This window comes from Anolis sagrei, chromosome 3, assembly GCF_037176765.1.
Source record: "Anolis sagrei isolate rAnoSag1 chromosome 3, rAnoSag1.mat, whole genome shotgun sequence".
Classification (NCBI taxonomy): Eukaryota; Metazoa; Chordata; class Lepidosauria; order Squamata; family Dactyloidae; genus Anolis; species Anolis sagrei.
The window spans coordinates 174,210,064-174,354,242 of record NC_090023.1 but is presented as its reverse complement, the minus strand read 5'-3'; positions in this window follow the sequence as shown (position 1 = coordinate 174,354,242).

The following is a 144,179-nucleotide window of genomic DNA, read 5'->3' as shown; positions in this document are numbered from 1 at the left end:
TAAAGACCTTGGCTTGTACTTAAACACATTCAGCGCTGACAAAATTACTATCTGCCAGCTGCAGGAGGCCACCTTACTGGGATCTGCATGCATTATTCGCCAATACATCACACAGTCCTACTTGGGAAGTGTCCAACATGTGATCAAATACAATAGCCAGCAGAGTGTCTGCTTAGGACTCATCTTGTTGTGTTTCAAATAATAATAATAATAATAATAATAATAATAATAATAATAATATCCTGCCTTATTTCCCCCAAAGGGTACTCAAGGTGGCTTAACATAAAAGCACCATCCTGGCCTTTTGGAAAGGCATGACCTTATAAGAGACCATAACCTTTTTTGGGAAGACAGAAATCTCCATAGCCTTTTGGAAGCGTGATTCTTTTGGAGATTAATTGCCATTCACACAATTTGAAATAATCATAACCCTTTTGTAAAGTATGATCTTCCTGAGAAGTGTTAAACACTTGCTTGAGTGAATCTTCTACTTAGTGGTAAATATTCACTAGTATTCATCCAAGGCAAATTAAGCTTCTCACTTGTTATACTAATATCTCTCTGAATGGTTAGGAGCAAAGATATGCCAAAGTACAAAATATATAGCAGATCTTCAGAAGTGTTGTTTCAGTTGCCCAAAAACATAGAATCATAGAATCAAAGAGTTGGAAGAGACCTCATGGGCCATCCAGTCCAACCCCCTGCCAAGAAGCAGGAATATTGCATTCAAATCACCTCTGACAGATGGCCATCCAGCCTCTGTTTAAAAGCTTCTACATCTACTTTCTCAGAAAATATATTGCTTTTAAATCATGCTCTCAAGAGATTAAAAATAGATAGTCTTCATTAAAAGTAACATAGCTGATTTACTTACAAACTTCATGTACTGAGCATACAGGTATATTATTGGTTTAGAGTTTAAACAGTAAGTTCTCTAAAACATCCCGTTTCAGTGTCTTCTTTGTTGCATACAGACTTAACACTCTCTTCAGTCTAATACTGTACCGAACATTCACTCAATACAGACTGACTACACACTGCAGGATACTGACACTAATGACTTCTGATACTGAAAATTACATACACTGTACTGACTGACTTATAAACTGTACTGACTTTTAAACTGTATTGTACTGTACTACTTCTGATGCGAAACTGACTTCTAAAAAATGGAGTCTCAGTCAGAATAGTTCCAGATCTGGTCACATGGTCTGCAGTCCCTCCCACAATCTAAAACAACATAGAGTTAAGGGGAAAACTGCATACTAAATCATATACATACAATATAGTAAGCAATCATGGTTATATATATACATAACAAATAGCTACTATAGGAGGCTTGTAGAAGGTTGCTATTTCCAACATGGTTGTCTTTTCTTGCGCAGGAGAACATCTAAGCACAACATTTTCCACCTTGAATGTGGATTGGCGAAATATTTTCTTCAGATACTGATTAAAGTTTTCATATTTTAGGGATAAGAGGATTAATAGTTGTTAGTCACTTCCAGAATTTAAAAAGGTGTTTCCTAAAACATTGAGGAAACCTCAGAGAAAAACAAAATAGTGGTGGTAATGTTAAGGTATAGCTGCCCTGTTTAATCCAGAATGGGACAGGTAGGTAAAGGTTTTCCCCTGACATTAAGTCCAGTCGTGTCCGACTCTGGGGTGTGGTGCTCATTTCCATTTCTAAGCCGAAGAGCCGGCATTGTCCATAGACACTTCCAAGGTCATGTGGCCAGCATGACTGCATGGAACACCGTTACCTTCCCACTGGAGCGGTACCTATTGATCTACTCACATTTGCATGTTTTCGAACTGCTAGGTTGGCAGAAGCTGGGGCTGACAGCGGAAGCTCACACCGCTCCCCAGATTCAAACCTGTGACCTTTTGGTCAACAAGCTCAGTTGCTCAGTGCTTTAACCCACTGCGCCACCGGGGACCCTTAGAATGGGACAACTATAACTTTAATCTGAATCAATCTTTGAATAGAATGAAGTACCATAAAGTTCCTCCAAGACGGATGAAGGTATCTGCACTCATTTACATTTCAAACTCCAGCATTCAGTCACAGCCACCTACTCCAAATTTGGCTACAGCTTTACCAGAGCAGGCAAGGTGCAGAAGGACATTGTTCACCAAGAACATACCTAAAGACCCTTCTGTGCCCCTCTTCTCATTCTCCACCAGTGAGGAAATAGCCATGCGGAATGGGGATTACTGTGGTTGAAAGTAGGGGTTTGGAAGGGTGTGCTGGCTCCTCATAACATTACAGAATACCTTGTACTACCTGAAGAACTTATTTAATGACTTCATCACACCTACCAAAATAAGCGTCCTAGAATGCTTCGAGCGTGCATTGAGGATGGAGCCCCACGCCAGCTATCACATGATGTTGTGTGACTTCCAGCTGAGGCCCTGCCCCCAACTGGGGTGGAAGCATCCTTGAACACTTCCCCCCCCAAACACAGGAATCTTCCCATATTGTGCTGGCTCTAATGAAGCCAGCACACTTCTGCTCTGTTTGGGCAACATTCCCTGTATGATGGGGGAAGCATCGCCATGCTGGATCGGTTTCCTCCATATTATAAGGTTGAAAGTCACAATGCCCCTTTTCCAGATCTAATCTGGCAACCCCAAGGTCAGTCTGCCCTATGTGTCCACAGATTCTGCACCCCTGCATTCAACCATCCACAACTTAGAAATATTTTAAAAATTCAAAGAGCAAACCTAAATTTTGCAAATTTATATAAGGGACACCATTTAACTATGCCATTTTATATCATGGGAATTGAGCATCCATGTAGTTTCATATCCACGGGGTGAAATTTTGTTTCATCATTGTTTGAGTCCACAGTGCTCTCTGGATGTAGGTGAACTACAACTCCCAAACTCAAGGTCAATGCCCACCAAACGCTTCTAGTGTTTTCTGTTGGTCATGGGAGTCCTGTGTGCCAAGTTTGGTCCAATTCCATCATCAATGGAGTTCAGAATGCTCTTGGATTGTAGGTGAACTATAAATCCCAGCAACTACAACTCCCAAATGACAAAATCAAATTTTTTTGAGTGAAGGACATTTATTTATTTATTTATTTATTTGGAGTGCTTCTACCCTGCCCTTCTCAACCCCCTAGGGGGGACTCGGGACATTGGGTTGTTAGTAGGCCTGGGTAACAATGCAAAAATTTGTTTCTAAAATCAATTTGTATTTGGGGTTTTTTTTGTTTCGATATTTAAAATAATTACAAAATTTTCCTTTTAAAAAGTTCGATATTTACGAAATTTCGTAAATTGTAAAAAATTAACGAACCGATTTCCGAAACAATAACGAATCGATTCGTTAATGGCGGACGTGACCGCAAAATACGCTAAAAAACCTCCAAAAACTTCTGAAGCTTCCCTCTCCCTCTGTTCTTGACTGTTGGTGTGATATTATAAATTTTTTTCACTAATTAAACCATAAAACTGGCCCAGACATGCGGAAATAATAACGAAACGACCTCAGAACAATAACGAAACGAATACAATAACGAAATACGAAGCATTTACAAAACGTGTTTAAAAATTCGTTTTTTAATGATTGCTCCAGAATGGTTCGTTATCGTTTTGTAATTGGGAAAATTAACGAATTATTAACGAATTACGAATTAACGAAACGAAACCGCCCAGGCCTAGTTGTTAGGTGTCTTGTGTCCAAATTTGGTGTCAATTCATCCAGTGGTCTTTGAGTTCTGTTAATCCCACAAATGAACATCACATTTTATTTATATAGATGATGATGATGATGATGATGATGATGATCATCATCATCATCATTATTATTATTGAGGAAGAAATGGCTTTGCTCTCAAAGCTAACAACTTTTAAAGGCATTCAGTGATCAGATAACTGCCTTCCTCACTTTCAATGCAAAGCTCACTTGGTCTAGAGCTGAACTGTTGGCTCCTAGTTTCCATTAGCAATCAGCCATACTCAACCTTCTCCTGCCAAAGTATGAAATCCTTTTATCCTGTGTGAAGTCCTCTTGTATACACTTTTGACTCTAACACCCTTAATGGAGTTCCAACTTCTACACTTCTAAACAACGAGCCATGGCATTCTGCAAAATGCTCCATTCCCGTAAGGCAAAACATTTTACACCAGTGGGATGGGGATGCAGGGGACAGTAACTGTCACATGCATAAACAACCAATTGGGCATGAAAAATCTGTTTCCATTTCTCTCTCTCTCTTTCTCATGTCACAGTGACTAAATTTATAAATTGCCCAAGAAGCTTTGGAAAGTGAAAATGGAATGTTTCACCCAGGATGGCTGTGAATTCTGAAGAAATTCCCAAGATGCTGCTTGCTGAAGCTGTCATCAGGAAAAGCTTTTTATTTCTTAGAATTAGTCAGTAATGGGAACATTGTATTAAGAATTTTCTGCTTTGTCTTTTAATCCAACAAGCTATGTATAAGCTTACAACATCAATATCTCCAAAGGACACAGTATGGCCACCATATCCATAGGTGATATGTTCCCAGACATCACGTTCGGATATGCAAAACTGTAGGTAACCAGCCCAAGAACTCTGGACCAAGATCCTTTGTAAATCTATACTATCTCAGTTGACCTTTAATCTATATAAATAAAAATGTAATATTCGTTTGTGGGATTAACATAACTCAAAAACCACTGGACGAATTGATACCAAATTTGGACACAATACACCAATACAGCAAGTGACCATCACTCATAAAAACACTGAAAAAAACAGTGTAAGGAACTTAAAAAGCCAAAAAAGCAAAAATATGCTACAGTGCATATGCAAAAACAACTCCCCTAGCAAACAAAACACACAATAGCATATCCACATGCTCTTCTGGACTACAGCTACCAGCATTCCCTAGACCAGACCCTTTAGAAGAGGAGGATGATCCAAATGCACTGCTTCCAAGCTGCAAGCTTTCTTCTCCTTGGATCTCTTTGAGAGCATCCCAATCCTTGCATATTTCCAATTTCCTATTCATGGACTGCAACTCCCATCAATCCTCCAGATAAATAAGATAGATAGATTACATAGAGATAGATAGGTAGGTAGTAGGGCTAGGCAACCACAGAAAAAATTGTTTCTAAACTCGATTTGTTTTTAGGGGTTTTTTGCGTTTCGTTTTTTAAAAGAATTCCAAACTTTTCTTTAAAAAAGTTCAAAATATACAAAATTTCAGAAATTACGAAACAATTACGAAACAATTACGAATCGATTCGTTAATGGCGGACGCGATTGCGCAATACGCTAAAAAAACCTCCAAATGGGACAGGGGGAACTTCTGAAGCTTCCCTCTCCCTCTGTTGTTGACTGTTGGTGTGATAATTTATTTTTTTATCACTGATAAAACAAACAACAACTATAAAACTTGCACCAGACATACGGAAATAATAACGAAACAATTTCAAAACAATTTCGAAATGATTTCGAAATGATTTTGAAACAATTACGAAATGAATTGAAAAATTTGTTTCGATTTTTAGTTGCTCCTGAATGGTTCAATATCGGATCGTAAACTAAATTAAATACGAATCAATAACGAATTACGAAATTAACAAACGAAACCGCCCAGCCCTAGTAGGTAGGTAGATCGATCAGGAGGACTGCTGGGAATTGCAGTCCAAGAATAGGTAGAGAAGGAAGAAAAGGGAAAAAGAGGAAGGGAAAGAAAAGGGGGAGGAAGAAGGGAAGAGAAGGAAGGAAGGAAGGAAGGAGAGAAGGAAAGGGAAAAAAGGAAGGAAAGAGAGAAAGAAAGAAGGAGAGAAAGAGGGAGGAAAGGTTCGCTACAGGAAAGGTTTGCTACGCATGGTGGGTAAAGCTAGTATCTATACAAATAAAAATGAAATGTTCGTTTGTGGGATTAACATAACTCAAAAACCACTGGACGAATTGACACCAATTTGGACACAATACACCTATCAGGCCAACAAGTGACCATCACTCATACAAACACTAAAAACACAGCAGAAGAGACATAAAAAGCAAAAAGAGAATAAATTACAACACATGTGCAAAACCACACACAAATATATGCAAACACACATATATAAACATATACACAAATATATATACACACATACACACACACAAAGCACATATATACAGACTGATACAGCAATGCGTGGCAGGGGACGGCTAGTTTTTAATAAATCTATACAAACATCTTATATTAAATGCACATTTGAAAGCATTTTCTCCAAAGAAAATCTAAATATATTCTAATACACATTTCTAAGATCATTTTATTCTAAAATATGCATTCTGTATTTTTTTTACCTTGAAATATGCATTATATTCATTTTATATATAATTTTATTCCAATAATTACACTACAAAAATTAGTTGACTCAGCAGAGGCGAGTAGAGATGACCGGGTGGAATCCTACAATTCCCAGTAGACACAAGCAAAAGTGCTACAAAATCTATTGGATAGTATGTTCCTCTTTATTAATAACCTTTGCCATCTTGCCCACATTCTAATGTTGCTTGTTTGCATGTGTCCCAGGTCTTATCTGGGAAATATTAAGAGATTATGGCTTTTATTTTATTTTATTTATTTATTATTCAAACTTATATGTCGCCACACCCTTGGGGCTTGGAGCGGCTTACAAGAATGGCTTTAATGCATGGGTTCTCCTTTTTCCATCACTGATATAATCTTCTAACCATAGATGGCATTATCCTATATGCTGTTATCTTCGCTATTTTATTAAAACCAGCCCAGGGAGTCCTGTGACCATAAACATTTTTTAAAACATCATAGCTGATACTATATGTACGAGGGGTATTTTTTAAGTAAGGTCCGTTTTGTTGTAGACAATAGGAGTTCGCGCGCATACCACAATGAGCGCGTGCGTCGTGTACTGGCATGCCTCGGGAACAACTGTGCTCAGTTTCCACTCTGTAGCTAACCTGTACGGTTCTGTTCTGTACTTTAAAAATGTTTAAGACTATCAACTCACTCGTCGCATATGAGGTTCGCTCAGTGATACGGTTTTTGTCAGCAAGGAACCTGCCTACTGCAGAAATTCATCGACAGATTTGTGAAGTGTACGGTGATACTGTTATGAGTGAAAGCAAAGTGCGTAAGTGGATACGACAATTCAAAGATGGCCGTGACAACGTCCATGATGAGGACCGCTCCGGTCGCCCTTCTTTGATTACAGTGAACTCTTGGTTATCGGAGCAGGTGGCAAGTTTTTATGAAGAGGGTATTTTAAAATTGGTTCAGAGGTATGATAAGTGTTTGAACAAACTTGGCAACTATGTCGAAAAATAGAGTGACATATGTACTTTCTGAAAATAAATTTACTTTTTGGAAATAAACTTTTGTTGTGTACTTATGTTCAAATGGACCTTACTTAAAAAACACCCCTTGTATAATATAACAGTTTCTTTTGTTATGACCAGTCAACAAATAGCTTTTTTATAAATATCAAAGTATGGTTTCCTAACGCTAGACGAATGGAACAAGATAACGTCTTCTTCTAGCAAACCATTAAGGGATAAATTAGTTATTTATCAGTGCAAGCCTATGCAAATCTACACAGAAATAAGAAATAAGGGGAGGGGGGAGGTAATTGCCATTTACATGAGTATAGGATTGCAGCATAAGAAGATAAATGAGGACACTTAAGAGTGCAATTGCTTCCACTGCTTCTCTCCACTAATTTTACAAGCAAGCCATTGACTCAGTCAATAAAGCTTGCGTTTTAAAAGTGATAAATTTTTGAATTAACATACTATATAAATAACGGCCATATTGATGAAAGTCATGGTTATATCTGCCGGGGATAGTGGATTTCAAAGTGAAAACTATTTTCAGTGTGTATCATACCTTCCGACACTTCACAGATGAAAACCGGGACCTTTGACCTCATCATAAAGGACGCTGGAATCGCCATGCATCTTGGCAATTCAGAGGTGCATGTTGGAGTCATGACAAACCTGTCATCCCATGCCTTGCAACGCCTGACTCATCCAGTTGATCATCCCATGGGAGGAAGCAGCAGCCATTAGGCTTCCCTCTATTGTTCCTGATGGAACACGGGAAGCCTTCTGTGTTGCTGCAGCAATAGCATGCTCCTCTTCACAGCCTCTTTAAGCAAGGAGTCTCACAGGAAGCAGTTGTGCATTGTGTAGTTGTGCATCGTGTAATGGGAGCCAGAAGGCTCTGTGCTTAAAGGGGCAGTGAAGTTGTGCATGCTGCTGATTCCTTCCCCTTCGGAGAGTGACCACTTCTGTTTGCCCCATCTATAGTGTTGCCCCTATGATGCACTTTCCCCCGTCCTAAACTGACCACCTTACCCCACTGTTTTATCCTTCTTGGGCTCCCCTCACTTACACATTTTCTATTCCTACCTTTCCCAGGATTTTATCATTTTATCTCATCCATTCGGCCTGCCCATCCTGTTTGATTTTATATTGTGTTAATTTGCTTTATTGTTTTGTTTTGCTTCGGTAATTATTTTCTGTTGTAAGTTTTGTTTTTTGCATTCTGTATTCTATTGGGTTGTATTGTATTTTGGGGGGCTTGGCCTCATGTTAGCTCTCTCGAGTCCCCATTGGGGAGATGGTGGCAGGGTATAAATAAAGATTATTATTATTATTGCCACAAAAGCACAGTATGACACAGCAAACGAGATCTATATGCTGGATTTCATATCACAAAATCACAAGTCGAACACTTCCTAAGTGTCTAGGACTGTGTGATGTATTTTTGAATGATGTGCGCAGATCCAAGTAAGGTGGCCTTTTGCATTTATTTATTTATTTATTTACTTACTTACAGCTTTTATATTCTGCCCTTCTCACCCCGCAGGGGACTCAGGGCGGATTGCAGTGTACACATATATGGCAAACATTCAATGCCAATTTTGACATACAACATATACAGACATACACAGAGGCTATTTAGCTTTTTTTGGCCGCCAGGGGAGCTGTCACTTTCATCTTCCATCTGCGACATTGATAAAGTACTTCCGCATTCCCCGCATGCTTTTTGCTGGAGTGCTTTGCTGGAGTCTTTTTTATGGCCTCATAAATTAGTTAATTGAGCCTCCCCACACTTTAAGGTGGTACCTAATTTTCCTACCTGACAGATGCAACTGTCTTTCCGGTTGCAAAGGTTGACAACAGGCTACACACAATTGGTTGGAAACCCACTCCAACCCGGGCTGGCTTCGAACTCAACACCTTTTGGTCAGAGTGATCTTAATGCAGCTGACACTCAGCCAGCTGTGCCACAATCCCGGTGCCACAATCAATGCGACTGTCACCTGGAATGGCGACATCAATAATCCAGACTTTTTTTCTTTTCCACAATCGTGATGTCTGGTGTATTGTGTTCCAAAACTTTTTCAGTCTGGATTCAAAAGTCCCACAGTATTTTTGCATGTTCATTTTCCATGACTTTTGCTGGTTTATGATCCCACCAATTCTTTACTGCTGGCAGGTGGTACTTGTGACATAAGTTCCATTATTATTATTATTATTATTATTATTATTATTATTATTATTATTATTATTATTATTATTATTGAAGTTGCCTGAGAGAGGTTGAAGCAGTTTGTTTTTGCCTAAATTTGCTTCTCCATCCTCTTCCCTTTGCTAAGCTAATTCATGCTGGATTTAATGTGCGACCAGACTCTACTAAGCGTTGGTGTGGAAAGCCTCTAGAAAAAGACTTTAGGAGAGAGCAGAAATCTTATAATCAGCCTAAGGTCTGTCCTTCTACCTTGAAATGTAAAATCTTGTCCAGAGAATTATTATTCCTGTCAGTTGCGGATGTAGAATAGGAACACTTCGAAGGAGCCAAGGTCCAGAATGGAAATGCTATTGTGGTTCATTTAAGGATGAATACCATCAGTATTTTTAAAGCAAATCAAATGTGGCATGATGGAGGCAGTGTTTCCCAAGGCATACACATTTTCTCCTTCCTTTGCTTTTTCTTTGTCTCACTGCCATCTTGGGTCAAATCAGTCATATGGGTTTTCAATGTATTATGGAAACCTGTATGACCTATTTGACCAAGTACAACAACAGAGTAACAATAGTAATTCATTAATATTTGGACTCAGGGTAGCTTGTAATATTTTTAAAAAGTTGTAGCGAAAACAATTTTTACAAAATTTAAGAAGAATTAAGTATCAGTCTTATGAAAAAATATAAAGACTGGGTTGTTGTAGGTTTTTTTGGGCTATATGGCCATGGTCTAGAGGCATTATCTCCTGATGTTTCGCCTGCATCTATGGCCAGCATCCTCAGAGGTAGTGAGGTCTGTTGGAACTAGGAAAAAGGGTGGAATGACCAGGGTGAGACAAAGGACTCTTGTCTGCTGGAGCTAGGTGTGAATGTTTCAACTGACCACCTTGATTAGCATATAATGGCCTGACAGTGCCTAGAGCAAACTTTTGTTGAGAGGTGATTAGATGTCCTTGTTTGTTTCCTCTCTGTTGTTGTGCTGTTGTAATTTTAGAGTTTTTAAATACTGGTAGCCAGATTTTATTCATTTTCATTTGCTCTAGGCACTGTCAGGCCATTATATGCTAATCAAGGTGGTCAGCTGAAACATTCACATCTAGCTCCAGCAGACAAGAGTCCTTTGTCTCACCCTGGTCATTCCACAGATATATAAACCCTTTTTCCTAGTTCTAACAGACCTCACTACCTCTGAGGATGCTTGCCATAGATGCAAGCGAAATGTCAGGAGAGAATGCCTCTAGACCATGGCCATTTAGCCTGAAAAATCCTACAACAACCCAGTGATTCCAGCCATGAAAGCTTTCGACAGTAATTAAAGACACTTAAACCATATTTAAAAGATAGTTTTGATAAAAGATTACAATACAGCACATCATTTTACACACATTCCACTTCATTCATATATATATATATATATATATATATATATCCTTCTGGCAGAAAGAGAGCAAGGAGGGGGCCAACTGGATCTCCAATGGAGACAGTTCCATAGTCTGAAGCAGTCATGGAAAAGGCTCACCAACTGGTTTGAAAGAAAACTTCCCCTGCAGAAAGCTTGCACTGGCTTGTATTAAGAGATACAGTCTTTCAGATAGCCTGGATTCAAACCATGCAGGGCTTGAAAAGTAAAAAAAAAAAGAAAAGAAAAAAAAACATTTTGAAGTCTATCTAGAAGTAGACCGATAGCCAATACAGCTGTTTCAACCATGTTTCAACATGATCCTTAATAGCTTGTCTGGCACATTTTGGACCCACTAAGGACCTCATCACATGGTGTGTTTTCTCTGTCATAGAACACTTCATCTCAATTTCAAGAATGGAGAGGCACAGAGCCCATCACATGATGTTGGCCTACTTCCGGCCATCATCTCTTGCCCTTAGTCCTTGAAATGGAGATGAAGAGTGCTGAAAGGAGGGAGCTCAGACCACATGTGAGTAATCTCAGAACTGTTACTAACACCAAAAAACATATGTAATGAGATCTGACAGATTAACCAAAGTTGAATCTTTTCAGTGACGTGGAGGAATGGGCATTCCTCACCACTTTGCTCCCACTCCTTAATAGTAATCTAGGGTCAAAATTGTGCTCTTCTAATGGAGGGAAGGAAGGCTACCAGGAAGGGATCATGGCAACGTGGTTTATAAATACACTGATCTAATGAAGGGAAGCACAGCCTTGCAATAGAGATGGTTGCAAATGGCTTTAAAATTACACTGGTCTAATGAGGGGAAGGAAGACTTATCAAACTAAAGGGGTTTAAATTTCCCCCATCTCTCCAAGTGGGATGAGGTCCATAGTAGTCTTGTCTTTTGATATTGAACTTTCCCCTGATTTTAAAAAAGTAAAACTGTGAGGGCAGAGAAAAGGATTCTCCATGTGGTGGTTCAAAGGCAGGCAACAACAGGGGAAAACTGGTGGAAAAGTGAAGAGGGAACCACGTGTGATGGGAAGACAGAACTTGAAACTAGATAATTGGGGACTAGACAATTACCTTCACTTACTCTTTATAAACCTGTGGATGAACCTTCAGAATTACTTGCAGTGTGAATTTACTACAAGCAGAGTCACTTTTTGTAAAAGCTATATGGCAATGATGTGAGTAAGTATATGTTTGATGTATGGATTATCTTTACTTCTGTAATTTTGCTGGAAAATACTTGTTACTCTATGTTATGTTATGTTTTGTTATAGAGAAGAGTCTAGAGTTGCTGATTACATCAACTCCTGAGGAAGGGGATTTCTTACCCTGAAACAGGCACCCCTGTTGAATGCTATTTGGACTTTTCCTTCGGAGACTTTTTTTGAGAAGCAGTGCTCCAATTTTACTGGACTTGATTTGGATTTTATCCATGAAGATTTTTTTGAGAGTGGTGCTCCATCTTCATTATTGTCTTCAGTCTATATATAGCCTCATGACTCAATGCTTACTTTGTTGATATATTTTTTCTCATTGAATGTATCCCTGAAGCCTACATACAGTGGAATCCTTATTCAGACCTACAACTGTTACATTTGAGAGCGGTTGCTCCTTTTGATTTTGCTTTGTGCCACTGAATTGAGCTATGTACTGGGGATTTTGGTAAATTGCATTCTATGTGCTCTTTTGATATTACACTTTGATGTTACACATAGATTGTTTTGTGTTTGTACTGATACTCAACAAGTACTCTGGGATATTGTATAGTAGAATTACCTTCACTAGACAGATGGTCCCCCATGCTTCTCAAGATTTATGTGATGAGGTCTTAAAACTCCCAGTTTTAAGGCAGCCTCACATAGAGTGCACTACAGAAATCTAAACAGGATGTAATTAAGGGATTGTCACCGTAGTCAGACCTGACTACTCGAGGAATGAACAGTTGGCATGTTAGTTTTTAACTGCTACTGGCCAGAGCCAAAATCTGGGCATTCAGACTCAAAACAGAGTCCAGGAGCATGCTCAAGCTGTGAATCTATAATGCTATCCAATAGGCTTGGGTAACAACGGAAAAATTTGGTTCTAAACTCGTTTCGTTTTTAGGGGGGCCCTTGCGTTTCGTTTTTTTTAAAGAATTCTGAAATTTTCCTTTAAAAAAGTTCGAAATATACGAAATTTCGTAAAATTACTAATCGATTCGTTAATGGCGGATGCAATTCCGCAATATGCTAAAAAACCCTCCAAATGGGACAGGGGGAACTTCTGAAGCTTCCCTCTCCCTCTGTTGTTGACTGTTGGTGTGATAATTTATTTTTTGTCATTGATAAAACAAACAACAACTATAAAACTTGCACCAGACATACGGAAATAATTACGAAACAATTTCGAAACAATTTCGAAACAATTTTGAACCAATTACGAAACAATTACGAAACAATACGAAATAAATTGGAAAAATTGTTTTGATTTTTAATTACTCCTCACAGTAGTCCTGCATGGCTCAATATTGGATCGTAAGCTAATTTAAATACGAATTAATAACAAATTACGAAATTAACGAACGAAACCGCCCAAGCCTACTATCCAACATAGGCTGAATCTCTGTTATCTGACTTGCCTTCTGACTGACCCGCGGTTAGGCTGCTCCTCTGGGCAACACTGTGCAGATACAATGGTGGTAATGAAGGAGGAGTTCTGCACAGTAACAATATTTTCTGCACAAAAATGTTTTTCTACTGCCCAAAATGATGTTTCCTGTGCAGAGCATGCTGTTTCTTTAGCCAAAGATTGTGGTTTCTGAGCAAAACGACCATGTTCAACTTCATGCCCGAAGACCTCCCAAACAATATATTGCAACTCAGGGTAGCTTTCACCTTGCTCCAGACACCACCACACCAAATCTGTAGGTTTTGTAGTTTATTGAGAAAAAGGCAAAATCAGAACACAGTAAAAGAAATGCAAAAGTTCCATAGGCAATACAAAGGCTTAAATGCAAAGACAAAGTTCTCAAGATTGAAAGGCAAAAACATGAAGCATAATCCTTTAGCAATGGTCAAACAAGAGTCCATGGAAAACAGTTGAAAACAAGGCCCAAATCCCAAACTCAGGAAGCCAGAAGCGTGCTGCTAAAAGCCAAAGTTAATCCACAGAAGTTTACATGGAAAGAGCTACATTGGACTGACAGCCCCTGCTTGTCAGCTACAAGGCTAAATACCCTTTACAGACATGAACGCATTGCGTTAACCTTTGGCCCCCTTGGCTTCTCGCTTGTTAGCCAAGCGAGTGCTTCTCCAGAGCCTTAATTGCAGACGATCTTGCCTGCTCATTAATTCATTATCTTCAAGGCTATGTAACCCCTTATCTTGGTCCAGCTGGACCGGATCACTGTGGGAGGAAAAAGATGTCATCATCATCATCATCATCATCATCATCATCATCAATTTGGCTCAGAAGGCCTACAGAGCTCAGCTTCAGACTCAGAGTCAAGCTGAGTCACAACACAATAGTATTTCCTCCAATATTTTTTTTGTCGTGTCAGGAGTGAATGAAACAGTTGTATTATATTTTTTAAACAACACGAAGTTTGCAAATTTGGCATTCTATTAAATGTCCTTTGACCAGTAGCTGGCCACTTGGAGTGTCTCATGTGTTGCTATAAGAAGGTCCTCCATAGTGTATGTGGCAGGGCTCAGGTTGCATTGTAGTAGGTGGTCTGTGGTTTGTTCTTCTCCACACTCGCATGTCGTGGTCTCCACTTTGTGGCCCCATTTCTTAAGGCTGGCTCTGCATCTCATGATGCCAGAGCACAGTCTGTTCAGCGCCTTCCAAGTCACCTAGTTTTCTGTGTGCCCAGGAGAGAGTCTCTCATTTGGTATCAGCCATTGATTGAGGTTCTGAGTTTGAGCCTGCCACTTTTGGACTCTAGCTTGCTGAGGTGTTCCAGCGAGTGTCTCTGTAGATCTTCGAAAACTATTTCTTGATTTAAGTCATTGGCGTGCTGGCTGATATCCAAACTGGGGATGGGGCAGCGATGTCACTGCTAAGAATGAAATGAGTTAAAAATTACATCCCTGATTCTTGCCATTTCCAAATCTCTGGCACTATCTATAAAATAAGATATCATCTGTCCTCAGCCCAAGGAAGTCAAGGAGATGCAGTTATTGAGAAGGAGGAACGATTCCCATTGGTCCTTACTAGATTGATTTTTATTTGGGAGGCTGTCAGGCTCCTCTGTATTGACAACTGCAAAGCAACAACAACAGTCTCTGTTGCCTCCTGCGGCATTCTTTTTATTGGAATCAGAAATGCAACATGTGACCAGCGTCTGCAAAAGAAAGAAATACGGGGCTGATTGCTGCTGTCACCAGAACCTTGCTTGCCATGAGAGCGGGAGAAAGAGGAGTGAATATTAGTTTCTCTATCAGGCTTTGCTCATCAACACGTCAAGCAAAGCTCCTTTTCTGTTGACTCAAAATCATCAGTAAGAAAGAAGGAGTGAACAGAAGAAAGAAGAAAGGGAGAAAAAGTAATTTCTGCTTCTTTTGGAACACTGAAGCTGAATTTAGGTTGTCAATGAAAAGAGAGAACAGCTAGTTTGCTGACAGAGCAGGTAGAAAGTGTGTTTTTTCCTCCTTCTTAAAAAAGCTCCATCTCCTGATGGGATCCTAACAAATCCTGACAAAGCAAATGGATAAAGAAAAGGAAACACTCCATTACTGGCGCTTATATGTGGTATATCTCTAGCTAAGCTCTTCCCCGCCCTGCCTTTGTGTTGTCTTGAACAAGTAAAACTTCCACATACTGTTTCTTTGCAAGACTTGGGACTTTGCACCTGCACTGAATGCAGAACAAGCATCCAGATATATGTTGTGTATCAGCTTCCGGGGCATCTAGATAGATGCATCTGAGGGGGGATTCATGCACACACCAAGTGGGGGAATGGAGGTCAGTGAGACTGAACATTTCCATCCACTTTGTCTCAAGCTACTAGGCTAGCATTTCTCAACCTGGGGGTTGGGACCCCTGGAGGGGGGGTGTTGTGAGGGGATGTCAGAGAGGTCAACAAAGACCATCAGAAAACACAGTATTTTCTGTTGATCAAGGGGGTTCTGTGTGGGAAGTGTTATAAATCCGAACAACTACAACTCCCAAATATAAAAGTCTACTTTCCTAAACTCCACCAGGGTTCTGCTCACATTTGGGTATATTCAGTCTTTGTACCAGGTTCAGTCCAGATCAATCATTATTTGAGCCCACAGTACTCTCTGGATGTAGGTGAACTCAGGGGCGGCTCATCCATTACGCAAAGTAAGCATTTGCAGTATAGTTGATTTTGCCCAGGGGCGCTCTTGAGGCGCTCTTGAGAGAAAATAGACCTTGACATATGCGAGTTGTAGTTACTGGGATGTATAGTTCACCTACAATCAAAGAGCATTCTGAACTCCACCAATGATGGAATTGAACCAAATATGGCACACAGAAGTCCCACGACAAACAGAAAATATATATCAGTGCTTAGTTGGGGGGGGGGGGGGTAAAATACTGTTTGCTTACCATTGAAAATTACCTAGGGCCGCCTCTGTGTGAACTACAACTCCAAAACTCAACATCAATGCCCACCAAACCCTTCCAGTGTTTTCTGTTGGTCATGGAAGTTCTGTGTGCAAAGTCTGGATCGATTCCATCGTTGCTGGAGTTTAGAATGCTCTTTGATCGTAGGTGAACTATAAATCCCACCAACTACAACTCCCAAATGATACAAGCAATCCCCACCCTCCAACCCCACCAGTATTCAAATTTGGGTGTATAAATTTGTGCCAAATTTGGTCTAGTGAATGAAAATACATTACGATTCATAATAGAAGCAAAATTACAGTTATGAAAGTAGCAATGCAAATAATGTATGGTTGGGGGTCACCACAACATGAGGAACTGTATTAAGGGGTCACACCAAGAGGAAGGTTGAGAACCACTGTACTAGGCGAAAGATTTTGCCATGATCCAAGACTGAAACTCCCAATGGGAAATTTATCAACATTTGGACATCTGTACATTTGAATGTATAGTGTTGTTGGAATTATGAAACCATGAGTAGATTGGATATATGAATACTCAGAGCTAGGAATTGTGCATTTCCTTAAAACCGCTTGAACAAAAATGACAACCATTTTCATTAAATTGTATAGTTGCTGATTTGGAAATAAGTGCTATCATTTCAATAGACAAACAATACTGATCACCCTAGTGGAAAAGACTGAGACCAGGTGACTAATGCAGATGCTAATTATTAATGGGTAATTTCAAAGCCTTCATTTGTTGTTCATCTGTGCTTTCAAGTCATTTCTGACTTATGCAACTCTAAGGTTATTTATTTATTTCATATCAAAAGCATTGCATAAATTCGTATAAAACCGATAAAAATAGGGGCACAGGTGGTTAAATATCTTTTGACTAAAAATAGGCAACAGCAATGGCATTGTCTGTAGCCTCCAACAATTCTTCCTCTGTACATGAGGCAGGGCATAGTGGACAAGCATACAGATGCGGAGTTGTCTGTTCTGCTCCACAGTCACATAAGGTGTGGGATTCTTTTAGGTAGTGGCATTTTGCCAGGTTGTCTTTTGTTCTGCCCACTCCACTTCTGGGTCTGTTCAGGGACTTTGAAGTTGCCCATTCTTGGTTTGCCCCTGGAGGAAGACCCTTGCGGGGGGGGGGGGGGGGCATCCAGTTGGGGTTTCCTGGTTTAGCTGCCAGAGGGATATCCTTGTTGTTGCTGGTGGGACGCAAAGAGGAGTGGTAGTTCTCATAAAACTTTTCCTTGATTTGAGTCTGCTGGGAGGAGGGTGGTAGCCATGTAGTGGATGGCTTTCATAATGTTCAACTTTATGTCTCCCACATTTAGCAGGAACTTCCCATCGCACATCGGGAGGCGGGGGGGGGGGGGGCAATTCCAGCCAACTTGTAGAGTTTATCAACAGGTGTAGGTTTAAGACAACTGTAAGGTGGTGCAGTGGGTTAAAGCACTGAGCTGCTGAGCTTGTTGATTGAAAGGTCGCAGGTTCGATTCCGGGGAGTGGCATGAGCTTCCGCTGTCAGCCCTAGCTTCTGCCAACCTAGCAGTTCGAAAACATGCAAATGTGAGTAGATCAATAGGTACCGCTCCGGCGGAAAGGTAACGGCGCTCCATGCAGTTATGCCGGCCACATGACCTTGGAGGTGTCTACGGACAACGCTGGCTCTTCGGCTTAGAAATGGAGATGAGCACCACACCCCAGAGTCAGACATGACTGGACTTAATGTCAGGGGACTACCTTTACCTTTACCTTAAGGTAAATTTATTGCAGGGCTGAGAGTGTGTGATTCTCCCAAGGTCACCCAATGGGTTTCGATTGCAAAGCAGAGAATCAAACCCTGGTCTCCAGAGTCATAGCCTATTGCTCAGACTACTTCACCATGAAGACTCTGTCCTCCATTATTAAGGCCTTTGACCGTAAACCAAAAATGAATATAACAGTCATTCAATGACAGACCTGACTGCCCTCTTTATGGGAACAGCCTATTTAGAAGAGAAAACTAGTATGTAATATCCTCTGAAGAGGCAATGACTATGTTTGGATTAAGAATGCAAGTAATTACTTTTTAGAAAGCTTTGGAGAACTCACTTGAAATCTCTCTCAGTGGCATATGAATTTTATGTCCCATTACTAAGCAGAATTCAAATTAATTCATGATATGGAGTTGCTAGATCACTCGCTCTGATCTAGCAACTGATTTTGATGCAAGCATAGCAAAAAGAAAAGGGAAGAACAATAGCAATAGGGCATTGACCCTCTGTGTTGAGAACACTCGTTTAGTGGAGTGGAAACCCACAGGACTGGAACACTGAGACTTTTTGATTAGCAAGAATAAAAACATTGTTTTTTGCCTCACCTTCTTGGCTTCTGTGTTCTTTCTGAAGTTAGCTGCAATTCTCAAGGTAGCAGGAGGCAAAGTGGATTTCCGGCAACAGTATAGTGTATTGTCATGAGCAATCTTTAAGAAAAAGTGCAAAGTATTTTGAATTGGTGTGGTCTTGAAAGGTCAATTAAGACCCGTTAGCTTTGTAGAAGACCTGTCTCTGATGGAGTTAAAAACTAGCAGATGTGGTTTACTTTATGGATCAACACAGTTTTGTGTTTTTAGATTTCTGGACACTCTTCAGGATGTACCTCTGGAGACTGTGCTTCCGTTTTTGAATTTTGTGCTTGAAAAATTGACCAAATACAAGTGAAGGATGTAAAGATCCCTTACCTTTCCAGCCTGGGTGGAAGGGCCTAGGAGAAGCAGGCCAGTTAGTTGCAGCTTTAGAAGGCCTGGCAGAGGGCAGCAGGAGCCATTTTAGTTTAGGGAAAGCACCATTTCAGAGAGGGGGAGTGGCCTAGGCCTGAGCCAGCCTTAGAACAGCCAGGATTGGTTTATTAAAGGGGGGCGGAGTTTAGACTGTTTGGAGGGAAAGAAGAGGGCTTTTTCAGTCAGTCTGTTGTTGTTAGAGATTAGGGTAGGAAGGTAGTTTAGGAGTTCGTGTTTTAAGATCAGTTAAGAGTAGGCAGCTTGCCTTAGGTTTGCCAGCAAGAGAAGCTGTAGCAAACTGGAATAGCTATTTAGGAGAAATAGCTGGTGTGTAGTTAGCTAGGCCACAGTTGAGGGTAGCTAAGCTACAGCTGTATCTTGGCAGAGATTCAGATCCTGTCAAGTGTACTTGGTTTTGTTTTAAATAAGAAACTCTCTGTATTAGTAACAAAGAAAGAACCATTTACATGTAACCATTACGCTTTAAGGACAAGCCAGAATTTCTCTGTAACAGCCAAGCGTTTAAACAGCATTTACTTTCTTCTGTATTTCTGTCAATAAACTTTTCCTGATTATTTTTAAATTCAAGAAGCCTGAGTCCAGTGTGCCTTTGTGGCTATAGGTCTTTCTAAACAACCTCACCTGTTTCCTTTTAAAGAAGAAATAAGAAGACACAGTATTTGGGGATCTTTAAAAACCCTTTTATTATTTTGAATAGCTAGAGTGTTCCTGTACATTTCAGTTTATGGTGGCAGCGAAAGTTAAATAGAGAGACATCCCCTCAAACGTTATATAGGTGCCAGTGAATTCTTTATATTGGAGGGACAGTCGGTGGGATCTGTTTTTCTCCCCTGTCCAGCTGTTGTTTGCCATACATCGTGCCTTTATAAAGGACTTGCTTCCAACATTTTTGAATCCCAAAATTTCACAGTAACATATTTCTAATTCATCCCGGTTTTGCAGTTTTGTTTTGGAAATGTCTTTTGTTGAAGCAAAGGAACACTAAAGCGGGAACACTAATGTCATGAGAGAGATTGAACTATGTTTGTGCTGGTACGTCTGTACCAGGAGCTCCAACTTTATTTTCTTTCTATTAAGTGTTTGCATGCATTCCAAAGTTTCAGGGATTCTGCAAAAAGGTGGCTTCCTTTGGTTTGCAGTCATAGGGCAAGCCACCTGTCTATCATTGTTAAGTTTGGATCCGCCCCTTCTCCCAGGAAGATGGGAAGGCAAGAGGGGGCCATTTTTAGTTAGTCTTAGTGAGGAAAGCTAAGTTAGAGGACGTGGACAAGCTTCACCTGCAGAAAAGCTTAATTTCTCAAGACATTCCAGGGGGAAATTCCCAAAGCTCTGGCTGGGAGCTTGCAGCCTCTCAGCCTTACAGCATCTGAGGGAAACAGCCTTAAAGTCTTAAAGAAATTCCAGAGGGAAAACAGCTTTACATACCCAAAGAACTCCAGCTGGAGAATCTACAAGCTTTGTCTGGTAGGTTTACTCGGTACCAAGACGCAGTTTGGAATCGGTAGTAGATCCCACACCAACAAAACTAAGATAACAGACAGCCTGGGAGAGGTTAAAAAGGGGTTTTCCTCTCAAAGTATAAGAACAATTAACGAAGACAGTTGCCTGTCCCTTGAGGACAAGAGTAAGGAAGCCACCAGTTGATTTAAAGCCTTGAAGCATTTGTTTGACTCATTGAAGATTTGAGAAATATCTGTTTAATTTGTTTAATAATAAAGGACTTTGTTTAATCTTTCAAGCCATCTAAAGACCATTTCTCCAGGAAAATCCTTGAGGGCCTCTTTCGCGGCGCCCTGGCTTCCCGCTGGGCACAAGGTGCACATCCTATTTCAAAAGACATTTATTACAGGCCCAGTGCGTGGCAGAACAATGTTCCTTCTGGTTATTTTATGCTGCTTTCTTAATATTTGATGTACATCCATTTGTGAAGCCATTTTTCTCATTTATATACTCACCAACATTTTACATATGAAAATTATAATGTGTACATCTAAGCAACATTCGATTGTGGTGAAAATTGAAAAAAATATGGAGAAGAATAGACAAGCCAGGAAAAGTGGCAACAATTTGCTTTTGCCTGTGTCTACCAAGAAGGACATGTTTTTCCTCCCCGCTTCCTACTGATGAGTTAATTGAGTGCAAAGTATTTTGCACTTTGAACTTAATTTGCAGTAACTGAACTGAGCCATGGACAAAGGCGGAGCAAGAGATAGACACTGGGACACTTTAAGAGGTTCTGGGATGGCAGATTTTAGACCGTCACCTTCAAATCAGGACAATGGAAATATGCATCTGTCTCCATCATCACTAGTGGACACACTAGATCAGGGGTCCTCAAACTTTTAAAACTGGGGGCCAGTTCATTGTTCCTCAGACTGTTGGAGGGCTGAACTATAGTTTGTTTGGTTTTAAAAAAAACAATGATCGAATTCCTTTGCACATTGCACATATTTTATTTTGAAGTAAAAACAAAAACAAAAAATGTGAGCAAATACGATATTTAAAACGAAGAATCACTTTAACTCAAGGTTATGGAATCCTGGAGCTGCAGTTTAATCTTTTGGCAGAAAAGGCGAAACAGGTTATAAAATTTAAAATCCCAGGATTCCATAGCATTATGCCATGCCAGACAAACTGATGTCAAACTGCATTAATTCTGCAGTGTGGATGCACTCTATTTTTCAGCACCAACAGAAAATACTGGAGAGGTTTAGGAGAAGTACACTTGGACATGTGGATGTTGCAGTAGCTCCTGCAATCAAGGAGCATTCTGAACTGTCCCAATAATGGAATTCAACCAAACTTGGCATGCAGAACTCCCATGACCAACAGAAAATACTGAAGTAAAACTAGACTTTAGGGGGGTAAACTCCAAGGGGAGGTGACCCTTAGTTCTGACCAAAGAGGGAACGCTACCTTGGCAAGCCTTCAGAGAAGCCTGATTCCAGCAAATTTATTAATATTAAAAATTGAAATGAGACTCTTGCCAAAGTGAAGAAGTGAAGGTTTTAATGAGCGATTCAGCTGAGACGGATGCAATGTGGTGATAAATAGCACACAAAGCATGCCAGTACATTGATCAGAGGCATATTTATAGCAAAATACAGGTTTGAAAGTTTCAAAACTCCCTCCCTCTTCCCTCCAATGGGAGAGCTTTCCCTGCTTCAGCGCCTTGAGAGAGGTGAGATGAAAACAGAAACAATGAGCCGGCAAATGAATCAATGGATATGATGCCCAGTCTATTGTCCTTGAGTGGAGTTGCGATGATCCTTGATTACTCTCATCCTGGCCTTCCTGCCACAATCAGATAAGGCACAAAAGGGGAGGCTGGGGAAATGTTCGGTTTTGAATGAAGTAAACAAAGTTTCCAGGTTCCATTGTCCTCGCCAGAGTTCTGGGATATGAGTTTCTTTTGTTGCCTCTGATGGCCGCTTCCTGGATTGATTTACCCAAGGGGAGGGGGAAGGAGTGATAGGTTTTTGGGTGTCAGGGCAAGAATAAGGAGAATACATGGGGGAATACAGAAATCCACAGAAATTCATATCAAATATCTCCTTCCCCATCCCACCCTGCCAAAGAAATTTAATAAAGAAATTATTTTCAAGCAATATGAGTCCATAGTTCATTTTGAGGGAAGTTCGTGAGCGGGAAAGATGTCCTTGCGAGTCCAAAACATTAGGCAGAGGAAAGTCTGTTGATTTCCCACTGAGCCATTGGGTGGAATTCTGCCATGCTGGGGTCGAAGCTGACCCTTGGGAAACTAACTCTCATGAAGGGCAGAAGTCCCAAGATCCAGCCGTTCCCCAAAAGCCTCATGGGGTCCTTGTTGTTGTCAGTGCCCTACTGTGCGGTCTGGTGCCCTTGCCCTTTGCAGAACTATAAGTCACTATCCCTTATTTGGGGGGGGGGGGGGGTGCTCGACATCATTACTGGAGAAATTTGGTTAAAATACAGTAAAGACATGTGGGAGTTGCAGTAACTCCTGCAATCCAAGGATATTCTGAATTCCCCAACAATGGAATTCAACCAAACTTGGCATGCAGCGTGAGGGGAGACAGAAAGAATGAAAGGTGCTCTGTGTTAGCAGAGCCAAAACTGATTCCACTGAGAGGGAGGCCTCCTCCTCGGCGGGCCGAATAAATGCCTTCAGTGGGCAGTAGTTTGAGGACCCATGCACTAGAGTATCAGGAGCACACAAAAATGGCATCATGTTTTTATGAGGGGTCCCATTTCAGAAGGTTGATTTGTGACTAATTGGGGTTCAGGTTGTTTGTCATGGGAAGCAAACTACTACATTCGTTAATGCTTTGGATGAAAAATGAACTGAAAGGGGGTAGTGGTTAGGGACCACAGTGATGAGATACAGGGAGCAGATGTGACCTATTGGCCATGCGTTTCTCATCCCTGAACTAGCTAAATACTAGCAAAATGTTGCACTGCATAGGAAAGGGTTACGGTTATTTAGTGCAGTCATGTAACTATTTTAGATGCAACTAGCCGTCCCCTGCCACGTGTTGCTGTGGCCCACTCTGGTGGTCATTGGGGTTCTGTGTGGGAGGTTTGGCCCAATTCTATCGTCGGTGGGGTTCAGAATGCTCTGTGATTGTAGGTGAACTATACATCCCAGCAACTACAACTCCCAAATGTCGAGATTCTATTTCCCCCAAACTCCACCAGTGTTCACATTTGGGCATATTGAGTATTTGTGTAGAGTTTAATCCAGATCCATCATTGTTTGAGTCCACAGTGATCTTTGTATGTAGGTGAACTACAACTCCAAAACCAAAGGACACTGCCCACCAAACTCTTCCAGTATTTTCTGTTGGTCATGGGAGAACTGTGCCCCAAGTTTAGTTCAATTCCATCGTTGGTGGGGTTCAGAATGCTCTTTGCTTATAGATGAACTATAAATCCCAGTAACTACAACTCCCAAATGACAAAATCAAAAATTTTAGAGTGATGGTCACTCCTTGTGTAGTGAGACGTTTTGTTGCCAAATTTGGTGTGATTTTGCTCATTGGTTCTTTTGTTTTTAAGGTATTCATTACGCACAGAACATTTTTATATATATAGATTTGCAAAAGAGGTTGAAACAATGTTTTTAGAGACCAGCTTTACCCTATTGTTCAGATTTCCCCCCATGGAAAGGTCTTGTGTCCCACTCATCTGATGTAGAAACCATGTGAGGAAAGGGACTTTGGCTTTTGGAAACCCACTTATCTTCTAACTTAGGATTTGCTGATGGTGTTTGTCCATGTCAAGCCAAGACCCAGCAGCCACAAAAAGAGCGAATTAATTCCTCCTTGATTGCTATGGTGGCATAGTACGAAAGTCATTCGTAGCCCCAGGTGCTAATCTGTGCCTGCTGCCCTTTTCATTCCCAAAGCTTTCTTTTGCTTGGTGCAAAGGAGACAAGACAAGACATTTGTGTAATGTGTGATGAGCCTCATTCAACATGAAAGGGCAACTTGGGTGAATGGCCTTCTGGTTTGATATTCTACATGGTTTCCGAGGGAATTTCCCCTTTATTCCATTTGCTACAAGAACAAAAGAGGGGGAGAAAGAGTGAAAGAGAATCAAATGACACCTGCAAAAAATGCAAACATTATTTCCCTTCTCCTTACTTTTCTTTTTTTTCCCCCTTGCCAAATCTCAGTAGTACAACCTTGGACTTCATCAGACGGGTGGAGAGAAGTGGGGAAAAGTAGTGGGAACTGTCTTAATCCATTCCCTACTGTCTTTCCCCATCTTCTGGGATGATCAGCCATCCCACATCCTTTCCCCATCCTTTCTCCTCTTTCCCCTGCTTTCTCAGGTTTGGAATCAGATAACACCCAACTCCTGAAAACAGACTTCTGGCTCCTTTTCCATGTGTGCTTGGAAGAGCGCATCATGTGATAGCCTCTGTGGGACTCCCATGGTGCTCCATTTCTGAAGTGCATGAAAGCTGAGCCAGAAGTCTGTTTGATGAAGTCCCTAGTAGTACTGAATAACTGAACAACATGATCATTTTTCCTGCTTTGAGTGAGAACTAACATAGTGCAGTAGGTAGTGGATGATGGAGTGGGTTTACGGATGGTTTTACACAGGCCATACAATGCAGTTTGGAACCAACTCAAAGACAGGGTATCCACAAAATGTATGCTACCAATGTGCACTGCAGCATGCCCAAAACAGAAGGTCCAGAATAAGCAAAAAAACAAAAACAAAAAACAAAAAATGTGCTACAGCAGATCAGAGTATATCATATGCAGGGCTCAAAACCGGGACAAGACCATGCAGAGCATTTGTCAGAACAGTGCCAGCAATGAAGTACTTTAAGGAATGACTAAACCAGGTGTCACCAAACTAAGACCCGTGGGCCAGATGTGGCTCTCCATCAGGGGCAGCTCAACCCATTACGCAAAGTAAGCATTTGAAGTATAGTTGATTTTGCCCAGGGGCGCTCTTGAGGCACTCTTGGGGGAAAATAGACCTTGACATATGCGAGTTGTAGTTACTGGTATGTATAGTTCACCTACAATCAAAGAGCATTCTGAACTCCACCAATGATGGAATTGAACCAAATATGGCACACAGAACTCCCCTGACGAACAGAAAATATATATCAGTGATTGGTTGGGGGGGGGGGCACCAAAATACTGTTTGCTTACCATTCAAAATTACCTAGGGTCGCCTTTGCTCTCCATGGTCACTTACCCACCCTTCCGCCCTAGGGTTGCCCTAAGTCTGAAACCACCTGAAGGCACACAATAACAACAACCCAATTAACTTGACTATCTCATCAGCCAAAAGCAGTCCCTCACTTCCCATAAACTGGTAAGTTTATGTTAGTTAAAATTGTTCTTTGTTTTAAATGTTTGTTTGTTCATTCATGGTTTTTTTTTTGTGCCAAGTGCATAGGAATTAGTTCATTTTCCCCAAACTATTGTCCATCCCAACAGTTTGAGGGACCATGAACTGATCCTCTGCTGAAAAGTTTGAGGACCTCTGGCCTAAACAAAAGTGGCCAGAAGGTAAATAATAGGGCTCTAGAACCATTTCGCGGTTATATAGGGTTTTGCTGTTTTAGTGTATAGACAATTTTCCTTTGAGGTTTTCTTTCTTTTTTTGTATGAAAAATTAATAACTTCTACCAACTATCACCTGTAGTCTGGTGTGGTATGTTCCAACATGCCTTCCATTACAGTGAGACCCAGGCCAGGGAAAAAGTCCATTTGACAATATGTAGAGTGTGGCCCCTTCTGTCTCGCTCTCTCCTGGCAGTGTCAGCTGTCTCCCGTGAACTCCATTATCAATACCATGGTTAATTTACAGGGCAATAAAAGTTAATTAATGCTGTAGTTACAAAGCCATTACAATGTAATTATTGTTTAATTGGATTATAACTTATGTAATTTCCGACAAAGTGCTTATTGCTTGTGTAATAAAACAGAAGATATTTACGAAGTGATTGATCATTGCAATCAGCTAGCAGGCGGCACTGCTTAGAACTGCCTGTCTCTTTCCATGGAAAGTGGTGCACAGAGTTTTGGTATCTCCCAAGGCAAAATCACCTTAGATCGCAAAGGAACCAAACAACTCAGATCTGACTATATCTTGGGATTGATTGTTAATGAACAATTTAGGGCAGTTTTTGGATAGTGAGATCCAGAATGTGGAAACTGAGTCCGTACCTGGCTAGGCTTAAAGCTAAAACCCAAAGTTTCCAATCAAAGAAGTCTCACCAGTTGAAGCAGAAGCCACCGAGGTAATTTATTCAATCCAGCCAGAAAGAATGACAGCCATCAGTAACCCAATCAAAGAAACTGACATGTTTTGCAAGAATAAAACATAATAATAATAATAATCTATATAAATAAAAATGTAATGTTCGTTTGTGGGATTAACTGGACTCAAAAACCACTGGGCGAATTGACACCAAATTTGGACATAAAACACATAACAACCCAATGTATGTCCTTCACTCAAAAAAAATTGACTTTGTCATTTGGGAGTTGTAGTTGCTGGGATTTATAGTTCACCTACAATCAAAGACCATGCTGAACCAAACTTGGCACATAGGACTCCCATGACAAACAGAATGCTGTAAGAGTCTGGTGGGCACTGACCTTGAGTTTTGGAGTTGTAGTTCACCTACATCCAAAGAGCACTGTGGACTCAAACAAAGATGGACCAAACTTGGCATGAATACTCAATATGACCAAATGTGAAAACTGGTGGAGTTTGGCGAAAATAGACCTTGACATTTGGGAGTTGTAGTTACTGGGATTTATAGTTCACCTACAATCAAAGAGCATGCTGAACCCCATCAATGATAGAATTGGACCAAACTTCCCACACACAACCCCCATGACCAATAGAAAATACTTAAGGCCATCCCGTCCAACTCCCTTCACCAGGGCAAGAAAATGTAATCAAAGCCCTCCTGACAAAGAGCCATCCAGCCATAGATATAGATAGATATGATTCACACACAGAGAGATATAGTATCATAGATTTGAAAGGGACCCCTAAAGAAGGACAATTATATGTTGCATGTTCCAGAGCAGGCAAACCAGACAATCTCCACATCAACACTGATAAAGAAACAGCAAGAAACACTGTATACCCACAAGCATAAAGAAATTACATATATTAAAAACCAACACTTTCTCATTATTTTATTTTCAGATCACCAGACTGGGCCACAGCAACGCGTGGCAGGGGATGGCTAGTAATAATAATAAAAACTTTATACTCTGCCACCATCTCCCCAAGGGGACTCGGACAGCTTACATGAGGCCAAGCCCAACAATACAATACATCAGTATAAACCAACAAAGCAATAAAATAAAACAAAAAAATACAATACAAGACCATTATAAATAACGTATCAGCAATAAAACACAATTTTCAAAAACACAAGGAACCAACACTGTGGGCAGGGCCAATTCTAATAGATTAAAAAAATTAAAACACTGGGTGTGACAACAGTGAAATGAGTCTGAACAGGGGTTTTAGAGAGTAGTATGGGGTTGATTGCCCCAACAGGTTTAATAAAATGCTTCAGATGACATTTTGCAGAGAATTGGTCAGATCTTTCATTCAAGGAAGGCACATTGGAACAACCAAGTTTTCAAGCTCCTCCTAAAGACTGCCAGTGAGGGGGCTTGCCTAATATCTTTGGGGAGCGAGTTCCAGAGTTGAGGGGCCACCACAGAAAAGGCCTCCTCCCTCATCCCCACAAGTCACACCTGCGAAGAAGGCAGGAGCAAGAGAAGGACCTCTCCGGATGATTGAAGAGATTGCGTGGGTTCGTAAACGGAAATGCGGTCACACAGGTAGGCAGGTCCCAAACCATACAGGGCTTTGTAGGTAGGAACCTGCACCTTGAATTGGGACCGGAAAACAGGGGGGTTGACCGCTCCCTGTAATTCGCTCCAGTTAGTAGTCTGGCTGCCATCCATTGGACCAATTGAAATTTCCAGGCTGTCTTCAAGGGCTGCCCCACATAGAGTGCATTGCAATAATCCAATCTGGAGGTAACTAAGGCGTGGACCACCATGGCCAGATCCGACTTCACAAGGTATGGTCGCAGCTGGTGCACAAGCTTCAATTGTGCAAAGGTCCTCCCAGCCACCACCAACACCTGTGCTTCAAGCGTTAGCGATGAGTCCAGGATGACACCCAAGCTGTGGACCTGTGACTTCAGGGGGAGTGAAACCTCATCATACATTTTTATACAGTACAGTCTTTTGTTTTTTGTTTTTTTTGTACACATGCCCACCAGGGGCTAGCTTTACATTGTTTGGTGGAGCCGGCCTTGACATCACAAGAAGCTGGGAGGATTCCCTCCATGCGGAGGGGCAGCGGCCCCCGGCAGCCAATCAGGGAGCGTTCCCCACTTCCAACGCAGATTTCTGCTCTCTAGTGGCTGACAGGGGGCAAGATGACCAATGGAACAAAAGAAGACATGATTTTATGATTGGATTACCATGTCTCAACCTCTAGACCCAAGGATTTTATTGTATGTATAATGGTCCTGCAAGTTCTCAATGAGTGAGTCTAGTGCCCATGGTGCTAGTGCCTATTGTGTTTCATATCAGTATATTGTCCAGGATGATAGGATTAGACAATTCATTCTTGGGAAAGGGGTATGGAAATTAGAGAAAACAATGGCAGAGCTTACCCAAATTCCAGGGAAGATGCCAGGGTGTCTATGTGGCTGGCACAAAAGAAGGTTGGCCCAATTCAGGGTCTGGTAAACCCTTGCTCAGCCAGTTCAATTGAGTCTGGAGATGCTGGTTATTTGAGTCCATTGCTGAAGTGATGACCCAGACAGCACAGGAGGAAATCTGGGTCATGGTATGTCAGTGAAAGGTTACCAAGTTCTTTGCGGTGACTCCATGTATAATAATAATGAAAAACCATAAAACATACACATACAAGGGGCCTGGTAATGTTTGGCCAATGAATCTGGGGGCCATCAGCGGATAGCAGGAGATTCAGGGATGTTGGGAATGAGAAAAGAGGAGTTGGATGGATTTCATTCAGGGCTAGGGTGGCTACACAGTAGTCTGGGCAGGCAGTTTGAAGAAAAGAGTCAGGAAAAAAGAGACAAAGAAAGCTACAATGACACAAACAATGTCCATTTATTAAAGGGGTTATTTTGTATTTGATAAAGGGGGATCTGGGGACAATGTGCTAGTAGCTGCTGTAGATTTTCCCTGGTTCCTCAGCTCCTCAGTCTTTGAGGCTTGGGGCTCCCTGTTAGCAATTTGAATTTCTGGCCAAGGTCTGAATGTATATAATGATATAATTCATAATTTTCTGGAGGGAAGAGGGTTTTTCTAAGACAGCATGATGATTTAAAGCAATGGATTTTGTTGTTATGTACCTTCAAATTATTTCTGACCTATGCCAATCCTACAGCGAATCTCACTGGGTTTTTGGGCTAAGAATGTATGGCTTGCCCATAGGATTTCTGAGTAGAGATTCAAATCCAAGGCCCCTTCTACACTGCCATATAAAATCCAGATTATCTGATTTGAACTGGATTATATGGCAGTATAGACTCATATAATCCAGTTCAAAGGAGAAAATGTGGATTATCTACTTTAATAATCTGGTGGCGTAGAAGGGCCCTGTGTTGAAGGGCATCAGTATGGGTCTAGATCCTTCAAACAGAAAATCCGCTCTGTAGTTTTATGAGGAATTGAAAATATTAAAATGTACTTCTTATCCCATTAATCTATCAATGTATTGCCAGCACTCTTCACAAGGCACACAATGTCTTTTAAAGAAATTGTGTATGTCATTTACCAATAAAAATTATTTTGGAAAAAGAAATTGTCTATGTGACAGTCCCTAAATGTCTGTCACACTTTTGCATAGCGAAGAACCATTATGCTATAAACGATCTGGGCGTTAAAGGGACAAACTTAATTCGTACAACAGTTAAACTCAATCCCCCATAACATTTAGTTGGAATTTAGAAACTTCTCCAAATGAAATATGAGAGGCAATTCCTGGCCCAAATAAAATATTACCAGAATGTGGGCAAAATTTACTAATGATTGACAAGTGGATCCATACTGGAGAAAAAGAGCCAAGGGTACATAGAATACTTAGCAGCTGTTTTTAAAAATATACAACATATCACAAGAAAAATTTCCAACAGAAACCTCACTGGGTCAGCTATTTGCCTAGCAGTCATAGCTGGCAGATACATTTTTTTTTAAAAAAAAGCCTGAGCATGAGACAAGATGTCAAAAGGGGGTAGATATTTTTTCAAGCCAAGCGTCAGATTTAGGGATGTGAAAATCTCTCTGTTTCATTCTGTTTCTTCAAATCCCAGGTGCCCCTTCTTCCCATTTTCATCGCATATCAGGTTGTAAGACACTGTGTTTCCTCTCCACACTGAAAAAACACAATATCTATACATTCTTGTAACTTGTACATTCCCTTCCATTGTTTGCCTAACTTAGGCAGCTAGCTAAAGCATCTTGTTTGAATACTGTGCATTGTTAGACATTTACATGGTAAAATATGCTTTGTGCCAAAGCTCAACATAAGATGCACATTTTCTTTTGACAAATCTTGGTTTCATCAAGTCTGCTGCTTCTATTAAGATGGCCAAGGTCAACAAAATCTCTTTCCATCACTTGTCAAATCAAACTATTCTTGCAATTTACACGCCAATTTCAATCAGTTTATGTTGGTGGAGCCACTAGTGCATGGGTGAGGCAGTGGCTTCTTCTTCCTGGGATGCCACAAGACTATCCAGATACTCCTGGGTGCAAGTCCATCCCCCAAGCACTGATTGGGCAAGGGGCCAAGGCACTCACCAAAGAAGAAACAACTGTTACCATCTCGTGAACAAGGTTGAAGGCAGCTAGTGCTAAAGAAGAACCATATGTTCACCTCAGTGGCCACCTGTGCCTGGAATTCTTCAGCTGCCATTGTGTATCAAGTGAAAATGCTATTATTATTATTATTATTATTATTATTATTATTATTATTATTATTATTTGAAACACAACAAGATGACTCCACAGCAAACAAGATCACTCTCCTGGCTGTTGTATTGGATCACATGTCGGACACTTCCCAATGTCTAGAACTGTGTGATGTATTGGCGAATAATGTGTTCAGATCCCAGTAAGGTGGCCTTTTGCAGCAGGCAGATGGTAATTTTGTCAGTGCCCATTGTGTTAAAGTGCAGGCCAAGGTCTTTAGGCACTGCACCCAGTGTGCCACTGGGACCACCTTGACTGGCTTGTGCCAAAGTCTTTGCAGTTCAATCTTTAAATCCTCATATTGTGTCAGCTTTTCCAGTTGTTTAATTCTTCAATCCTGCTGTCACCTGGGATTGCAGCATTGATGATCCATACTTTATTTTTTAACACAATCATAAGGTCAGGAGTATTGTGCTCCAGAACTCTGTCAGCCTGAATTTGGAAGTCCCAGATGAGTTTGACGTGTTCATTTTCTGTAACTTTTTCTAGCTTGTGACCGCACCAGTTCTTTGTCACAGGCAGATGGTATTTGTGGCACAAGTTCCAATGGATCATCTGAGCAATGGTGTTATGCTTCTGCTTGTAGTCTGTCTGTGCGATCTTCTAGCAGCAGCTGAGGATGTGATCTATTGTTTTATCTGCTTCCTTGCAGAGTCTACATTTGGGATCTGTTGTTGACTTTTCAATTCTGGCTTTGATGGCATTGGTTCGAATGGCTTGTTCTTGGGTTGTCAGAATCAGGCCCCCTGTCTCCTTTTTCATAGCCATTGTGTATCCAGTGAAAATGCTATTATTATTATTATTATTATTATTATTTTAATAAAAATTATCTTAAAAGAGGAACAATCTGTTCCCACAGACTTCTAGATTTCCTGTTTGTGGATTTCCTGTTTGCTTGTGTTACCACACAATCACTCTTTCCGTATACCACTCTCACCTGAAACTGTTTTTGTTTCCTTTTCTTTGCTCCATTAGATCATGTGTCTGACTCTGCATAAATACTTTCTTCAACAGACAAGGGCTCATTTTCCCATCCTGGACATTCCACAGATACGTATACACTCCACTTGCTTCATTACCAAAAGAACTTCTGAGGATGCTAACCACAGATGCAGGCGAAACATCAAGAGAGAAAGCTACTGGAACATGCCCAAAAAACCCAAAAAAACTCACAGCAACCCAGTGATTCCGGCCATTAAAGTCTTCAACAACACATTGAACATCTCTACGGGGAGAAACTGTTCCAAGATTCATAGAGATTGGAAAAATTATGGACCAGAAAAGCACATCTACTGTGTTCTCTAACCTTTATTCTATGCTGCAGAGACACAGAAACTAACTCATCATTTCTTGCAGCCAAAAGGACTTTTGAAACACCACAGGCTCCCCGTATTTACGACCACCTGGAACGTAACCTTTTACATGAGAAAATCCACACCACCCACAAAGAATTTGAACTCAATGATATTCAAGCCACTAATTGCAACGTTCACATTTGCTTCAACAGACAAGGGTTCTTTCTCCCACCCTGGATATTCCACAGAGATAGACACACACTCCACTTGCTTCACTGCCAACAAAAACTCTGAAGATGTCAGTCACAGATGCAGATGAATGCTACTGGAATGTGGCCATGCAGCCTGAAAAACTCACAGCAACCTAGTGATTCTGCTGTCCTGGAGACTAGGACTTTTCTGCTGCCCTGGAGACCAGACTCAGAGCAATGGCTTCAAACTACAAGAACGGAGATTCCATTTGAACATTAGGAAGATCTTCCTGACTGTGAGAGCTGTTCAGCAGTGGAATTCTCTGCCCCGGAGTGTGGTGGAGGCTCCTTCTTTGGAGGCTTTTAAACAGAGGCTGGATGGCCATCTGTCAGGGATGCTTTGACGTGATTTTCTTGCTTCTTGGCAGGGGGTTGGACTGGATGGGCCACGAGGTCTCTTCCACCTCTATGATTCTATGATTCTGGCCTTGAAAGCCTTCGACAACACATTATGCATAAACAGTTTCGAAGTTAATCTACTCTTATACATTTTGCAAAGACGACTTGGGGGTGCTTTTGCACTGTAGAATTAATGCAGTTTGATATCACTGCCATGGTGTCAATGCTTTGGAATTATGGAGATTGTAGTTTTACAAAGTTTTCAGTCTTTTATGCTCAAGAGTGCTGGTGCTTCAGTAAACCACAAATCCCAGGCACTTAAGTGGCAAAAAATGGTGTTAATTCTACATATAAGCACTTTTACCCTGTTTCCTTTCTTTGTGTGTCTTCGGATAGCTGTGAGATTGGTTGTTATTCAGCTTCTGCCTTGCCAGTTGATTACTCTGTTTGAGAGAACAATGGCTATTAGGCTTGGGTAATCACGGAAAAATTTGGTTCTAAACTCGTTTTGTTTTTAGGGGGCCCTTGCATTTGGTTTTTTTTAATAATTCTGAAATTTTCCTTTTATAAATTTCAAAATATATGAAATTTCGTAAAATTATGAATCGATTCGTTAATGGCGGACGCGATTGTGCAATATGCTAAAAAAACCTCCAAATGGGACAGGGGGAACTTCTGAAGCTTCCCTCTCCCTCTGTTGTTGACTGTTGGTGTGATAAAACAAACAACAACTATAAAACTTGCACCAGACATGCGAAAATAATTACGAAATAATTACGAAATAATTACGAAATAATTACAAAATAATTACAAAATAAATTGAAAAAATTGTTTCGAATCTAATTTACTCCTCACACTATTCCTGCATGGCTCAATATTGGATCGTAAGCTAATTTAAATACGAATTAATAATGAATTACGAAATTAACGAACGAAACCGCCCAAGCCTAATGGCTATCTCTTACATTTCTTTGCAGCAAAGACAATAGCGGATTCATCCTTGTGCAACATTGTATTAGTTTTAAAATATTTTAAAAATTCATTTTGCAAAATTTTGAAAAGCTCTTAGATTTCTTAGATTTCTACAGAAGAGTCCAGCTACAGCAGCGCATACTTTAGTGGAAGATCTGCCAGGTACCATTATACCATAGGAGCAGGTAATCACTTTTTTCTTACTCACTCCTGTGACAGAAATAAGTGCATAGCACATAAACGCTTAGCCATTTACTAATCCCTTGAGTACATCCATTCCTGCCAAAGCGGAGAGATTTGCAGGTCAAGCAATTGGAAACAAGAGTACATTCAGCAAAACAAAAACAACCACTGACTTTCCCCCCTTGAGCATGCTATACCTTAATCTCTGCTCTCTTCAATTCAAATGGCTCATTTCTTAGAATAACAATAGTATTTGAATGATAGCATCTATGGCAAGCAGCCTCAGAGGTAGTGAGGTCTGTTGGAAGTAGGAAAATGGGTTTATATATCTGTGGAATGACCACGGTGGGACAAAGGACTTTTGTTTGCTGGAGCTAGGTGTGAATGTTTCAACTGACCACCTTGATTAGCATTTAATGGCTTGGAAGTGCCTGGGGAGAATCTTTTGTTGAGAGGTGATTTGATGTGCCTGATTGTTTACTCTCTGTTGTTTTGCTGTTGTAATTTTTGCTGTTGTAATTTTCCCTCTGTTTTAGGAAAAGGGAAGTACATAGTCCAGGAGACCCACAGACTCTTCACTAGATCCACAAAGACCTTCTTTCTTAAAAAAAGAAAAGAAGTGGAAAGGTACAGCTGCAGAAAAACTGTTTATTCAAAAGGCTCGGAAGGTAACAGATTCTTTAAAAGTACATATTTCAATTGGAAATCACATGGTTCCTGAAAGATACCTCAGCTTTCCATTATCATTCATTTTGAAGTGGAATACATGAATTGACGATCTCATTGATAGCACTGTGCCATCCGACATGGTATGAAAGCTCTTAGCAAGAGGCACACAAGTTGTGATGGATCAATGTACACAAACATATTGCTCATGCCATCATGCGTGAACTCACCTTGAGACAGCTCTGTGATTTGGGACCACTTTCAGAAAACTCTGGCCCTTCAACACTGCCATATAATCAGAGGCGGCCCTAGGTAATTTTCAATGGTAAGCAAACAGTATTTTGGCACCCCCCCCCCCCCAACCAATCACTTTTATATATTTTCTGTCCATCATGGGAGTTCTATGTGCCATATTTGGTTCAATTCCATCATTGGTGGAGTTCAGAATGCTCTTTGATTGAAGGTGAACTATACATCCCAGTAACTCCAACTTGCATATGTCAAGGTCTATTTCCCCCCAAGAGCGCCTCAAAAGCACCCCTGGGCAAAATCAACTATACTGCAAATGCTTACTTTGCGTAATGGGTTGAGCCGCCCCTGCATATAATCCATCTTATTAAAGCATATAATCCACATTATTTGCTTTGAACTGGATTATCTGAGTCTACACTGCCATATAATCCAGTTCAAAGCAGATAATCCAGATTTTAAAAGGCCATGTAGATGCGACCTCTGAGGTCTGCCATGGCATCCCTTTATATTCTGCTACATAAAGGAGACTGAAGTAAATAATTCTCCAAACATGGCTTCAACGTGAAGACCTGAATAGGATTTGTGATCTACCTGACATTTTGGATGACATAAATTGGCTTATGATACACCCAATGACTTCTGATGGGTGGGAAAAACCTTGGGGAGCCACAAAGAGGGCTGAGAATAAATGTGGCCCAAAAGTTGCACTTTACCCACCTCCTGGACTGTAATCACTATTTTTTTTACCCCTTATACTTCCATGGAAATCATGTGGCCCTCTAAATTTTATTGGATTGCAATCCAAGCATTCCTTACCATTAACTGTGCTAGTAATTGCAGTGCAATGGCATATGGAAGATGACAAGATTCCAGCTTCTGATTTAGGTAGTGTGACTGTTCTGCTAATGTATTTCTTAGGGTACATGCCTTGTTATTTTCATTGATTTATCCCAGGTGGCAGGTATATACATCAACAAGACATTCAACTAAAGATAAACATTATGAGACAAATTAATGAAAGTGTATTTATTAGGCCTGGGTAACAACGGAAAAATTTGTTTCTAAAATCGATTTGTATTTGGGGTTTTTTTTTGTTTCGATATTTAAAATAATTACAAAATTTTCCTTTTAAAAAGTTCGATATTTACGAAATTTCGTAAATGGTAAAAAATTAACGAATCGATTTCCGAAACAATAACGAATCGATTCGTTAATGGCGGACGCGACCGCGAAATACGCTAAAAAACCTCCAAAACCTTCTGAAGCTTCCCTCTCCCTCTGTTGTTGACTGTTGGTGTGATATTATAATTTTTTTTCACTAATTAAACCATAAAACTGGCCCAGACATGCGGAAATAATAATGAAACGACCTCAAAACAATAACGAAACGAATACAATATCGAAATATGAAGCATTTACAAAACGTTTTTGAAAATTCATTTTTTTTAATAATTGCTCCAGAATGGTTCGTTATTGTTTTGTAATTGTAAAAATTAACGAATTATTAACGAATTACGAATTAACGAAACGAAACCACCCAGCCCTAGTATTTATCGCTCCATGCAGTCATGCTGGCCACATGACCTTGGAGGTGTCTGCGGACAACGCTGGCTCTTCGGCTTAGAAATGGAGATGAGCACCACACCCCAGAGTCAGACATGACTGGACTTAATGTCAGGGGACTACCCTTACCTTTACCTTATTTGTCTCCCATTTTTCATCAGGAAATAAAGAAAGATGACTCTTATTTTGGAGGACAGTTCCACAGTGTACAGTTGGCTCTCCATATCCATACATTCTGTGTCCATTGATTTAACCAAATGTGTGTGTGTGTTTAAAGACCCTAAGAGCAAATCTTGATTTTGTCATTTTATATTATGTACATCATGCTACTTCACCATTGTATATAAGTGGGCTTGAGCATCTGCAGAAACAAACCCCAGCAGATACCAATGGCCCACTGTACTCTATGGAGGGACTGAAAAATTAGGTATGGATCTAATGGCAGATCTCTTGCTAATTTGCAGCAGATTGGCAAGGAGGTCTTTTCCTCAGTTGCTTGACAATTAGAGCACCAAATGAATTACATTGTTCCATCTTAAATTATGCTGCTAAAACAAAGAAAGCTTGGAATAATAAGGAATGCACTTTGATGCAGAGTGGATGTTAGCTCCATTCACCTCTAGTAGTTTAAACAAATTGCTGCAATCAGAAAGTCTTTAATTCTAAGTGTATGTTTTCTGCTCTGGTTCGTTCTAGTAAAAGCAATAGCTCCTACAATCCTGATATCTGGCCAGCTGTGCTTTATATTGCTCTCATATATTTTTAAGGACATGATGCTGTTGACCTTGGGCTTTCTATGAGGAGATACATTGGATAAGACTGAGAATAGCTTGTCCTCTATGTTTTACACTGCAGTTTTCGTCATCTCTCACTGCTGTCAATTCTGACTGAGTCTAGCAATAGGGTAATCTCTGTCTTCCTTCGTCCTTCATAATCTCTCAGTTTTAATTTTTGCTGCTTAACCACTATTTTATAGGCTTGAGCCTGGATGTGTTTTTAGCCTTTTCCTTCAGCAATCTGGCTTCTTTGATTTGTTCGGGTGCCCGAAATGGCAAGAGGGCAGCCATCACAGATTCCTGTCCATAACAGGAACATGTTTACAGCCGATCTTGGCTCCTCCTCCCCTATTGGGCACCACAGTTCAAACTTTTCCTTTATATTCCTTTATTTTCTTGATTCTTTTTATTTAGTGTGACTGACTGGGAGTTGGGGACATGCAAGGACAAGTGGGTGGTGTGTGTGTGCATTTGGGGGCTTGGGAGAGTCACCTTTTTAGTTTTTTTACTCTTTCCCTTCCTCTCCAAATACTTCTAAAAGATAATAATTATTATTAGGAGGGTTATCTGGAAAGTCAAGTTACAAGATTTTTTTTAAAAATTAAAATAATGAATATATTTTTAAAAAACTGACATGGATTGTAGTAGGGCTGGGCGGTTTCGTTCGTTAATTTCGTAATTCGTTATTAATTCGTTATTTTTTTGATAACAAAGCGATATTGAACCATTCAGGAGCAACTAAAAAACGAAACGAATTTTTCCAATTTGTTTCGTAATTGTTTCGAAATTGTTTCGTAATTGTTTCAAAATTGTTTCGTTATTATTTTGTTATTATTTCCGTATGTCTGGTGCAAGTTTTATAGTAGTTGTTTGTTTTATCAGTGATAAAAAAAATTATCACACCAACAGTCAACAACAGAGGGAGAGGGAAACTTCAGAAGTTCCCCCTGTCCCATTTGGAGGGTTTTTTAGCGTATTGCGCAATCGCGTCTGCCATTAACGAATCGATTCGTTATTGTTTTGAAATTGTTTCGTAATTTCCGAAATTTCGTAAATATCGAACTTTTTAAAAGAAAAATTTCAGAATTCTTTTAAATAGCGAAACGCAAACCCCCCCTAAAAACGTATCAAATTTAGAAACAAATTTTTCCGTGGTTGGACAGCCCTAGATTGTAGCATAGATATTACATTATTTTTCCACATAATCACCATTCAGTTCAATATATTTTGTCATCCGTCAGACTAGTTTTTGATGCCTGTGTCATAGAAGTTTCCCTCTGTCTTTTTTAGTCAGTTCGTCACTTCAATTTTCACCTCGTTTTCATGGGAAAAGTGTTTTCCACCAGGGTGTTCCTTCAACACAATGCCAGTTGATGAGCTACTGATGACTGGCACTGCTCATTTGCTTCTGCTAACTTTCCTCTACATGGCAGTGATATCAACTTTCCCCAAGAAAATTTGCCTTAGAACCTTACTTTCTGGATAACCCTCATATTAATCCCAGCAAACAAAAAGAAAACCCTCATTCTCTGAAAACTACTACCACCTAATTAGCTCTCCTCTAGAGTAGAAAGTAGAAACAGCTTTAAGGCAGCTTTAAACCTCGAGATTTGAAGCGTGCCCATTCCAGACAGGGTCTGCAGAAAAGAAAAAAGAGAGGGTTTTAAATGAATTTTAAGGAGATAGCTCCAGGTTGATCACTCTGTACTCCCTGGGAAGTGGGAAGCTGGCAAAAGTATGATAGCTGGGACCCAGTGCTGGTTGCGCAACGCGGTTCAGAATTAGAGAAGTGAAGACGTGTGCAAGACAGTGCTAAGTTTATAGCATGCTTCATCCACATGTAATTAAATTAAGTTTGAGTGATAGTGAAGGATGGTAAAAAAATCGCAGTTAGCAATAGTTAAGTTTATAGCACAAACCAGCATCTCTCACTCGCTGTGGAAGTGTAATTCTGACCCACGTTGAGAAACCAGCACTGGGTCCCAGCTATCATACTTTTGCCGGGATGCCTCCTTAAATGACTTGAAAAGCTGCATGCAAGGAGAGAGCATGCACATCTGCAGCCTGTCTCCTCTACAGTAGAAAGAAACAGATTTAATGAAGCATTAAACCAGGTCTCCTCTACAGACAGAAGGGAAAGGATCACAGAAAAAGTATTATCTTAACTCTGATTCTTTTAATCCAGGTCTTAATGAAAGATATGGAAGGGGAGTCTGTTGGAAGTCCACCTCCCCCCATAATGGGCTGGATAGGGTGCTTTCTTAGCTCCATTGTTGACACCCAGGCTCCCTTGAAGGAAAAAAGAAAAGCCTGCCAGGAATGGAAAGGGGAGTCTTGTAAGTTCCCCATTACTGCCAATGGGCCAGATCTAGCCACATTTTTCAGTTACAGACCAAAATGGCTATCTGGCTACCCACCTATTTTTGGAAGTCATTTGAAAATGGATATTGGGGTCTACTTGTATCTGACCAGCAGAAATGGATCGAGGGTTTGCCAAAATGCACAGACCTACTGTTGTGCTTTCTCCTGCATTCAGATTTGTTTAAAACTAAAGTTCTTCCTCATTCAAACATGCAATTTGTGAGTGATGATTTCTTTAAAAATGGACTGAAATGAATTTTTCACAGGTCGGCACTAGAAAAAATCAATAGACATAATAACTATATCCCACATGGAGAGCACTGCATTATACCTGCTTGCTATTTAAATTACAAAGACAAGGAAGATCCAAAAAAAGGATAACAGCCCTTACTCAGCAATAACATGGTTGAACTCTGAGTAATTCCAACCAGACTTTTAAAGAATTAAGCACCAAATACCAGGGTCTAAGTGGAAGGGAAAAGACAGATTTAGTTTCCTTCACATTTTTTTTTTCATTATCCAGTTCTTTCCATTTTGAATAGAAAGACATTTCTGAATTTTGATAAATTCTTCTGAAAAACCAAAGCAACTGTATTTTCCATCTCTATCTAGGCCTGATGTGAACTACAGTCCATCAGCCATATGGGAAGAGCTGCACTTTCCTAAATACTTACATGAATATCCAGTATTCATGTTTAAACTCACATGTAATCAGTAGGCTTGGTTGATCAAGATAAAATGGTTCTAAACTCGTTTCTTATGTAGGGGGTGCTGGAGGTTCAAATTTTAAATTATTTCCAAAATTTTCTTTTAAAAAAGTTCAAAAATACCAGGAAATACGAATTGTTTTCTATGTTTCATTAATGGAAGGTGCCCTTTCCTCCCTCCAGAACCATAAAAATCTCGCAATTTCCCTTCCTTCCCTTGCGGCGAGCTTCCATGCAGAAGGGAGAGGTGGGCATGGCCAAGCACAGCCCTCCTTGGAGGCCTCGTCCCCAGCAACCAAGCACAGCGCTCCTTCGAGATTTTACAACTAATACTTTTGAAATCTCTCACCTTTCTTTCTCTTCCCTGGCAAGCTGTCCAAGGGAGAGGTGGGCATGGCCAAGCGCAGCGCTCCTCGGAGGTCGCTGGGGGCAAGGCCTCCAAGGAGGACTGTGCTTGGCCACACCCACCTCCTTCCTCTTTGCATCATCGGCTTTGCGAGGTGGGCGTAGCCATGCCCACCTCCTTCCTCTTTGCATCAGCGGCTTTGCGAGGTGGGCATGGCTACACCCAACTCTTCCGCATCGCTGCTTGTTGCCAGGGAGGTAGTCATGCCCACCTCGCAAAGCCACCAAAACTCGTCAATATCGCTTCTAAAGTTAATTATTTAATGAATTAATAACGAGATAAGAAATTAACGAACTGGATCAACCAAGACTAGTAATCAGATCTAGAAAACATGATTAGGCTGTCGTTCCCAGAAACATATATGATTAGGAATGTCTGCCCTTGACTCAGTATAATCCCTGTGTTTTTGCACCAAAACATGACTACGGCATGAAGTTCAGATAGAATAGTCTTTATTTAGAATTGTAAAATCCAAAATTGTGAGATACTCACATCATTGTGCTCCAATGCCTCAATGTACATAGATTTCACTTCATTTGCAAAATTATTTAAAAATATTGCATATAAAATTACCTTCGGGCTATGTGTATAGGATATCTATTAAACATAAATTATTTCTGTTTCAATATTATTATTTATTTACTACATTTATATACTGCTTTTCTTTCCCTAAGGGAACTCAAAGTGATTTCTAACATTATAAAGGCAAAATTCAATGCTGTGCATACATGTTTTAGTTTCTCTTTTTTCAATAGAGTTACAAGCTGGGTAGATGCAGGGAATGCCGTGGATGTAGCGTACCTGGATTTCAGTAAGGCCTTCAACAAGGTCCCCCACGACCTTCTTGCAAACAAACTAGTCCAATGTAGACTAGGCAAAACTACGGTGAGGTGGATCAGTAATTGGTTAAATGGACGAACCCAGAGGGTGCTCACTAATGCTTCCTCTTCATCTTGGAAAGAAGTGATGAGCGGAGTGCCGCAGGGATCCGTCCTGGGCCCGATCCTGTTCAACATCCTTATTAATGACTTAGATGAAGGGCTAGAAGGCAGGATCATCAAGTTTGCAGACGACACCAAATTGGGAGGGATAGCCAATACTCCAGAGGAGAGGAGCAGAATTCACAACGATCTTGACAGATTAGAGAGATGGGCCAAAACTAACAAAATGAAGTTCAACAGGGACAAATGCAAGATACTCCACTTTGGCAGGAAAAACGAAATGCAAAGATACAGAATAGGGGACGCCTGGCTCGAGAGCAGTACATGTGAAAAAGATCTTAGAGTCCTCATGGACAACAAGTTAAACATGAGCCAACAATGTGATGTGGCGGCAAAAAAGCCAATGGGATTTTGGCCTGCATCAATAGGAGCATAGTGTCTAGATCTAGGGAAGTCATGCTACCCCTCTATTCCGCTTTGGTTAGGCCACACCTGGAATATTGTGTCCAATTCTGGGCACCACAATTCAAGAGAGATATTGACAAGCTGGAATGTGTCCAGAGGAGGGCGACTAAAATGATCAAGGGTCTGGAGAACAAGCCTTATGAGGAGCGGCTTAAGGAGCTGGGCATGTTTAGCCTGAAGAAGAGAAGGCTGAGAGGGGATATGATAGCCATGTATAAATATGTGAGAGGAAGCCACAGGGAGGAGGGAGAAGCTTGTTTTCTGCTTCCTTGGAGACTAGGACGCGGAACAACGGCTTCAAACTACAAGAGAGGAGATTCCATCTGAACATGAGGAAGAACTTCCTGACTGTGAGAGCCGTTCAGCAGTTGAACTCTCTGCCCCGGAGTGTGGTGGAGGCTCCTTCTTTGGAAGCTTTTAAGCAGAGGCTGGATGGCCATTTGTCATGGGTGGTTTGAATGCAATATTCCTGCTTCTTGGCAGGGGGTTGGACTGGATGGCCCATGAGGTCTCTTCCAACTCTTTGATTCTATGATTCTATGATTCTATGATTCTATGTGAAAACCAAAAGATAATAGCAAGACAATAACGCATAACTATAGATTAACCTAACCAAATTAAAACATAAACATAAAAGAACATTTAGACATAAAGTATAAAAATTAAACATTGATAATATAATAACAATTATATTAAAATCCACCAATAAGCAACATGATTTAAAAACAGTTATTAAAATCACACCATCCAAAATCAAGTCCATAGTCGTTCCATTGGTTCACTCACTATTCCTTATCTTATAGCACTACAAGCTTTGCTGTCCGAAACTTGGGTCCCACCTCCAAGGTATCGCATTATGTCCATATGGTCTCATACAGGTATTCCAACATCTGGAAAAAAAAATCTGAAAACCAAAACATTTCTGGCCCTAAGCATTTTGGGTGAAAGATGCCAAACCTGTATGAGCTGTAGTTTGGAGCGAGAAACCCCAGTATTCACATTGGAATGAACCTATTTTAAAGCTTGCATACATTGAAGCACTGGTTTATTGTGTTATCAATTGAGATGCTTCAAAGGAGCTTCACTTTTTGTATCCAGAACAATGCCCAGTCCTTTGGGACACAAAAGTAGAAATGTTTCTTCCAGTAAAATCCTCTTGCTGCAAAGAAAACTTTCTCTAATGTCTAATCTGAAAGGAATTCAGGAACCGAAGAAGGGGAGCAATATGTTATATAGACAGTTGAGGGTGAAAGTCAGTGGGTGGGTGGGGAGTCCCATCCATCATCTTAACGGCTGTCTGATGGAAATCTCTCTGCTCTTTCCAACTTGTGTGCATTTGCTGTGACAATCTTGCTATGCATTTCCCTTGTGTCCTGCCCTCCATACCTGGGTCAATAGTCCATCTTCTGTTGCTTCGGTATGGACCAGTAGCTACTTCATGGGGCACTTATTGTGATGATAGAGTTCCAGACAAAAAGAAGACACTTAAAAGACACAGGACAAGCCAGCTAAATTTACCATGGTTCTACTGAGGAGTTTACAAAAATATGACCATAGAAAGTGACAGGAGGTAGTGACCCCAAAGTCAATCCAGGGAGCGGTGATACATCAGGAGTCCAAGAATTCCCATTGCTTTAGGTCATATTGAAACATAAAGCAGAACCAGGGAAACTTTTTTGGGACCTGGAAACCAACATCAAACTTGGAAAGGGTCTTGAGAGGCTGAGGGAGTAGGCATGGGAACAGTATCAGTTGCTGGTTCACTATCTATTGTATGGTGGTTAGACTGCTCCAGGTTTTACTCTGGACTTTATATGAGTTATCCAAGGTGCTGAACCTATATTAGGAAAATGTGAAATGGATTCATCTCACTTCTGGATGAAAATTACTATCAATCTTAAGCAATTAAATAATATTTTGGATAACATATAAAGGTTGGGTTTTACTTATCTGAAATGCTTGGAATTGACCCCTGTAATGATCCTTACCCCTCATCCCAGATTTCAAAATCCTTCTATATGCATATGTGGATGTAATGAAATATGTTGGAGATGACACAAAAGTGCAAACACAAAATTTATGTATGTTTTATACACATAACCTGAAAGTAATTGTATACAACATTTTAAATTTATTTATTTATCGTGTCAGGAGCAAATCAAACAGTTGTATTGCATTTTTTAACAAACAAACAATCAAACAAACAAAACACAACGTTTGCAAGTTTGGTGGTTGATTAAATGTCCTTTGACCACTTTCTCTAATGTCTAATCTGAAAGGAATTCAGATTAGACATGGAGTGCCTCTGGTGTTACTATAAGAAGGTCCTCCAATGTGCATGTGGCAGGGCTCAAGATGCATCGCAGCAGATGGTCTGTAGTTTGCTCTTCTCCACACTCGCATGTTGTGGATTCCATTTTGTAGCCCCATTTCCTAAGGTTGGCTCTGCATCTCGTGGTGCCAGATCGCAGTCTGTTCAGCACCTTCCAAGTTGCCCAGTTTTCTGTGTGCTCAGGGGGGAGTCTCTCATTTGGTATCAGGCATTGATTGAAGTTCTGGGTTTGATCCTGCCACTTTTGGACTCTCGCTTGCTGAGGTGTTCCAGCGAGTGTCTCTGTAGATCTTAGAAAATCCAGAAGTGACCAGAAACATTTTAAATAATATTGTGTATGAAACAAAGTTTGTGAACAGGCCCCATCTACACTGCCATATAATGCAGTTTCAAACTGCTTTGAATTAACCCTCTTGTTTAAGGAGCTCCATTGGCTGCCGTTCATTTTCTGGGCCCAATTCAAGGTGCAGGTGCTTACCTACAAAGCTCTGAACGGTTTGGGACCCATCTACCTTCGTGACCGCATTTCTGTATATGAACCCACACGATCTCTTCTTTCATCTGGAGAGGCCCTGCTCACGATCCCACCTGCATCGAAAGCGTGATTGGTGGGGACGAGGGACAGGGCCTTTTCAGTGGTGGCCCCATGACTCTGGAGCTCCCTCCCCAAGGACATCAGGCAGGCCCCGACGCTGTCAGTTTTTAGAAGGAGCTTGAAGATGTGGATGTTCCAGTGTGCCTTCCCAGAATAAGGACTCCCAAGCAATATGTCCCAAATGCACTTTACGAGAGAGTTAGTACTATCTGCACGCCCACCTATTTTTAGAATAACCAACCTATTTCCCTGGACATGCCCAGCATTTTAAAATTTTAATTCTTACATTCGGCCCTGCCACAGGTTTTTAATTGCATCATGTCATTATTGTATTGTTTTGCTGTGTTATGAGTTATTTATTGTTGTATTGTTGTTGTTATGCTTTATGATGAATTTGGGCTCGGCCTCTTGTAAGCCACACCGAGTCCTGCGGGAGATGGTAGCGGGGTATAAATAAGGGATGATGATGATGATTATTATTATTATTATTGTATTGTCGAAGGCTTTCATGGCTGGAATCACTAGGTTCTTGTGGGTTTTTTCGGGCTATAGAGCCATGTTCTAGAGGCATTTCTCCTGACGTTTCACCTGCATCTATGGCAAGCATCCTCAGAGGTAGTGAGGATGCTTGCCTCTGAGGATGCTTGCCATAGATGCAGGTGAAACATCAGGAGAAATGCCTCTAGAACATGGCTCTATAGCTCGAAAAAACCCACAAGAACCTATTATTATTATCATCATTATCATCATCATCAGAGCAGTTTTATATTATGCTGTTTAACTGTATTGAACTGCATTATATGAGCCTTCACACTGACTGTATAATGCAGTTTCAAACTGCATTATATTGCAGTGTAGATTGGGGCCACTGCCACTCAAGGGGACAATTTTGGAGTGTTTCTGATTGTGAAATTCTTGGTAAGGGATGCTCATCTAGTACCAACATTTGCAAAAGTTTTCATAATGTTTTAGAAAAGGATCTGTTTATGGGAGAAAGCAAAAGTGGCAGATTCATCCATTCCTATTAATGTATCACTTCTCTGTTGAGCCATATATATATTTGGAAGATATTGTTTTTTAAAAAACCATATGGAGCACATCAAGGGCTTTGAACAATATATTTCACACTGATAGTTACTTTTCACTGCTTCGCTCTGTCTTTTTGCATTTGAAATAAACGACCCCATAATTGTTCCTTTTACAAATCCCCAGTTACATAACACGCACACCCCGTCACTGATTTGATGTACTCTGAAGTCTTTAAGAACTTTCAAACGGAGATTTAATCCATTTTTGTAAAGTCAGTGGTTACCATTAATCTAGGACTACATTGACAGAGAGGGGAGGGCAATAAGTGTTTTTCCCAACGACGGCACATTTATTTAAAAAAAGAAAAGAAAGGCTGCGATTAAAATCAGCCTCAAGACAAGAGCCCATTAATTTCTATGGATTCAGATGAAACGTTTACTGAGAGAAAAGGAAATGAAATGAAAACTAAAGAATGTGCCTTGAATTCAAATGGCCTCTTTCAGAGCTCTGGTTTGTGTGCACAAAGGCCATAACAATGTACGTGGAAGGGTGAGTGTGTGAGGAATGGAACAAGGAGAGCAGCAAATTCCTTGAGATGTCAAAAGGTTCTGTCATTCATAAAGCTTGTCGGTGGACTGCAGTTTTGTCAGCACCCAGAGCTTCAAAAAGTTACTTTTTAGGCAACAAGACTTAATTTTGATTTTCAAATTGTCATGTACAATACAGATAAATGTTTTATAAAAAAATCCCAATGATTGTAGCAACCAGGGGCGGCTCGTCCATTATGCGAAGTAAGCGGTCGCAGAACACTTTTTTTTTGCCAGGGGCGCAGAGGAGCCTCTGTAAATGCCTCTCGACCGCCACTTGAGGAGCACCCTCTCAGCTCACAACAGCCCTAGCAGTCCGGGGGGAGCCTCGGCTTTCTTGCCTCGCTGCTGGGCTATCCTCTCCCCAAAGGGGCTGGGCCCTTGAGCCTCGCCCTAGCCCCTCTCGTTCCTGCTCCACCTGGCCACTGGGTGCGCAAGCAGAGCCACCGCTCAATCATTCTCTGCGTTCGATCCCTTTCCCAATCCCCCCGTGCTCCACCCGCCTCCTCTCCTCTCCCTAATCTGCGGGTGGGCCAAGGGGCGGAGCCGTGCCTGGCCACTTTGGGTCCGGAGGCGTGTCTGAAGAACCCAGCATGCGCACCAAAAGTCACCTCTTCTCCTGACTTTCTCTTCAGCTATTGGGACCAATGAACAGCAGCCAATGGAGCTCCTTAAACAGGAGGGTTGACCTCTCCCTGTAAGGAGCACCAGTTAACAACCTGGCCACCGCCCATTGGACCAGTTGGAATTTCCAGGTATGCATGCCCAGTGTGGAACACATCTCACCACACTAAAACAGTAGATGTGGCTCTTAATGAGACATGCCGCATTATCACAGGGTGTCTACGCCCTACACCACTGGAGAAATTACACTGCTTAGCCGGTATTGTACCACCTGACATCTGCCGGGAAGTAGCAACCAATAGTGAAAGGACCAAGGCAGAGACATCTCCAGCTCATCCCTTGTTTGGGCATCAGCCAGCATGCCAACGACTTAAATCAAGAAATAGTTTTCTAAGATCTACAGAGACACTCGCTGAAACACCTCAGCAAGCGAGAGTCCAAAAGTGGCAGGTTCAAACCATAGCCTCAATCAATGGCTGATACCCAATGAGAGACTCCCCACTGGGCACACAGAAAACTGGGCAACTTGGAAGGTGCTGAACAGACTGCGCTCTGGCACCACGAGATGCAGAGCCAACCTTAAGAAATGGGGCTACAAAGTGGAATCCACGACATGCGAGTGTGGAGAAGAGCAAACTACAGACCACCTGCTGCAATGCAACCTGAGTCCTGCTACATGCACAATGGAGGACCTCCTTGCAGCAACACCAGAGGCACTCCAGTGGCCAGCTACTGGTCAAAGGATATTTAATCAACTACCACCTTTGCAAACTTTGTGTTTTGTTTGTTTGTTTGTTCTGTCAAAAATGTAATACAACTGTTCGGTTGCCTGACACAATAAATAAAAATGGCCCTGTGTGAAGAGGTCCTATGTCTTCTCTTGGTCTTCCAGAGCAATTATGTGACTCTGTGGTTGCAGAGTTGCTTTGGAGATCCTAAAGATACCTAGAAAGAACACTTCTCTAGGCATTTGTAGGCTCTCCAGCATGTGTGTTCCAAGAGAATTGTTCTCTCAAGAAAAATCATGGGTTTCCCAGGGTGTCCTGAATCAGAGGGAATATCCTACAGGTATGAGGTGGAGGCTTGAATGGGTAGGTGGAATTTCCTTCACCAGGTAGTATACATAGCCATCTCTAATGGATGGTGCAAATGCAAAGCACTGACAGTGAATTATGAGTTGGATCACTAGTTTCCAACCCAGGCATCCTCAAACTGTGCCTCTCCTGCTGTTTGGGCCTTCAACTCCCAGAATTCTTGACAATTCAACAAGCTTGTTAGGGCTTCTGGGAGTTGGAGACCCAAACAGCTGGAGGGTTGCAGTTTGAGGATGCCTGTTCCAACCTTTGGCCAGGTGTCACGGACAATTCCCTGAAATCTCAGTCTGCATGACCAATGGCCATGGATTCCAGAAAATTGCACCAAACATCTGGAATTCTCTTGGATGAGATGAACCCACTCTAACTTTTACGGTGTTCTTATCAAGTATAGTCTCAGTGTTCAACTGAGTAATAACAAGTCTGTTCATAGAGCTGCTGCTTGCTGTCTTCTGCTTAGGACGGGATATTACTTTTCAGTAGAACCACCAATGGAAGACTTATCTGCTTCATTGTGAGTCATACAATTGGTCTCCAAGCCCCAGCTCTGACAAAGGCACAATGAAAATCTTTTCAGTTAAGCCCAAGATGACTGTCATTGCACTTTGATCTTTTGTGCAGCAATAATAATTCATGAGGTTGGCAGGAACATTAACCAAGCTATCATTAAAGTTACTAATTATGTGAGGAGAGAAAACATGGAATTGAAGGACAATGTAACAATGTAGTTGGAGGACATGATGTCTGTGTATGGGCAATGTATACCAATTCAGCACAAGGCAAGTATCTTGGAAAACAAAAGAAGGGAGGATGCCTGGGTGCTCTGCTGCATGCAGGTTATGGATATGATATGACCCCCACATCCACAGAACCAATATATGTAGTTTCACTTATCCATGCTTTCACTTTTTAACATAGGGCCTCTCTAACGGATTGGCCTACCGTGCAGGTTTGGTGTAAAAGGCAGTAGACAGGCCTGGCTTGCCAAAGCTAAGGAGAGCTGTGGGGTGGAGCCATTAGGCAGCCTCATAGCCAGAGGAGCAGTCAGATTGGCTAATGAAATTGGAGGGAAACGCTTAGCAACTGGAGGTGGGCAAAGCCAGAGGGAAATAGAAGAAGCTAAGGAAGCCATTTTAATTCAGTTAGTATTTGGAGTCTGAAGAAGGTTTAGGAGTTTTGAAGGGAAGGAAGGGAGAGTTTTGGGAACTGTTTGATATTAAAAGATACCTCTTTGAGGAAAATAGTTAGGCCTCTATAGTGATTAGAGTGCTGGTGTGAAAGGAAGATTCAAAAGGTTCAAAAGATCCTGTTTGTATTCCTGTGTGGGGACCTTTAAGAAACTCAAGTTAAAAGTACCATTCTTTGTCCAAGTAAAGCCTGTTAATCTACTGAAACCTCTACCACACTGGGACCCATATATTAAAACCTCATTTTTGTTGGCCGGACAGAACCCTAAAATAACACACAAAACAGCCCTTTTTCTATTCAAAGCAACACAGCTGAGAATTGCACATTTAGAATCAATTGGGGTAAACTGTGGAGGTGACGCAGACATTTGATCTGAACGAGATCCTGTTGACAGCTTGTTTATTTTAACTCCTTTTATACCGAGGGTTGTATGTTGTATGTATGACTATGTATGACTATGTGTTAATTGTGTTATGTGTTAAATGTTTTGATACAGCCAATAGGCCAATCAATAAAACGTATCTATCTACTGAAACCTCTACACTTATTTACTGTTCCAGAAACAAAATGAACAACATATTTCTGTTTTATTTCAACTGAAGACTTCATGTGACTTTTTAAACATTCCAGTGAAGGAGGTGGTCTATGAAATAGTAATTTGGTGGCAGCAGAAAAAAGCCCATTAAATAGATATTTGGTGGCAGCAAAGAAAAATATTTAAAATACATTGGTAGCTTCCCACTACCTGGCCTTATGTGGGCGAGGGTATGTGTGCGCTGGTCCCCTCACAGCCTCACATGGGCCAGACTTTGTCATTTGTCCATCAGTCCTCCATCTTGGTTATTGCAGTCTCCTTTAAAAGTTACACCCTCTTCTCAGTACGCACATCATTTGTCCTCCTGAAAACAATAGGATTTACTATTATTCATAGTTTTGCATATCCACTTGAAGTCCAGGAAGATATCCACCACAGATATAGGATTCATATCCAAAGGTGGCTGCAAGTTTGGGAAATATTGCTTTATTTTGTAGAAGTATGTGAAATTCGTAATTTGGATAATTACAGCGATTTGGGCATATGGTTTTCCAAAAACAGAACAGGGCTTCCCTAAAGCTTTACTTAAAGAAAGCATGCCCAGCTGAATCTTTCGGCTAAATTCAGGAAAGATTTGTTGATTCACAAGAGCAGCTGCACGCAGTTTCTTTCCTTATTAGACTAGTCATAGCCAATCAGAAGAAGAAAGTGGATTGTGTGGCTTTTGGCCAATCTGGTCTGTATATAGGCTGTGCAAAGTGCCTCCATTTTGTGGTGTGGTGGTGTGTTTGGGAGAGAACATCTAGCTCCATTCACTTCTCTTCTCTTCCTCCTGTTCCAGTGCATTGCTGCTCCCTGTGACTCAGGAGTCAGAGTGCTAGTGCTAGCCTTTTGAAAATTAAATAAATTCTTTTTCTATTGACATCATTCCTATATTGTCTTCTTATTCCAATTTTTATTTTCCAAATTCCACTAGGGAGGTGTGGGTGAGCATGTGTTTGCGAGTGGGAGGGTAGACTGTGATTTGAAAGGGCATTTTGAGTGTTTTTATTTATTTTACTCTGCTAACAGTACTAGGATTTTATTTTTTAACTTTTTTTGGTTTTGAAACTTGAAGTGCCAGCCTTACCTACCTACTAGTACCTACCTACCTTGCAGTTTATGGGTATACTCCAGCTCAGGCAGCCTATTCTACTCCCACCTCACCCCCTACAAATATGATGGAAAGACGAGCCTCACCAGTTTTCTCATTGGCTCGAATGGACCAAATCGTCCCAAAACGGAACTCCACATCCTGAATTACAACTCCAAACAGCCCTCCTCCTAAATTCCCAGAATCTTCCCGAAAACAGAATTGGGAAAGGCACTCAGAAATCGAAATCAAAACAGAATAGGTTTCTGCCATTTTGCACACCCCTTTTATTCTGTTGGCATGATTAAGCCTTTAGTCCCCCAAATATTTTAGATTTCAGCTACCAAAGCACCCAGTGTGGCCAATGGTCACAAATTCTGAGAAGTGAAGGGACAAATGTTGAGAACAAGTGTTATATCCATTCTATTGATATAGTTATGCACTAATTTCATTTTTGAAGTAAGCAATGAAATATTTTAGTGAATTTATTCTCAGCGACAATTTATTCTCATCTTCCAAACTTCACAATTTTCAAAACTCCTTGCACTTCAGGACTTACTCTATACCAAATCTGCCCATCGCTATTTCACTCAGAAAATGGCGCACGCATGCACACACACCCCATTGGCAAATTTAGTCCAGAATGAGTCCTGAACTATAAACATTCGTGTCAGTTCTGGAGTACCTTCATCAGAGTTTCCCATCATTTGAGAAACACATAGGTTTACTATTTTGACTATTTTTGAATATTCTTTCCATCTGTAATTCTTTCTTACTCATCCCTCATTTTTAAAAAAATCTTGTTTATTAGTAGGGTAATGGGTTATATCCCAGCTTAGTGGTGCTTAGAATAGAACCTCTGAAATCAGTGACAAATAAAAAATATTCAATTAATGTTGATAGATCTACACAGACCAGCGGGCTGTATACTGTTGCGCAGAACTGGATTTTATCAGCAGAGGCAAAACATAAACTTGCACTGTTGCATAGAAAACCAAACAGTGCAACATACTTAGACAGTCCTTGTAAGTAACACAGAATAAGGCTTCTTCATCTTCATTCAAATGAGAGAGCAAAACATAAACCTTGAGTAAATAGCTACTCCACCAGAGCAAAGAGCATCACTGTTAGAGCATAGCAGCATATTGCTTCTCCAAACTGTAGTCTAAAATCCATACAGTTATACCCCATCGGATGTGGCCCAAACATGCTGGCCTACATTACCAGCTACACATAATAATTAACATCATAAGGTTTTTCTTTAACACACGCACTTGATCCTGCTATGCTTTCCTAGGCTTAGAGGAAGGCCCGGGGCAGAGACACACAGATGCTGATACTTTTCCAGAGCTCTCAGCAGCTGCGTGTCTCCTTCTCCTCTCAGCCCAGGGATGTGGCAAGCTGCTGCATCCCCAGGAGAGACAGGACATTTGTATACAAAAATCCAGAGCTCTCCTGAGAGCCCTGGGTAGCCACATGTGAAATCCTCCTTCCATGCCAACCGCAGCTCTGTGCCAACTGCTGTCTCGTGCTAACCACCCCCTGGGCTACATGCCCCTCACCAAATGCCACCCTTGCCAACTGCCTCCCTGGCCTCCCCCCACACCAACTGCTCTTGGCCTCTCCCCACACCCTCTATCCCAGCTGACTCAACCCATCTGCCTTGCCCCTGCCTGCATGTGCCCCCCACCACACAAAAAAAAGTTTGCCTATGCCTGGTCTACTCGAAGCATAAAAATAGAGAGTGAAGTACTGAATGGTTGTAGTCATTACGAATGTTTATAGATCAGTGTTCTAGGAATATATTCCAACAACACATGATTTGAGTTTTAGCATGGATTTTATGAGATATGTAAATGTAATCCCAACAACTATTCTTATACTACCTTCATTTTTGCAGTTTGACTGTACCCAAGATATAGTCCTTGCTTTGCCAGAAGGTATTGTTAATTAGGCTGCATTGCATATCCAGTGATGTTGCCTATCTGTGTGTGATATACACTTCATTCTGAGTATAAAAGCAAGATGACTACAATCCAACAAAAAAGAAGTGCCTTAGAGCAGACAAAATCCCAGGCAGCATGTGATTAAAAGAAGACAGGATGGAACATTTCTTTTAAAATGCATATAGTGGCTAGTGTGCAATTTCTACAGATATTTGTTGTTGTTCATTCATTCAGTCACTTCCAACTCTTCGTGACCTCATGGACCAGCCCACGCCAGAGCTCCTTTCGGCCGTCACAACCCCCAGCTCCTTCAAGGTCAATCCAGTCACTTCAAGGATCCCATCCATCCATCTTGCCCTTGGTTGGCCCCTCTTCCTTTTTCCTTACATTTTCCTCAGCATAATTGTCTTCTCTAAGCTTTCCTTTCTTCTCATGATGTGGCCAAAGTACTTCGTCTTGGCCTCTATTATTCTTCCCTCCAATGAGCAGTCAGGCTTTATTTCTTGAAGTATGGACTGGTTGGATCTTCTCACTGTCCAGAAAAAGGTTTACATTGTGGATGGCCATGAAAAGTTCCATAGTGTGACTCCATGCTCAACTTCTTCCAGTCATGCTGGAGTATTAAGAGATTTCCAGGGAGGACACCTCTCTAGAAATCTCTAGGTTCTTCAATGTGTGTCTATATTCCCAGAGGTTAAAAAAAACCACAATTTCTTATTTGTGGTTTTTAACTTTCCTGAGGGTCCTGTGTTCTTAACCCAGTGAATGTGGAGAGCTGACTGTATATTATAATGTAAGCCTTACCCAAGCATCTATTTCTGTTGCTCCTCTTTCAAGTGAATGAGACTACAAAAAGTAGGGTGAGACTGAGATTTCACCCCTAAACTGTCGAGGATACTGTAGTTCAGACATGGGCAAACTTCAGCCCTCCAGGTGTTTTGGAAAATCCCAGACAGCTTACCAGCTGTTAGGAATTGTGGGAGTTGAAATCCAAAACACCTAGAGGGCTGAAGTTTGTCCATGTGTGCTTTACCTGAAAATCCTGTATTGAGCAGGGGATTGGACTTGATGGCTCACGAGGCTCCATCTAACTTTGATTTTGCGATTCTATAGGTTCTGCTTCTGTTGCCCCAAAGTAGGTTGGCATATAGGGCTACCGTTCATGGTAGGGCCTTCTCAGTGGCAACACCCCATTTGGAACTTCATTAGAGATCAGGTTGAACCCCCCCCCCTCCAAATATTGTCTGAAAATTTACTTACTTCAACAAACTTTTAGGAAATTCGTGGATATTTAATTTGCCTTGAACAGTTATCTGTTGCTATGACTCCTGTTGTTTGTAGAGGGAGAGGACCATCCAGTAAAGGAGGGAAGAAGGGAAAAGAACAAACAACTTCCTCCTCATAACAATTAGAGAGTCTAAGCAATAGCTCCAGCTGCTTATGGTCCAAAAACATAAATCCTGCATCATAGCTGACTGGAAGCAGCTGCTGGAGGCATCACAATCAAACAATACCAAGAAATTCTGGTCAATAGTAAACAGAACAAACTACCCCCAGGGTCCACCCAGGGCAGATATCTCCCTAGAGAGATGGGTCGAGCACTTCTTTGAAGTGTTTGGTGGAATAAACCCTCCCCAAGAAAATGATGACAGTGGAGCTGGGACCAAGCTGGGAGCCGGTTACATGCCAGGAAATCATCGACTTGATGCACAACTTAAAGTCAAATAAAGCCCCAGGCAGTGATGCCATTATCCCAGAAATACTGAAGGCAAACCCACTATGGTGGACAAACCTGCTAGCAAACCTTTTTGCAAGGATCAACGAAATGGGGTTCATGCCAAAGGCATGGACCTCCTCCATAATGGTCCCAATATTCAAAAAAGGAGACCAAAATGATCCAACAAACTATCGACCTATTAGCCTGCTCTCTATAATAGGAAATATGTATGCCAAGCTTCTCCAGACTAAGCTAGAATCATGGGTCAACCAAAACAACATAATTGGGCCCGAGCAAGCAGGGTTTTCTAAGGGGAAATCAACACTAGATCAGATCCACATCTTGGCTCACCTAGCCAACAAATACTCTAAAAATTGTCCCAACAAGCTAAATGTGGTCTTCTTGGACCTCAAGGGGGCATTTGACTCTGAGAACAGCTTTGGGAAAAACTAGCTATGACTCCTGTTTTATTTTATCAGACATTATTATTGTCTGCTAACTGCAATTGTGTAAATTGTGAAGCTCTTTGTGATTTGTGATTTTAGATATTTTTGATTTGTCATTTTGTCTGTGTTTCAATATAGATTGTAATCCCCTGAGTTCCTGTGAATAAGAGCCAGGAAGAAATCTAATCAAATTGCTCTCATTATCACTAACATCATGATCAATTATCTTCATTATCCTCATCATTTTCAAATGTTATACAAATATTTGTCCTCTTCATCCTCATTTTTAAAGATTCTCTCAGTCACCCCTCTGTGTATTTTTTTCGTAATATGTAAATAACTATCCAAACAGAAAAGCATACTTCTAAGGATCCCCCATTTCAGACTCAAGTTCACCTTGCCTTTCTTCCATGGAGCTCAGCTTTATCTTTCTCATATATAGAGGGCTTTTTTATTCTCTCATTGACTGAGACCAGATGGAAGATTCACTTCTCCAAAATGTAGGCGGAAGAATATCTGGCTTGTGGACATGTCCATTCATGCATAGAAATACTCACAGGTCACTGCATTTGTTTGTCTTGTGATTGCTGCCACTTGCACAGGCTGGAACACATCCTACATCCTGAAATGATCCATAAGGACTTTCTAAACAATCAATAGAAATGGATTTTATTCCCAACTTAACGGTTTAGCCTTTGCTTAATAGCATTCCCGTGGCTTCTCAGTTCAGTCCTTTCCAATAAGGTGAGAAATAGACAAGGTCTCCAGTTCACATGATCAGTTTGTTTGTCAGGGTCCTGCTGTGCCTTCCTGCCAGCAGCCACCAGATGATTTTCATCTCCAACTCTCGGTTAGTGCCATATACCTGGCAGGCAGCCATGGTATTTTGCAAGACTACAGCCAAGCTTGGCAGCAAAAAAATTATCCCTGTGATGGGTCCATTCCGTCTCGTTTGCCTCTTTATCCATCAAGGTGTGTGTATGAATTGATTTAAATCAAGTCCATCTACACCAGTGATTCAAATTGCCTGGGGGAGGAGGGATAGGTTGCATTTGAATTATTGACTTAAATCAGATTTCCACTTCTGAAATTCTGATATTTCCTGACCAACGCGTGCATACTAACAAGTATATTAAATATAATAGGTTGCAACTAAATGGAATTTTTTTACTATGAAATATTGGCCGGTTCAATGTTTTCAACTTTAGCTCCCAAATGCTTCAGCCAACAAGGATAATAGTAGGAGATTAGAGGAGTCGCACTCCCCGCACCCCCAAATGAAGGGACTTCATTTTTGGACTACAGTTCCTACAATCCTGTAACATTGCCCATACATGCTGGGACTTCTGTGAATTGCACAGAAGTCCCAGCATGTAAGGACAATGTTACAGGATTGTAGGAACTGTAGTCCAAAAAAAGTCCACTGTATTTCATACTGTCTAGTGGCTTACTCCAGACTTTTGGCAACTCTGTGTCCTTTGCCCAGCAGAATTATGAATTTAGAATTGATAAATGTTGCTTTTTTGAACCACAGCTCTCAGAATCCATTAGGCATTACCATGACTACCACTATCAATTGGGTGATTCTGGGATTTGTAGTCCAAATGTAACTGTTCCATGCACTAGTCTCCTTATAAAGAAGGGATAGAAGTGTTTAGACTTGAGCCTGGATCCATTTTTAGCTGTTACTTCAGCCAATCCAGTTTCTTTGTTTTGTTTGGGTACCCGAAATGGCAAGGGCTCAGCTGTTCCGGATTCCAATCTGAAAAGGGACCAAGTGGCAGCCGATCATGGCTCCTCCTCCCCTATTCAACATTACAATTGAATGTTTTTAATTTTCGTTATTTCCCTGATTCTTTTTATTTAGTGGGACTGACTGGGAATTGGGGACATGAGAGACGGTGGGTAGGGTTCGTGAGTGCTTGGAGAGTCATCCTTTTAGCTTCTTTTTCTCTTTCTTTTCCTTCCTTCAGAAAATACTTCTAAAAGAAATAATAATAATAATAATAATAATAATCATCATCATCATCATCATCCTAGCAAACAAGAAGAGAAGCCCACCTCTCTGGAGTAGAAAGTAGAAACAGCTTTAAGAAAGCATTAAACCAAAGCAGAAAGCACATTGCAGGCAGTAGAGAAAACGGGATTTTTATGGTAGTCCAGGGAGGATAGTTCCACTTGGCTCCAAGTCATTGCTCTTCCTTCCCTGGGCCTCCTTGAAATACCTTGGAAAGCTGTGTGGTGTGCTGCTTGTGCTGGAGTAGAAACAGCTTTAAGAAGCATTAAACCTGGTCCTCTATAAACAAAAGGGAAATAATCCAGAAAGAGTGGTATCTTAGCTCTGATGCTTTTTGAAATCCAGGTCTTAACGCAGAAGGGGAGCCTGTGGGAAGTCTTCCGACTCCATAATTGGCTGGACAGGATGCTTTCTAAACCCTGTTGCTGACACCCAGTCTCTCTTGAAAAGAAGAAAGTAAAGTATTGTAGAAGGCTTTCATGGCCAGAATCACTGGGTTGTTGTAGGTTTTTTTGGGATATATGGCCATGATCTAGAGGCATTCTCTCCTGACATTTGGCCTGCGTCTAGGGCAAGCATCCTCAGAGGTTGTCAGGTCTGTGAAACATCAGGAGAGAATGCCTCTAGAACAGAATTCCTCAAACTAAGGCCCGAGGGCCGGATACGGCCCTTCAAGGTCATCTACCTGGGCCTCACTCAGGGTCAACCTAAGTCTGAAACAACTTGAAAGCACACAACAACAACAACAATCCTATTTCACCAGCCAAAACTAGGCCCAGACTTCCCACTGAAATACTAATAAATTTATATTTGTTAAAATTGTTCTTCATTTTAATTATTGTATTTTTAAGTGTTTTTTGCACTACAAATAAGACATGTGCAGTGTGCATAGAAATTCATTCATGCTTTTTTCAAATTATAATCCAGCCCTCCAACAATTTGAGGGACTGTAACCTGGTCCTCTGTTTAAAAACTTTGAGGACCCCTGCTCTAGAACATGGCCATATAGCCTAAAAGAACCTACAACAACCCAAGAAAGGAAAGGCTCCCAGGGGAAAGGGGAACTTCGTAAATTACCCATTGCTGCCAATAGGCTGAAAAGAGCTGTTTGTTTTTTTTTTGGATGTGGAACAAATTGCCCATTCAGCAGTGTGTCCATTTTTGGGAGATGCACAAAAAGAAATATGGGGGGCTTCTGGTATCCGGCAAACAGAAACAGATAGTGATTCACCCGAAACCCACAAGCCTGGAAATGTTTGTCTCTCTCTGTATGCATACTAAGCAAGATGGTTTACATGGAGAATAAAAATGCAGTTCTGCCCATGTGACTTTGGAAATGTTCTATTGGATCTGTTCTACTTTTGTTCCATCCATTTCTTCACAGATAAAAAACAGGACACATGCAGCCAAGCAACGTTAGAACATGGTCAGGATGGCAGAAGCTATTAAGGAGGAAGAGCACAGTTTGTTTTTGCCTAACACTAACCAACTGCCACTTTGGGCCAGAGTGACAAGAGGGGGGGGGGGCAGGGGACAGTTCCATCTTGTCTCCTGCATATGTCATCAGTTGGGGACCCCTCCCCCCAGCACCAACTCTGGGCCAGAGTGAAGAGGGGGGGCAGGGGACGGTTCCATCTTGTCTCCTGCATATGTCATCAGTTGGGGACCCCTCCCCCCAGCACCACTACCGCTGTGGGCCAGAGTGAAGATAGAGGGGGGGCAGGGGACAATTCCATCTTGTCTCCTGCATATGTCATCAGTTGGGGACCCCTCCCCCCCCCCCCAGCACCAACTCTGGGCCAGAGTGAAGAGGGGGGGCAGGGGACGGTTCCATCTTGTCTCCTGCATATGTCATCAGTTGGGGACCCCTCCCCCAGCACCAACTGCTGCTCTGGGTCAGAGTGAAGATAGAGGGTGGCCAGGGGACAGTTCCATCTTGTCTCCTGCATGTCATCAGTTGGGGACCCCTCCCCCCAGCACCAACTCTGGGCCAGAGTGAAGAGGGGAGGGCAAGGGATGGTTCCATCTTGTCTCCTGCATATGTCATCAGCTGGGGACCCCTCCCCTCAGCACCAACTGCTGATCAGGGCCAGAGTGAAGAGAGAGGGGGCCAGGGGACAATTCCACCTTGTCTCCTGTGCTATGCTAATAATATAATATGATATAATATAATATATTGTATATACATATAATATGTATTATATTATAATGTAATACAATACAATACTACTACTAATAATAATATATATTTTATATTACAAGTAATATTACTAATAATAATATTAGTAATATAAAGGTATAGTACAATATAGTAATATATAATACTGATATTGTACTATGCTAATAAAATAATATATATTGTGTGTGTATGTATATGTATATGTATATGTATTTATGTGTGTGTGTGTGTATGTGTATATGTGTGTGTGTATATATATATATATATATATATATATATATATATATATATATCCTTTAAGCTGCTCTGAGTCCCCTTTGGGGTGAGAAGGGCAACATATAAATGTCATAAATGTCATAAATAAATAAATAATGAGAAGAACCACATTCTATCATTTTCTGTCCTCTTCTCTCTGCAGAATTAAATGTCAACACTCTGCAGCAACTGAAGGAAACAGATCATAAAGGAAGAAAGTATGACGAGGAAGAAACCAGGACATTTTGAAAGCATCTTAAGCAATGGGACAACAAAGGATTGATAAGTGCTGCCCCTGCCCAACCGAGACAGCTGAGTCTATGGAATTTATTTCTCTGTTAGCATGTACTAAATTGGGCTGTCGAAAACTTTCTAGGTGGAAGAGGGGGTTTGCTAATGGGAAAAACAATTTTTCTCTGTGTGAGAGAAAATAAACACCCAGGGTGTTCAGTAGGCAAGGCCATAAATCATCATTCCCTCTAACAGAGAATTTGGGTGGCTGACTGCCTGTCATTTCAGATGCAAAATGGACCCCCCTGAAAAGAGCACAGCACTTTTATTTCTACTCAGGGGACTCCCTAGGCATAGCAATATGTATAAACTTATAAAGAGAAAGGGAAAGGATTTGAAAGCCATATGGTAACAACAATTTCAGTGGTAGCCTGTTAGCTTTCAGTATGTATGGAAATTTAGGTTGAGGGAATATGGGAGCGGTGGGCAGAAATGGGAATTGGCTTCCTCGGGTCTTTATTAGTTAATATTGGCATACTCAGGCATGTAGCCAGGGGGGGGCTCGGGGGGCTTCAGCCCCCCCCGAAATTCTCATGGTGGTTCGCGAAAAGGCCTTACTGGTGCATTATTTAAACTGTTATGTTTATTCATATCATGATCTGATCACCATACTCAATATATCCCATATGCATGGGGGTATTGGGGTAATGATACAAAAGGTTTGCTAGGGTAGACCCTCTTTCACTCAGACTCAGCCCCCCCCGAAACTCAGCCCCCCCCCCGAAACCCCCCCTGAAAATTTTTTAGCCCCCCCCGAAACGAAATCCTGGCTACGGGCCTGGGCATACTGTTAGTGCCACTGTTGCTGTGTGCATTCATTTTGCTTTTGACATATGGTGAACTGTAACAGAGCTTTCTTGGCAAGATTTGTTCAGACTTCAGAAAGACTCCTGCAGACCTTGGATGGTGGTGGTATCACTGCATGAGATCTAGCATGGCATAATGGACTGAGTGTTGGATTATGGCTCTAGGAGACCAGTGTTCGAATTCCTGATTACCCATAGAAGCCCATTGAACAAGGTCTGACAAGAAAATCCTGTGATGGGTTTGTCTTACGATCACTAGATGTCAGAAATTAATTGAAGGCACACAACAACAAATAGGGACATAATTGGACATTTCTGAGATACCTCTTTCCTCCAGGCATGGATGGTGTGTGTGTGTGTGTGTGGGGGGGGGGGGATGGTCATATATGTATTTTGTAGAAATACTTTTTAATATGTATGTTTTATTTAATGTTTATGATGATTATATGTTTTTAGCTAAGTTATAACCAGCCTTGAGCCACGAGGAGAGGTGGATAATAAATCAAATTATTACTACTACTACCGCTAACACCTAGAAATCTTAAATCTGCTGTGTTCACATTCCCTTAGTATCTTTGTTCCTTTCTTTGGATGTCTAAATGTCCAACTGATGGAGGTGAAAAAAATTCTTATTTGGGAAGGGAAGGGCAATATCCTCATAAACCTGTTTGGTATCTAGACATCTTGATAAAATAGTGAAGAATAGAGACATCACACTGGCAACAAAGATCCACATAGTTAAAGCAATGGTATTCCTGGTAGTCACCTATGGATGTGAGAGCTGTGCCATAGGGAAGGCTGAGCGAAGGAAGATAGATGCTTTTGAACTGTGGTGCTGGAGGAAAGTTCTGAGAGTGCCTTGGAAGAAGATCCAACCAGTTCATACTTCAAGAAATAAAGCCCGACTGCTCATTGGAGGAAAGAATAGTAGAGGCCAAGATGAAGTACTTTGGCCACATCATGAGAAGAAAGGAAAGCTTAGAGAACACAATTATGCTGAGAAAAATGGAAGGAAAATGGAAGAGGGGCTGACCAAGGGCAAGATGGATGGATGGCGTCCTTGAAGTGACTGGATTGACCTTGAAGGAGCTGGGGGTGGTGACGGCTGACAAGGAGCTCTGGCATGGGCTGGTCCTTGAGGTCACGAAAAGTCAGAAACAACTAAATGAATGAACAACAACAAATCTAGATATGTTTCTCAAAATGTAAGGATATGACTGCAGTTTCATAATTGTGTTTTTTTGGAGGTGGGGTGGGAGGACCGATCTTATATACTATCTCACAGACAAAAATCTTGATTTCTTCATCCTAAGTAGATACTTTCACAGCTTTTCTAATATGTTTACAGAAATTGTATCATTGAAGGCTGGCATCTTCAGAGGAACTTCCTATCAGAGAATAGTGTCTCCGAATGTGGCGAATCCAACAAAGGATATAGCAGTTCTACCATGTGTCCCTCTCCTCGCTGCCATGCTTGAATGCTACTCCAGCCCTAGTTGATGGAGATGATGACGTGCCATTAGAAACAATAGGAATGCTTTCTGCAGAAACTTAAAGACATTCACCTGAGTTGACTGATGTTCTCAGGAATAATCAGTCCTTTGGAACAGTATCATTATACACAATTAGACCTCTAGATACATTTGTTTTAATGAGCTAGGAAATACACCTCAGGACCCACTCAGAAGTACAAGCACAAATTACTTACATCATAACCTTGAGGTCAATGTGATGCCTGGACTGGAAGGCAGCACATGCCTGCCTATGTGGCCACATCCTTCATTTCCCTTCCATATTTCAGCTCATTCAAACTTTTCCTGGGTCCCACAGTTGCATCACTATGTATCTTAGGAACCATTTATCCTTTCTACTTGTTGCATATATACTTTTCTTCCTTTTAGCCTAGGGGCATTTTTGTCAGAAATTGTGAGAGGCTCTTGGGAGAGATGTCTGAAGGCAATATTTTATATTTTTCTTCCAGGCTCTCTGTTCTAAAGCCAGTTTTTCATTTATATCTGGGTTACTTGGGTCTTAAAAGCTTAGTAGATATATCTTCACTCTTTCCTTTAAAAAAATCCCCTTGTCATGCCACACCTCCCAACGGCTAGGTCATTGACACGTTACCAGGAGAGACCTCCATTCTCCTGTCTAGCTGTATTTCCCAGGTAGATAGTAAAACCCACAACACTAGCCTGGCTGGAAGTGGTAGGTGTTTTTTTAAACTCACATAGCTCTACTCTATCCAAGTAAAGAACATATTTTCATACCCTCGAACTATCCCAATTTGGTTGAGATAATCCTGATTAATTTTCTGTTTTTCCACTTTTTCAACTGCTTTTTTAATGGCCCTGTTCCTTTCTTCTGCTCCTTTTTTTCCAACTTTGGCTTACTTCAATGGATACAAACTGATTTCTAAGGCTCTTTCCACACAGCTGTATAAAGTCCACATTGAACTGGATTATATGACAGTGTGGACTCTGATAACCCACTTCAAAGCAGATATTGTGGATTATCTGCCTTAATATTCTGAGTTATATGGCTGCATGAAAGGGCCCTAAGGTCCAATCTACATTGTCATATAATCCAATTTCTGATCCCAGATGATCTGCTTTGAATTGGATTACACTCATATAATCCAATTCAAAGCAGATAACCTGTGATCAGATACTGGATTATATGGCAGTGTAGATCCAGCCTTAGTAGGCTGCACTCTATTAACGCAGCAGGGAGGAGAGGAGGAGAGGAGTGCAGTCTTGTCTCTTGCAGTAGATTCAGGCAAAAGCAAACTGTACTAGCTTGTGTGTTCCTCCTCATTTGTAACTTTGCAATGTAAACCAAATTCTGGTGTTGCTTGACCACGCACATTCTGGTCATCCTTTGTGAAATGCTGGAAGACATATCTTTTATAACAGGAAGACCAGTACCATTGCTGGCTCAGACCAATAATAGGAAACTACTGCTGGCTCAGACCAAAGGCCTTCTAGTCTACTATTCTCTTCCCATCTTGTCCTTTGGACTCAGGAAGCCAAATGTCTTGGGCTGATACTATCTGCTTTGGCATTACAGTTCTTCTGTTGTCTCTTTCAGCATTAGAACATCAACAAGAGTCATGTGGGAAATTCATCTTATTTTTCTCCTTGTTGTAGATCAGTCAGTGGCTGATGATTTAATTGATGATTTAGAGAGAATTGTGAGCTTCCCTGTGGCACAATCTGCTTTGGCGTTACTGTTCTTCTGTTGCCTTTTTCAGCAATAGAAGATCAACAGGAGACTTCTGAGAAATTCATCTTATTTTTCTCCTTGTTGTAGATCAGCCAGTGGCTGATGATTTAATTGATGATTTAGAGAGGATTGTGAGCTTTCCTGTGGCACAAAGTGATAAGTCCTTAAGTCTGGGAAATTCAGGTCTGGGAAATGATGGTTCTCTTTGTGAGGAAACTGGCTTGAAATGGGTGGGGCCTCAAGGCCAGTCAGAGGAGCCAGAAGTAGCAACAGCAGATAAGGAATTGAGTAAAGAGCTGAGTGATGAAGAGGGTTCCCAGAAAACACTACCTGTAGCTATGGAGATCAGCAAAAGTCTTCATTTACAAATCAGAGCCAAAAATAGACTGTGCCTTTCAGACAGTTTACATGGGTAAGTTGTGGAGAAAATTCATGGGAGACGTAATGCTTTTATGGGGTTCTATTAAACAGCAAGTTGTTCACCTTATGGGTAGTACAGGCAACGTTGTGTTAAAGTGAGAAGCAAAGTCTGAGTTCTCTGGTTCCTATTTCAAATAAGCTTTGTTTTTGGATTTAATATATTCTGGAAAATTTCTATATTCTTGTTCATGTACTCCTGTTCAAGTTTTTTACTAGTTGTACCTTCTTGCTTGTGGACTTATGCTGTACCTGTGATTTCTGACTGTTCCTGGACTTTGTCACCTCTGGAACTTTATGAGACATTTGGATTATTGTTTGGGTATCACTTGTTGCTAAACCTTTTAGGATTATATATTTTCCTTTCTTATTCCTGCTTTTTATATGCTTTTTATGTGTTTTACAATAAACTGTTTGCTCATAGGTTGTTGTAGGTTTTTTTTGGGCTATATGGCCATGGTCTAGAGGCATTCTCTCCTGATGTTTCACCTGCATCTATGGCAAGCATCCTCAGAGATAGTGAGGTCTGTTGGAACTAGAAAAAAGGGTTTATATATATCTGTGGAATGACCAGGGTGGGACAAAGGACTCTTGTCTGCTGGAGCTAGGTGTGAATGTTTCAACTGACCACCTTGATTAGCATATAATGGCCTGACAGTGCATGGAGCAAACTTTTGTTGAGAGGTGATTAGATGTCCTTGTTTGTTTCCTCTCTGTTGTTGTGCTGTTGCAAGAGTCCTTTGTCTCACCCTGGCCATTCCACAGATATATAAACAATTTTTCCTAGTTCCAACAGACCTCACTACCTCTGAGGATGCTTGCAATAGATGCAGGTGAAACGTTAGGAGAGAATGCATCTAGACCATGGCCATATAGCCCGAAAAAACCTACAACAACCCAGTGATTCCAGCCATGAAACCCTTCGACAATACATGTTTGCTTATATTCCTGGACTCTTGTATGGTGCAGTGGTCATAGTTTTTTCCAGGCTGGAGTGCAACACTCCTTTACTTTCTTCTTCAGTCCTTGATACCATGGCCTTCGTCCTGAATAATCCTCTGTCATCCCACTTTTTAGCTGCTTTTAAAATGACCTCCCAATTTTGCTCATTGTCTTCTTATCTCAGTTGCTGCAAAAGAAACTGGTTCAGCTTCTTCTATCTTTTCTGATTTTTCTCATTAATAACTTTTTACCATCTCTATCACATTGTTGCTTGGCCATACATATCTTTACCCATGTAATGTTGGTAATGTAATGAGAAGACAGGAAAGCTTAGAGAAGACAATTATGCTGTGGAAAATGGAAGGCAAAAGGAAGAGGGGCCGACCAAAGGCAAGATGGATGGATGGCATCCTTGAAGTGACTGGCTTGACCTTGAAGGAGGTGGGAGTAGTGATGGCCGACAGGGAGCTCTGGCGTGGGCTAGTTCATGAGGTCACGAAGAGTCAGAAGTGACTGAACGAATGAACAACAAAACGTTGGAGGGTATGCTCTCACAAACTCCTGCAGCCAAACCAGATTAGAAGAATATTCTCCAAACATGTAAAACAGAATAGGCCAGCCCAACACTACATGATTTCCAAGGACTGGAACAGAGAGTCTTGACAACCACCAGTTTCCCACCTTGCCTACTAGATGTTAATCTTAGATCTTCCTCTGACTTCTTTAGAAACACATCCTATTACTTAAATCGGAAAGTGCTCTGGTATCCTAATATTGTGCTCTGGTATCCTAATATTGTGTTGTCTTCTTCTATTACATATCCAACTCCAAATGAGTCACACTCTTGTCATCTCACTTTGAAAAATTGCCATGTTCTACCTGTCTTGCCTTTACAAATAGAGGCGCATTAGGAGCCATTAGTTGGTAAGAGGAGCTTGAATTCCCACCCATGAATGGTTAGGGGTGGGAGAAGGGGAGGACAGCAAATATACCTGCTTTCTTGCCAGTAATTAACCTCATTGCTAATGAAGTGAAACCAGACATTTACTGTCACATGATGGAACACTCATCAAGACCACGCTGGTTAATGAGAACATTATGGGATGATATCACCCCCCAATCCCCTTCTATTGTTTTAATATTTGGTTAATTTCACTTTAATGTAGATTAATTAGCAGTGCCCTACCTTTAAATCTCTAGGATAAAAATGTAAATGATTACCTCCATCAGCATCAACACTACTGCCAAATCCTCTATCGTTTTGTCTCTGAGGAAGTGAATGTGTAAATGGCTGCAAGGACTATGGATTGGTATGGTCAATTGTCGGCCCTCTAGGTGTTTTGGACTTCAACTCCCAAAATTCCTAATAGATGGTAAGGCAGCTGGGAATTCTGGGAGTTGAAGTCCAAAACACCTGGAGGCAGGCATGTAGCCGGGGGGGGGGGGTGGCTTGGGGGGCTTCAGTGTCCCATCCCCCCCAAAATTCTCAGGGTGGTTCACGGAAAGGCCTTACTGGTACATTATTTAAACTGTTATGTTTATTCATATCATGATCTGATCACCCTGCTTAATATATCCCATATGCATGGGGGTATTGGGGTAACGATACAAAAGGTTTGCTAGGGTAGACCCTCTTTCACTCAGCCCCCCTGTCAGGACCCAGAAGCCTTAATTAGAGCTACACAAAAGATAAGAGTTCAAAACACAGCTTTATTATACAAAAATAGTCTTTCAAAGCACTTAACTTCAGTGCAAAGAGTTCCAGGAGTAATTTGGCATCAAAAATAAAGCGATATCAGTAACAAAAATATAACCCGGATTATAGCGCTGCTAAACTAAAAGTTAAGCAAATCGCTTGAAAGTTGGTATAGCACAAAAACACAGTCACAGAAGCTGGAAAAACAAAGTCCCAACAACAAAGAATTGTTCAAGCACAGAGTTATAAAAGTTCAAAGTCCAGAAAGCCAAAAACAATAGTCAAACCAGTCCGTGGTCAAGCCGTTGGTAAACAAACACTGGAATCAGGCATGTAGCCGGGGGGGGGGGGGGGGGGGGTGGGGGCTCGAGGGGCTTCAGCCCCCCCCCCCCCGAAATTCTCATGGTGGTTCACGAGAAGGCCTTACTGGTGCATTATTTAAACTGTTATGTTTATTCATATCATGATCTGATCACCATACTCAATATATCCCATATGCATGGGGGTATTGGGGTAATAATACAAAAGGTTTGCTAGGCTAGACCCTCTTTCACTCAGACTCAGCCCCCCCGAACCCCCCCCCGAAACCCCCCCTTGAATTTTTTTTAGCCCCCCCCCCCCCCCCCCGAAACGAAATCCTGGCTACGGGCCTGACTGGAATGCAGGAATCTCCGAGGAACAGGAAAACAGGAATACACGAAGCTGTAGCCCAGGGACCCAAATGCAAGAGTTGGCAGTACAAAGAGTTATGTCCAATATAGACGCTTTGCCTTCTGCAAAGTATCATGCAAACTGAACCCACTTTTATCTCAAAGTTCCTCATCAGAGCTTGTTGAGCTCCCCACCCTGTCCTCATCACTCTCAGCTGCCCCCAACCCCGCAGCTAAATCCAAGCGCCCATCCCTCCACCTCTGCCAGCGTCTGCTAAGACTTAGATCCTGCCAAGAGGTTCCTGGCTGCCAATCCTCAATGAACCCCTCAAATTCCTCACTAGAGGTGGGTTGGTTACAAATGTCCCTTATTTGTTGCACACGGGTCCAATCTAATTCCTCCTCTTCCATATCACTCCCAGACCCAGAACTCCTTTCAAACCCCAGGAAGTCCTCATCCTCTGTTGGTGCACTAAGTATTTCCCGGATGCGCTTCCTTTGCAATTCCCCTTCAGACTCCGGATCGCAAGCAGCCCTCTTTACACCTCTGCTCTCCTCCCCATCCCCCATTTCGCAATCTGAGAAGCCTTGAAACGTGTCAGTATCACTTGGAACCATAATGTTTTCCCTAATGGCTTTCGTTGTTGTTCTCCCTCCGACTCCTGAGCAGACCTTTTCTCCCTGCTACCAGGAGTAGCAACGCTACCAACACGCTGAACTACAACACCCCCCCCCCCCAAATCAAACTCAGCTCCCCCCAAATAAAAATCCTGGCTATGGGCCTGCCTGGAGGGCTGAAGTTTGCTTACAGTTGCTTACAGTTGGGTTGCATTCGTATTTAAAAGTAGCACTAATGAGAGTGGTGGTCTATCCAAATTAAGCCAAGGCACCTTTGGAGCAGACCCCTCCATGTACAGAAGCCAGATCCAGGATCCAATCCAAAGAACCCAAGTTCTCCAAGGAAAATAAACTTATAAATTTTTTGAAACGAATAAAATTGCACAGACAGAATATCAAACTGTGGATTTCTAGATAGATGTTCATCTATGTGTGTCATCAGGAAAAAACAATTTGCTTCCATAATTTTCACTGGCTTCCATGCTGTCCTGGCAATGTATGAAATGAGGATTAATAGCAATACTAAGCTATGTAATTTTATTTTCCCCCTTATCCCAAATGAGTGTTGAGATTAGGCCTGGGTAACAATGGAAAAATTTGTTTCTAAAATCGATTTGTATTTGGGGGGTTTTTTTGTTTCGATATTTAAAATAATTACAAAATTTTCCTTTTAAAAAGTTCGATATTTACGAAATTTCGTAAATGGTAAAAAATCAACGAATCGATTTCCGAAACAATAACGAATCGATTCGTTAATGGCGGACGCGACCGCGAAATACGGTAAAAAACCTCCAAAACCTTCTGAAGCTTCCCTCTCCCTCTGTTGTTGACTGTTGGTGTGATATTATAATTTTTTTTCACTAATTAAACCATAAAATTGGCCCAGACATGCGGAAATAATAACGAAACGACCTCAAAACAATAACGAAACGAATACAATATCGAAATACGAAGCATTTACAAAACGTTTTTGAAAATTAGTTTTTTTAAATAGTTGCTCCAGAATGGTTCGTTATCGTTTTGTAATTGAAAAAATTAACGAATTATTAACGAATTACGAATTAACGAAACGAAACCGCCCAGCCCTAGTTGAGATGCATGATGTAACAAGGCACAAAGCTAAGCAATCATTGATGAACACAGAATTGGGGGGGGGGGGGAGGGAAGCTGTACAAAACAAAAAAAACTCTTTTTAAAAAAGATCCAGGAGTGTTATCTTGCAAAAGAACTTGTAAAAGTGGCTTCTTGAACAAGAAATTCCAAGATTATCTCACCAGCCTGACCAAAAATCATACTAGTTGGGATTTTTTTGTAGTTGAAATAAGTAAATTTCCAAACTCTGTTGAACACAGTAAAAGGGGACATGCTTAGCTATGTGGAACCTCCAAGGTATTATACAAGAATCACTGCAAAAATAATGCACAGTATTTTTTAAAAAAATCCAAATTTTATTCAACATCTTTACTATTCACACAGTACATTGATATATGCTATAGGAACAAAATGTCACTTTCCCACATAATCCTCATCCCTTTCAATAGCCTCACACTACTTCAGAACTAGAGTTTGTATGCCTGCACAGTTACTCTAGATCAGCTCATCTGAGGGCACTTCCACACAGTACCTATAATTCGGGAGAGAACGGGTTAAAAAGGGGTGGTGGTGGCTAGATGACGTTTGTGCTGAATGCACACTCAATCACAGCAATGGAGGGAAAACCTGATTAAAAAAGGTTCTCCTTTATCTCAGTTCGAAGCAAAAAAGTGGATTTTCCCATGACTATGTGGCCCTATAGTATACTATACACACATGTGCATATAAGCATCAGCGCATAACTGAGTGATATCTTTTTTTAAAAGAAAAACTTTTGGCAGATGTTCTCTGTCCACTTTCCATTTTATTATTATATTATTTATTTCAAAGTTTTCTATACCGAGCTTCTCACCTCTTTGAGGGACTCAGCCCGGTTTACAACCATAAAAACATACAATCAGTAAAATATCATAATTCATAATTACAATAACACATTTAAAATAACAAATATATTTAAAACTACGGTGGTCAGTCATCATATTAAAAATAAGTATACCTCATCTTCCATCCAAAATCCTAGGGTCTTCACCCGTTTCCTGAATGCCAGGATAGACGGGGCGGTTCTGACCTCCGGTGGGAGAGAGTTCCAGAGTCGCGGGGCCACCACAGAGAAGGCCCTGTCCCTCGTCCCCACCAGACGCGCTTGTGAGGCCGGTGTGACCGAGAGCAGGGCCTCACCAGACGATCTTAGTAATCTTGATGGTGTGTAGGGAAGAATACGTTCGGAGAGGTAAACAGGGCCAGAGTCGTTTAGGGCTTTATAGGTTAACACCTATATTCTGAGACACAGAAGGGCTGTGAGGACAGTGGGGGAAGAAAGCCTGAGACCAGCAGGTCTGTGTGGGGATCTGCTCTGAGGTCCCATGTTTGTTTGTCCCAAATATTAATCCTGAATTTTGGCACTCTCTGGAAGCTCCCTGAGACACTGCTTAGAACAGTGGTTCTCAACCTGTGGGTCCCCAGATGTTTTGGCCTTCAACTCCCAGAAATCCTAACAGATGGTAAACTGGCTGGGATTTCTGGGAGTTGTAGGCCAAAACACCTGGGGACTCACAGGTTGAGAACCACTGGTTTAGAAGATGCCACAACAGAGTCATCATCTTCAAATCTTGTTCCGTTGCCAAATAGCCTACAAAGCTAATAAAGCCCCAAATCAGGTGTCCATGAAGAATATGTCAATCATCCGTTTAATATACCAGAAACCCAGCTGAGAAACTTGTTTAATGAGATTTTCTTTTCCTACATCATACACCTGGGTCAAGCGTGTTTGCCTTTGTGCCACTGTTTCTCATGCATTGTTTTACATCTTCATGGTTTTTAAAAATAGTTATGACATTAAATTCTTAAGCAGGTACTCAAGTTGCAATCTCTAGTGAGAGAATGGCAAACAAAGTGGGGAATTTTAAACTTTCACCTCTTTCTGTTGGTTTTCTGTCTCCAAATCATTCCTATATCAGTCTAGTCCAGTGGTGTTCAACCTGTGGGTCTCCAGATGTTTTGGCCTTCAACTCCCAGAAATCCCAACAGCTGGTAAACACCTGGGGACCCATCGGCTGAGAACCACTGCTCTAGTCTAAAGAGAAAAATGGTATCTCTCCAAATGCAACTCCCATAATCCCCCACCATTGTTTGGGAGGTGCCAGCGGTTGAGAGCTATCATCCAAAACATCTGGTGGGTCAAATCTCACCACATGTGTATTAGTTGTTTTCCAGATATCACTTTGTATGTGGATTGAGAGTTGTCATTTTATTCTTCTGTATTGAAATATCTTCAGCTGCCCCTTTATATAATATCCCCCCCCCCCCATACCTTAGTACTCACCATTCTAAAAAAAAAAAGGTTGGAGAGATCATTTTCTGGCAAAAAAAATCAGGAGAAAAAACCATGTTACTAGCTGGATGCCCTTAAACGTTAGGTTAAAATGAAACCCTACATAAAATGGGATATAACTGAAATCGCTGGTGAGTTTCCAATATCTTTATTCCATGAACAAAAAGAAATGCTTTTTAGTTTCACTTCTGGAATTGTTTCAAACAGAGATGTCTACAACCTTGAAAAGACTACATTTTGTTTTTCATTGAGTGTTATCTCTAACATCTGCCTGGAAACAAGAGCACTTCTTTCTCCTATTCCACAGCCTACTATGAGTTTACTTAAAAGTCAGACCCACTGAATTCCTTGGGACTGACTCCCAGACAAGAGTGCACAGAACTGAAACCTTTCTTTCCTATGATTTGGTAGTACATTCACACCATTTCCTGAAAGCACCGAGACATCCTTGAACCTATTTAGAAAAGGTTATAGTGCTAATTAATGACATTTCTTCTCCCCCTGCCATCGCAACCTGGGGGACAAAGGTACAATGAGCTTGGAGTTGGAATATGTTGTTTTCCAAGTTAGGAAATGAGTGCTCGGCTGTTCGTCTGGGGAGCAGAACGTTCCTGGAGGGCTTATACACCAATGTAAAAATGTGATGAGAGGTTAATTTGCAGCTCTGCGATGCATGAGCCTTCCTTTTGCACAAATATTGATCTATGGCCATGCATGTATCTATTCTGTCAGTAACAACAGCAGTGTGATATTGTTGTTGGATATATGTATGCAAGGACATTTTACAAAAATGGAACAAAGGAAGGAGTATGTGTGTTTGTATGAAAGAGAGGAGGTGATGGAGAGAGATTGAGTTTTGGAAACAGAAATACAATATTTCTGGGAGTAAAAATATATATTTTGTAGACCTATGCTCTACCCTACCCTTCATGTGAGATCTCTATCTATCTATCTATTAGGCTTGGGCAGTTTCGTTCGTTAATTTCGTAATTCGTTATTAATTCGTATTTAAATTAGCTTACGGTCCGATATTGAGCCATGCAGGAGTAATTAAAAATCGAAACAATTTTTTCAATTTATTTCGTAATTGTTTCGTAATTGTTTCGTAATTGTTTCGAAATTGTTTCGTAATTGTTTCCGTATGTCTGGTGCAAGTTTTAGGGTTGTTGTTTGTTTTATCAGTGATAAAAAATAAATTATCACATCAACAGTCAACAACAGAGGGAGAGGGAAGCTTCAGAAGTTCCCCCTGTCCCATTTGGAGGGTTTTTTTAGCATATTGCGCAATCGCGTCCGCCATTAACGAATCGATTCGTAATTGTTTCATAATTGTTTCGTAATTTTACAAAATTTCATATATTTCGAACTTTTTAAAAGAAAAATTTCAGAATTCTTTTAAAAAATGAAACGCAAAAAACCCCTAAAAACGAAACGAGTTTAGAACCAAATTTTTCCGTAGTTACCCAAGCCTACTATCTATCTATCTATCTATCTATCTATCTATCTATCTATCTAACTGAGGGTTGTCCACCTGCCAGATGAAAGTTATTTCTAAAGAACTGAAAAATAAATGCAATTTGTTTCATAAAGATCAAATAGACAGAACATATTGTAAGGAACAAAAATAACTCCCTGGTCTTGCATCACAGATTTTACTGCAAATATTAAGACACAAATGGTGTTCAATTCAGCAAGTATTGCTGAATTCCATGACAGGTGTTCAGTAACTTCTCCTGAGTTTTCTGAGCTTTTCATGTTTTTGATATGTGCAGAATTGGTATTGAAGGGCGGGGGGCAAATAGCATCTTCCAAAATGAGGTTGACATGGCCTGTTTCTTGCAATTCCATAGTTTGTTGGTTTTTTTGTCGTGTCAGGAGTGACCACTCCTGTTGTGAGAGAATTGGCCGTCTGCAAGGACATTGCCCAGGGGATGCCTGGATGATTTTTTGATGTTTTATCATCCTTGTGGGAGGCTTCTCTCATGTCCCTGCATGAGGAGCTGGAGCTGATAGAGAGAGCTCATCTGCCTCTCCCCGGATTCGAACCTGTGACCTGTCAGTCTTCAGTCCTGTTGGCATGGGGCTTTAACCCACTGCGCCACTGGGGGCTCCAGGCTCCATAGTAAGATGTGACCTATCAGGTGCTGTTGGGTTACCACGTCCCTATACATTGCCTATGGTTATTTGACCTAATGGGAATTATAGTCCGACGACATCTGGAGTTCCATATGTTTCCCTATTATTTTAGAAAGGCAAACATAAAATCTACAGCAGTAAAGATGTAGATGTATTTCTTCACATACTGAATTGGATCATTGACTCATCTAGATCAGCATTACCAACAATACGGTGACTAGCAATGATGGTCAGAATTGCAGGCAGAGATCTTTCTTAACATCACATGGAGATGATGGAGACTAAACCTGTGGCCTTTCAAATACAAAACTTGTGACCAATAGAGATCCAGACCTTCCTTTTTTTGTTGGTTGTGCACACAAACTAGGGTCATGTCTACACTTACCTGATTAATCCAGGTTAAAGCACTAACGAGGAGCTCCAGTGTAGCATGGGAGCATACCTGGAGTCTTTGATGGTTACATTGAGGTCAATGCTACTGCATCACTGCTAACAAGAAACTCCCTGCTTGCTGCTGATGGCATATTTCAGGTCACATGGTTGGGTGCCTTGGTGTCATATCACTAGAAGTGATGTTGACATTGATGGGGAACTGTTTGCTGCCAATGATACAGCAATAGTTCCATTGAAGATATGGACAGTGGATTCAGTTGTCCACACCTTCAAAATCCTGAGATCACTCTGTAGCTTCCAGGAAACTCTGGAAAAAAAATCTGGTGTCTTCTTGACCCACATTAATGACTGGATTCAGTGCTTTAATCCAACCATGTGTCATCTGGATTCCCTGCAGTAGCTGAGTTGTGAATCCACTTTAGTTTGACAGTGTAGACAGGGGGTAGGAAAGAGAAATGACCATTGGATACATAATGGAACCCTTTCAGGACCTTGGAAACAATAGCCACTTTTTCAGTAAAAGCAAAATATAGAATATCTCTAATCAGTTGGCAATTAAAGCACAGAGATGTAGCATCTGAGTTTTGTTAAAATATACAGCTGGTGCCATTAACTGATTACTCAGCTTTCTTAATTAGCTAGTTAGTCATTATGGCTTTCTGTTCTATTTTGAGATCACAGGGATTTTTCTTTATTATTATTATTTGGATGAAGGCATAGATTTAAAGAATGAACAAAGAGGCTCATAGATGGTCAAAATTGGACTGAATTAGACATCCATGACTCATCCACATAGAGGAGCTGGATAGCGAGTGACTTTGTAAAACATCTTCCTATTAATTCTATAATAATGGGAGATTTTTTCTTCTTTCTGCATCATGGAAATAGGATTTCACTTACATAAGCTTCCTTTTTGCAGCATAACTGCCAGTATCCCATAAGTCAAAATCCAAACCAGTGATTCAGAAAATGTATAGAGAGGCTGCAAATGGAAGCATTTCCTCCAAATACCAAGAGAAATGCAGGCATGTTATACACCATCCAGATATATTCCAGAACTAAAAGAAACACAGACATTGCTAAGAGTCTTGCAAATGTCAGGAAAATCAGGGTCATTTCTGGAATATCCGTCAGATGTCAAGAGTGATGGAGCTGAAAGCATTCAGGCACAATTCAAAGTGCAGGTGGTAATCCTTCAAGCTTTATATTCCCCAAAGCCTGTGTATCTTAGAGAGTGTCTTCTTCCATGTGTCAGCTTCTTCCTGCTTCCACAGATCTGCCATGTTGACAACCATTCCATTCCCTCACCAGGTACCTCATCACTTTGAAGGTCCAGAAGCCTGGGGACAGTGGTGGTGGTGGTAGTGTGGGGGGGGGGGGACTGTGGAGAAGCTCCCAGATTCACTCGCCTACTGTGGTTGGTTGTGGGCTGCCATCCCATGATGTTTCCCTGCTGTCCCTGGCTTCCTCCCATACTGTCCCTGACTTCTTCAATGAGGGGACAAGTGGTCACTCGTCTCCTTAGGGCTCCCTCTTAGTGGGCTGCCAGGATGTAGCCCAATGAAGCCTTGCTGAAAGTAGCCCTGCATCATATGATGGGTTCTGGCAGACTCCATTCCGGCAGTGTACCGGCACTGCACTAGGAGACCAGATGGAACTGTCCCCTGGCCCCCCTCTCTTCACTGTGGCCCAGAGCGGCAGTTGGTGAGGGGGGAGGGGGTCCCCAACTGATGACATATGCAGGAGACAAGATGGAACTGTCCCCTGGCCCCCTCTTTCTTCACTCTGGCCCAGAGTGGCAGTTGGTGCTGGGGGGATGGGTCCCCAACTGATGACATATGGAGACAAGATGGAACTGTCCCATGGCCCCCTCTCTCTTCACTCTGGCCCAGAGAGGCAGTTGGTGCTGGGGGGATGGGTCCCCAACTGATGACATATGCAGGAGACAAGATGGAACTGTCCCATGGCCCCCTCTCTCTTCACTCTGGCCCACAGTGGCAGTTGGTGCTGGTGGGAGGGGTCCCCAACTGATGACATATGCAGGAGACAAGTTGGAACTGTCCCCTGGCCCCCTCTCTCTTCACTCTGGCCCAGAGCAGCAGTTGGTGTTGGTGGGAGGGGTCCCCAACTGATGACATATGCAGGAGACTAGGCGGAACTGTCCCCTGGCCCCTATTTGATTGGCTAGTAGAAGATGCTACTTACTGATAGAGGGGACCAATGTGATGTAATGCTAATGGTTCCATGTCTCAGGCCAGAACCAGACAGGCCTTTATCCCAGAAGCACCCATATTTTTTTTAAAAAACATGGATGTTTCTGGGGTGGGTGTCCAGATGTTCTCTCAGGACTAGCCTTTTGAATCTTAAGTTTTTTGCATGGGGGCCCCTTGTATTTCTTAATATTGCTTTGTATGTACGAATATTATGAAATAGAGCCCAAAATGAATTAAAAACAAAAATTTGCACAACCCTATTAAAAAGGTTTAATATTTTAGTACAGAGAGAATGAAAAAGAGTTTGGTAGGAGGTCTATGGGAGCAAATACCTTCACACTTTGTCAAGAATAAACAAACCTGTCAATTTTAATTGTGAAACATGCAAATGTGAGTAGATCAATAGGTACCACTTCAGCAGGAGGTTAACAGATTCCAGGCAGTCCTGCTGGCCACATGACTTAGGAGGTAACTATCTACAGATATTTATTTATTTATCGTGTCATCAGCAACCATACAATTGTGTCACAATTCTAGCAGAACAAAACAAACACACAGAATAAAAAGAAAAAAAAACACAGATTTTGCAAACTTGGTAGTTGGTTAAATGTCCTTTGACCAGTATCTGGCCACTTGGAGTGCCTCTGGTGTTGCCGCAAAAAGGTCCTCCATTGTGCATGTGGCAGGGCTCAGGGTGCATTGCAGCAGGTGGTCTATGGTTTGTTCTTCTCCGCACTCGCATGCTGAGGATTCCACCCTGTAGCCCCATTTCTTAAGATTGGCTCTGCAACTCGTGCCAGAGCACAGTCTGTTCAGCGCCTTCCAAGTCGCCCAGTCTTCTGTGTGCCCAGGGGGGAGTCTCTCATCTGCTATCACCCATGGATTGAGGTGCTGGGTTTGGGCCTGCCACTTTTGGACTCTCACTTGCTGAGGTGTTCCAGCGAGTGTCTCTGTAGATCTAAGAAAACTATGTCTTGATTTAAGTCGTTGACGTGCTGGCTGATACCCAAACAGGGGATGAGCTGGAGATGTCTCTGCCTTGGTCCTTTCACTATTGGCTGCTACTTCCCGGCGGATGTCAGGTGGTGCAATACCGGCTAAGCAGTGTAATTTCTCCAGTGGTGTGGGGCGCAGACACCCTGTGATAATGCGGCATGTCTCATTAAGAGCCACATCTACAGATAATGCTGGCACTTTGGCTTAGAAATGGAGATGAGCACTAGGGCTGGGCAATTCGTTTCGTTAATTCGTAATTCGTTAAAAAATTCGTTAATTTTTGAATTACAAAACGATTACAAAACTTATTTTTAAACCTGGAAGTGTTTTTAAATATCGAAACGGCAGGCGCCAAAAATTTTTGTATTTCCGTCCATTTCGGAAATACGTAAGATGGCCGCCTGGCTTGCTGGGAGCTCTCCTCTCTCGGCGCCGGCTGAGCAAGCGAGCGAGAGGGTGAGCGAGAGGGCGAGCGGCGAGCGAGAGGGCGAGTGAGAGGGCGAGCGGCGAGCGAGAGGGCGAGGGCGAGCGGCGAGCGAGAGGGCGAGTGAGAGGGCGAGCGAAAGGGTGAGCGAGAGGGCGAGCGAGAGGGCGAGAGGGAGGTCTCCTTCTCTTTCTTTCCTTTTCTCTTCTTTCTCTCTCTCTCACCTTTCGCAGGGGGGTTCTGAGCTCTCTTCCAAAGAAGGCTCACTTGCTTCCTCTTCTCTCTCTCTCTCTCTCTCTCTCTCAATTCGAGGCAGGAAACCCCTCCATCCTGCAGCCATCTACACTGCAGCCTGGATGAGGTTTGGCACCACATTGGCTCAATGCTGTAGCATCCTGGGAGTTGTAGTTTGGCAGCCTGGGAAAAAGAGCCCCTCCTGGAAGGAACCCATCCTAGCGAGAGGGCGAGAGGGCGAGCGAGAGGGCGAGCGGCGAGCGAGCGGCGAGCGAGAGGGCCCGCCAGAGTGAGTGCCTGCCTTCCCTCAATAATAATTTCTCCTCCCTATTCTACTAAATTAATAATTAAATTTAAGAAATATTTAAAAAATATTGAAAAAAAAAGGGCGCCATCTTTACAAAATGTTTTGTAAATATTTACGAAATTTCGTAAATACCGAACTTTTTTTTTTGGGAAAATTTTGTAATTATTTTAAATATCGAAACAAAAAAACACCCCAATTACAAATCGATTTTAGAAACAAATTTTTGCGTTGTTACCCAGGCCTAATGAGCACCACCCCTTGACTTGACTAGACTTAATGTCAAGGTGAAATCTTTGCCTTTGCCAATACTTTCTCATATTTTTTTCTGCACTCATTGACAACTTTAAAGAAAACCCTAACCCCCCCCATCCCCCATATAACAATTCTTCTATACAAATTCCCTTAATTCAGAGATGTCTGGTAAACTATTTTCATTTAAACCTGTTTGCTAATTTTTCACTATTTACACATTTTGTGCACACTTTCCCCTAATGTACTCATTTTTGTGCATTTCTTGGTTTGGAAAGATTCTGAGAGGCAAAAGGCAGGGGAATCGGCACTGCTGTTTGATTGTCATCTTAGATTATGGTCCCTATTGCACAATGCCCTGTGCAACCCACTACCGGTCTGCCTCCTTCCCATGATTCTCCTGTCCCTCACTATTGACAGGTAAAACATCTGGTCAGTTTCTAGACTTCCCAGTTCTTACTGTGGGTTTGAAAGAAATTTCAGACAAGCTGAACCTGTGATGGAAGTGCAATGCTTCTGAAATGAAAATTCCAGGAAGGTGTAAGAGCCTTTTTTGTGTGTGAAATCTGAGCTGTCTGGTATTGTTTTCTCAGGGACTAATATTGCAATATTAATGCTCTTTTGAACCACATATAGTATGAAATATTCATATTTTCTTCCTGTAGCAAATAAAACCAAAAAGCACAGGTAGTTTATGAAGATGCTTTGTGGTCTTGCATATTCTGATCTTCCAGGGATTGCTGTCATTTCGACAGTTTCCTTCTTCCTGTTTTTCCTATTATCCTTTAATGTGAGATGTGAGAATTACCCAGGAAGATATATTTCTGATGTAGCTTTTTCTGCACCCCCAGGGGCTCCAATCCTATAGACACGTATTTAGAAAAAAAGTCCCCCTGAACTGTTAGATTTACTTCTGATTAAATATGAACAGAATTGGGTTCAATAAGAGTATGCTAATAGAGAAGTGTAAGTTAATTCAGCATAGGCTTTTTAGGTGATTATATGTTGCACCTGAAGCCAGTCCACGACCACATTGTCCTTTAAGCCTGCAACATAGTCTAACCTTGGCAAAAGACTGAAGTTGCTTCTCTTTTGTTTTAAAAATTCTCTAAACAAATTGGTATTTATTTATTTATATTTATTTATTGTGTCATCAGCAACCATACCATTGTATTACATTTCTAACAGAACAAAACAAACAATCAGATAAAAAAACACAAATTTTGCAAACTTGGTAGTTGATTCAATGTCCTTTGACCAGTATCTGGCCACTTGGAGTGCCTCTGGTGTTGCTGCAAGAAGGTCCTCCATGGTGCATGTGGCAGGGCTCAGGTTGCATTGGAGCAGGTGGTCTGTGGTTTGCTTTTCTCCACTCTCGCATGTTGTGGATTCCACTTTGTAGCCCCATTTCTTAAGATTGGCTCTGCATCTCGTGGTGCCAGAGCGCAGTCTGTTCAGCGCCTTCCAAGTCACCCAGTCTTCTGTGTGCCCAGGAGGGAGTCTCTCATCTGGTATCACCCACGGATTGAGGTGCTGGGTTTGAGCCTGCCACTTTTGGACTCTCGCTTGCTGAGGTGTTCCAGCGAGTGTCTCTGGAGATCTAAGAAAACTATTTCTTGTTTTAAGTTGTTGACGTGCTGGCTAATACCCAAGCAAGGGAAGAGCTGGAGATGTCACTGCCTTGGTCCTTTCACTTTTGGCTGCTACTTCGCGGTGGATGTCAGGTGGTGCAATACCGGCTAAGCAGTGTAATTTCTCCAGTGGTGTAGGGCACAGACACCCTGTGATAATGTGGCATGTCTCATTAAGAGCCACATCCACTGTTTTAGTGTGGTGAGATGTGTTCCACACTGGGCATGTGTACTCAGCAGCAGAGTAGCATAGCGTAAGGGCAGATGTCTTCACTGTGTCTGGTTGTGATCCCCAGGTTGTGCCAGTCCGCTTTCGTGTGATATTGTTTCTAGTGCCCACTTTTTGCTTGATGTTCAGGCAGTGCTTCTTGTAGGTCAGAGAACGGTCCAGAGTGACTCCCAGGTGTTTGGGTGTGCTGCAATGCTCCAGTGGGATCCCTTACCAGGTAATCCTCAGAGCTCGGGATGCTTGTCTGTTCTTAAGGTGAAAGGCACAAGTCTGTGTTTTAGATGGATTAGGGATCAGTAGGTTTTCCCTGTAATAGGCAGTAAGAGCACCTAGAGCTTCGGAGAGCTTCTGTTCAACCATCTCAGAAGCAACCAGAAACAAATGGGTGAACTCCTGAGTTAAATAGTGTCATGAAGATATTGTCTCTTCCTATATTTCATCCTCATTCTTATCCTCATCAATTTGTATATTTTTCTTACTTATTTACATGTAATACCCAATAATAGTAATGATAATGGTGATGATAGTTGATGATTGCCTTACTGCTCTTTAGAGTAAAGGTGAGGGGTGAGGAACATATGGGCCTTTTTATTGCTGAGATCTACCTGTCATCCAATGATGAGCTATCACGGTGTTGAAGTTCAACCTCACCTAGAGTGCCCCATGTTCCCCAGCCCTGCTTTACAAGTAGCATAAACAAAATGGCAGATCCATTTGCAACTTAAATTTCAACTGAATAATTATTATTTCAACTGAATAAGAATAATGATTTCTATGTGCCAGGAGAGCTCTGGAGAAGGGGGGAATGGTGACCGGGTAAGTTATTTTCTTTTAAAAAGATTTTTCTAAGGGGTCTTGGGAGGGTGTTAGAGTCCTCTTGGATATTCCAGGCTCATGAAGCCCAGAAAACACAAGAGGGCTGCTTCTTGGCAGGGGGTTGGACTGGATGGCCCATGAGGTCTCTTCCAACTCTTTGATTCTATGATTAAATCCCAGGAATTCTGAGACGGCAGTCAAGACAGCGCCCAAAGCTGGAAAGACCCAGGTATTCTGAAAGACCTGGACCTTTCCAGGTATCAAATTACTGCAGGATAAAGCAGGTTTTTCCTGCTCTGTCCTGAATGAATTTGTTTTTACATGGGCCTCATTTGGAGGATTTTGGGTGTTGTCTGGATGCACCCTAAATGACATTCACATCTGTTTTCTAAGCTTTTTGAGTGGGGGGGGGGGGGGGGGTGAGGGATAGGGAAGGCAGGGCATAAAGAAAAAGAAGGAAAGGAGAAAGAAGAAGAGTAGTAGGAGGGGAACAAAAGAGGAGGAGAAGCACTGGAAGAAGTTCCAGTTACACCAAGTATCAGAAAAGAAAATGTAGATTCATGTGCTAGATGTTGCAGGAATGAGCATTGTCTACTGCTCACACCATGGCACCGACAACCATTGAACCCTGTAAGGCTCTATGGGTATTTTGCTGTCATTGCAAGTGTGGGCAACTGCTGTCCTCTAAATGTTATTCAAAACCAAGCCTCAGTAGCCTAGTCAACATATCCAGTGATGAGGGATTTTGGGAACTCCAGTCTGTTAACGTTGTGTATGGCAAAAACACATTGTGACAAAGATCATATATCCAAAGAATACCCAAAATAGGAAGGCTACAGGCTGAAGATTAATCCCGACAAGACAGAGGTCCTTCTGGTCGATCATAAACCAGATCGGGGTATAGGGTGGCAACCTGTGCTGGACAGGGTTACACTCCCCCTGAAGTCAAAGGTCCGCAGTTTGGGTGTCCTCTTGGCAGCCAGGTTGTTAACTGGTGCTCCTTACAGAGAGAGGTCAACCCTCCTGTTTAAGGAGCTCCATTGGCTGCCGTTCATTTTCCGGTACCAATTCAAGGTGCAGGTGCTTACCTACAAAGCCCTACATGGTTTGGGACCTGCCTACCTGAGTGACCACATCTCCGTATATGAGCCCACACGATCCCTCCGATCATCTGGAGAGGCCCTGCTCACGATCCCACCTGCATCGCAGGCGTGATTGGTGGGGATGAGAGAGATGGCCTTTTCAGTGGTGGCCCCTCGACTCTGGAACTCACTTCCTAAGGACATCGGGCAGTCCCCAACTCTGGCAGCCTTTAGGAGGAGCTTGAAGACGTGGTTGTTCCAATGTGCCTTCCCAGAATAATGACTCCATAGCACTTTGTCCTCCAAAGCGATTTACATTTTTTAAGTCTGCTTGTTTGTTTTCCACAAATGCCCCATCGCTTTTTTTTCGCCCATGTTCCAGCATTACTTTTAATTTTAATTTTACATTTGGCCTTCCCATAGTTTTAATCGTGTGGTGTTATTGTTAATGTTGTATTATTTTATTGTCCATGTTTTATTTTAATTGCTTGTATTGTTGTTTATTGCATATATTGTTGTATTTGGGCTCGGCCTCATGTAAACCGCACCGAGTCCCTTGGGGAGATGGTAGCTGGCTACAAATAAATTGTTGTTATTATTATTGTTATTATTGTTTTGTCTTCCTGTTTTCAAGTGCTTTGTTGCATATACTACCTTACTCCAGCAGTCCTGTCCTCCTAGGAAGTTAGTAGAGACTTGCTGCAGCAAAGAAGCTTTAATAATGATGTGCAAATAATCTATCCAAGATGAGCCTCCAGCACAGAACCAAACTATGTTATAACTTCCCCAGGCTAGTCTAATTGAATTAAAGTCGGAGCCCCGCCTAAGCTCTATCAGCTTGAAACAATTGTCTGGAGGTGTTGCTTAAAGACTGGTTAGGGTATTAAAAGTATTCTTATATTATAAATGGAGGATGAGATAGTAGAAGGATGAAGGGAAGATGTGTAGCCCTGCAGACTAAGGCGACACCACCAAGGTCAATGTTCAGCCTATTTACCGTCGTGCTAAATAAACATACCTGAATTCATCATATACACTATTTCTGCCTCAGCTCATCAGCTTGCTCTCTTCTATCAGTCTCCTTGCAAACACTTTGAAGATGCAAAATATCCTGCAAGGGCTTTCTTAAAAGCGTTGCTCGCCAACTCTGGTGCCTGAAGCGTTAGTTCACAGCAAATCTTTAAAAAAAAAGCTGCAAACAGATGGGTGAAAATTTCCCTGCAGTGTGACATGAGGAGATGATGAAAGGCCTGGACGCAAAGGTCAAATCCACCTCGGGTGATATCCGTTCACCTCAGGATATGATTACACACTTCTGATATCAAAGCTCCGTAGAGCTAAGAGTGAAGCCACAATCTCATTCCTACCACAGTTTGTTCTCGGTGGGAAACCTCTGATATGGGCAGCAGCTAACAACCTCTTTTTCTCTCTGTTTCTCTCTGTGCTTTCTTTTGATCGGTGGCAGAAGCAAAGATAGAGAAATGCAGCATCAACATTTATATGTAAATTCCCATTTAGAAGCATGGGTCCCAGGAAAGAAGGTATTACTAGCGAGATCAATGTCTTTCCAGGAGGTTGGAAAGAAGAATGATATCACAGACTGTTTGGCTGCCTGATTCCATTTTTTCACTCCAGGCTTGTATTTGCCATTATATCTGATCCTGGAAGAACATATAGTAATAATTTGTTCATTCAGGATAATTACTGGGTATGAACACAAGAGGGCCAGGATGTGGGAATGACAGGATGGAGATTGTAACAGAGACCTCAGAGGAAGCTTTCACTTGGGGCTTTATGAGCAAGGACACTTCTGGGCCATTTTGTCTGGCTGTTCATCCTACATTGACACACAGAATAAGATAGAATAATAGGCTTAAGCATAATTTTGGATTAGATTAGAACTCGGATCCGATTTGTTAAATTTGGACATACGAAAGTGAGTTCCGAGGCATGTAGGAATGGTGGTGGTGATGGTGGTGGGGATTTAGAATTTAAATCACTTACCTATTTTTTACTTATTTACTTACTTACTATTTTCTACTTACCGCGATGTGCAGGGCTTGAGGAATGCAAAGCTGGGGTAAAAATTGCTGGAAGAAACATCAGCAACCTCAGATATGCAGATGACACCACTCTGATGGCCGAAAGTGAGGAGGAGCTGAGGAGCCTTCTAATCAAGGTGAAAGAAGAAAGCGCAAAAGCTGGGTTGCAGCTAAACATCAAAAAAACCAAGATCATGGCAACAAGAATGATTGACAACTGGAAAATAGAGGGAGAAAATGTGGAGGCCGTGACAGACTTTGTATTTCTAGGCGCAAAGATTACTGCAGATGCAGACTGTGGCCAGGAAATCAGAAGACCCTTACTTCTTGGGAGGAGAGCAATGTCCAGTCTCGATAAAATAGTAAAGAGTAGAGACATCAGACTGGCAACAAAGATCCACCTAGTCAAAGCCATGGTATTCCCTGTAGTCACCTACGGATGTGAGAGCTGGACCTTAGGGAAGGCTGAGCGAAGGAAGATTGATGCTTTTGAGTTGTGGTGTTGGAGGAAAGTTCTGAAAGTGCCTTGGACTGCGAGAAGATCCAACCAGTCCATCCTCCAGGAAATAAAGCCCGGCTGCTCACTGGAGGGAAGGATACTAGAGACAAAGTTGAAGTACTTTGGCCACATCATGAGGAGACAGCAAAGCCTAGAGAAGACAATTATGCTGGGGAAAGTGGAAGGCAAAAGGAAGAGGGGCCGACCAAGGGCAAGATGGATGGATGGCATCCTTGAAGTGACTGGACTGACCTTGAAGGAGCTGGGGGTGGTGACGGCCGACAGGGAGCTCTGGCGTGGGCTGGTCCATGAGGTACCGAAGAGTCGGAAGTGACTGGACGAATGAACAACAACAACCTATTTTTTTCAGAAGTGTTCTGTAACATTTGAATATTTATTTATTGTGTCAAGAGCAACCAGACATTTGTATTACATTTTTAACAAAACAAACAAACAGGCAAAACACAAAGTTTGCAAGCTTGGTAGTTGATTAAATGTACTTTGACCAGTATCTGGCCACTTGGAGTGCCTCTGGTGTTGCTGCAAGGATGTCCTCCATTGTGCATGTAGCAGGACTCAGGTTGCATTGCAAGTGGTCAGTGGTTTGCTCTTCTCCACACTTGCATGTCGTGGATTCAACTTTGTAGCCCCATTTCTGAAGGTTGGCTCTGCATCTCGTGGTGCCAGAGCGCAGTCTGTTCAGCGCCTTCCAAGTCACCCAGTCTTCTGTGTGCCCAGGGGGGAGTCTCTCATCTGGTATCAGCCATTGATTGAGGTTTTGGGTTTGAGCCTGCCGCTTTTGGACTCTCGCTTGCTGAGGTATTCCAGTGAGTGTCTCTGTAGATCTTAGAAAACTATTTCTTTATTTAAGTCATTGACATACTGGCTGATACCCAAACAAGGGATGAGCTGGAGATGTCTCTGCCTTGGTCCTTTCACTATTGGCTGCTACTTCCTGGTGGATGTCAGGTGGTGCAATACCGGCTAAGCAGTGTAATTTCTCCAGTGGTGTAGGGCGCAGACACCCCGTGATGTTGCGGCATGTCTCATTAAGAGCCACATCTACTGTTTTAGCATGGTGACATGTGTTCCACACTGGGCATGCATACTCAGCAGCAGAATAGCATAGCGCAAGGGCAGATGTCTTCACTGTGTCTGGTTGTGATCCCCAGGTTGTGCCAGTCAGCTTTCGTATGAACGTTCAAATGTCTCCCAAGGTCAGTTTAATTTTCATTGTAACCATTAAGCAACTTTGGAAAGCCAAGGGAACATAAAGTGCTTTTAAAATCTCATTCTTTTGGCCACATTTTCACCTGTGCCACCAGAAGGGATGCGGTGAGCATGGCTAATCACAACCATCTTAATTGTAGTTTGGGAAGGCCAGGCCCCCAATGGTAGAAATTGCAAAAGGCCCTGTCATAAACTACATTTCCCAGAATGCAAAGCTACTTAGTAGCCCAATGATGGCTGAAGGGCTCAAATAGCTGACTGTAGCAGTCACCATTTATAGCTAGTCTAAATATAAAATAAATAAACGAATTTAATCTGCAAAGAGGTCTTAAGTAAGTAAGCATTAAGCAACTATAGCAAGGCCAAGAGAACATAAACTGCTTTAAAAAATCAATACTTTTACTTTGGCCTGATTGCTATGAGGAAGGCATTGTGGGAGGCTGCTTTTTGGTGGAATAAATGATTGATTTTGCTCTAAGCCAATATCTGTGCTGGGCTGTAAAAAAGTAATGACCTATATGGATGTGTCTTCAGGGTCTCCTCCAATGCAACGGAGGAAGCAAATGGATGTCTGGAGAGTTTGGGTGGAGCCTTTCTGCCCGGAATAAGGGGATCAGTCTAGATGTCACTTGGTGTCTGTACTATGATTTCTGTTCCTGAGTTATAAATGTCATTTCCTAATTAGTTCTGTCATAAAACATGGTGAAAGTTTATTTTACTGTAAAAACTTTGTCTTTGCACAAGGGACATTGCCGTATAGCACATTTTGCTTTGTTGAGTCTCCACCAATTTAACATAAGTAGAACAACTACTTTCAAAGTAAAGACCACACAATGAAAAAGAAAATAATTCTTTCATACCAGGAACAGATTTTCTTTATTATTAAAAATGGTTTTTTATAAAAAAAAAAACTTTGACAAAAATACATGGATAAGTCAAACATTCTGAAATTTGGCGAGCTAACAGTGATAAATGTGTTCTACCACTGTAGCAAGTTTTGTCAGGATAGCTCAGAATGAGGGAGAGAGAAGCCCCTGAAGTTTCCCCACTGCCAATGAGGTTTTCACGGAAAACATGAAAACGTGAAGAACTCTTTTATGTTACTGTAAGAGCAACTGAGGGTAAGACTGAAAACATGCTTCATATCAAGGGGTATTTTTTAAGTAAGGTCCGTTTGAACATAAGTACACAATGAAAGTTTATTTCAAAAAAGTAAATTAATTTTCAGAAAGTACATACTTCGTTCTATTTTTCGACATAGTTGCCAAGTTTGTTCAAACACTTATCATACCTCTGAACCAATTTTAAAATACCCTCTTCATAAAAACTTGCCACCTGCTCCGATAACCCAGAGTTCACTGTAATCAAAGAAGGGCGACCAGAGCGGTCCTCATCATGGACGTTGTCACAGCCATCTTTGAATTGTCGTACCCACTTACGCACTTTGCTTTCACTCATAACAGTATCACCGTACACTTCACAAATCTGTCGATGAATTTCTGCAGCAGGCAGGTTCCTTGCTGACAAAAACCGTATCACTGAGCGAACCTCACATGCGGTGGGTGAGTTGATAGTCTTAAACATTTTTAAAGCAGAGAACAGAACCGTACAGGTTAGCTACAGAGCGGAAACTGAGCACAGTTGTTCCCCAACGCACGCGCTCGTTGCGGTATGCACGCGAACTACTAGTGTCTACAACAAAACGGACCTTACTTAAAAAATACCCCTCGTATTAGAGAAATTAATTGTGATAATTGTCATTATCTTATTCTGGTTTTACATTGCAGCTGGAGACCAATCAGGCTAGTTCTTCTGATTTTGCTTCCAGTAATGCGTTTGCAACTAGTAGGAATGGATTCATCTTGACTAAGGGAAATGGTTGCTGTTTCATTCAAGCTCAGCTGGCACAACTACAAACAGAGGCTTGGGATCAGTATTATTAAGATTTCTTCCATTGTGGCCTGCACAGATTTCACAGACTTAAATCTACCCAATAGCATATTTTTCCAAATCTGTTTTGTTTCTCTACCCTCCTCCATTCTTCAACTCTGCTGCTTTGGTGAGGTTAGTTTGCAAGTGAGGGTAAATTGAAAGGGACACTAATTGCACTCTCCGCCACTTGCTGGGATAAAGTAATCAGCTCATTAGGTCGTTGCCTCATCAGAGCACTTTGCTTTCATTTCCTTTGTGCCCCTTTGGCTTCCTCTGGCAATTCCAATTCAGACCAACCAACGGGAGTATTTCATAACCCTACAGGTTGTAAGTAGCAAACAGTAAAAGGCAGCCAATTAGGGTTGTTGCTCCACATTTGCAGTTTTCAGTTTTGTGAATTTTATTATTCATGGATTTAATTTAATGTAAAATGTCTCCAGGAACCTTTTGGTTCTCTAATGTGACTCTATGGAGGATCTGGAGGCTTCTAGAGCAGTGTTTCTCAACCTGGGGGTTGGGACCCCTGGGGGGGGGGTCGTGAGGGGGTGTCAGAGGGGTCGCTAAAGACCATCATAACATGCAGTATTTTCTGTTGGTCATGGGGATTTTGTGTGGGAAGGTTGGCCCAATTCTATCGGTGGTGGGGTTCAGAATGCTCTTTGATTGTAGGTGAACTATAAATCCCAGCAACTACAACTCCCAAATGTCAAGGTCTCTTTCCCCCTAACTCCACCAGTGTTTACGTTTGGGCATATTGAGTATTTGTGCCAAGTTTGGTCCATATCCATCATTGTTTGAGTCCACAGTGCTCTCTGGATATAGATGAACTACAACTCCAAAACTCAAGGACAATGCCCAGCAAACCCTTCCAGCATTTTCTGTTGGTTATGGAAGTTCTGTGTGCCAAGTTGGTTTAATTCCATTGTTGGTAGAGTTCAGAATGCTCTTTGATTGAACTACAAATCCAAGCAACTGACAAAATCTATGTACCATCGTGGAGATTAAGATCCTCCAGGGAGGCCCTGCTTTCCGTCCCACCATTGTCATAGGCCCGATTGGTGGAGACGAGAGACAGGGCCTTCTCGGTGATTGCTCCCCGGCTATGGAACTCCCTTCCTTGTGAGATCAGGTCGGCCCCCTCCCTCCTGTCCTTTAGAAGGATGGTAAAAACTTGGCTGTGGGACCAAGCTTTCAGGAGAGGGCAATGAAGCGACAATGGGAAAGATGACAGGGCCAATTGGATTTGATGCGGATGGCTAGGAAGGTTTTAAATTGTGCTATTTTAAATGGTGTATTTTAATATTTCGATAAATGTTTTTAATGTTTATGTATTGTATCCAGGCATTGAATGTTTGCCATGTGTATGTTGTGCTCCGCTCTGAATCCCCTTCGGGCTGAGAAGGGCGGAATATACGTGTTTTAAATAAATAATAAATAAATAAAAATCAATCTCTCCCAACCTCAGCAGTATTTAAATTTGGGCGTATGGGGTATTTGTACCAAATGTGGTCCAGTGAATGAAAATACATCCTGCATATTGGATATTTACAATTCATAACAGTAGCAAAATTACAGTTACGAAGTAGCAACTAAAATAATTTTATGATTGGGGGGTCACCACAATATGAGGAACTGTATTAAGGGGTCACGACATTAGGAAGGTTGAGAATCACTGTTCTAGAGTGAACAGCCTTCCAGGAATTTATCAGTCCTCTGATGTGATTCCAGTGAAGATTGACTATAGAGCCATGCTAGAAGACTTATAAATCTTTAGGGAGCTGTTGTCTTAAGTTAAAAAAGAAAGTACAGGGATCTCCGTGATACAAACATTTGACTTAAAATGACTCATAGTTAAGAACAAGGGCAAGACAACAGGAAGTGAGAAAAATCTGCCCCTAATCTTTCTCAAAAGAGTTTTCATAGGAAAAAGGTGACTGCGCAAAAGTTTTCTCACCAATACTTGATTTTACAACAAGCTGAGTCCTGAATCCAATTATCACAGGGACAAAAAGTGATGGTAAATCTTCTGAACAGGGCCACAGACAGCAAAAAAAAAATAAATCCACAAAAATGTTAGCCCTTCCATGTGCTATCCAAAGCATGCATGCGTATATATATATTAGGCCTGGGCGGTTTCGTTTCGTTAATTCGTAATTCGTTAATAATTCATTAATTTTTCCAATTACAAAACGATAATGGACCATTCTGGAGCAATCATTAAAAAAAACGAATTTTTAAACACGTTTTGTAAATGCTTTGTATTTCGTTATTGTATTCGTTTCGTTATTGTTCTGAGGTCGTTTTGTTATTATTTCCGCATGTCTGGGCCAGTTTTATGGTTTAATTAGTGAAAAAAAAATTATAATATCACACCAACAGTCAAGAACAGAGGGAGAGGGAAGCTTCAGAAGTTTTTGGAGGTTTTTTAGCATATTTCGCGGTCGCGTCCGCCATTAACGAATCGATTCGTTATTGTTTCGGAAATCGATTCGTTAATTTTTTACCATTTACGAAATTTCGTGAATATCGAACTTTTTAAAAGGAAAATTTTGTAATTATTTTAAATATCGAAAAAAAAACCCCCCAAATACAAATCGATTTTAGAAACAAATTTTTGCATTGTTACCCAGGCCTAATATATATATATATATATATATATATATATATATGGCATGGGTAGGTACAGTTGTTATCTTCTAAAATCGTTATTATTTGGAAAAAATTACCTTTTGAAGCGATATCGAGCCATGCAGGAATAGTGGGAGGAGTAATTCCAAATTTAAACCACTTACCCATTGTTCGGAATTATTTTCGGATGTCTCCCACGGTTATTTTGATTTTTAGAACAATTAAGCAACTTTGGCAAAGCCTCGCAGTTTCCATTCTTGAAGGCCACGTTTTAAAATCTCGCAGTTTCCCTTCCCTGTTAGTTTTAAAATCTCGCGGTTTCCCTTTCCCGGCTGGCGGTGAACACGGCACTGAAGAGGGACGAGGTGGGCATGGCTAAGCCCAGCTCTTCTTGAAGGCCACGCCCCCAGTGGCCTTCAGGAAGAGCTGTCACTTAGCCAGGCCCACCTCGTCCCTCTTCATCTCCGCCAGGGAAGGGGAACTGTGGGATTTTAAAACTACTTAAAATCTCGCAGTTTCCCTTCCCTGGTGGCGAGCTGCCATGCAGAGGGATGAGGAGGGTGTGGCCTTCAAGTAGAGTTGTGCTTAGCCACGCCAACCTCATCCCTCTACATGGCAGCTTGCCACCAGGGAAGGGAAACCGTGAGATTTTAAAACTAACAGGGAAGGCAAACTGTGAGATTTTAAAACTGTTTGTTTAGGCTGACTTTGTCAAAGTTACTTAATGGTTCTGGAGGGAGGGAGGGGCACCTTCCATTAACGAAGCAAACAAAGCGATTCAGATTTCCTGCTATTTCCGATCTTTTTTCAAGAAAATTTCAGAAATCATTTTAAAATGGAATCACCAGCACCCCCTATATACAAAACGAGTTTAGAACCATTTTTTTCTTGATTGCCCAAGCCTAATATATATATCTCCAAATCAGTTCCTATGAGTTTTTCCTTTGCATCTTTTTATTAGGGTCTTCACCAGCCTGCTCTAGTTTTGTGTCCTCCAGGTGTCTTGCATCACAGCTCCCATCATCCGCAGTCTCCTGTCACTATGGATGATGAAAGTTGCTACATAAACCTTAGAGGGCATCACTTTAACCTATCTGATTTAGGGTGTGCTTGGAAAAACCAAGGCCTTTCTGTCCTTTGTGAATAATATCCCTCAGATTTACGAATCTTTGCAATGAGTCTGTCATACAGCAAGATCTTTTGATGTTCAGGAGTGACTTGTGCAGACCCAGCAAAAGGAGTAGATAATTTCAAAGATATAGCTGGAGTTACACTTTTAAAAAATACATATTCTGATTTACATACAAATTCAACTTAAGAACAAACCTACAGAACCTTTCTTGTTCATAACTTGGGGATTGTCTACAATTTTTTTATTTGTTTTTTTTAAACTTTTATGTGGGTCCTCTGTCCCTAATTCCATGTAATGTGAAAGGCTAGCTGCATAGTCTTTTGCTGATGAAGAAGCCATTGCAGGAGTCTACCGGATACCATGCAGCTGTCTACATAGGGACCACCAAACGCAGCATTGCCCAAACACGAATCAAGGAACATGAAAGGCACTGCAGACTACTTCAACCAGAGAAGTCAGCCATAGCAGAGCACCTGATGAACCTACCTGGACAAAGCATATTATTTGATAACACAGAAATGCTGGACCACTCTCACAACCACCATGTCAGACTACACAGAGAAGCCATTGAAATCCACAAGCATGTGGACAATTTCAACAGAAAGGAGGAAACCATGAAAATGAACCAAGTCTGGCTACCAGTATTGAAAACCTCTAAAATTACAACAGCACAACAACAGAGAGGAAACAAACAAGGACATCAAATCATCTCTCAACAAAAGTTTGCTCTAGGCACTGTCAGGCCATTATATGCTAATCAGGGTGGTCAGTTGAAACATTCACACCTAGCTCCAGCAGACAAGAATCCTTTGTCTCACCCTGGTCAATCCACAGATATATGCACCCTTTTTCCTCGTTCCAACAGACCTCACTACATCTGAGGATGCTTGCCATAGATGCAGGCGAAACGTCAGGAGAGAATGCCTCTAGACCATGGCCATGTAGCCCGAAAAAACTACAACAACCCAAGCCATTGGGTCTTTGAAAGCTTGCATGATGTTTTATGTACACTCTGGAGTGGCAATAAAGACATTACATTTTTGTAAATTCCATTTTTTATTGTATGGCCATCAAGGTACCAGAACCCATTTGATTTTAGATGCTAAGCAGGGTCTGCTTTGGTTAGTAGTTGGATGTGAGACCACCAACAAATACCAGGTGCTATAGCCTATATTACAGAGGAAGGAACTGGCATAACTACTTCCAATTGTTCCTTATCAAAGAAAAACCTATTAACGTCATGGGGTTGCCATAAACCAAAGGCATGTATGTGTACGCATAGCCAACATTGCCACTCCTGATTTTTTTCAGATTTGAAAAATATGGATTTAGATCCAACAGTGGAATCGTAAAATGAGGGAAATAAGGACTAGGATATAGCTCCTTGAAGTTTCTACCACCAACAATGCTAAAAAAAATTCCTTTGGATTATAATTGGCTGAGTTTAATGCAGAGACTTCTTGAGAAATTCAGTCTTCTCTGTCTAAGGAAGGAGCCTGTGGCTTCACAAAAGACAGAGACACCCTCGAGTCTAACATAGCTAACTGAGTTTAAACCTTACTGCCCTTTATCACAGTCCTCACAAGGCCAAGAAAGAAGTGGCTTCTACATTGAAATCCCTTCAAACCAACTGACCTACAACAGACACAACATCTGATACAAAAGGTATTTCTGTGTCACCAACACAACAACTTTTTTCTTTATTCCTTATCCTGTATAGAATCACAGAATCAAAGAGTTGGAAGAGACCTCATGGGCCATCCAGTCCAACCCCCCGCCAAGAAGCAGGAATATTGCATTCAAATCACCCCTGACAAATGGCCATCCAGCCTCTGCTTAAAAGCTTCCAATGAAGGAGCCTCCACCACACTCCGGGGCAGAGAGTTCCACTGCTGAACGGCTCTCACAGTCAGGAAGTTCTTCCTAATGTTCAGATGGAATCTCCTCTCTATGTCTTTTAACGTCTTATCTGATGTAGAAGCCAGTGGGATTTTAAAAGTGTATATGATGTGTTTTATACATTTGGATCCAATAGTAGTATCACTCTTTTTGTGAATTGTGGATTTTCTTCTATTTTGGTATGTGGCCAACATGGCCATCCCTAAATATTCACAGATGGTAACTAATTTTGTGCAAAAATTGCACAAGTTTTGCACAGAAAATCTGTGAAGGAAACAACATTTTCTGTGCAATAGTATTTTCTGCACACACTTATACACACAGAGTAAGCAAATGTTCTGTAGAATAAGTCCCAAACTGTGAAGTTTCCCAACACTTCCAGTTTCTTCTTTTCATGATTTCCTGACTCTCAAAAACACATTTTTTCTGTTTTCTGGATATTGCATTTTTTTTCTGTTCCTGCTTCTCAGCTATCCATATTCTAATGATGTGGCGTCTTTTCCTCTTCATCAACATCCTTGAGGCTTTCAGTATAATACATATTTTAAAGCGAAAACTTAAATAATTAAGAAATTAAGACAGATCAATTCTGCAAATCAGTTCCTAAGAGTTTTTCCTCTGCATCCTTTTATTAAGGTCTTCACCAGCCTACTCTAGTTTTGTGTCCTCCAGGTGTCTTGCATCACAGCTCCCATCATCCACAATCAGTCTCCTGTCACTATGGATGATGGAAGTTGCTACATAACCTTAGAGGACATCACTTTAACCTGTCTGATTTAGGGTGTGCTTGGAAAAGCCAAGGCCTTTCTGTCCTTTGTGAATAATATCCCTCAGATTTATGAGTCTTTGCAATGAGTCTGTCATTCAGCAAGATCTTTTGATGTTCAGAAGTGACTTGTGCAGACCCAGCAAAAGGAGTAGATCATTTCAGTTCCTCTTAACATTTGCAATGTTTCTTTTTGTTAAGTATATGTAACAGGTCAAGGTAGTTTCTTGTCACAGCAAGGTATTTGTCACAGGCAACCAAAGACATGGTGCTACCCCTGAGTGAATGTTAGGCATGAAAGAGGACACTTTTTGGCTTTTAATTCTCAGGGAAAATATCTAGTGGGTTTCAAAAAAATGTGAAATTGTAAAAATGTATATACTTGAAACATGTGCACAAATATTCCTTAGTCAATACAGAAAATACATACATTAAAAAGACATGCAAAAATATGATGCAATCCAGCATCAATCATGTACTGCAGTGTGTTATGACACACTAGTGTGTCGCCTACCCTAGGTAATTTTCAATGGTAAGCAAACAGTATTTTGGTGCCCCCCCCCCCCCCCCCCCGGCCAACCAATCACTGATATATATTTTCTGTTCGTCGTGGGAATTCTGTGTGCCATATTTGGTTCAATTCCATCATTGGTGGTGTTCAGAATGCTCTTTGATTGTAGGTGAACTATACATCCCAGTAACTACAACTCGCATATGTCAAGGTCTATTTTCCCCCAAGAGCACCTCAAGAGCACCCCTGGGCAAAATCAACTATACTGCAAATGCTTACTTTGCGTAATGGATTGAGCCGCCCCTGGTCGCCTGTAGTTCACAGGTGTGTCACATGAAAAAGGCTCCTCTTCCCTTCTGAGAGTTCCCAATCTAGCCTCAGTTCAAAAAACCTGTTCCTACATGCATTTGTGCCATGTGTCATTTGGACACTGCATTTTTGAGCTCCCTTTAATTCATGTTAAGCAATCAGCGTAGGTGTGTCCAAAGTCTCATATTCTGCTATGAAATAAAAGACAGCATAGGAATGCAAATCTCGAGATACTATTCTGGGATGAAACAAGAATGCAGGGATTTGGAGAAATTCCTAAGCAAAGGTACATAATAAGGATGGACACAAATTCATTGCCTGACTTACCGGGCAAGGCCTGTTGTGGTGGTGGTGGTGGTGGGGGGGTGCCCATTCCTCTGGCCATGTTGGTAGCAGGGGCTTCTCCTTCCCAGAAGCCCCTGCGTGGCAGGAAGTTTCCCGCCACTGGGTCAACTGGCCAACCAGCGGCCAGCCCCACCCAGCCCCTGGCTTTGGCCAGGGGCTGGTTGCACCCTGTGCCCAGCAGCCTTAAATAGGCTGCGCAGGGTCTAGCAGGTACCAGGCCTGCTTCGAGTTGTCCTCCCACCCACCCTGCATGTACATGTTTTTGTTCAGTGTTGCACTTGTTGTTCATTATCTGTTCGTCACAACTCCGGTTGGCATGTGGCATGGGCCCTGGATCTGGTTCTGCCCCTCCCCTACTGGCCGGGGAGGGAACATCTGGCAGTTTCCAGGGGTGCCGTGTCTTGTGGCCCGGTATTGTGCCGGTGGACTCATCAGGTATCGGTCAGCAGTGGGCTGATCGATCTTGATCCAGAACCCATGCCTAGCAGCCAACCCTGTGTTCCTGTAATTAATAAATTAAGTTGTGGCCATTTTTACTACATCTATGTGTTTGTGCCATCTCTGGTTCTGTGGGCGGGAGGAGCGTCGCCCATCCACACGCAAATAGTTTGGTATCTAAGGAAGTCATCCTTGACATTCATAAGTACCTGTCCCTGAGAGTGAAAATGGAGGGTCAATAATAAATTATAATTTGCTATCTTTCCATCACATCTGAAATTGGCTACCTTGGGTGTGAGTGAATACCACTCCATGTAACAGTAGGAAGAACCCTTCAGCAGCATGGAAGTCACAAGAGGGAAGAAGTCAGTCTAGCTTCCCACATAAGGGATCTATAGTCTGGAAAAAGCCTCTTGTATATCTTCACCAAATGTTCCTGCAAGAGTGGTGAACAGAGAGAAAAGAATTGCCCATAGATATTAAAACTTGCTCAGCTCATATGGGGTTTTACAGACAGCCTTGACCCAAGCTAGGACTTTTGTGAGTCATCACCAGCGTTTTCCATTGTGCCTGGAAATGTATTTGCAATAGGTTTGTTTCTGTACATTACTTTCTCTTTGGGAGGACAAGCAGAAAGGAGATGTGCTCTTAAGGTTGCTAGATGGATAGTTGGTCAACCATAGAAAAGTTCATCTTGAGGCAACAATTCCCAAAATCCTATAGTCTACATGTTTGCAGTGACCTTGTTGGTTGAGAGATTCTGGAACATCTAGTCCAAAAAAGCAACCTATTTAAATATTGCCTTTTTTCTTAAATATACTGGTGAAATGGCAAACTTTCCAGTCCATTTTGCCTCTATTCATCCTTTTCATTCATCTTTATCCAGTACAAATCTTTTAAATAATTCAGCATAAGACATATGATGACCTCTCCCCCGGATTTGTTAAAGAAGCTGCTGAGTTTCCCACTTCATCAGAAAATTTAAGTCAAGAAGCGGCTTTCAGGCTATAACTCAACAAACCGATATGCCTTCAGAGCAGAGCACAAGATACCATAGCCTTTATGTATGTGCTTTTAATGTTTTTTCTGTGATAATATTATTAAGGATTTAATCGTTTAAAAATCATCAGGGAGGGTCACGAGGGAGGGTCACAAGGGGGGTGCCAGAGGGGTCACTAAAGACCATCAGAAAACACAGTATTTTCTGTTGGTCATGGGGATTGTGTGTGGGAAGTTTGGCCTAATTCTTTCACTGGTGGAGTTCAGAGTGCTCTTTGATTGTAGGGGAACTATAAATCCCAGCAGCCACAACTCCCAAATGTCATTGTCTATTTTCCCCAAACCCCAACAATGTTCACATTTGGGCACACTGAGTATTCATGCCAAGTTTTGGTCCAGATCCATCATTGTTTGAGTCCACAGTGCTGTCTAGATGTAGGTGAATTACAACTCCAAAACTCAAGGTCAATGCCCACCAAACCCTTCTAGTGTTTTCTGTTGGTCATGGGAGTCCTGTGTGACAAGTTTGGTTCATTTCCACCATTGGTGTAGTTCAGAATGGTCTTGGATTGTAGGTGAACTATAAATCCCAGCAACAACAACAAAATCAATCCCCCCCCCCCACTCCCGAATCCTACCAGTATTCAAATTTGGGCACTGCCACATTTTGTCCAGTGAATGAAAATACATGCTGCATATCAGATATTTACATTACAGTTCATAACAGTATCAAAATGAAGTAGCAATGAAAATAATGTTATGGTTGGGGGTCACTGCAACATGAGGGACCGTTTTAAGGGGTCACAGCATTAGGAAGATTGAAAAACATTGCCATAGTGCAACACTTTCACCACAGTTCTGGGTTGGAGTCTCACCAGAAGTAGCTGTATGTCACTAATGGGATCCAGCGGGACTCCATCCCTGAACTTTAGTGGAAGTGTCATAAGAGGGACAAAAAACAAGAACACAGGGACTTCCTTTTTGCCTACAATGGGGCAAGAGTGGGTGAAGCCAGGCAGTGACACTTTCCCCCATGTGATGCAGAAGGCATCACTGTGGGCGATGCGAGGCACAGGGTGATGGATTCCTCCGCTGTCCGCCGGATTTGTTATGCTGCCTAGTTGTCATGGATGACTTTTCAATAACTTTGAAGCATAGGTTCTTTTTATTGCAATTTCCAGTGTGAGAAGGTATATTAGATTACAGAAAAACATTTAGACAAAGAATGACATTGGACATATAGACATACAGATTCTATGTAACTACATTGGATTCACAATTACATTGGTTAACAAACAAACATAGGGGAATTACATTTTCACTCAACATTCACACACATGTACACGCATTCATCCACATGCATCCAAATATTACCATATCTTTTTCTCCCTCCTTGGAGAAGCACCTGTAAGGCCAGACCCTGCTTTCCTGCAGCTTGCCAATGCATAGTTCCAAAACTTCCATAATGCCATAACTTCAAAACGCTGAGATGCCAAAACTTCTTTCCCTAAGAACAGTGCCAAGGACCAGACCTCTGTTTTCCATACAGCAGAATCTGACTCCCTGCACAAAATCTAAGACTCCAAAAGCGCACTTCTTCCTCTTCCCTTGAGAAAGAAGCCTCAAAGTGTCCAGAATCATGTTTTCCCATAGCATATCTGACACTCTCTGAACACACCACCTCTGTCCTTCCCATGGAGCAGAGCATGGTGGGTGGAACAGACTCCTCGGTCTGCCACACATTTGAGCATTATTAGGCTGAGTCTTTTATAGGAAAATTCTGTTGATGTAGTCCCAAAGTTGTAAATTAATGATAGACATCTTCCATCCTGGATCCATCTCAGTTTCCTGGCCAGATGTTGATCTTCTTGATTGGTGTTGATCTTATGTTGACTTCCTTCTTAACATAAGGAAGGCTGCAAACATTTCCTTTATCACTGTCCCAGTTCTTATCAGAGTTTCTCATTAGCAAGTCCAGCAAGCAGGTAGTTAATCATTGCAGGCCTTAATATTATACTGGTGTTCCCAAAATTATTAACTCCATCCATACAACTTCCATTCTTCCATTCATTCCCACACATCATATTAAATTCACATTTATCAAATTTGCACATTGAATTTCTTGTGACATAGTGAATCATCCTGATGTCACCTATGTTGGGTGACTGAATGTGACGGGATCCTAACTGTTAATGCTACCCTACCCTTTATCCAGTTCAACAGTTGGACTGGATAAAGAAGGTCTATTCAACTTCCAGTTGGGGGGCAAGGAGGAGATGTTTCCACTCTCTTCCCACTGATGAGCAAGGCTATAACAACCAGAAACAGGAACTCTGTTGTGAGTCCTTGTTGTAGCCTCCCTTATTGGTGGGAGGATGGTGGAACTATCATTCTCCTGAATGGAGCCCCTTTGCCCAATTGGCTGCTGGAACTTAAGGTAGGATATTGGGGAGACAAGCAAGGAGATGTTACTTTGAAACTAAATAGCCGATCTAGAAAAATGGCAATTGTTTATTAAGGGGACAGTGGGAACAAAATGCAGTTTTGTGGCAATCTGACAAAGAGAAAATTAAATTTAGAAAATTATGCTTTGCTTTAATCAGAGTTGGTGCAAACTAATTTCTCATTTTCCACTATTTCTTTTTAAAAGCGAGCCCAAAGCAAAAACCACCCACCTGTCTCCTATTGCAAATGCCACAATGGCAAAGCCTTCAGGAAATGAAGAGATGAGGTGGAATGGGATATGGATTTCTCCCTCATCTTGTCTGCCTCGTTTGGCTGTTGGCCCACATGCTTGTCTGATAACATTATTTCATTTCCTCACCTAGCCTGATGCGCAGCTGTTCTGAACATGTCAGGCTCAGCACGAGTGGCTGTTGTCCAAACCCCAACTTACAGCTAACAGTGATCTGGATCAATTGATGGATCATCATGTTTCGCTCCTCTTGCCTTGAGGATTAAAGAAAAGGCCACGTCCCACTGAGAGTTATTGACAGGTTAGACAGGAGTGGGGCAATGGGGAGAGGGAAAGGCCTGGAAAAAAAACAGATCACTAAGGAGAACTCTGAAAGTAGCTACCTTGATTGTGTTTTTTCTTCTGTTCTTTTTTCCGGTGAGAAGAGTACTGTTGGATTTTGAGGAGTTTAACTCATCTCTTTTCCATAGTGTGTGTGTATATATATATGACTCAAACCTGGGCATCTCTACTTTTTAGCTAATACTTTTTATTCCCTCTTCTTTAAGACTGTCATGCCATTGCTGAGAGATAATGCAGCAGAGCAGTTACATTTTTAAACATTATTTATCAAACAATTTATTTATTAAACACATCATGCGATGTGTGGGGTTTGATGAATGCAAGGCTGGGGTAAACATTGCTGGAAGAAACATTAACAACCTTAGATATGCAGATGATACTACTTTGATGGCTGAAAGCAAGGAGGAGCTGAGGAGCCTTCTAATCAAGGTGAAAGAAGAAAGCGCAAAAGCTGGGTGGCAGTTAAACATAAAAAAATCAAGATTATGGCAACCAGACTGATTGATAACTGGCAAATAGAGAGAGAAAACATGGAGGCCATGACAGACTTTGTATTTCTAGGTGCAAATATTATTGCAGATGCAGACTGCAGCCAGGAAATCAGAAGATGCTTGCTTCTTGGGAGGAGAGCAATGACCAATCTTGATAAAATAGTGAAGAGAAGAGACATCACACTGGCAATGAAGATCCACATAGTCAAAGCAATGGTATTCCCCATAGTCACCTACAGATCTGAGAGCTGGACCATAAGGAAGGCTGAGTGAAGGAAGATAGATGCTTTTGAACTGTGGTGTTGGAGGAAAGTTCTGAGAATGCCATGGACCACCAGAAGATCCAACCAGTCCATACTTCACGAAATAAAGCCTGACTGCTAATTGTAGGGAAGGATATTAGAAGCAAGGATGAAGTATTTTGGCCACATCATGAGAAGACAGGAAAGCTTATAGAAGACAATGATGCTGGGAAAAATGGAAGAAAAAAGGAAGAGGGGCCAACCAAGGGCAAGATGGATGGATGGTATCCTTGAAGTGACTGGCTTGACCTTGAAGGAGCTGGGATAGGTGACGGTCGACCGGGATCTCTGGCGTGGGCTGGTCCATGAGGTCACGAAGGGTTGGAAGTGACTGAACAAATGAACAACAACAAATTAAACCAGACAAGACAGAGGTACTCCTGGTCAGTTGAAAGGCCGAACAGGGTTTAGGGTTACAGCCTGTGCTGGACGGGGTTACACTCCCCCTGAAGGCACAGGTTCGCAGTTTGGGAGTTCTCCTAGATTCATTGCTGAGCCTGGAGCCCCAGGTTTCGGCGGTGGTCAGGGGAGCTTTTGCACAATTAAAACTTGTGCGCCACCTGCGCCCGTACCTGACTTGGCCACGGTGGTCCACGCTTTGGTTACATCCCATTTAGACTACTGCAACGCTCTCTACGTGGGGTTGCCTCTGAAGACTGCCCGGAAGCTGCAGCTAGTCCAACGCTCGGCAGCCAGACTACTAATGGGTGCTGGGTACAGGGAGCACACCACTCCGCTGTTACACCAGCTCCACTGGCTGCCAATTAGCTTCCGAGCACAATTCAAAGTGCTGGTGTTAACCTATAAAGCCCTAAACAACTCTGGCCCTGTTTACCTCTCCGAACGTATTCTCCCCTATGAACCATCAAGATTATTAAGATCGTCTGGAGAGGCCCTGCTCTCGGTCCCACCAGCCTCGCAAGCACGTCTGGTGGGGACAAGGGACAGGGCCTTCTCGGTGGTGGCCCCTCGACTCTGGAACTCTCCCCCACTGGAGATCAGAACCACCCCTTCTATCCTGACATTTAGGAAACAGGTGAAGACATGGTTATGGAGACAGGCATTTGATGAGTGAGCCAACACCCTGAGATATGGATGGAGGATGATGAACAACGATTTTAGTCTGACGACTGACCCTTGTAGTTATTGAATGTAATTGCTATTTTAATTGTTTTACTGTAATATGAATTATGATGTTTTTATTGACTGTATGTGATATTATGGTTGGAAACTGAGTCCCTCAAGAGAGGTGAGAAGGTCGGTATACAAAACTTTTAAATAAATAAATAAATAAACCATGTTTTGTGTTGTCTCAGAACAGTATATGAGTAAAACAATATAAACCATTTCAGACCTCCAAATATGATAACACGCTCACTTATGCCCTTGGGAAAAGTGTCTTTGCCAATGGTTTGACACATGGGAGGGCTATCCAGTCAATCTCAGTCTTTAGGCAGACATATAAACACACACACAAACATATGTATATAAAAATATGCAGGATGCCCCCTGCCTCTTATTCACAGATTTGATACCCAACTTTTCACTTAACTGTGTTTCAAACAGTTTTCACTCCTGGAAGTGTTTGTGGGTCTCCCTCAGTCCTCCAGTGTGATTCAATGATGTGCTTTCAACCCATGTGTAATCAAAACATAGGATTTGCTATTATCCACAGTTTCAGATATTCACATAGAGAATGTATCCCACATAGATACAGGGGTCATTTGGCAGACATACATATAGAGGCACTCCTTCAAGTACTGGGGCTCCAAGCCATCTGGGACTTTGAATATCATAATTGCAATTTTGAATTCAGCCCAGTCATGAGTTAACAGCCAAAGTGGCTTCTTTAATCCTGGTGTTATTTGGGTTTATATGTGGAGATGGCGAAATGTGAACTGAACAAAAGGTCCCTGCTATTAGATAGCTGTCTCAGTTCCAAACTCTTTGAATGGCCTCTTTCTGTAGTATAATGAGAAAATTATGGAAATTGACCTGCACAAGCCTTTTCCAGATATATTGGACTACAAATGCTATCATGACAAAATATCATGACCATCAAATGTTGTAATTGTATACCAGCATATCTGGAGGGCACCAGCTTGGAGAAGGGTGACATATAGCATAGTTCTAATGATAGCTAAGATTGTGACACATCTTGAACATTTTAAAATGCTAAATAATTAAGGCCCAGAGACCAAACTGCCTGCTTTTACCTCACTTGCTTCATAATTAATATCCCTTTTGACTTTTCTGATTAGGATCCAAAGGGATGTGGAATAGTGCATTTAAGTCACAATAATTTTAGGTTGCCGTCACCATGAAGTCTTGCCTGGTTGAGATTTAGAAAGAAGTTTTGGAAAGTTAATTTTATGGATGATTATTTATTTATTATTTATTACTGTGCTTATATACCGCCGTTTCTCAGCCTAAATTGGCGACTCAACGCGGTTTACAACACAACGACAAGCAGCAATATTCCATTAAAAAAGCATAAAAACACATACACAATACACAATATTATTGGGCCACCAATAAAATCCAATGCATCTCTTAATTGTAATCGCAATCCAATTTCGTCGTCTGGGATTAACCAATCCTTGTTCATCAGTTTCGTTGCACCAGATTAATCGAATGCTTGTTTAAACATCCATGTCTTCAACCTTTTTCGAAATACCATCAGCAAAGGGGCTGATCTCACCTCTATGGGGAGGGCATTCCAAAGCTGAGGGGCCACCACAGAAAAGGCCCTGTCTCTCGTTCCCGCCAGCCGCACCTGTGAAGCAGGCGGGATAGAGAGCAGGGCCTCCCCAGAAGATCTTAGGGTCCTGGCGGGCTGATAGGCCGAGATACGTTCGGATAGATAAGTTGGGCCAGAACCGTTTAGGGCTTTAAAGGCCAGCGCCAGCACTTTGAATTGGGCCCGGTAGCAAATTGGCAGCCAGTGGAGCTGGTACAGCAGAGGAGTTGTATGCTCCCGGTGCCCCGCTCCGGTTAGTATCATGGCTGCCGCCCGTTGGACTAATTGGAGCTTCCGAGCCGTCTTCAAAGGCAACCCCACGTAGAGGGGTTCCCCAAAGCCTGTAGTCATGCTAGCTTGGGGATTCTGAAAACTGCAGTCCACAGGGTACCACTTCCATGTTTTGCAAAGCCTCCTCACTAGATGTTTATTATTCCTGACTGATGTGTGGTAAGTGGTTGATTAGATTTTCTTTTATAATATATTTTTTAAAACAGTGGCTGAGGATTATTTATTTATTTAAAAGTTTTATATACCGACCTTCTCACCTCTCTTGAGGGACTCAGACCGGTTTTCAACCATAATATCATATGCAGTCAATAAAGCATCATACTTCATATTGCAATAAAACATTAAAAACAGCAATTACATTCAATAAATACACTACAGTGGTCAGTCGTCCCACTAAATTTGATGTTCATCATTCTCCATCCATATCTCATGCCTGTCTCCATAACCATGTCTTCATCTGCTTCCTGAATGTCAGGATAGAAGGGGCGGTTCTGATCTCTGGTGGGAGAGAGTTCCAGAGTCGAGGGGCCACCACCGAGAAGGCCCTGTCCCTCGTCCCCACCAGACGAGCTTGTGAGGCCGGTGGGACCGAGAGCAGGGCCTCTCCAGATGATCTTAATAATCTTGATGGTTCATAGGGGAGAATACGTTTGGAGAGGTAAACAGGTCCGGAGTCGTTTAGGGCTTTATAGGTTAACACCAGCACTTTGAATTGTGCTCAGAAGCTAATTGGCAGCCAGTGGAGCTGGTGTAACAGCGGAGTGGTGTGCTCCCTGTACCCAGCACCCGTTAGTAGTCTGGCTGCCGAGCGTTGGACTAGCTGCAGCTTCCGGGCAGTCTTCAGAGGCAACCCCACGTAGAGAGCGTTGCAGTAATCTAAATGGGATGTAACCAAAGTGTGGACCACCGTGGCCAAGTCAGACTTCCCAAGGTACGGGCGCAGCTGGCACACAAGTTTTAATCTGCATCATCTACAATGATGGAGCTCTCGCATCTTAGCTACATCTGATTATGCCACACACATACACAAAACCTACTTTTTCAGCAAGGCTGCACCCTATTCAAAGGGTTTCTGAGGGCTGGTATTCAGGGTATTGAGAAATGACATATCCAGCACTATGACTGTCATGGGGCATACAGAGAATAGGCATATGAAAACATTTCTCATGATCCTGCTTTTCTCAATCCATTGCACAATGAGAAAACTACTGTAACATCTTTTTCCAGCATCCTGCACTACAGCATTGCAGGTAACCTTCAGTTGGAGACTGTCTGGCTAAAAAGGTAGGCTGTATGAGGCTGTATTGAGGACTCCTCATAAAATGGCCAGCATGCAAGGGAGGAGACCTAGCAGCTCCTAGTCCAGGCATGGGCAAACTTTGGCCCTCTAGGTATTTTGAACTTCCAGCTCCCACAATTCCTAACAGACTACTTATTTATTATTTATTTCGGGCACTTCTACCCCACCCTTCTCAACCCCTGGTTGGGGGGGGGGGGCTCAGGGCAGCTTACAACTGGCACAATTCGATGCCAACAATTCAACAGATAAAATACATAACAATAATAACCACAAGTTAAAACATTCAATTAATACAATAATAACTAAAATCCACTCTAATGGCCAACGTTCTCTGAGTTCTAAAATTCGTAAGTCCATTCAGCATTACCCATAGTCCTTTCCAAATTCTGGCAGTCATTACCATTGTCAGTCTGCCAGATTACCCAAAGGTCTGGTCCCATATTCATGTTTTCAGCTTCCTTCTGAAGGAGAGGAGGGATGTTGATGACCTAATTTCCCCGGGAAGTGAGTTCCACAGGCAGGGGGCCACCACTGAGAAGGCCCTGTCCCTTGTCCCCACCAGCCTCACTTGTGATAGAGGCGGGGCCAAGAGCAGGGCCTCCCCAGAAGATCTTAAGCTCTGACGTGGGACATAGAAGGACATACTTTCGGACAGGTACGCTGGGCCGGAGCCGTATACTACCAGGTGTTAAAGTCCAAAACACCTGAAGTTTGCCCATGCCTGTCCTAGTCAGGCAACCAAAGATGATTCAGGGCCCTCTTCTGTTGTAGAATACAGCTCAGGGCAAGTATAGGACAAGGGACAGCTCACGTACTTATGAGAAAGGTATGGATAAAAACAGCTAACTCAAATCCTCTCTCACACATGTAATGTCCTCAGGAGGTGAACATCTACAAATGAATTGGCTGATATTAATTGGGATACTGGCTAGGTGCTATAAAGGCAGTCACTATGACCAGCATTGAAATTCAGTTCTAAGCACTTGTATACCTCGGTTTGTTTATGTTTTTTTACTTCCATGTATTACGATCCATTTTGGTGAGGAACTATCAGAGCTTCGAAAAGGAAACTTTGGGAACTAAAATCCCTAGCATCCTTTAGCCAGAATTGTTGCGCAGCAAGCGGATCCCGTGCACAAGATTCACAGACAAGAGTAGAAATGAACAGATTTTTTTTTACTCTTAATAGCGGAGATAAAATACAAACTTGCAATGTTGCATACAAAAAACAAACAGTGCAAGAAACTTACATGGTCTTTGTAAGTAATACAAAATAAGGCATCTTCGTCTTAAGTCAAATGAGAAAGCAAAACATAAACCTTGAGCAAGAACCTTTCCCGCGCTAGCGCAGCTAGCAAAGGGAGAGGAGTTTGCATCACTCCCCCGAGGAGAGAACTTTTGAGTTCCGGTGGAACTATTGGGAAGGGGGCGGAGCCTGGCCCTCTGCCTGGCCCACCCCCTTTCCTCATTCTGAAACCAGGCATCGACCCACCACGCACGTCCATTAAACAGTATATTAGGGTTGCCGTTAAGGGGCCGGGTAGGAATTTTTCCCCCTCTCATACCCTAGGAGGGTTTTTTCGCCTACCCTATACTGTTGCAGGGAAAATTGGGATGGTGTGTCATTAAATAGGTGATCACAGTAAACAGTTAGGAAAAGCTAAAATTTTGGGATACGCTCAAGACACCCCCTTCAGGTGTGAAGGCCACTGACTAAAAACACTCACCTAAGGTTCAATTTGATGAGGTGAGCGGAATTCTAATGGCCTAGGAATAGTGAGAGTCGGGTCACAGATACCCCGGGAGGGACTTCTCCAACACATTTCCCTTTGAGGTTGCCCAGACTAGCTTCCCTGGGGACCCGGGTGTTTCATCCTAATTAGCCGAGGATAGGCTGGGTGGGGACGCTACCTCGGTTTTGCCACCAAGTTCAGGATCCATAGGTTTAGATCCAGTCAAAATTTAATAGGTAACAATTAATAAAAGTTGCCCATATTTAAACCCAAATATTGGTGTGTGGTCTCGTTATTTCGGGGGTTGGCAGGCAAACAGGCTATTCCACCATAGCCTCCTTTAGAGAAGCATAACGGCTTCTCCCCAACCTGCTCCTTACAGCAGAGCCTTTAAGCATAGATCTCCTCAGAGAAAAAGCTCTCCAGAACTGTATTCTAAAAACCCATACAGTTACACCATATTGGGTGTGGTCCAAGATTGCTGGTTGACCTACATTACCAGCTGCACAAAATAATTACCATCATAATGTTTTTCTTCAACACACACACACACACACACACACACGGTCCTGCTACAACTTACTGTAACAAGAATGATCACTGGAACTTTAATCCAAAATGGTAACTTCTTTGAGCTTTGATTATCAGCAGAGAACTGTCTCATGTACAATAGTCCCACTTAAATAGAATTATGTGTTGTTGCATTGTGGAGCAGTTCATCTTCAGTACAGCGCAGAATGGTGAAAATGTCTCCCCCTTATATGAAGAATTCAATGTTAAAATTAGCTGATTATCAAGTATTTCCCATTTTTGATCTCTGAGGTCTGGCTTTGAGTGATTCTTAGAATCAAAATGTTAATGTGATAGTGCTAAGTCATCAGTTTGCTAACTTCTGTACTTTTATATCCTGCTGAGGGAGGGAATTTGGCATAAGTATATTAATGTTCTCAAATAATGCGGTGATAGTAGTGATCTGAGAACTATTATTCACTCTCTCCTTCTGCAGAGGCTGTGCTTAACATAGAAATACAACTTCCACAAAATATAAATAAATAAATTGCCACTGGGCCCCCATTTATTTATACTGTAGGATGAAATAATAATGTCAGGTTGCTATTAGAAGCTCAATTTCTGCCCCTCCAGCAGCATATTAAGATGTTGTATTGTTGCTCTCCATCAAAAGGGGATTTTTATGAGACTTTGGCATGGCATCTTGACCCTGAATAATAGCGTTTAAAATAAAGGAGGGACTTCCCTGCCCACCTTTGTTCCCTAACATGAAATCCCACCCTATAACTATAGAAGGGAAATCTTTGTTTTTCCTTAAAACATGACACTTTTCATTTTAAAGAAATGGACATGACTGGACAAGCAACCTTCCTTGTTTGCTTCCAGTGAAGTAAAAAAAAGTCTTCATTGGATCTAACTATAGATTAGGCCCTTCAGCTGTCTTGGGGTTAGAGGTGCAGGGTCTCCATAAAAGTGGGAAAACAATATATATATGAGAGAACACAGCTGTAGGGATCTCTATGTCTTCTAGGATATCTCTGTGGTCAATTTCTGTTGGACTATTGTAGTATGCCAGAAGTTAGAGATTCTTAGAGAAGTGTTGCCTCTAGCAGAGGCGGCCCTAGGTAATTTTCAACAGTAAGCAAACAGTATTTTGCCCCCCCCCCCAACCAATCATGGATATATATTTTCTGTTCGTCATGGCAGTTCTGTGTGCCATATTTGGTTAAATTCCATTATTGGTGGAGTTCAGAATGCTCTTTGATTGTAGGTGAACTATACATCCCAGTAACTACAATTGCCGCACTTGCTCCTTTGCCTGGCCCGCTTTGGGTCTGGAGGCATACCTGAAGACCCCAGCGTGTGCACCAAAAGTCACCTCTTCACCTGACTTTCTCCTCAGCCATTGGGACCAAGAGAGAGATAGAGAGAGAGCCAGAGGTGGAGATGCCCACCTTTCCTGAAGGTAGGCACAAAAACAAAGGAGGGAGCGGAGGTGGGAGATACCTCTACCCGGAGGGGCTCTCTCTCTCTCTCTTTTGGTCCCAATGGCTGAAGAGAAAGTCAAGAGAAGAGGCGACTTTTGGTGCGCACGCTGGGGTCTTCAGACATGCCTCCGGACCTGAAGCTCCGCCCCTTGGCTCACCCGCGAATTGGGGAGAGGAGAGGAGGCGGGTGGAGCGCTGGGGGATAGGGATATGGAGTCGGTCATGGGAAAGGGATCAAACGCAGAGAACGATTGAGTGGCGGCTCTGCTCGCGCACCCAGTGGCCAGGTGAAGCAGGAACGAGAGGGGCTAGGTGAGGCTCAAGGGCCCGCCCTTTTGGGAAAAGGATTGCCCAGCAGCGAGGCAAGAAAGCCGAGTCTCCCCCCGGACTGCTAGGGCTGTTGTGAGCTGAGGGGGCGCTCCTCAAGTGGCGGTCGAGGGGAATTTACAGAGGCGCCTCTGCGCTTCTGGCAAAAGAAAGGGTTCTGCGACCGCTTACTTTGCATAATGGACAGGCTGCCCCTTCCTCTAAAAAACCTTAAGCCTCCTAGGTCAATGTCTATGGTCAACTTCTGATTGAACTGCTCATCCCAGTTGACCTCAAAAACTCTGGAACAGGGCCAGAATTTGACTTCCTTGGACCACCACTACAGTTGCCTTCTCCTGGTGAGGAGTATCAACCAAGCATTCTCTGAAAGAGTTGAAAAACAGAGCATCCCTCTGGAAACCTTCCAATGATATGTGCCCTGCTTGATGTTGGGAGAAGAGTTTGTGTGTTACACATACTGAGAGGACCTCTTTTGCTTGGTATATTACATAGTGCAATATTCAGTGCTTTCACTTATCCATGGATATTTGGCAAAAAATAAGTTTTTATAAACAACATTAAAAAAACTTCAAGAGCAATGTACTTGAATTGTATATATAATGCACAAGATAACCAGGGAATCAATCACCAGAAATTTCAAAATGATTCACACATCTACAAGTTTTGGGGGATTTTAAAAGTTTAGACCAAAACAATTTCTCCCCCAAAAAGTGACCACAGCAATCATCTCGAATGTCCATCTGTCTTTATGATACACAGCCACAAAACTTCAGCTTAGCACATATGTGGTGGTCATGTGAGAAAGCAAGAGGTTTCTGGAAAGAAATTCATGAACTATGCCAAAAAATATTAAAAGAAAAATTCCCTATGCACCCCAAATACTTTTTATTAGGGGATGACAAATATGGACTGGCAGGCATGTAGCTGGGGGAGGGGGGGCTTGAGGGGCTTCAGCCCCCCCCCCCTGAAATTCTCATGGTGGTTCACGAAAAGGCCTTATTGGTGCATTATTTAAACTGTTATGTTTATTCATATCATGATCTGATCACCATACTCAATATATCCCATATGCATGGGAGTATTGGGATAATGATACAAAAGGTTTGCTAGGGTAGACCCTCTTTCACTCAGACCCAGCCCCCCGAAACTCAGCCCCCCCCCCCAAAAAAATTCAGCCCCCCCCCCCCCAAATTGAAATCCTGGCCTGCGGACTGGAATATAAATAAAGACATTTTTTTCACATATGAAATCACGGCGGTGAGGCTGATGTATGCCCGAGTAGGGAGACAAAAAGTTCTACCATCAAGAGAAGACTGGATAGAGAAAATGCTAGAGGTCATGAGCATGGACAAACTAACATCACTAGTTTCCAAATCCAAGGTAGATTACCCTTCCCATATCCCCAACTCCCTTCCTACCACATTCCAATTTTTTTAGATTTGGCTTCCCTCCCTCTCACTCCTTAATCATTCCTTTCCCTTCTTTCCCTTACAATTTACCTCAATTGTTTTACCCTTATTTTATGTAAATTTGCCTATTTGAAAATTATAATAAAATTATTATATAAATGGCTGGCTGGCTGGCTGCTCCTCATAGTGCTTTCCTTATGGTGATGGTCCAAAGTAAAAGGAATACTTTTGAAAGCACTTTATGTTTTCTTGGCTTTGCCAAAGTTCCTTAATGCTTGCTTACTTTATTCGTCTTTGCAGATTCTATTATTATTATTATTATTATTATTATCATTATTATTATTAGACTAACTCTAAATGGTGACTGCTGCAACCAGGTATCATTTGGGTCCTTCAGCCTTCATTTGGGTACTGAGCAGAATTGCATTCTGGGAAATGTAGTTTACGGCAGGGCCTTTTGCATTACCTGCCATTGGGGGCCTCGCTTTCCAAAACTACATTCAAGATGGCTGTTTTCTCAATCTCCATTAAGTTTAGTCACGCCCATAGCATTTTCCTTATGTCAATGATGGAGCAAAACTCCAGGGTGTAAGCAGGCCTGTAGCGAGGGGGTGGTTTTAGGGGTTCAACCCCCCCAAATGTTTTTTTTTTAAAAAAACCTGGTTTACTCATGAATTTTAACTGGTTAACCAAATCCCCATGCTAAGTCTATGAGATGCAAAAAATTAAGAGTCCCTCCAGAACTGTAAGCACTATTATCTCAAGCAAATATTGACAATTTATTCACACTGTCATTACTTGCAGCAATAGCTGATGTAGTGAAGCAACCAAGTTGGAGGTGTGTGTGTTGAATGTTCTCATTAAGGAGGCCAGACTTGGTGGAGGTGGTTGACAGGGACGGAGATGCACGCTATTGAAGGCTGCTCTGCCCCCTGCTGTGCTCTTTGCTTCAGCGTGAGCCAGGAGGCAGGTTTCAACCCCCCCCCCCGAAATTTTCAACCCTCCCCGAAATTTTCAACCCCTCCCCCTAAATTTTCAACCCCCCTGCCGAAATTGTCAACCCTCCCCGAAATTTTTTTCTGGCTACGGCCCTGGGTGTAAGGATTGCTTTTTAAGCATGGTATGTTCTCTTGGCTTTACCAAAGTTGTGTGAATTTTAACTGCATCATAGCTACTTATGAAGGAATTGAAACTTAAGTATCAAAGCAATGAACAGGTTCCATTTCTTAATGTTTGACATACGATTTACTTCTGAGTAACAAACACTTCTGATTCATTTGCACACCTTTAGTATGTATGTATTTGTATTACAAGCTGAGAGCCACTGTGAATGATACTTAATGGCCAACACTTGGAAGGCAGTATCAGAGGCCATTCCTTGGTCTCAGATTTTGACCCAGAAAGCTTGGAACCTCTAGACGTTAAAGAGATGTCATGTAAGAAGATGTCAAGTAGAAAATAGGGCCCAGAGGCGGCTCAACCCATTACGCAAAGTAAGCCTTTGCAGTATAGTTGATTTTGCCCAGGGGCGCTCTTGAGGCGCTCTTCGGGGAAAATAGACCTTGACATATGTGAGTTGTAGTTACTGGGATGTATAGTTCACCTAAAATCAAAGAGCTTTCTGAACTCCACCAATGATGGAATTGAACCAAATATAGCACACAGAACTCCCATGATGAACAGAAAATATATATCAGTGATTGGTTGGGGGCGGGGGGGGGGGGGCGCACCAAAATACTGTTCGCTTACCGTTGAAAATTACCTAGGGCCACCTCTGATAGGGCCAGTTTGTTTTCTGCTGCTCCAAAGACCAAAACATAAAAAATAGATTGTCCATCTTTGGAGGTCTTTAAGCAGAAGTTGTATCTGCCTCTTTCAGGAGTATTTTAGTTGTATATTCCTACATTGTAGGGGTCTTTACAAGAGAACCTTTGTGGTCCTTTCCATCCCTAAGAGTGATCATAAATGCTCATGAGAGTTATAGTCAGTTTACATCTTTTTTAAATTCTTCCTGAAACTATATTAATAGCCATCCCAGTCTTCTGCATTTTCTATCTGTGAATCTATTTTGTATTACGGAATAAGAAACAGGTCAGTGACAGTAGATTAGACATGCTTTTTGATTAGTTTGATATATTGTGACTTCTTGCACCCTCTCCACATCCTTGCATTTGGAGGAGGATAGCGTGGGATTCCTAGCTAGGGTTTCTTGTCATTATTGTGCATCCATTGTGACATTTCAGGCAGTTTGTCTAATCAAGCAGTGATAACACAAGCACTTCTATTTAAAAAAAGCTACCATCTCAGCTCTGAAAAGTCCTCTTGAGAAACATGTAAACTTCATTTCAAAGCCTAAGAAAAGTGTGCAGGACTACATGGAAAGAACATCCTGACTCCTGGCGTTGCTCTCTATCATTCCTGCAGTAAAGTCCATCAGGAGGATCAGCATACATTTTAGAGATAGTCAGAGTGGCCCAGTAGCAATGGAAGCACTTCAGTGCCTCTGGACTACAACCTGACCACTGAACAAGAAACTGTTGGCAATGATTGTTTGCTACATGTAATGACTCTTGCCAGAGCAATTAAGTGATGTAAGAGAATCACTTCCTCTTTTCCTTGTATCTTCCACAATTGCTTCATCACTCTGGTTAGCAGTGCTACAGGCACCAAGTGACCACCCCCACCAGTTTCAAGCCTTGTGGTCACTGCTACAGCCAGATCGACAGGGGGAACAAAAGTGCCACCCCCCCCCCCCAGGCTGCCTGAACCCCAGGACTGTGGAATGGTTGTGTGAACAGCCTCATCGACTTGCAAATAGAAAGTGACCCTACTGTTTACACTGGCACAAAGTACACAACATTTATCAACACTGAACAAGATTGCATAAGGAAGTCTTCTCCCACATTAAAATTAATTGACTAATAATATTAAAAAATAATCATGCAGTACAATATAGTAATATATAATACTGATATTGTACTATGCCAATAATTTACTATATTGTATGTATATATATCTTGTAAGCCGGTTTGAGTCCCCATCGGGGTGAGAAGGGCAATATATATATCATACTACTTTGTTCATTCGTTCAGTTGTCTCCGACTCTTCGTGACCTCATAGACCAGCCCACACCAGAGCTCCCTGTCGGCCGTCACCACCCCCAGCTCCTTCAAGGTCAGTCCAGTCACTTCAAGGATGCCATCCATCCATCTTGCCCTTGGTCAGCCCCTCTTCCTTTTACCTTCCACTTTCCCCAGCATAATTGTCTTCTCCAGGCTTTGCTGTCTCCTCATGATGTGGCCAAAGTACTTCAACTTTGTCTCTAGTATCCTTCCCTCCAATGAGCAGTCGGGCTTTATTTCCTGGAGGATGGACTGGTTGGATCTTCTCGCAGTCCAAGGCACTCTCAGCACTTTCCTCCAGCACCACAGCTCAAAAGCATCTATCTTCCTTCGCTCAGCCTTCCCTAAGGTCCAGCTCTCACATCCGTAGGTTACTATAGGGAATACCATGGCTTTGACTAGGCGGATCTTTGTCGCCAGTGTGATGTCTCTACTCTTTACAATTTTATCGAGACTGGACATTGCTCTCCTCCCAAGAAGTAAGCGTCTTCTGATTTCCTGGTCACAGTCTGCATCTGCAGTAATCTTTGCACCTAGAAATACAAAGTCTGTCACGGCCTCCACATTTTCTCCCTCTATTTTCCAGTTGTCAATCATTCTTGTTTCCATAATCTTGGTTTTTTTGATGTTTAGCTGCAACCCAGCTTTTGCGCTTTCTTCTTTCACCTTGATTAGAAGGCTCCTCAGTTCCTCCTCACTACTACTACTACTATTAATAATAATATATTATTATATATAATAATAATCATTATTATTATTAATTATAATAATTATTATTATTACTGGCTGCCATTCATTTTCCGGTCCCAATTCAAGGTGCAGGTTCTTACCTACAAAGCCCTGAACGGTTTGGGACCTGCCTACTTGCTTGACCACATTTCTGTGTACGAACCCACACGATCTCTTCATTCATCTGGAGAGGCCCTCCTTGCGCTCCCACCGCCATCGCAGGTGAAACTGGTGGGGACGAGGGCGAGGGCCTTCTCAGTGGTGGCCCCTCGACTCTGGAACTCACTTCCCAAGGACATCAGGCATGCTCCAACTCTGGCAGTCTTTAGGAGGAGCTTGAAAATGTAGTTGTTCCAGTGTGCCTACCCAGAATAATGAATTCTCAACATTGTGCCCTCCAAATGCATTTTATCCATGCCTAGCATTATTTTTAACTTTAATTACATTTGGCCCAGCCATAGATTTTAATTGTGTGTTGTATTAGTGTCATTGTATATTGCTTTTTTGTTTTGAGTTTTATTTAATTGTTTTACTGTTGTTGTTATTGCTTGTATTGATGTATTGTGGGCTCGTATTGATGTATTGTAAGCCACACCGAGTCCCTTGGGGAGATGGTAGCAGGGTATAAATAAAGTTTATTATTATTATTATTATTATTATTATTATTATTATTATCATTATTATTATGCATCATTATTTATTTATTTATGATATTTATAGCCCGCTTTTCTCAGCTATACGGCGACTCAAGACGGGTTACAGGTTGGCACAAATTCAGTTCCATACATTCATAAAAGAGCAATTAAAAACAATAAATAATATAAAAACATATATAAAAGCCAATAAAACATGTCGTCTCCAGTGTCATCCTGTTAGAATCGATTTCCAGTAACATCGTCTAGCCATTCTAAGTTCATCATTTGTAGTTTCATGTTATCTATTCCGCTCTATTCTCAAAAGCTTGCTCAAAGAGTCAAGTTTTCAACTTCTTTCAGAAAGTCAGGAGGGAGGGGGATGATCTAATATCCCTGGGGAGGGAGTTCCATAGCCGGGGGTCACCGTTGAGAAGGCCCTGTCTCTTGACCCCACCAAATGCACTTGAGATGCAGGCGGGATTGAGAGCAGGTCCTCCCCAGACGATCTTAAGCTCCTAGATAGTTCATAGGAGGAGATACGTTTGGACAGGTAAGCTAGGCTGGAACCGTTTAGGGCTTTATAGGCTAAAGCCAGCATTTTGAATTGTGCCTGGTAGCAAATTGGCAGATAGTCAAGCTGGTGCAACAGAGAAGTTGTGTGCTCCCTGAGCGCTGCTCCCATTAGTAACCTGGCTGCCACCTGTTGAACCATTAAAAGCTTCTGAACAGTCTTGAAAAGCAACCCCACATAGAGTGTGTTGCATTAGTCTATATGGATGTAAGCTGAGCATGGACCATCATGACTGTGCAACCATGCGCTGGGCCTGTAATAATTGTTTTTTTAAACAGGATGTGCTCTTTGTGCCCAGCGGGGAGCTGGGGTGCCATGGGTGAGAGGCCTTCAAGGATTTTCTCATACACAGTCTTTAAAGGGCTTGAAATGTTTAACAAAGTTCTTTATTGTTGCTTAGGTCTTCAATAAAACAACAAACACTTCTTGGATCTTCAACAGATTAAACAAATACTTCTTAACTTACCCCAAAATGGCCAGGCACCTTGCTTGGAGAACTATTTCTTTCTTTAACAAGGAAAACCCTTTTTTAACCCCTCCCAGGCAATCTACTGTCTAAGCTTTGCTAATGTGGGTTCTACTACCGGTTCCAATCTGCATCTTGGGTCCCGAGTAGACCTACCAGTCAAGGCTATGTAGATTCTCCAGTTGGATTTCTTTGGTTCTGCAAAACTGTTTTCTTCCGAAACTTTAGGACTGTTTCCCTCAGATGCTGTAAAGCTGAGAGGCTGTAAGCTCCCAGCCAGAGTTTTGGGTCTGTTTCCCCCCGGAATTTCTGCCCCGGATGCTGTAGGAAATGAAGCTTTTCTATGGATTGAGCTAATCCATGTCCTGTAGCTTAGCTTTCCACTATAAGACTGAACTAAAAATGGCTCCCTCTCTTCCCATGGCCCTGGGGAAAGGGGCGGAACCAAAACTTAACAATGATAGACAGGTGGCTAGCCCTGTGATTGCAAACCAAGGGAAGCCACCTTGTTGCAAATGCATGGAACCTTGGAATATATGCAAACACTCAATCGAAAGAAAATGAAGCTGAAGCTCCTGGCAAAGCTGTACCAGCACAGTGACATCATGTAGCCACCCCACAGTGGCTCATTTGGCCTATATACATTGTCCTTACTCTCCACAACCTTCATGATTATTAATATCAATTGTTATTTGATAATGAGATGCTTACCAAAAAGACAGAATCCATGAAACTTGAAGCATGGCCCAGTTTACTGTTCAAAGTCTGGAATGTTCAAATATTGAAAGGGAAAAAATGGCAGAAGAGAGGGGACAGTGACAATAACCCTTAATAGCTCATTGGAAAGACCTTTTGCTTAATGATGTTTCCTAGGAGGATGTGCATTATTGGTTGAGAAGGGAGTAGCTCTCTCCCAGGTTAAAGGTTCCCCAAGCATAGACTTCCCATCTCTCTTTGCATCAAGAGGGCACTTTTCTCATTTGCATGGATAAAACAGGTCAAGAGATTGAGGTGAGCTTGCCCACATCATTGCAATCAACTGGAATAACTTGTACTGTTTTAATTACTTTTCTCAGTCTGAAGAGAGTTTTAGAGTTGCTTTTCCAGACTTAGTTCCTGTTAGAGGAAAGTAACTTATTCAGGAGTGATTATTTAGATAAGGAAACCTAGGTGCCAGGCATTTTAAATCTAGATGACTGCATCATTCTACAACCCACTTAGAAATCTGACCTGAATATCTTCATTCTAGAAGATGAAGGCTCTTAAAATAAGGGGTACATTTCTGCATTTTACTCTGAGAAAGTCTAGAAAGTTCTCTGACGTCAGGAGTTCTCAAACTTTTTCAGTTGTGGAGCCCTTTTTGAAGCAAAATTTTCTTGTGGAGCCCCAAGAAATGTTTTTATATTATATTATATTACATTATATTATGTATATATATCAGTCATGGGCTGGGCTAATGGCAAATGGGTGGAGAGTGTTTGTGTGAACTAATTCACACAGTGCAAAAAAGAGAGAAATAAATAAAAACATAATATTTAAATTGAAGAATATTTTAACCAACATAAACTTAACAGTATTTCAGTGGAAGACCCCAAGGCCATCCAGTCCAACCCCCTTTCTGCCATGAGCAGTGTGAGGGAAATAGGATTTGGGAAGCAAAGAAAGTGGTTAGCGGGGGTGATGGTGGTGGTGATGGTCTGGGCAGCTAGGAAAAGAGTCTGTGCAGCAAGGGAGGCGGGGGAAAGGGTTTGTGCCCATGGAGAATGATGCTGCTACTGCTATTGTGGTTTTTGGCAGCTCAAAACTTCTCAGTGGTGGCCCCTCAACTGTGGAATGCCCTGCCTAGAGAGATAAGATTGGCACCCTCCCTCCTGTCCTTTTGAAGAATGGTGAAAACCTGGCTTTTCAAACAGACCTTCCCAAATATGGCATAGATATATGATATTATGGACAACTGATGACACAACTGGACAACGATTTGAGATGGAGACGATTTGACAATGTTTTTAAATGCGGTATATGATTTTTATGTTTTAATATTGCTGATAGTATTTTGAAGTATTTATGACCGTTTTAATTTCTGGTAACTGCTCTGGCATTGAATTGTTGCTTATTGTTAACCATTCCAAGTCACCCTTGGGCTGAGAGGGGTGGCATATAAATGTAGTAAATAAATAAATAAATAAATTTCCCTGAATTTCTCAGGAGGAGGAAAGAGGAGGAGGTGGGAAGCAGCAAGGCACTGCAGAGCCCCTTGCTATCACCTACAGAGCACTTAGGGCTCTAAAGAGCACAGTTTGAAAACCCCTGATTTAAAATGACTTCTGACTCTGAGGAGCTTTTCCCCTGCAAGGCTGCAGCCAAAGGCTGGTGGTGTGTGAGTATGACTGCACTGTGGAGTTGCCACATTTTGAGTTAGTAAGAGACTAAAGCATTCCAGCTGATTGACAGAAAATAAGGCAATCTCCTAATGACCTTGGACTAAAAATATGCATTTTTGTAATAAAACATGTATAGCTGTGCATGTGTGGGTGTTTGTACTTCATTGTAAGCATATTACAGTGATTAACAAACATTTATTTATTATTTATTTACCTTATTTGTATCCTGCCTTTCTCTACCCCGAGGGGGACTCAAGGCGGCTTACAATCACATCTCCATGGTGCCTTAAAACATACAACATCAGGTAATACAGAAGTTAAAAATTAAAATGGTAAAAGTATGATAGCTGGGACTCAGTGCTGGTAGAGCTACGCTGGTTGCGCAATGCAGCTCTCGTGAGACAGCACACCGGGTGAGAGACATAGCTGCGGGAGGATACCAGTGAAGTAATGTAACACAGGTGGGACAGGATAACAGTGAAATAATGTAACGGTAACTGGATTTGATTCATTTTTCACCACTGCTCGTATTTCTCCCCTCCTTTTTATCCTTCCAATGCAACTACGTTTTTGAACGTGTTTGCAACTACGTTTTTGAACGTGGCACTATGCTTGCCTGTTCCCCTCCCCCTTTCTATCAAACTACCTTGTCGACTCTGTCCAGCTACGTCTCTCACAGCATCCGGTCTCTCGTGCACGTGATGCTGTATCTCACGCAAGTGTTCCCTTCTCTAATTCAGAGCCATGTTCCGCAACCAGCATAGTGTTACCAACACTGGGTCCCAGCTATCATACTTTCACCATTACAACATAATAAGCATAATAAAATACATTTCAATGAATCAAGTCATCCAGAGTCGTGGTCTAAAGGCCAATCCGTAGTCAAATTGCACATATTCCATAATAACATTCCTGTATTTTTCAAATACCTGGTTTGACTCTCTTTCTAAACACTAAGAGAGAGGGAGCTGCCCTGATATCACTAGGGTGGGAGTTCAGTTACAGATTTGTAAGTTAGAGTTATGGATCTGTAACTGTTCTGTATTCAGTAACACTACATAGTCATGATTGTGGTCTCGTTGCCACAATCATAAATGTTCCCAATCCATCTTAATGGTCAGCAGCCCCATGTAATAACAGAAGTTTGTTCAGCTGGCAATCAGGATTCAAGAGGATTACATTTTCAGCCTGCTTTCACCAGTGAGAGCGGATGTGATGTGGAATTGCAGCACAGATCTTGCTTCTGATTGTGGCAGCTTTGATTGCTGGTGAGAAGAAACTGGAAATATCCTTCTTCTGTGCCTTGACTGCCATCTGACCAAACCCCCTTCACTCAGTGTGAATCCTGGCTATTAAGGTGGGTGGGGAAATCAAGCTAGAAAATATTATTTAGTTATCCTTTCGTAAACAAGTAAGTGATGTAGGATATTGGCAGGGATGTCATGTAAAAGTTGGAGCAAGTTTGATTTCTTCTGCTCCAGAAATGAGAACACCAATACATGGGTTCAAATGACAAGAAAAGAGATTTCACCTAAACATTAGGCAGAATTTCTTATCTATGTGATAACAGAATGTACTGCTGAGGTGAAGAATGTTTTCCTCTCTTGGAGGCCTTTAAAGAGAGTTTGGATAGACGTCTTCAGGAATATTTTACTTATGTATTCCATCATGACAGAGGATTTTATTAGATGGTATCTGCAGTAGCTTAAAACTCTTAAGATTTTATTATTATTATCATGTGATAATTTGTTGTTTATTCATTCGTTTGCTTCCAACTTTTTATGACCTCATGGACCAGCCCATGCCAGAACTCCCTGTTGGCCAGGGCCACCACCCCCAGCTTCTTCAAGGTCAAGCTAGCCATTTCAAGGATACTATCCATCCATCTTGCCCTTGGTCGGGCCCTCTTCCCTTTTCCTTCCATTTTTCCCAGCATCATTACCTTCTCCAAGCTTTCCTATCTTCTCATGATGTGGCCAAAGTACTTCATCTTTGCCTCTAATATCCTTCCCTGGAGTATGAACTGGTTGGATCTTCTTGTGGTCCAAGGGAGTCTCAGAATTTTCCTCCAACATCACAGTTCAAAAGCATCTATATTCCTTTGCTCAGCCTTCCTTAGGGTCCAGCTCTCACATCCATAGGTTACTACGGGGAATATCATTGCTTTAACTATGCGGATTTTGGTTGCCAGTGTGATTTCTCTACACTATTTTATCGAGATTGGTCATTGCTCTCCTCCCAAGAAGTAAGTGTCTCCTGATTTCCTGGCTGCAGTTTATGTCTGCAGTAATCTTCGCACCTAGAAATGCAAAGTCTGTCACTGCCTCCACATTTTCTCCCTCCATTTGCCAGTTATCAATCAATCTGGTTGTTATCATCTTGGTTTTTTTAATGTTTAAGTGCAACCCACCTTTTGCACTTTCTTCTTTCACCTTGGTTATAAGGCTCCTCACCTTTTCCTCGCTTTCAGCCATCGAAGTGGCATCATCTGCATATCTAAGTTTGTTAATGTTTCATCCGAAGCTCTATGTGCTCTTACTGCTTATAACAGGGAAAACCAACGGATCCCTAATCCATCTAAAACACAGACATGTGCCTTTCACCTTAAGAACAGACAAGCATCCTGAGCTCTGAGGATTACCTGGGAAGGAATCCCACTGGAGCACTGCAGCACACTCAAATACCTGGGAGTCACTCTGGACCATGCTCTGACCTACAAGAAGCACAGTCTGAATATCAAGCAAAAAGTGGGCGCTAGAAACAATATCATACAAAAGCTGACTGGCACAACCTGGGGATCACAACCAAACACAGTGAAGACATCTGCCCTTGCGCTATGCTACTCTGCTGCTGAGTATGCATGCCCAGTGTGGAACACATCTCACCACACTAAAACAGTGGATGTGGCTCTTAATGAGACATGCCGCATTATCACAGGGTGTCTGCGCCCTACACCACTGGAGAAATCACACTGTCTAGCCGGTATTGCACCACCTGACATCTGCCAGGAAGTAGCAGCCAATAGTGAAAGGACCAAGGCAGTGACATCTCCAGCTCATCCCTTGTTTGGGTATCAGCCAGCACATCAATGACTTAAATCAAGAAATAGTTTTCTTAGATTTACAGAGACACTCGCTGGAACATCTCAGCAAGCGAGAGTCCAAAAGTGGCAGGCTCAAACCCAGCACCTCAATCTGTGGGTGATACCAGATGAGAGACTCTCTCCCGGGTACACAGAAGACTGGGTGACTTCGATGGCACTGAACAGACTATGCTCTGGCACCATGAGATGCAGAGCCAATCTTAAGAAATGGGGCTACAAAGTGGAATCCACAACATGTGAGTGCGGAGAAGAGCAAGCCACAGACCACCTGCTGCAATGCAACCTGAGCCCTGCTAATGCACAATGGAGGACCTTCTTGCGGCAACACCAGAGGCACTCCAAGTGGCCAGATACTGGTCAAAGGACATTTAATCAACTACCAAGTTTGCAAAATTTGTGGGTTTTTTAATCTGTTTTTGTTTTGTTCTGTTAGAAATGTAATACAATGGTATGGTTGCTGATGACACGATAAATAAATAAATCCAGCAATTGTGATGATAAGTATATTAAGCAACACTGTCCACATGGAAAATAATATTGCAACACAGAGATGTACATTCTTGGGCAGAAAGTGCTGTTTTCTGTGCAGAAAATGTTTTCTGTACAAATCAACCATGTGGAAAGTTTACAGAAAACGCATATCCAATTACAGCTCTTTTTCTGTTCAGGAGCCAATATTTTCTGCACCGGAATGTATATTTCTACATTTTTGCCATAAAAAAACTGCACAGAAAACAATGCTTTCTGTATAAAACCATAAATTAAAAATAAACAATAATATCCCAATTTCCGATTTTTAATTTTGCAATGCTGTAATACATTAAGCATATGTGTAACTGATATATATATATAGAGAGAGAGAGAGATAACATATCTCTCCTCGGTGATTGGGATGGTCACAGGTTTCATTTCCACCCAGCATTTCCCAGTTACCACTTGGCACTGAAATAGATAATTCATTGTATATCAGTAGAACTATTAATAAGCCTCAAATTGTTGCTTTCTACCAGCCACTAACTGTAAAGCAAGTGCTGGTAAGAGTGGCAATAAAAAAAAACCCACTGAAAATCCTGATTCACATCAGTGTGCATCCAAGCATTACATTGCTTGTAGATATCTGCACGGAACAACAATGTTTAAAAGCGAAAGCATGAGTAAAATCCATCACATTAAACAAAACATGGCTAGTCATTCCGCCAGTGTCATATATATATATATATATATATATATATATATATATATATATATATATATATGATTGAATGCCAGCACCTTGGATGAGTTATGTGGAGAATACCACTACATATTCAGGAATCCTATACCAGCAATCTGTACCAAAAAGCTGAAGCAACCTTTCGCTGAATGTTTTTATTCTGGGGAACATTGCCTACCTAACATGGACATATTTCCAGTAGAGAAACACCATGATGCAGCAACCTTCTGGGTCTAACGAATTGATGCTTTGATGCCATATGGATTTCATTTAGAGGAAAGTACTTAGGTTCTTGTGAGTTTTTTTCGGGCTATAGGGCCATGTTCTAGAGGCATTTCTCCTGACGTTTCGCCTGCATCTATGGCAAGCATCCTCAGAGGAGACCTCACTACCCGAAAAAACCCACAAGAACCTAGTGATTCCAGCCATGAAAGCCTTCGACAATACATAGTACTTACTTACTTACTTACTTACTTACTTACTTACGTACTTAGGCGATCCCTTGTAGTCCGAGGATGATGGTCCTTCAAGTTTGGTGTCCTGGGGGTGGGTTCGTAGGTGGCTGGTGAGCCCTATTCTTGACCTGCATCTTCTCCTACAGTGAGGGCATTGATTTCCAGGTGGGAAGCGGTCTTGGTCGGGGTTGGCTTGACGCACCTTCCTCTTGACACGTTTCTTTCTTTCACCCTCCATTCATGCCTCTTCAAATTCTGCAGCACTGCTGGTCACAGCTGGCCTCCAGCTGGAGTGCTCAAGGGCCAGGGCTTCCCAGTTCTCAGTGTCTATGCCAGAGTTTTTAAGGTTGACTTTGACCCCGTCTTTAAATCTCTTTTCCTGTCCACCAACATTCTGTTTTTCCATTCTTGAGTTCAGAGTAGAGCAACTGCTTTGGGAGACGGTGGTCGGGCATCCGGACAATGTGGCCGGTCCAGCACAATTGATGGCGGAGGACCATCGCTTCAATGCTGGTGGTCTTTGCTTCTTCCAGCATGCTGACGTTTGTCCGCCTGTCTTCCCAAGGGATTTGCAGGATTTTCCAGAGGCAGCGCTGATGGAATCGTTCCATGAGTTGCATGTGATGCCTGTAGACAGTCCACGTTTCGCAGGCATATAGCAGGGTTGGGAGGACAATAGCTTTATAGACAAACATTTAATCAACTACCAAATTTGCAAAATTTGTGGGTTTTTTTTCTTTTTCTGTTTGTTTGTTTTGTTCTGTTAGAAATGTAATGCAATGGTATGGTTGCTGATGACACGATAAATAAATAAGCACCAGAGATTGGGTGAATATTGTGGGTGATACAGTGTGATGGTGGGATAACATTTTTTCCTCACCTGAGACACTGGAATAATCTGATCCACCTGATCCAGCATTGACCAGAGTTGGAAGGAGGCCATGGGGTTCCTTCCAAGTCCAACCCTATGATTCTGTGATTCCAGGTCTCATCATCCCCACGCATGGCCATTGGCTGTTTTGAAAAGTTCATATTTTTCCTACAGCTCCCAGAATTCTTGCTGCCAATGACCATGTGAGGTTCTGGGAGTTATAGAATAATAGAATCATAGAGTTGGAAGAGACCTCATGGGCCATCCAGTCCAACCCTCTGCCAAGAAGCAGGAATATTGCATTCAAATCATCCCTGTCAGATGGCCATCCAGCCTCTGTTTAAAAGCTTCCAAAGAAGGAGCCTCCACAACACTCCGGGGCAGAGAGTTCCACTGCTGAACAGCTCTCACAGTCAGGAAGTTCTTCCTAATGTTCAGATGGAATCTCCTTTCTTGTAGTTTGAAGCCATTGTTTCGTGTCCTAGTCTCCAGGGAAGCAGAAAACAAGCTTGCTCCCTCCTCCCTGTGACTCATATATTTATACATGGCTATCATATCTCCTCTCAGCCTTCTCTTCTTTAGGCTAAACATGCCCAGCTCCTTAAGCCGCTCCTCATAGGGCTTGTTCTCCAGACCCTTGATCATCTTCATCTTGTTGTTGTTGTTGTTGTTGTTGTTGTTGTTATAGTGGGAATTAGCTTGTCTCTCCATCTATGGCAATCCTCCTTTATCTGGACGAGTCGCCCTCCTCTGGATACATTCCAGGTTGTCAATATCTCTCTTGAATTGTGGTGCCCAGAATTGGACACAATATTCCAGGTGTGGTCTAACCAAAGCAGAATAGAGGGGTAGCATGACTTCCCTAGATCTAGACACTATGCTCCTATTGATGCAGGCCAAAATCCCATTGGCTTTTTTTGCTGCCACATCACATTGTTGGCTCATGTTTAACTTGTTGTCCATGAGGACTCCAAGATCTTTTTCACATGTACTGCTCTCGAGCCACGCATCCCCCATTGTGTATCCTTGCATTTCATTTTTTTCTGCCTAAGTGGAGTATCTTGCATTGGTCACTGTTGAACTTCATTTTATTAGTTTTCGCCCATCTCTCTAATCTGTCAAGATGGTTTTGAATTCTTGAATTCTTTATAGTTTCCAAACTATGATGTTAGTCAAAATTGCTTTCATGATATATGAAGCTTAATTTGAATTTTGTTACAAATTCTTCACCCAAATCCTGACCTTATGTTTCTAACTATTTGGAGGGTTCACTTTTCACTATTACCAAAAATTGCTCTATTTTTTAAAAGGAGGAAAAGTTCTCTAGAATATATATTGCCACGTGGGTCACATAAATGCATCAAGAAGGTTGGATTCAGTGAATGTAGGAGGTATTTGTCACCTCTGGTATGGAGCTTTTAACTAAATGGTCCCCTTAGATTATTAAAAGGTCACGAGAGGCAGCTGGGGTCTTTCTTTTCCTATTACAAAGTGTGGCATAAAAACACATTTGTAATAAATTCCTGACAGGCACCGCTATGCATAGAGGATCGAATAACAGGCAGCTGTGAATTATGAGGCTATAATTCTATAGAAGGGTTCAAGTGACATCATAAGTGAAGCAAAAGCCACCTTGGAATGGAAGTCGAGATTATTAACCTCATTCTTCAAGATGCACCTGGCCTTAAAATCATTTAATATGTTGGGCATGCATCCAAGTGACATTGAAGGAGACGCACTTCCAGTCTTGTGATCCCCAATTTTCAGTCCTACTCAAGCACCTCAATGGCTGGGTCTCTGAAGAATATTCGGCGAGGCAGGTGTTCGTTTCTGCAAAATTACTTCTAAAAAAACAAATGCAAAAGGTATCAAGTATCACACACTGATCGTACAATAAGATCAGGAGAAATGAAAAGTTAACCCTTTATGGTCGTTTAGATGTAGTATATGGTAAGAGCTAACACCTCCTACTATGACCACCCAAGAACCATTGCAGGCAATAGGCTCCCAGTTTTGGGTGGAAAGAAGGACTTGAAAAAGATTATTTGTAGCAATCAAAAGATTTCCAGCAGCTGATTGTGAGAGGATGAGAAAGTAATCATTAACATCAAGGTCCTAGAGAACACAAAATGTGCTATGTCTGATGGGATGCAGATAACACAGGAAAACACGGTTAGGAGACTGGCAGCTGAATGGTAAGAATTGATATGGATAGATGAATGGGGCAGGAAAGGAAGGAAGTTGGGTTGTTGTAGGGCTATATGGCCATGGTCTAGAGGCATTCTCTCTTGACGTTTCGTCTGCATCTATGGCAAGCATCCTCAGAGGTAGTGAGATCTGTTGGAACGAGGAAAAAGGGTTTATATATCTGTGGAATGACCAGGGTGAGACAAAGGACTCTTGTCTGATGGAGCTAGGTGTGAATGTTTCAACTGACCACCCTGATTAGCATATAATGGGCTGACAGTGCCTTGAGCAAACTTTTGTTGAGAGGTGATGAGATGTCCTTGTTTGTTTCCTCTCTCTTGTTGTGCTGTTGTCATTTTTGAGTTTTTTAAATACCGGTAGCCAGATTTTGTTCATTTTCATGGTTTCCTCCTTTCTGTTGAAATTGTCCACATGCTTGTGGATTTCAATGGCTTCTCTGTGTAGTCTGACATGGTGGTTGTGAGAGTGGTCAAGCATTTCTGTGTTCTCAAGTAAAATGCTGTGTCCAGGTTGGTTCATCAGGTGCTCTGCTATGGCTGATTTCTCTGGTTGAAGTAGTCTGCAGTGCCTTTCATGTTCCTTTATTCGTGTTTGGGCAACGCTGCATTTGGTGGTCCCTATGTAGACTTGTTCACAGCTGCATGGTATACGGTAGACTCCTGCAGAAGTGAGAGGATCCCTCTTGTACTTTGCTGAACGTAGCATTTGTTGGATTTTCTTGGTGGGTCTGTAGATAGTTTGTATGTTGTGTTTCTTCATCAGCTTCCCTATGCAGTCAGTGGTTCCCTTGATGTATGGCAAGAACACTTTTCCTCTGAGTGGATCTTCGTCTTTGTTCTCGTGACTTGTTCTTGGTCTTGCAGCTCTTCTGATGTCTGAGGTGGAGTATTCATTGGCCTGGAGAGCCCAGTTGAGGTGGTTCAGTTCATCTTGGAGGAGGTGGGGTTCGCAGATTCTTTTTGCACAATCTGCCAAGGCTTTAATGGTGCTTCTTTTTTGACTTTGGTGATGGTTGAAGTTTTTATGTAGATATCTATCTGTGTGTCTGGGTTTTCTGTAAACGGTGTGACCCAATTGTTGATCTGGTTTGCGGATGACTAGGACATCTAGAAAAGGCAGTCTTCCTTCACTTTCTTTTTCCACGGTGAATTGGATGTTTGGGTGGATGCTGTTAAGATGGTCCAGGAACCTGTTGAAGGGAGGAAGTTCTTTGGGACCTCAAAAATATGTGAGGAAACATTCGATTGAATTGCATAATAAAACCCAGAGTTGGTATGCAATTAGGAAGTCTCCATTTCTGAGATGGGATATGCTAAAGCAGGAGTCCTCAAACTTTTTAAGCAGAGGGCCAGGTCATAGTCCCTCAAACTGTTGGAGGTCTGGATTATAATTTTTTTTTAAAAAAAACTATGCACATGGCACATATCTTATTTGTAGTGCAAAAAAACACTTAAAACAAGACAATAATTAAAATGAAGAACAATTTTAACAAATATCAACTTATTCATATTTCAATGGGAAGTGTGGGCATGCTTTTGGCTGATGAGATAGGATTGTTGTTGGGTTGTTGTAGGTTTTTTCGGGCCAGTGGTTCCCTTGATGTATGTACAGAAAACCCACACACAGATAGATATCTACATAAAAACTCCAACCATCACCCAAGTCAAAAAAGAAGCACCATTAAAACCTTGGCAGACGATGCAAAAAGAATCTGCGAACCCCACCTCCTCCAAGATGAACTGAACCACCTCAACTGGGCTCTCCAGGCCAATGGATACTCCACTTTTCCTAGTTCCAACAGACCTCACTACCTCTGAGGATGCTTGCCATAGATGCAGGCAAAATGTCAGGAGAGAATGCCTCTAGAATGCCTCTAGACAGCCCAAAAAAACCTATAACAACCCAGCGATTCCGGCCATGAAAGCCTTCGACAAAGCATTGTTGTTGTTGTGTGCTTTCAAGCCATTTCAGAATTAGGTTTACCCTGAGCGAGGGCTGGGTAAATGACCTTGGAGGGCCGTATCTGGCTCACGGGCCTTAGTTTGAGGACCCATGTGCTAAAGGGACCTATCCTGTTGACACATGGATTCCAGGTCTGTACAAGAGCCTAAAATCTGGTTTGGTTTCATACAAGTCTGGATATTTTCTAGAGCAATATTTGGACTTCCAGGTGTTTTGACCAAAATGGCTGAGGTCCCATCTACATTGCCACATAATGCTGTTTCAATGCAGTTAAACTGCATTATGAAACTGCATTATATGTCAGTCTAAATGGAGTCTGAGACTTCTAGAAGCTGAAGTCCGAAACCACTTAGAGGACAAGAATTTTAGAATTGCTATGCTCCAAGAAAACTCAAAGCTGGGCTCATCATTAGATAGAACTCAGTTGGAGGAAGTTATACTTTTTTATGACTATAACTATTAGAATCCTTACACTGGCATTGTCACTATGCAGGCTGGAGATTTCTGGGAACATTTGTAAGCCATTGTTCTTAAGCAGCTAATCTGGGGGTATCATGAAAGGTAATATATTGTTAACAGTTTTAAATCAATTACCATTTCATTTTTATTGCCACAGAAAGGAAGGGGGGCTGTGTCATGTTCTTACTCAGATGGAAGGATCTCAACTGGCTGGATGGCACTGCCATCTGGTCAGTGTGTCAGTGAAGCCACACCAGATGGTCAGTCAGATGGAAAATTCATGTCAGTCTTGCAGGGAAAGCACACACCAGGCTGTAGTCCAAGCTTTGAGAAGTGTTTAAAGGTGCTGGGTCATTCCTTGCCCCTTGTATAACTCTTTTAAAGTCTTGATTAAAGGCATCCCATAGAAATACAAGCCACCACAATAACACAGAAGATACGGATTGTTACAGTAAATCATAACAGGATCAAGTGTGTATGTGTGTGTGCGTGTGTGTTAAACGACTCCGGCCCTGTTTACCTCTCCGAACGTGTTCTCCCCTATGAACCATCAAGATTATTAAGATCGTTTGGAGAGGCCCTGCTCTCAGTCCCACCGGCCTTGCAAGCGCATCTGGTGGGGACGAGGGACACGGCCTTCTCAGTGGTGGCCCCACGACTCTGGAACTCTCTCCCACTGGAGATCAGAACCGCCCCTTCTATCCTGACATTCAGGAAACAGGTGAAGACGTGGTTATGGAGACAGGCATTCAATGAGTGAGCCAACACCTTGAGATATGGATGGAGGATGATGAACAATGCTTTTAGTAGGACGACTGACCATTGTAGTTATTGAATGTAATTGTTGTTTTAATGTTTTATTGTAATATGAATTATGATGTTTTATTGACTGTATGTGATTTTATGGTTGGAAACCGGTCTGAGTCCCTCAAGAGAGGTGAGAAGGTCGGTATACAAAAATTTTAAATAAATAAATAAAAGAAAACCTTATGCTGTTAATTATGTGCAGCTGCTAATGTAGGCCAACTAGTAAGTTTGGACCACACCCGGTGGGATATAACTGTCTGGTTTTTAGAATACAGTTCAGCTTTTGCTCTGAGGAGCCTTGGCTCGGGCATTTTGCTCAACCATCTCTACTGCTCTCTCATTTGGATAAAGATGACTATGTAAGTCTGAATAAATATTACTGTGTAAGTTTATTGCACTGTTTGTAACATTGCAAGTTTATGTTTTAACTCTGCTGATAAGAGTAAAGTTTTTTCTGTTCCTTTTCCTCTTGCCTGGGTGCAATGTTATTGTGTCTTCTGCATTGGACTGGACTGAAATACGCTTAGTGCAATACGGATTACATGTTAGGGTATATGCTGCTGCTTGAAGCAACCCTGGAACTACTTTGGTGCATGTGCAAATGCCTATGTATTTAGCATTGTATTTTTTAACCACATTTGTTTTCATCCCAATATTTTAGCTGTGCTCCAGCTTGCCAAGTCAATGCATGAAGAGCTGCTTTCATTTCTTTTTGCCCTCATTGCCCATTTGCAGTTTGCGGGGGGACCTCTTAGCTCATAAAAGGGTATTGCCATGCCACCATCATCCTTGTCATCCCAAACATAGAGGAGTGCCCAGAAATAAACCTTGTGCACTTGCCTGAAGTGTAACTAAGAGCCTTGGCATGTGACAAGATTAGGAAAGAAATGCTCTTCATGGAATGATAGCCCCAATGATGTTTGCAAAGACAGCACTAGAGCCTCCTTCCCCCCTGAAGATAGATTGGAGTTTCCTTATAGATGAACGTCTGGAGGTGGGGAGGGGGAAAGAGGTGATGTATGACATTGCCTTGTGCCACGTTGTGTTACCATGCATCACCCCCTCCAGCCTGTCCCAGCCTGCTGCGTTGTTTTGTGATTTTGCCTAATGTGATGCGACACCCGGTAATCAGCATAATGTGATGCTGTTCACTGGAAATTTAAAACAATAACAAAACAAAAGAGGACTTGATTGGATCTCTAAGATGAGTTGCAGCTGGAGATGAAGGCACAGTGGCATAGATTACAAGGAGCAAGGGCTGATGAACCAGGCCTGTTTCTCCATCAGAAAAAAAATATGCCCAATTTGTTCTTTTCTTTCTCCTTCTCTTTTCTATTTTCTTTTGCAACCTCGGTGCATTTTCATTCCTTTTCAGAGTATAAGGGTGGAAGAGAAATCTCAATCAGAAGCTGAAACAACGATATGTCCTTTGAATGCCCTCTGCCACATCCAAGTCCCATAAATCTCACCTATTCTTTTCAATATGTGGCAACATCCACTAGAACCCTCTATAGTGGTTTGAGTGTTTGGCTGGGACTCTGGGAGACCAGCTTTAAATCCCCATGCAGCCATGGAAACCCACTTGAGATCTTGGAAAAAATAGAGAAAGGCAAAGGCAAGCCCCATGTGAACCAATCTTGCCAAGAAAACTCCATGATAGACATGTCATGGCAGGCCTGTAGCCAGGATTTTCATTCGGGAGGAACTGAGTTTGATTTGGGGGGGGGGGGTGAGTCTGAGTGAAAGAGGGTCTACCCTAGCAAACCTTTTGTATCGTTACCCCAATACCCCCATGCATATGGGATATATTGAGTATGGTGATCAGATCATGATATGAATAAACATAATAGTTTAAATAATGTACCAGTAAGGCCTTCTCGCGGACCACCATGAGAATGGGGGGGGGGGGGCTGAAGCCCTTCAAGCCGGCTACATGTCTGTGTCATAGGTTGGAAATTATCTGAAGGCACACAACAACAACAACAACAACAACAACAGCAGCAGCAGCAGCAGCAATACATCTGCCATCAACAGAGGCTGCTTCTAAATAAATGTGAATCAATTTGCAATCTTAGGAATTCTCTACACTGTAGAAATAATGAAGTTTGACACCACTATAACACCATATTCAGTCGGTAATTCTCCATGGACACGATATCCTGGGGCCAGGCCCGTAGCCAGGATTTTGTTTCGGGGGGGAGGGGGGGCTGAGTCTGAGTGAAAGAGGGTCTACCCCAGCAAACCTTTTGTATCGTTACCCCAATACCCCCATGCATATAGGATATATTGAGCATGGTGATCAGATCATGATATGAATAAACATAACAGTTTAAATAATGTACCAGTAAGGCCTTCTCGCAGACCACCATGAGAATTTTGGGGGGGGGGAGCTGAAGCCCCCCAAGCCCCCCCCCTCGGCTACATGCCTGCCTGGGGCCAACTTGGAGTGTCAAACTCCAGATCGGCACTGTGACAGTTCTTACCACTAGCCTGTGATCCATTATGGAGGTGGTTCTTACTTCTAGCCCCTGGACTGTTGTAGCAGCAGGACACAGATTTTACAATCCAGATGTGCTGAACCTGGTTCTGCATTACAACACCTTTACCTTCCCCCTCCTGCTACTCTTGCAATGGCAACCACCACCTATGAAATGGCTGGTGGCTGTTACCAGGAGTGACATCATTGGCTGAAATGCTGGAGTGACGTGGAAGAGAGTAAGGGGGAAAGGAGAAATTGCCTCCCTCCTTTTGTCCTCGCTTCTCCAATTGCTTTTATGAGCCTGCTGACATCACTCAATAAACAATGGCCACCAGAAATTTCATAGATGTTGCTTGCTGCTATGATGACAACTTTTATTGCCTGTTACCCATTAGTAGTCATTGTTGAACTGCTGTGATATCAGAGCTGGTCACAATTACTCTCATAGCTGGGGGAGAAAAGTCAGACATGAGGAAATGCTTCATTTCAAGGCAGTTGACAAGAGCTGAAGATCAAGAGTGGTCAATTTCATAAGGAGCCAAAAATGGAGACCAGCCATATGACCTTTGTGGATGAAGCAGCAGGCCTTGACTAGAGACACTTTCAGGCAGAGAACTGAATGACACCTCTTGACACTCAAATATGCCCAGATAAAAGTACATAGTACACAAAATCAGCCCAATTGTTCTGGCACTTAAAACAGAAAATGCCATGAGCACATCTACCCAGCAATTCTCTTTTAGAAAATAATACAGTTTGGGCTTGACCTGTTTCCCCCAATATTGTAAAGCTAGCTTGTTTCATGGGATTTGGGAAGACAAGAGTTGGTTCGGTGAGAGGGAATTGTCTAGTGACATCTTGCAATGCTGAGACTGAATTATTTTACAAACCTTATCACATGGGCAGGGGTAAAGTATGGGACAATGGAGCCAATCGTGGGGCACCAGAGAGAATCATCAGGCTCTGTTACCTCCCAGCAGTTACCCCTTCCACAACAATTCTCCATCTGTCTCCACTTCCTCTTCAGCTCCTCTGCCTTTTGGGTATGAGGAGTCAACTGTACAGAGAAGTGGAGCCTCTGGGACACTGCCAGCACAGGGCCCCATAGAGCCCTGCTGGAAGTAGTCCTATATCATATAATGGGCTAAGGGCAGTGATTCTCAACCTGGGGTCCCCAGATGTTTTTGACCTTCAACTCCCAGAAATCCTATCAGCTGGTAAACTGGCTGGGATTTCTGGGAGTTGTAGACCAAAACACCTGGGGACCCACAGGTTGAGAACCACTGGCTTAGGGGGATCTTATGCCAGCAGCGTGCTGGCAGCGCGGAGAAGCGGAGATCAGCCTCAATGTGATGAGGTTCGAAGTTAGAAACTGCAGTTAGTCTGGAGCCATGGTTCCCACCTCTTGGTCCTCCAGGTGTTTTGGACTTCAGCTTCCAGAATTCCTGACAGTTGGCTAAGCACAATGCCTATAACCTGCACAAAAGGACTTGAAGTAAAAACTATACATATTTCTGTATCAGGAACTATGGACTCTACTGACAGAATAAAAGAACGTAAATAAAGGCTTAAGGGTTTTTTTCTAATGAACAGATGGTCACACTTTTGAGCTAATAAAAGTCCACCAGCATCCGAAGACATGTTTCTTCTCTTATAATTAGAAAAAAAAGTTAAGAAAAATAATTTATCTTTTTAAAACATCCAAGCTTTTCTGTCTTCCAGCAGTGTTGGTTTATTAGTTATAGTTATATTTTGCATCACCTACAGTGAACGCAAGGCAACATATGTTGTTCATTTTCTTCCCAAGTATATCCTCACAAATGGTTCTGTAACACAGGTGACTGGAAGGGAATGACTGATCTGAGATGAGCCACTGAGGGCACCTTTACATGAGCCACTTACCCTGGGGCTGATCTGGTGTGGAATACTCCGGATCAGTTGTGGAAAGGTCTACACAGCTGGCTCCTGAGCTTTTGCAGCCTCGGGAGGGTATTCATGCAGCCAGGCACTGTGCAATCCTGGCAGTGGGAAGGAATCCACACCACCTAGCAACTTACTAAAGCACCAGTGTGACCTGGAGAGGAGAGGGAGGAGGGATTGCAGCAATGTCAGAACTAGGGACAAGCAAAGACCATGAGAAATATCATTCCCCATGTTCACTGCTGAAGCAGTGACAGCAAGTATTCTCAGACCACCTGAATGCAGGGAAAGCAGAATGGCTGTATAAACAGCAGTGGCCAGTTCCAAATCAGAATGGGACAACAGTTTACAAAAACTGTTGAGATTAACTTCACAATTCAGCAGCAGATCAGTTGCACAACTTCAGTGCTTTCCAGTAGCTTCTTCCTGCACAGAATTTTCAGTCAACTGGTCCCACAGCCTGCAGCCACGCTGGAACCTTTTACAGACACTTGAGCACATGCCCAGCCATTGTCAGTTTTACCATTGTCTTTCGCCAAGTCTGGATGATATTACAAACTTATCACAGCATACAGTTATATCTTGTCTTAGCAGACAGGTTCTTTTAATTACATATAGCCTTCGACAAACAACATCACAGCACAAGGAGAAATATACACTGTACATGACTTCCTTATATACGATTCTATACAATTACACATAGCTATCTCCGATTGGTTCCCAACTCATTAACTTAACTCAGACCCAGGATTACATCATTCACAATCACCTGGACTAGGCCAGAACACATTCTCCAAATGACTCAGCATTTCCAATAGAAGCCCATTAGCAGTGCATGACTCAGCTATATTACATTACAATACATTGTAAAACCTGACATGTGGGGAAACTTGGAATTTCAGAGACTTTAGGTAATGTGGAGCAAGGCCAGGCATATAGGATGAATCTGTTCCATGTTTCATGGAGATAGCACAAGTCCATGCACTTCCACCTCACTTCATGTGGCCTGTGTAGACAGGTCACCACTTTCAATGCAGACTTGATCCAGGATCTTCTGACACTTTAAATCCCAGAAGGGGCAACAAGGCCCTCCCTTGGTTAATGGATGTTATGTCCATCAATAGAGCCAGCTGGTCTTCCACTCCAAGGATAGGTAATGCTGAGGACTGTTGGGAAGGATTCTCTGTCAACATTGGAGGACAAAATTGCCCAGTCTTGATAGGTCCATGTCAATGACATGGTGAATTTGCTCAGGGTTTAAATGTTAAAGAGGCTATCTTGGGTGTTGAAACTATTTTAGGCAAAGAGCTCAGCACCCTGGGCAGTTCTTCTAAAGATTGTTATAAATCCTGGCATGGGCTCACTACCCCACTGAGTTGGAAATTGTCAGCTTTGACGGCTTCCTCTAACTGCTGTGCCACAAGCTCTTACTTTCCTTCCACTAAATCACCACACCAATGACTCTTCTCTGTTCATTGTTTTACTGAATCTGGCAATCTTTGTTTTCAGCAATTTCTAAAGTGATTCATGTCACATTTTAAGGAAATATTGAAATGACTTGTTTCCATTTTGTCTTTGTTGGCGAGTTGCTTTTGAAAGTGATATTGGAGGTGACCCCCCCTCCCTTGCACTCTTATGGATTTTCTATGAACTTTTGGAAACCTTTAATCAACTTTTCATGGACTTTGGAACTCTTAGGGTCCCTATACCAAACCCTTATGAACTGTTATGATATTTCACTGATCTATATGAACCTTTGGTGGACTGTGGAGGAAGGGAAGGAGGGCTGACAGGGCTCCCTTGACCTTGCATGATTTATCCCTTATGATTTCCTTGTATGTTCTTTTCCCCCACTATATGTGTGTATGTCTATATTTATGAATTATGTAAGCAAAGCCATTGTTTTCAAAATCCAGCAACTCACCTGGCTCAGGAAGTCCCCTCATGCTTCCTGAGCTACTAATCCCCTAACAAAAGGTTTCACCAAACCCATTTGCATGGACAATAAAACAAATGGTTCTTATCAACCAGATCTCGGAGGGCACAAGGCTAGTCCATCTGGAGATAAGACCACTGGGCATCTTGATCCACCAACACAAAAGGTGTTATCCTGTATGCAAGGAATTAGGACTTCATTACAGCTTGTTCCATTATGTCAGACCTGCTGGCCGAAACCAGTTCCAAAGTTCATCAATGCACCCCGCATCTCCGGATGATAAAAGAAAGGAGCTGGCCATTTGGGCCAGACTACAGATGATGATTCCAAGGAACTTAAACAATAAACCCTGGCCAGTTTAAGGGCTTAAGCAATTGCTGAGCCATTTTACAAACATTAGTCATTAAAACCAGTCAACTGGACATGTCTTTATTGTTTTCCTGTTACCCACCTCCCTTCCACCCCATTGGCTGAGAGACCAAAGCAGGGCTCAAGCTGCCATTGGCTTTCCTGCTGGCTTGCCGATGTCACAGCCAATCACAACGAAGCTGGCTCAAGGGATGGGCATGAAAACCTTTGAATCTGAAATCTATATATTCTGTATTTATTTACCTGCCTAGCAGATATACCGATTAGTTTGGCAGAATTACTGCAATTGTCATCCTTTCCAGCTGGAATGAAATAAACATCTCGGTGGTTTTCTCTTCAACTTGGTAAGATTTATTCTGGAATGGCTTCTCTTTTCTCTGGCTTCTCTTTTCCCACCAAGCTACCCATAATGACTTGGGCCTAATCCACAGCCATTCTAAAATGCTTGACAACAAAAGGTTGCAGTCTACGTGCTTTCAGTGTGCATCTCACCAATTTTAAATTATGGTCCTCGATCTTGCATGGAGTGGCCAACTTTAGGGTGGTCTTTGCCACTCCATGGACCCATTGAAATGTGCTGAGCTATCTCTGCCATAAAACAATAGTTTCCCTTTAGGATTATTATGTGGCCTGCCTGAGCATCCACCCCCCCCCCCCCAAACACACACACACACACATTTTCATCTTTATGCTGCCTCTGGGCATTCTTGTTCATGTCAAAAGCAAAGCAGAATAATTGAACCCCTGGTCCAGGTACACAACAAACACTGCACTACCTCATATTACAAATGAGACTTCAAGGGTGGGGAATGGATCTACTGATTTCCCTTTAATCTCCAACTGGAAGCCCACATGTAGATTGCAATAAATCATGTGGGCTGGCTTGCAATTCACTCTTAATTAATATTAATCAAGTCTATCAATTTTGTTCTTGCAATGAAGCATGCCCGTCACTTGAAAACTTGAAATACTAATGCTTGTGCCAAGATCCATCTGCATCTGATCGGGGCTGGTCATTCAAAATACGAATATTTCACTCTACCCTTTTTTTCTGAATGAGCAACTGGAAATGGCAGGGTGTGTTAAGAAGTCTTTACATTAGCATGCAGAAAGCTATGGTAGCTTCCATGGCAGTAGAAATCTTAGTCTGAAATTGAAAAGAGCTCTCCAAGGTGCTTAAAGCTTAATGGGTTCAGCACCTTGGACATCCCCTTTGAGACAGCTTCATTGTTGGAATGGAAACAATGTTTAAAAACAGTTTTAAAATAGTTGAAAAGGGTGTTTCTTGAGTGTTTGGACATGTTCACAAGGAGAATCTTTGATTTGAAAATCTTCAGTTTGCTACATATTCAGCACATAATTCACAGTATGGAAAAAAATGGTTCCCTTGCAACACCCCCTACACCAGAAGTGACTTGCAGTTTTTCAAGTTGCTTCTGCCATAAAAAAACAACCCCAAACTTTATACCCATATACAAAATTTGTGAGGAATAAGTACCAAACTTCAAATAGTCAAACAGCCTTCAGATGGAAAGAAAATAGTTAAAATTATTTGTTACTTCCTTTGAAAATGAAATTGGTGAATTGGTCCCAACCCTGTTGATATGGGTACTACTACCACTGCAGCATCTCATGGATGTCATAGCTCACCAGGGACTTCAACTTGATTCTCCCATATTCCATTCCAACACATTAAACCCTGAATGCCTCATGAGACCTTAATACAGTACAACCCCACATATCCACAGGGTATGTTCCACTAACTAATAGGAAACTGTGGACAATAGTGAACCCTATTGAAATGAATGACATCCACCAGAAGTTACCATAAAACCGCCCTGTAGGTCCTAGAAATTTGTTAGATCCTCCAATTTCCAGCAGAAGCATACCATAGAATCACTTGGAACACCTAGAAAATTGTTAGAGAGGACACATTGTGTGATATGGGAGTAGGTGAAACCACAATAATAATAATAATAATAATAATTATTATTATTATTATTATTATTATTATTATTATTATTTGTAAGCCACCCTATCTCCCCAAAAAGACTCAGAGCAGTTTCCACAACAAAACATTCAATGTGGAATGAACAAAGATATCTCTCTCTCTCTCTCTCTCTCTCTCTGTGTGTATATATATATACACACTAGCTGTCCCCTGCCACGCATTGCTGTGGCCCAGTCTGGTGATCTGGAAAATAAAGTAATGAGAAAGTGTTGGTTTCTAATATATGTAATTCCTTTATGCTTTTGAGTAAACTGTATTTCTTGCTGTTTCTTTGTCAGTGTTGATGTGGAGAGTGTCTGGTTTGCCTGCTCTGGAACATGCAACATATCATAGTCCTTCTTTAAGGGTCTCTTTCAAATCTATGATACTATATCTGTGTGTGTGTGAGAGAGAATTATATCTATCTATCTATATTTATGACTGGATGGCTCTTTGTCAGGAGGGCTCTGATTACATTTTCTTGCCCTGGTGAAGAGAGTTGGACTGGATGGCCTTAAGTATTTTCTGTTGGTCATGGGGCTTCTGTGTGGGAAGTTTGCCCCATTTATGTCATTTGTGGGTTTCAGAATGCTCTTTAATTGTAGTGAACTATAAATCCCAGTAACTACAAATCCCAAATGTCAAGGTCTATTTTCTCCAAACTCCATCTGTGTTCATATTTAGGCATATGGAATTTTTGTGTCAAATTTGGTCCAGATCCATCATTGTTTGAGTCCACAGTGCTCTCTGGATGTAGGTAAACTACAACTCCCAAATTCAAGGTCTTCCAGTGTGTTCTGTTGGTCATGGATGTCCTGTATGCCATGATTGGGTCAATTCCATCATTGGTGGCGTTCAGAATGCTCTTTGATTGTAGGTAAACTATAAATCCCAGCAACGACAATTCCCAAATGACAAAATCAATTTTTTGAGTGGAGGACATACATTGGGTTGTTAGGTGTCTTGTGTCCAAATTTGCTGTCAATTCCCCCAGTGGTTTTTGAGTTCTGATGGTGTCACAAACGAACATTACATTTTTATTTATATAGATACAGATATAGATATAAACAGCATGGATACCTGCCTGTGGATACAGGGATAGTACTGTACTCATTCCTCCCCAGATGCCATTATATTTAAGTAACCTTATAGGACCCATGATAAGAGCAACAGGAATTTGCAATCTTTGCTAGTTGCCAGCTGTCTGTACATCCAAAATTAGAGTAAGGCAAAATTAGTATTTGCATGGTCAAATTATTATGCCCTAATACATGGTCCAGCCCATACAGCCATCCCCTGAGATCTTTTAGCAAATGCACACAAATCTCTCAGGGTGATGTACACATAATGCCCTAAGTTATATAGTAGCTCATCAGAACAATTACACTTAAACTAATGACTGAGATCCCCACTAGAGTTGATCCATAGAACATTGCTGAATGGTGAGTCAACACATAGGTAGTAGGCCTGGGTAACAACGGAAAACTTTGTTTCTAAAATCGATTTGTATTTGGGGTTTTTTTTTGTTTCGATATTTAAAATAATTACAAAATTTTCCTTTTAAAAAGTTTGATATTTACGAAATTTCGTAAATGGTAAAAAATTAACGAATCGATTTCCGAAACAATAACGAATCGATTCGTTAATGGCGGACGCGACCGCGAAATACGCTAAAAAACCTCCAAAACCTTCTGAAGCTTCCCTCTCCCTCTGTTGTTGACTGTTGATGTGATATTATAATTTTTTTTCACTAATTAAACCATAAAACTGGCCCAGACATGCGGAAATAATAACGAAACGACCTCAAAACAATAACGAAACGAATACAATATCGAAATACAAAGCATTTACAAAACGTTTTTGAAAATTCGTTTTTTTGATAATTGCTCCAGAATGGTTCGTTATCATTTTGTAATTGAAAAAATTAACGAATTATTAACGAATTACGAATTAACGAAACGAAACCACCCAGCCCTAATAGGTAGATTCAATGCTAATAATAGTATTAAGTCTATTTTTTTCTCATCTTAGTGTTCTAGAAGGTTATAAACATTTGAAAAGAAAAGGGAGGCATTGCTACTGGATCTGTGCCAGTTTTCACCACAGATAACAAACACTGACCTCATCATACTTACCTCTGAATGCATCGTATGAAGCTTCCATTCCAACTGGAGAACAGATGGGCATGTCGTCCATCACACGATGTAGAGGAATTTCCTGTGGAGGCCCCTTCTCCAACTGGAGTGGAAGTGTCATTTGATGCTTCCTTCTCAACAAGAGAGGTTGTGCTGGCTCCAATGGCACACACTCCTGAGTTGCCCAGGCGGTGCTTTGCCTGTGAGATGGGGAAAGTGTTGCTGTGAGAGAGCGGCATGTAGAACAAATTATTCACCCCAGCTACCCAATTTCAGTGGTGAACTGGGATGCTTCGCCTACCTAATATGATGAGGCCCTGATTTTCTTTGACTACATATAAATCAAAATCCACATGGTGTAGATACTTAGAAATAAGTCACACCACCTTAAAGTGCTCATTCTCAAGTACACAATTTCCCCTTTTGCTCTATGAAAACATTTTTACACTGCTCTATGTTATAGGATCGCAAGACATACAGATGAAATTGTTTTAAAACAATTTCTTGCAACTTGGGTTTAAACACCCTAAAAATAATCTAAACATTTTAAAAATATAAAATATATATTAATGTAATATTTAAAACCATTTTAACATGTACATATCAAGGCACAGCTGTTAGACTCCCAAAGTTTTTGATAAGAGAGCATGCTTTCACCTACTACCAGAAAGAAACCAGAGTTGACACCAATAAGACCTCCAGGGAGAAAACATTTTACAAACAGAAAAGCAAAAGAGACTCTCTCCCACATCCTCACACAGTGTATTGCAGTGTTTCTCAACCTTCTGAATGCCGTGACCCCTTAATCCAGTTCCTCATGTTGTGGTGACCCCCAACCATAACATTCTTTTTGTTGCGACTTCACAACAGTAATCTTGCTCCTGTTATGAACTGTAATGTAAATACCTGATATGCAGGAAAAGGTTACAGAGAATGAATATGTCAAACTACTCTGGCACAAATACACAATACGCCCAAATTTGAATACTGGTGGAGTTGGATAGGGGATTGATTTTGTCATTGGGAAGTTGTAGTTGCTGGGATTTATAGTTCACCTACAATCAAAGAACATTCTGAACCCCACCAATGATGGAATTGAACCAATCTTGGCACACAGAACTCCCATGACCAACAGAAAATACTGGAAGGATTTGGTGGGCATTGACCTTGGTTTTGGAGTTGTAGTTCACCTACATCCAGAGAGCACTGTGGACTCAAACAATGATGGATCTGGACCAAACTCTACACAAATACTCAATATGCCCAAATGTGAACACTGGCGGAGTTTGGGGGAAAATAGATCTTGTCATTTGGGAGTTGTAGTTATTGAGATTTATAGTTCACCTACAATCAAAGAGCATTCTGAATCCCACGATAGAATTGGGCCAAACTTCCCAAACAGAACCCTCATGACAACAGAAAATACAGTGTTTCTTGATGGTCTTTGGCAACCCCTCTGACACCTGCTCGCGACCCCCCTGGGGTCCCGACCCCCAGGTTGAGAAACACTGGTATTGCTTTTCTAGTGTGACTTGGGGTGTATCTAAACTGTAGATTTAATGCAGTTTGACACTATTTTTATTTTATCATGTCAGAAGCATACACACACACACACACCCCCCAAAGTTAAAAACTTTATGCTAAATGTCCTTTGACCACAGGCTGGGCACTTGGAGTGCCTCTGGTATCACTGTGAGCATGTTGCATTGTAGTAACTGGTCTGTTGTTTGCTCTTCTCCGCACTCTCATGTTGCATGCTGTGGAATCGTGTGAGTCATAATTTTACATGGTGTTTATCCTTCTTTGCCAAAGAATACTAAGGTTTCACCAATCTACAAAGTCCTGGATTCCATTGTATTGAGCCATGACAGTTAAAGTGGTATCAAATAGCATTAATCCTATAATGCAGATGCATCCTCTCACAGACCTCTGTCCTTGGGCAAGTGAATATGGAGAGGCACTCTTTAAAGATATTGAATCCCCTTCGGGGTGAGAAAGGTGGGGTAGAAATGTCGTAAATAAATAAATATTAAGTTCCCAAGTCATTTAAAGCTTTAAATGTCATAACAAGCACCTTGAATTGAAGCCAAAAGTGTATTGGCAGCCTAAGTGGGAGTAAGATTAATAGCCTGAAAGGAAAAAAGAACTGCTGGTGTTTGTAGGTTCTCCTGCTTTCACCACACACACGTATGCTGTCACTGCCATAGTGCGCTGACATGCAAACTCATAAAAAGTTGAAAATATTTATGGGCTGATGCTGCCTCAGCACAACATGGGAAGGCACTCTTTCACTAAAGTGCTTTTCTGCCGAAAATAAATAAATAAATGCCGGAGCATCAGCTGCCTTGTGTGCTTCATGCTCTCAAGCTCAAAAACAAAAGAACAAACATAAAAATGACCTCTCTCTCTTTGAAAAAGTACACTTACACAGGTTACCATTGACCCGATTAAGTGGCTATTAAGTGAAACAGAGACACAAGCGGGTTAATAGGTCAACTCCAGCAAGTGGAAATATATTCCAAGTGACAGAAAAGGGCACTGCATTGAACCACTCATTGAGGCATCCATACACAGGTAGGAAATGTCCTACACTATTCCCACCCCACC